The 144,179-nt window shown below is 43.9% G+C and overlaps 1 protein-coding gene across 1 annotated transcript; it reads left to right on the forward strand.

The window, feature by feature from the left end:
• The first annotated feature begins 8,143 nt into the window (after positions 1–8,143).
• TGFB2 (transforming growth factor beta 2) lies at positions 8,144–89,650 on the forward strand. Its single transcript, XM_083433363.1, has 7 exons — positions 8,144–9,949; positions 68,126–68,289; positions 82,020–82,152; positions 82,271–82,381; positions 84,102–84,276; positions 86,549–86,702; positions 88,793–89,650. Exons 1-7 carry the CDS (start codon positions 9,604–9,606, stop codon positions 88,949–88,951), a joined length of 1,242 nt encoding a protein of 413 aa, XP_083289489.1. The 5' UTR covers positions 8,144–9,603; the 3' UTR covers positions 88,952–89,650.
• The last annotated feature ends 54,529 nt before the right edge of the window (positions 89,651–144,179 follow it).

Raw genomic sequence — 144,179 nt, forward strand, 5'->3', positions numbered from 1 at the left:
CAATGAGCGGATCTGAACATTTTCTTTAGAAGAAAATGTTGGGGATTGTTGGCCATTCAGTTTTTGATGAAGCACAGATAAGGATAGCTTTTGGTCACTTCACTGTTTCCCACATGTAGACCTGTTGATAAAAAAACTAAATACTTGGCTGCTTGTGCAAGACTAGGGGTTAATCAGGGAATAATTCACTGGATGTTTGCATAAATGCTGGGTAATTTAAACGATGTATGGAAGTGAGAGCTGGACCATAAAGAAGGCTGATTGCCGAAGAATTGATGCTTTTGAATTATGGTGCTGGAGGAGACTCATGAGAGTCCCATGAACTGCAAGAAGACCAAACCTATCCATTCTGAAGGAAATCAGCCCTGTGTGCTCACTGGAAGGACAGATCCTGAAGCTGAGACTCCAATACTTTGGCCACCTCATGAGAAGAGAAGACTCCCTGGAAAAGACCCTGATGTTGGGAAAGATTGAGGGCACATGGAGAAGGGGACGACAGGACGAGATGGTTGGATAGTGTTCTCGAAGCTACCAGCATGAGTTTGACCAAACTGCGGGAGGCAGTGGAAGACAGGAGTGCCTGGTGTGCTCTGGTCCATGAGGTCACGACGAATCGGACACGACTAAACAACAACACCACAATTTAAACGAACAGTGAAGGATGTTCTGGGGCCAGAGTGGAGAGTCAAAAGCATTTCCATACAATGCAACGTGGTTTGTCATCAGTTTTGCCCAGACTTGCAATCGTATTATGTGACCAGGCAATGATTCATGTGGTCCAGTGTAACTTTTCCAAGGCATTGAGCCATGGGAGATGACCTTATTTCACTTTCCTGAGCCAAGATAGTAATAATCCTTTTGGCTATGCATGCGGTTTTTGTACCCCAACCAACCAAGTCTCCCATTAACTACAGTTTCCCATTTTGTTAACTATGGTTAACATCACTGGAATATGCCAGGAGGTTAAGCCATGATTTGAAGTTGGCTTAACATCCTGGCTTGTTCCAGAGCTGTTAACCGCGGCTCCCCAGTTTGAGTGAAACGGGAAACTCTAGTTAATGGAAGACAGCCTTGGTTTGTCTGCTCCCGCCATAAAGTGAGGAGCGAAAGGGCTGCAGGGCTGGCCAAAATTGTTCATATCTTGGCTTGTTAAGATGGGAAATGATAATCTGAACTCTCCCAGTATGCGGCCCGGCAATGATGCCTGCGGTCCTAGGAGAGCTTTTACAGTGCATTGCAACCACAAGAGTTGCCATCAGGAGGCTGAACTGTGCCTGGATGTGCCAGGCTGCATATTATTTTTGACTGCATCCATGTGGGTGGCAGGGATGCCTCAGGTGGAAGTACTTTGTTCGCCCCTGAAAGTAGGTTCGGGGAAAATCTAAAACATTGTTGAGATGTAATAAAGGAATATATTTAGGTTGCATTTGGAGTGACTGGTTAAAATAGTTCCTGATACTGAGGTTGCATTTGTGCAAACCTGGCTCAGCAGTTTCCTCTGCCAAATTATTCTACTTCCTTGATTAATCAAATAATTCTGCCAGTAATGATACCTTCAATCATTTTGTCCTTTCTGCATTTGAAGCTAGGGAAATATGCCAGTTCAACCTATGGTATTTATTTTTAATGTAATTACATCTATAGAACTGCCTTTCTTCCATGATGGAAGTCAAGGTGGAAGTTACAAGCTTCTTAAACTCTTACCAGTAATGTCTAATGTTTGAAACTAGTAAGCTTGAACGTTGTTGCACCTACACTATAAAAGGGTGGGAAATTGTTCAAATCTGCTTTGCATTTCCCCCAATTAAATTTCGTATGTATGTATGTATGTATGTATGTATTTAAAAGCTATATTATTTAACCCTAGTCATATTACAGTGACACCGCTATTTTATGTTGTGCTCACAAGACAATGGACATGATAACATATTTTTTTAATCATCATAAAGTTCAACCACATCTTGACACTTCTAAATAGGGCTCAGGACCACAATACCTTAAGGACTGCCTCTTCCCATATGAACTGTAAAAATAAAACCCTGCCTTCCTTACACTGTTCACTATCACCTCCTGAGGAAACTCTCATTAATGGGAGATCTATTTGTGGAAAACTAAATACGTTGCATAATAATATTCTCCCCACCCCCCATATTTTATTGTGCCTGCTTTAACTGTTGAATTGGCATTTAATAGGCCGTATTCTGTGAGCTGCCCAGACCACTAAATGTTGGCCACACAAACATTTAGTAAATAAGGATACAGTAATGTTCTTATGAAAAGGATAAGGACCAGAAAAGGATAGGTCCCTTTTCCGAGAAGCTTACAGTCTAAAAATTGACACAAAGGAAAGGGAGGCAAGAAGGCAATAGGTTAAGGTAGGACAAGGGGTAGTTTTTTTTGAGGATGGGAGATAACAGCATGTGAGAACTACCAACTTCCCTACATTTCCAAATGCTTAAAAGAGTAGTATCCAGTGAAGCAGATTCATTAGAGCAATGATTCCCTCCCTCTCCTTACACCCCTGCTTCATAGGAACCACCCTTCGTTTTTCACAGCTGAAGTCTCCCAGGCTACCATCTAAAAACAAATATTTCTTACAGCTATTGTTCGTGGGGAGGTAGGTAGGTACCTGGTCTTCATTTGTCTCTTCATTGGTCCCAGGTTTCTAAATAATGAAGAGGTTTGGCCCTTCTAGCAGCACCTGAGTTTCTGAGAAATACATGGATCAGGAGCTTGAGTCTGTTTATAGCTGTTTAGGGGCACTTTCTTCAGGCCCAAGGCATGCTAGGCCACTGGGTGAAGTGACTTGTAGGTTGTAGATGAAGGTGGTCAGTGGTTTCTAAAGTCGCATCAATATACAGTGGTACCTCAGGTTACATATGCTTCAGGTTACATACGCTTCAGGTTACAGACTCCGCTAACCCAGAAATAGTACCTCGGGTTAAGAACTTTGCTTCAGGATGAGAACCGAAAACATGCTCCGGCGGCACAGCGGCAGCGGGAGGCCCCATTAGCTAAAGTGGTGCTTCAGGTTAAGAACAGTTTCAGGTTAAGAACAAACCTCCGGAACAAATTAAGTACTTAACCCAAGGTACCACTGTATTCTGAAATATTGGCACTGGGGGGCTACGAAAACCCCAGATTTCAAGCCAGTTTCCACATTTAGCAAAATCTGGTGACTCTGCACCTGCTCAATGTGCATTTTCTTACTTTCTTTCCTTGGCTCTTTTGCTCCACATGCAGACTGGTTTGCAGGCCGTAAAAGTAGCTCTACCAAAGTCATGGAGCCTGGAGTAAATGTGAGGTTTGAACGAGGGACAGCTGAGAGCCAACTATAAGCTTGGGTGGCCTTTGCAGCTGTTTGCCACTTTATTTTAAAGGTGGATTAATTTGGGAATGCTATAGAACAATCTCTCAGGATTCTAAACCGAATAAGCAGAACAGCTGAATGAAAGTGAAAATACTGCTTTATATGACAGGTTTGGTTTTTGGTTTTTTTAAAAAAAGGATATATGAAAGAGGTCCTTGCTGTGCCTCTTTTTAGGTGAGAGATGTGCTGCTGAGAAGGCAAAGCTATTATTGCCATGAGAGAAATGCTGGTTCCATTGCCCACTATGCCAGCTTGCTGTAAACTGCTGAGGCAGCATATCTGAATCAGCCTGGCCTCTGTCATGTCTCTTCTTCTCTAATGTCCCCTGAACCACACTGTGCTCTTGAATTGCCTAGAGCTGGCCCTATCATTAGGCAGAGTGAGGCAGCCTCCTCAGGCAGCAGTGTGGAGCAGAGCTTATGGCAGGTGTGGACAGTTTTGTTTGTACCGGGTGTGGGAGCTTTGCTTCTCCAGATGTTGCTGGACTACAACTTCCAGAATGGTCAACGGCTGGGAATTATGGGGGTTCTAGTTCAGCAGCATCTGAAGGGCCAAACGTACCCCATGCCCGGTTTATACCACATGGTCTGCCTTGTAGGACCAAGCTAGCCTGGTCCCCTCAGCTATGTTGCCCCATTACCAGTGTTCAAGTAAGATTTCACTCCCCGTTTTGTCAGTTTCTGTATGCAGGATGTGGAGTCCCAGTTTATCCTTTGCCCTGGGGCAGCAGATTATCTCTCACAGGCCCTGCCAAGTGGATCTTCTGCCTTTTAAGACTGGCAAAGAGAGGATTTCTTCCTTGTGAGGCTTTCCACTATTCATTTTCCATACCTAAAGCCAGTGTGAAGCTTTTCCTAGACAAACTTTCACCTCCCTCACTTGAAGCTGTTGGCAGATGGTCCATTGTTTAGAATTAAGCGGTTAGAGTGGTCATGAGGATGACAACACAGCGTCACAGGCAATGATTGGGAAGGCTTCCACATTGCTGCCAAATTTCATCTTATGTCATTACAATGAGGGTTTTGTGTTCTAAAATTGTATTTGTTGGGGAGAGCCTTCTTTCAACTGTTTACAAGAACCATCTTAGTCCCAGCAAACAACTTGGAGAGACAGTGAGTGAGAGAGAAAGAACACAAATTACAGTTTTTTGAATAAGACTTCAATCTGCCTTAGGACTGTAACTACCTTGCCACAGAGAAGGGAAATTGTGCAATTCTCTGACGCTTGTTGTCATTGTGCAGCGCATGAAAATTACCTCTTAAATTCCAAAACATATTTTTCCTCCAACAATGGTCTTTAGTGTAAGAAACATAGCCAGCCTTCTTATGTAATGACTGGGTCGTCAGCAGATGCAGAAAGAGTCTTACCTTTATGTCTTACATAGTGCATTTGCACTTAACAATGTAAAAAGAAACCACAAGATTGTTTTTAAAAATCTAGATCACTTAATTTTTAAGTTAACAGGAAACAGAAGATCCTTATGCTCAATAAAGTAACTTTCCAGGTGTCTCTATTTTTGTCATGAGAGAGCGAGAGAATAATAAGTATGTGGAAAAGGACACCATTGTATTCACATGCCTGTGGTGGAATATGTATGTTAGGAAGTTGACTTTAGAAAAGTACATCTCTTTCCAGGATGCAGAGTTCAAAAATGTATTTCTGTCAAGCCCCAGACTTTTTGGGGGGCCTGCTTAGGCCTAAATGTAACACAAACAAGCGAAAGGAAAGTGAAATTAAAGGAAGGCAAATGCTTTGCTGCTAACTGCTTAATTGGGGAACATATTGCAATGCAATGGTGGGCTTAGTTTGAGGATACTTATGCTGTCCCGGGAGGCATTTGCTTTCAGGACATCAAAGCCTGCATTCAGGCATCATCCAAACTGAAAAATGTCGTGTCAGCCTTCATGTCAAGAGTTCTTTCCTCTTTTGTCAAACTTGTATTAGTTACAGAGGAACGAGATCTTTGCATATAATTTCCTGATAGAAATGTAGAAGCGAGTGAAACTCATTCTAACAGCCAACTCCTAAGGAGCCATCTCCTAAGGGCTGAGAGGTCTCCCCAATAAAATATTTGAGTGGGCTGCTCCCCCCAAGTTGATGGGCATTGCCATTCAAATGGTGTCCGTGCTCCATGTTATGTGATTGATTATGCAGGGCAGGGATTACTTGACCCCCCCCCCAATATTTTATTCAAGTTGGCACCCCGACTGTAAATCTGCTAGTCTTGAGATGTACCTCAGGATTCTTTGTTGTTATACACATAGTACAGGATTGGGCACTTAGGCTTGCGCCCATCATGTTTGTGATATACAGTGGTACCTTGGGTTAGATATGCTTCAGGTTACAGACTCCGCTAACCCATAAATAGTACCTCGGGTTAAGAACATTGCTTCAGGATGAGAACAGAAATCGTGCTCCAGCGGCATGGCGGCAGCAGGAGGCCCCATTAGCTAAAGTGGTGCTTCAGGTTAAGAACAGTTTCGGGTTAAGAACGGACCTCCGGAATGAATTAAGTACTTAACCCAAGGTACCACTGTAATATGTAGAGTATATACCTGTGCATGTTCATGTATGGGCCATTTGTGCTGTCCTCCCTTTCTGAAGGGTCTATATTTTTAGGGTTCACTTAAGTCTACAAGAGATCACCTATGGCTTGACGTTATCTTACCAAATCAAGCTACTGCGGGATTCTTGTCATGCAAGAAGTATGGCCGTATGACTAAACTTCGGCTGCTATTTCTGAGTGCTGAGATATTTAGGATTCTGCCAAAGATAACAAATAATTGCTCTGGATTCTATGTTTAGGAAGAGGTCAACAGCCACGCTGATTCACAGGCCTAATTCATGCACAGACCCTCTGTAGTTGTAGCAGGAGTAGGGGATTCACGATGGTTTACAGCCACAATATGCCAGCCTTTTGTATCTGCATGGATGATTTGCTTGCTCTTCCTTTTATCCCTCGGTTTGACGGGGGGACTTGAATTCCCTGCTTTGAACCATAAAGTGCAGCGAGCTGGAATGTTTCCATGTGATTCTCTATCCTATCTTGCATTTAAATTCTTCCTTGTGTGCCATCAAGTGGTCTGTAAGTGATGATCAGGACATATGTCCGGTAAGAGGAAGCTGTGATCCTTCAGATGTTGTTGGATGATAAATCTATATTTATTCCAGGTAGCAACCATTTGCAGACATTGTTCATGTGAAGAAATCTCCTGTGACATTGGGAAGTTTGTAAGCATTTAGTAACTGATGGACCTTATTGCATTTATACTTGGAGCAAGCTGTAACACCCCCCACCCCACCCCCACTCTACAAATGAAACCAAACCAATATAAGAACATAAGAATAGCCTGCTTGCTCTGGCCAGTGGCCCATCTAGTCCAGCATCCTGTTCTCAGTGACCAACCAGATGCCTATGGGAAACCAGTGAGCAGAACATGAGCACAAGAGCCCTTTCCCCTTCTGTGGTTTCCAGGAAATGGTATTTGGAAGCATTGCTGTCTCTAGGTAGAGCGTAGTCATCCTGGCTAGTGGCCACCGATAGCCCTCGCCTCCATGAATTTGTCTAAACTTCTTTTCATCCCATTCAAGTTGGTGGCCATCACTGCCTCCTGGGGGAATGAGTTCCACAGTCTTGACTATGAAGAAGTAAAAACAAGGTTTACATGCTATGCCAACCTTCCCATACCTGGTGCCCTCCAGATGTTTTGGAACAACCCACCATACCATCCCCAGCCAGAACAGCTGTGCTGGCTAGAGCTAATGGGAGCTGCAGGCAAAAACATCTGGAGGGAAGACCTTTATTGGGATCCTACTGCGCAATAACTACCCAAGCACTGTTTGTATGTGTGTAATTCTGAATAAAGTCCCAAGCAGCTCATTGTTCCTCGTTGGCAGCCTGGGAGCCAATGGAGAGGTGAGGTCAATTTGTTGGAAGGTTGTAGCACCTGCGGTGGCTCTAGAAACAGATGCGGGAGAGACATATTTAATGTCATATACAGTGGTACCTTGGGTTACAGACGCTTCAGGTTACAGACTCCACTATCCCAGAAATAGCACCTTGGGTTAAGAACTTTGCTTCAGGATGAGAACAGAAATTGCATGGTGGCAGAGGGAGGCCCCATTAGCTAAAGTGGTCTTCAGGTTAAGAACAGTTTCAGGTTAAGAACGGACCTCCAGAACAAATTAAGTTCTTAACCCGAGGTACCACGGTATATGGCTCCTTCAGATGGCAAAAAGAGGTGGGAACCACATGAGCCAACTCCTAGGGGCCGAGGCCCCTTTGGCCCCCCCCAAAAAATATTTGAGAGGGCTACATCCCCTCCAAAGTTGATGGGCTTTGCCATTTAAATGGTGTGCATGCACGTGTCCAATTATGCAGGGCGGGGCTTACCTGACACCCCCCCCCAAGTTGGCACCCCTGGTAGAAACCAACTTTTTGCATAGTCTCTCTTATCTTTTCGAAGCTGGCTTTAAAAGTAGGGGCTCCTTAAATCTCACCGGATTCCTTTCTTTCAAGACGCGTGAAATAGTGTGCCCTTTCTCTCCATAAAGGAGGAAATCTTGAAGCTGAGAGCTCGCCTGGCCCAAGGAAACTTCTTTTCCCTTGGCCGTGGACGGAGCTCCCCGTCTCCTTCCCTGGCCCCGGGGTCGAGGGGCGCCTCGGCCCCACCAGTGACAGAAAGCGACTGCGGAGGAATCTTCCGCTGCCGCCTCCGCCGGCAACCCCCGCGCGTCACCTCGCCGGGGAGGCCAAGCACACGCGCGCACACGCGGTGCGGGCAGCCCTTATAAATTCTCCCTCTGCCGGCCCAAGCCCGTGATGTTGCTCTCGGCCGGCGAAAGGGTCTCTCTCTCGCTAGGGCAGGAGCGGCGAGAGGGGCGGACCTGGGGCAGCGCTTCAAGCCGGAGAGGAAGAAGTCCTGGGCAGCAGCAAGAAAGCACCTACTCGGGGGAGGAAGGTGCCAAGCAAAGGAGGAGGAGGAGAGAGGCTGCCTGGAAGACTCCAACTCTTGCAGTCCACTCGAAAGGAAAAAAGAAAGAGGTTGGGGAAGGAGCAGCTCAGCTCGCTTGACTGTGTCTTGGGTTTTTCTCCTTCTTCTCTCCTTTTGTTTTTTAATTGTGGAAGAGGAGGGAGCTCCTGGAAAAGTCGGGCAGCCAGAAGTAGCCAGAGGAGAAGAGGGAGACTAGCTGGCTGCTTGGGGAGCCGCAGCGAGAGGAGCAGCCCGCGGGCCCGGGGAAAAGGAGGAGCAACTCCACGCGGGTGCAAGGAGACGGCGGGGAACCCGGCGCAGCCACCTTAAGGCGCCCGGCCGCGCGCCCCTGGCACGGCTCGGCTGCTCCCCCGGCGTGCGCGCACACGCATCCATACAAACACGCACACACGTGGGCGCTTGCCGCCTCCCAGCGCGCTGGGGCGCCGGCCCCTCGACCAAAGGGGGAGCTGCGGACTGTCTCCGGCAGGAGGAGGAGGAGGAGGAGGAGGAGGACCGGGGGGCGGCATCCCCCCTGGACGGGCTTCCCTCCGACTACCAGCCGGTGCCATCTCACTTGAGGAGCGCGAGAGCTCGTGGGAAGCCGGAGATCCGCGTCTCGGAAGCCCGCAGTTGAATTGGTGGCCAGTTGCCTCTGTCTTTCTCTCCACCCGCCCAAACTCCTTCAGCTCTCTAAGAAACTATTGACGTGATTATTATTATTATTATTTTTCTTTCGGGTTTCTTTTTTTTAATCAGTATCGCCCCTCTTCTTTTTTTTCCCTTCCTGGCGGAAGCGCAGCTACCATTGCTGATTTGCAATCTGTTTGCTGTGGTGGTAACAACCTGCTTAAAAAGAAAATCTTTGCAACCTGTTGCAGCTATTTTCGAAAAAAGAAAAACCGCTCATCAACCTGTTGCAGTTTTTAATAAGAAGCGACTGCCGGGTTGAACTTGCTGCTTCTGCTGCAACGCCACGGCTGCTCGCAATCTTGCGACCCAAATCCCAGCATTTTAGAGGCCAGTGCAATCCGGTGCAAGCTACTGTTTGGACTAGCGATCTGTTGCATTCCTCCCCTCTCTCCAAAATCTATAATATATATATAAATTCTCAGCCTTGTTCTCACGCGTCCACATAAGCAAGAAGAAGACCGGAGGGGGGAGGGGGGGAAACCGGTCACTTTTTTTTGGGGGGTGGGGGAGAAGGTGAAGAGTGAGAAAACGTGCTTTTTGGTGCTTTCTCTCTCAACCTTCCTAAAAATGCACTGCTACCTGTGGAGCGTCTTCCTCACCTTGGATCTGGCCACGGTGGCCTTCGCCCTGTCGACGTGCAGCACCCTCGACATGGATCAGTTTATGCGCAAGAGGATCGAAGCGATCCGGGGGCAGATCCTGAGCAAATTGAAACTCAACAGCCCTCCGGAAGAGTACCCGGAGCCCGAGGAGGTTCCTCCGGAGGTCATCTCGATCTACAACAGCACCAGGGACCTGTTGCAGGAGAAGGCGAACCACAGGGCAGCTACTTGCGAGAAGGAGAGGAGCGACGAGGAGTATTACGCCAAAGAGGTTTACAAAGTAGACATGCAGCCTACTTTCCAGTCCGCAAGTAAGTGCGAATGCGCCTGCGGCTGTTTGGGGGCAGAAAAACGCGCACGCGGTCAGAGCGAGCCTTGCTAAGATAAAAATCTCTAAAATAATATAGGCTGTCCTGACTGTTTAAGCACAGCCCAGGGGTACAGCTATCCAAGAATAAAATTAAATTTGGGGTCGCCTCTAAGAATACCGGAGCCCCTCCCAATTTCAAATATTTCTGCATTTAAATAGTTTTCTAGATCTGGTTCTGTGATGCTGGGGTGGAGACGAGATACGGAGAGGGCAGGTGAACGAAGCACCTTTGCACCAGAGGGAGATCTAATGAACTGAAATCTGGGATCCTCGCTGGGGTTTATGTTGAGATCAGGCTCCTGTGTCTTGGGGATCACCCCCCCCCTTGTTTTTCTGTGTGGGACCTCAGTCCTGGCACATGACACATAGTCTCTAGAAGGGCATTCTCCAGAGCATGTGCAGAGTGCTTTTCCTTTGCCTCTCTACTGGACAACAAATCTGAGATCCAGAGTTCAGGGCTTCCTGGGAATACCGTGCGACTCCCACCTAATCTTTGTCTCTGGCACCTCTCATTTTGGAATCTAAGCACCCGGGAATCACCCTTCGAAAAGAAGGGGACATCTGGCAGTTCTCCTGCCTCACTCCCATCATTTTTGGCAGTGCCTGGTGCCTTTCGATGCCAGATACATTAATAAGCCTCCTTATCTGTTCTCATCCTCAAATTCCCTCTGTTTATTTTTCAAAGCCCTCCCCTCCGCCCCCACTTTGGGTGGGAACAGTGGCTTCTCAATCTGTTCTCCCTGGATGCTCTCCATCCAGTCTTTGCCTGCCTCTAGCCAGCCAGCAATCAGTGTATGTTTCCCCTTAGTATTTAGCCAACACCTGGGTCAACAAACTTTCCCCTTAATAGGATTAGTTTACTTTGTTAAAGCCCACCCCCCACCCACCCCAAAAGTATTCTCTCAGCTCTTTTCTTATCACCTGCCTAGCCCCCCCCCTTCAGTTCAGTTGGTAGCTTCCAAAACTGATCACTTCACTTCCCACGGCTGGTTTGTTTCATTCCAATGTACCTTGGAGAGAGGGGAGCAATCTAGCTCAGTAGTGTATCCACCCCAAAACCAAGTTTCTTTTGAAGCTGGCTGCTGCAATTGGTACAAGCAAAAAAAGGACAGATCCTCCAGGAAGTGCCTCTTTAGATCCTATTTTCAATTTAGTCGTTCCCGTTTGGGATGACCTTATTTCCAGGTACAAAATGATACTCCCTTAATTCTTTTTTTTTTTTTTTAAGTCCAGCTTCCTGGACACAGTCTGTGAAAGCTTCAGCTGGAACTGATTATGTGCACTCTTTTCTGAAAAATAAATTAGAGCTTGAAAGAGCTGGCTCTGTGCATTGGGCCAGAGCCACTGTGGTCCAGAGACTTAGTGTTTGGAGGTGGGAGACATGAATTCAAATCCCACCTCCGACTTGGACTTGCTGGTTTGGCTTTGGCCGGCTGACTCTTGTCTAGCAGCCGTTCTGAGGAATTCTATGCATTTACTCAGAATATTGAGCCCAGTGGGTTTTGTGTGCATAGGATTCCAGCCTTGCTGTTCAGTAATTTACAAGCTTACTCAGAAGTAAGTTCCACTGCGTTCAACAAGGATAGCAGCCTTAGTCTCTTAAGCTGTAAAATGGACCCATTCACATTCCACTGTAGTCAGTTCACCTTTTTTGCTAGCTGGAGTGGGTGGGTAGGAAGGGAAGAATACATAGAAAATCAAACCCCAATGTCGATCATTGTAGGAAACTTCGTATGAGAAAAAAAATGAGGCAGCTTTACTACATGCCTAGGCTAAGTTTTCCTTTTCCCTGATTTGTTTTCCAGTCTTCCCCCTCCCCTCCCCCCCACCCCTATAACTTTATTTGATACTCATATACTTGGTCTGTCTCTGAAAAGTGCATACCTCTTTCTGAAATGCGTAATGCAGCCACCTTGGCAGCTTTAGCCTAGACTTTCTAATTGTAGCCTCTTCTATTTATTTTGAAGGCAACCAAGGTGTAGGTTTTTGAGGCTTGCTGGGGCTTGCTAGCGAGAGTCCCAGGATGCCAGCCAGGGAGCTCAGAACCCCCCCCCCCCTTTCTCCTTGTGCTGCTGCCTCCCCCTTTTTTATTTGTTAAAAATGACAATCTCTGGAAGAGGACACCGCTGGCAATCAAAGGGTTTTATTATTGCAATTAAGGCACCATCCAGAATGTCTGTGATAAATGTGCTCCACCCTTGTTGCCCCGAGGGAAGGAAGACTTTGTCAAGTGTGCTGGAGCCAAGTGGGTATGCGCAAGCTCTCTAGCGTAATTTGTAGCAATAACATTGAGACACAGAAGAGAATGGCAAGGCTGCTCCCCCCCCCTTCTTCTTAAATAGACGTTTCACCCACCCACACTGATCTTCCGCTGGCTCATTGGAGATCTCTTTGTTTGTTTCGCAGGAGTCTGTGCTCTGAGACTGTTTACCAGCCAATCTATAATCCTAGCAGCATCTTGATCTAGGCTTATCACCTTTTAGCTGGAGATTTTTGTTTTGTTTTGTTTCTGACATCTTTCTAACCACACTTCTCTTCCTCCCCGTAAAGAGCCAACGCTAGCCTGGCTAAACATTGCCTTCTGGAGAATGTAAACGATCCAAGCTGCGATCCGGGGAATAATTAAAAACCCTGTGAGAATCTCCTCCAAAGCTGGGGCTGTAGGCAAAACAGCCCTTGGAGGACAAGTGCGGATATTGCAGGTACCCGCCAATAGAGAGCATCATGAGTTTAAGAGCTGAGGCCCCTTCTCGAGCTTCAGCCAGCCTTACTGTGGAAATGCTTGGTTGGGAAGATCACAGTAAGTGGGTTAACTGTTTTTCCACTGTCTAGTTATATATGCTGGGCTGGACAAGCCATTCTAAGGAAGAAAAAATATACAGCCAAGAAGAAATATATAATCTGAATGAGTGAATTGAAAATGCAGGTTTGGACTGCTTTGGACACTTTCCTTCAGACTTACGGGGTGGTGGGTCTTTTTTCCCTTTTTTTTTAACTCTCCAGTTCCTGCATTAGTTGAGCAGGCAGTGATGCGGGAAGAGAAAGGAGATCTCTGCAAACACACTGAGGTCATAGAGTGAAAGGCATGGGAAAGAGCCATCATTCAGAGTTCTTTTTAAAAACTACCCCCCCTTTTTTTTTTACCACAGAGATGTTAGCATTTGGTAACTGACTATGGCCCAAGTATTGCAAATATGCTCTAATTATACTCACAGTCGGCTATATATCACTAAGCAGATCCCTGATAGGTCTTTGTGGGACATTTGTAACATTCAGTCTAAATATTTTTAGCAATGGAGAGATTTAAAAGGAAAACGCAAAGAGATATTGTATATATCCCAGGGCATATTTTGTCTTAAATATTATCCTTGGCCAACTGTACTATATAAATACAGTAAATATGAATAGCCTTGGCACGTTGCCAATCTCCTGGGATGAATTTTAGTCAAGAAGGTATTTATGGGATATAAATAATACTGTGTCAACATTTAAAGAAGGGATCTGATTAGCTCAGAATTTATTCGTATTAATCTTTTCACGTGCTGTTAGTTTAAGGCTCAAAGCGAAGTTGTGTTAAGGTTTTGCCGATAGTTTGCACCAAGGGAATCAAAGGGCACTGGGCTTTTTTACGTGATGGTTTGTGGGAGCACAAAAGGAGACAGTGACTCCGGTTGGGCATGGAAATCAACGTGTATCAGGAATTAACAGGCCTAGATTTCTAAGATACAGGCAAGGAAATATCCCTGAGTGGCTTGGGGCATCCTTTCATTAGCTGTGCTCTGTGTCTCCCTTACATGTCTCAAATTTGCTTCAATTGAGGTTACACAAAGTTCACAACTATAATGTACATTTCATGGAGGTCAATGCAAAAAGCTTAATGGACTTCCATGGGTCCTACAGCTGTGAATCAAGGGTGGGGAACCTTTGTTCCTTCAGATGTTACTGACCAGCTCCCATAATCCCTCGTCAATGGTCACGTTCAGTGCTTTTTTCTGGGGGGACGCAGGGGTATGTATACCCCTAAACATTTTGTGAATCTAAGTTTGGCCTCATTGAGGGGCAGAATTACAATATGAGTAGGAAAATGAGAGTACCCCTAAACATTTTTTAAAGAAAAAAAAGCACTGGCCATGTTTGCTGAGGTAGATGGTATTTGTAGTTCAAGAACATCTAGAAGGCCAAAGGTTGCCACACCTGCTCTAGATAAACACCACAAGCATAAATATCGGTTCTTTTTATCTAGGAATCATAGAATTGTAGAGTTGGAAGGGACCCCAGGAGACATGATTGAGAACCCTGATCTCCCAGGCTTTCTCAATCCCCCTGGAGCCTCCATAGATACAACAGTTGTGAAGCCTTGGGGGAGTGGCTTAACGTGTGTCCCTGCAGTCCCACTGTACCTCCATAGCTCTGAAGGACTCGTTGCTCTTTGGCTGCGAAACCTGTGTTGATTGTGTGTGGAATTATAATTTTAAGAACATAAGAAGAGACCTGTTGGATCGGGCCAAAGGCCCATTTAGTGCAGCATCCTGCTGCCACAGTGGCTAACCAGATGCTATGGGCATCTGGCAAGCAGAAGATGCCTTCATGGCTGGTGATTTGGTAAGATGTCCAGAGAGTAAGCTGTGCTGTATAGCAAGGATGGGCAACCTTCGGCTCCTCTGCTGTAGCTGCACTTCCAACTCCCGTCAGCCCCAGACAGCAGAGCAAATGGTCGGGGATGATGGGAATTATTGTAGCCCACTAACATCTAGAGGTCCCCCATTGCTGTCCTGTAGAATGACCCTAAACAGCTTTTAAATGAGTAAGAAATAAATGCATGCCTGATTACTTGTCCCTGAGTGTGCGGATGGAATCTATTGAAAGTATTGTGTTTGAAATGATACAAGAGGATATAAAACCTGATATTGGAAGGACAAAATGTGGGGTATTTAATCTTTGATGGCTATTGACACATGCAGGCCATCATTTGATCCATAAACATAGATGCATGAATCACAAGCAGAACTGTGTGTGATAGGGCTGGTCTTGGTAGTTTAAGTGCTGATGAAGCAAAATCTGGTGCAGCATTTTGGTTCCAAGCATCAGTCACCCATTTGAAAGCAACAACAAAGCCTCTCTAGCTTTTAATAGATGTGAAGCGCATCCTCTTTCTTTTTGGCATTATAGTATCAATTCTCCTTCCCCTCTTCCTCTTCTTCTTTCTTTAATAAACTGTATTGAAAAGATAACAGGATTACAGGAGTGGAATATAAAAGCAAACCTCATATCATACGCAGGGCATTGAGGATAAGAGTCCATCAGGACAACCAGATTTTCCTCATTTGGGGCAGATTTTGTGTATTGGTTCCAAAAGTGTAAGAAAAAAATTCCCACCGTGTAGCCGCATAAAAACATTCCAGATCTTCTGATCCATTAGAGACCTTTAAATTATGGGACTGCATCTTTTTCATAATTTCTTTTAGCCCTGAGGTTAACCAGGACCACATTCATGGTTTCTGTGTTAGTATCGAACACTGGAAAGCAAATTAGGATGACATGGGAATTTAGTTCCTCCTCCAGAGAATTAGTAATGTACCTTTCCAGAGCCTGAGTTGTATACCTTGTTTCTAATAGCTATAAAAGGACCAATTATGTCTTTTCTTTCTCCTTTCGCTGAGGAAAAACTTTGCTTTCTGTAATGAGAGTTTTGCTTGAGTAAGAGCTGGGCTTAAGTTTAGAGAATAACTTACCCCTTTGAAGTTTGGACGTTGGGATATAAATTTACAGAGTCCTGAAAAACTGCAACTGTTTATACTTTTCGTAGCAGTTCCACATGAAAGTTAACTAATTTAATGCAGAACAGTTCACCCCCTGCACAACCGTACTCCTTAAATTGAATCTCTAGTCTACACCTCAATTTTATGAGAGCCACTGGTGTGATTTATCCTTCCATTAGCTCTGTTGCATGAATATTTGCTTCACGTAGTCTCTCCCCCCCTTCCTTTGCTGAGTATTTTACCTAATGAAAGAAAACATTATAAACCAGCTACATACAATGGCATGTTTCTACTTTATCAACAAGGAATTGATTTACTAGTGTTTATATGTGTGTAGGTTTCTTGTCTTCAGAGGAATTGGGTTACTAGTAGAGTACAGAAGTAGCTGTGGGCTTTTGTTTTCCAGAGGGTTACACAGCCCCACCAGGGTGGAATGGATAATGGGGGAATTAAGATATCAGCCCTAATCACACTTACTGGGAAGTAACTGAATTCTGTGGAACTGACTTCCAGTAAGGATTTGGGCTGCGGGGAATTTGGGTCATGGGAATGAGAAGTGGCTGGAGGGAATGGAAGATATCACAGCTTCAGAAAGTGTGCTGCTGCTCTGGTGTTTGGCGGAGGGACGTCTTGGCGTGGAGTGACATTCCTCTTCTTCATGTGGAAGTAAGATTAAGTGTTTCTTGTAACAGGTGCCAGATAGGTGGACAGATGCATAGCAAAGAACATAAGAGCCTGATGGATCAGGCCAGTGGCCCACCTAGTCAAGAATCCTGTTCTCACAAGGTCCAACCAGCCTGCAAGCAAGGCCCGACAGCGTTCTCCCAAATTGTGATGCAGAAACTTGCCTTGAGGGGCATACTGCCTCTGACAGTGGAGCTAGAACATAGCCATCATGGCTAGTAGCTGTTGATAGGCATTATCTTCCACAAACCTGTCTGAATTTATTTTAAACGCATCCAAGTTGGTAGCCAGCACTACCTCTTGCAGGAGTGAATTCTAGAATTTAACTAAGATGCAGAGGCTAGACTAGTCAGGAATCTGTTGGAATTTGAGGACATAAGTTTTGATCAGCACATTTGAAGGAGATGGGTAAGGTGTAATGAGTTCTCAAGTCTTGCCAAAACAGATTTTGAATCATTAATACACGGTAGCCAAAGTGGTGGTGTATGGACAACATGCCCTACCATCCCTGTCCGGTGGCCATTCTGGCTGTAACTGATGGGAGCTGTAGTCCACCAACATCTGAAGGTCACCAAATTGGCTACGTTTGTATTAATATGTTGCTTAGGAAAGTTGTGGGACCATCTTCTCTGAAACTTTGAACACCCTGTGAGACAGAGAGGCTACCTTGACAAGTAAATGAAGCATGGGGGTCCCCACAGTGGTCTGCTGTGTCACCCCATTGCATCAGATGCTACTCCTCCACTCGTTCTGATGTGGTATCACTCGAGAGAGCTAAACTTTGCCCAGAGCCCACGAATTGTTGAATCATATTTTGAGATAAATAGGGACTAGCTTCATGCACTTGCCGATAAAGCTCATGAGTGAATCCTTTACATATAGTGAAGTAGCTGGCTCTTGGGGCTGCCATGCATCCCACTTGTGTTGCAAGATATGGTAAAGGTAAAGGACCCCTGGACTGTTAAGTCCAGTTGAAATTGACTATGAGGTGTGGTGCTCATCTCAGACAGCTGTGGCCAGCATGACTAAACTGCTTCTGGTGCAGTTGGACACCATGACGGAAACCAGAGCACATGAAAACACCATTTACCTTCCTGCTGCAGCGGTACCTATTTATCTACTTGAGCTGGTATGCTTTCGAACTGCTAGGTTGGCAGAAGCTGTGACAAAACAGGAGCTCACTCCGTCGCACAGATTTGAACTGCTGACCTTAAGATTGGCAAGCCCAAGAGGCTTGGTGGTTTAGACCACAGCGCCACCCATGCCCCACAAGATATGACACAGGTGGTGCTGGCTGCATTCAAGATTCCATATAGCAAGACAAGTCCATCTTGATGCTCCTATGCATAGCACTGCCTTCAGGTCTTTCAAGTCTCTGTATAAGGGGCATCCAGTGTGAGACCCTCCAGAAGTTACACACCCATCATTCCTGACCATTGCCAATGCTGGTTGGGGCTGATGGAACATGGGTCCAATAACATCTGAAGAACTCCATGTTGGTTTCCTATGGTATGTATTTTATCACTATGCAACATTGTTAGATTTGGTACCTCAACCAGTGGAGGCTGGTCCACTTACTGTTGGTCTCCTTGTCTTCTACCCAAAGAGCATCAGCCACCACTGCTCAAAGCATCTTCATCAGGTGAACATACTTGATTAGTCCTTTTGCAGCATTCTCTTCAGCTGGCAATGCTGCCCATATATTATCATAGGAGATCACCATGCATGACAGTTTACTATTCATTGTTAGCATTTATACTATACATTTTTAATAAAATATCTAAGGTGGCTTGCAAGCAAAGAAGCTAACCAATGCTGGGACCTGGATTCTGACCTTCCTGAGAAGTTGCCTGGAATGAAGTTTTGTCTCATTTTGGAGTGGAGACTTAAATGCAGATACTTGAAAAATGAAGCGCATCTTCTCCCCATTGTCTGCAGTTGGCACTGCTACGCAAAACATGCATTATGACATTTTCACGGGACACCATCACACGTGCCAATGGTAGAACATGTCTTTAATTCTGAGCCTATTGGGGGAATTGGCTTCACATGAGCTTCTCTCATTTTGGAACAGAGACTTAAATCCAGACACTTGAAAATGAGTCATATCTGGGAAAGGTTTATAGGCTGCAAGTACAATTTGTACCAAAACCCTCTAGTGTAAAAAGTGAAAACTATAGTCACCAGGGACAGTGATCTGCTGAGAGGGAAAGTGCCTTCACATTAAACTGGCTGAGGCTTTTAGAGGAAGAGGGTCAGGGTTCTTCACTGCTCCTTATTAAATTATGAAAAGAGTAATTGGATCTCCAATAAAGAATGTCTTAATAGAAATGGTAACATCTGGTGGGTCACAGGTTCCCTATTGCTGTTTTCCAAAATCCCAGCCATCAAATGTATGAGCTGACTCTGGGTGAAGTAGTCGTCATTTTCACCTGGAGGGCTATTGCCTACATGCCACTGTTGGAAAAGGGATGCCAGACTAAATGGACTTGGGGTCTGCTCTTCTTACTGTTGGGGGTTGATGGACTTTCTCCCTTACCCTGATAACCATAGCTATTTTGCATAGCCTAGGTGTGCTTAAATCAGGCATAGGCAAACTCGGCCCTCCAGATGTTTTGGGACTACAACTCCCATGATCCCTAGCTAACAGGACCAGTGGTCAGGGATGATGGGAGTTGTAGTCCCAAAACATCTGGAAGGCCAAGTTTGCCTATGCCTGGCTTAAATATATGTGCTTAAAGCTACATGTGCTTCAATATGTGCATAGAATCATAGAATTGTAGAGTTGGAAGGGACCCTAAGGATCATCTAGTCCAACCCTCTGCAATGCAGGAATCTCTGCTAAGCATCCATGACAGATGACATGTCTGTTGAGTCCACTGAGACTTACTCCCAGGTGGATGTGTATGGAATTGGAGCTGTTCATTGAAATCATTAGGATTTAGTCATGATTCGCCAAACTTTTCCCATTGACTTTTATGAGACTTCAGAATGATTTTTTGTTTGTGTGGAGTGGGAGCAAGGAGTGTCGGAATCTGCATGGCCTGAAGTAACCTTTGTAGCTCACAAGAACCTGGCATTTCATAAAGAATCACAAGACTCTCTGAGTTTTAACTCATTTCCGAGAAGAATATTGGCAAAATGCCCATCAATAAAATGTGTGTGTTGTAAAGTTTCTAGTGCTCATGAAGACAGAATAACAGAATAAAAACCTTGCTGTTTCTGCAAAAGTGTTAAGAGTTAGAGAGGGCCATCCGATAGCCTGGGCCACCTCGCAAGAGGGAAGGGGGCAAGTTTTGCATCAGTTTCCTTTTTATCACAGGAGTGAATGGCAGCCATTCCCTGATATGGGAGAAAGTAGAAGTCTGTGCCTAGAGGGGCACCATTTGTGGTTGGGGTTACCCTTGTCCCTGGCAGATCCATTGGGGGGGGGGGAGAGAGAAAATAGGGTTCCCCCCCACCCATCAGTCTTGCTGGGGGTCACCACTTAAAGCTGTCCCATTCAATTTCATGAAAACCATGAAGACCTGAATTTGCTACCCTGGCGCTCAGCCCTCTTTCTTGCCCGCTCTAGCTGATTGGTGGTGAGAATCATGGGACTCCACAGTGCAGCCAACCCCTGCCCATAGCAGGACTTCTTGTACAGGAAACCCCAATGGAATCTGCTGCTCAAAGTGGTAAAAAATACTTCGGGTCACTTGGTGCCACTGTGATGCCCGGCACCAGCTGGATCCTAATTTTCACCTCTGCTCTAGAGTGTAGACAGAGAACCCAGGAACTTTATATGCACAATGAATCTAATAGCAGAACTCCACCTCCCTTCTGAGGAGTGAACATTTACCGAAATGCCTTACACAGCATAACAACAACAACAACAACAACAACAATAATAATAATATATTATTTATACCCCGCCCATCTGGCTGGATTTCCCCAGCCACTCTGGGTGGCTTCCAACTGAATATTAAAAACAATACAGCATTAGACATTAAAAACTTCCCTAAAGAGGGCTGCCTTCAGTTGTCTTTTAAAAGTAAAATAGTTATTTATTGCCTTGACATCTGCTGGGAGGGCGTTCCACAGGGCAGGCGCCACTACCAAGAAGACCCTCTGCCTGGTTCCCTGTAACCTTACTTCTCGCAATGAGGGAACCGCCAGAAGGCCCTCGGCACTGGATCTCAGCTGAACGATGGGGGTGGAGACGCTCCTTCAGGTATACAGGTTAGCATGGGCTGCTAACCATCAACATCACAGGAAATGAAATACTAGGTCTTCAGTTTTTAGTTTTTCTGCTTTCAGGGACAACGGGAGCCGAGAGCAGGCTTGCCCAACCTGGTACCTTCCAGATGTCTTAGACTACAATGACCGTGCCCTCTGGGGCTGACGGCTGTTGCCATCTGAAACATCTGAAGGAGGTCAGGTTGGGAAAAGCTAAGGAGCCCCTTCCAGTTGGCTTGCTGCTGCCTTGGCCTGTACAGTGTCTCTCCTCAGAGTCTTTCTCTGCTACAGATTCAGTGGACGTTCCCAGTGCATCTTTGACAAAACAAGTCATTAGTGAGAATACACAAATGTTTCCACTCCCATTGCAAAACCATATGCTATACTTTGTTCTCTCTCTCTCTCTCTCTCTCTCTCTCTCTCTCTCTCCCCCCCCCCCCCCCCCGCCTTTTTCAGCATGGGAATGATATGTTCCCCAGGTATTATTTTAATTTAATAAGTGCATCAACAGCCTTGTTTAGACTAAGCACATTTCTTTGCTTGTTTGTTTAGAGTGTGTTTGCTTCCCGATTGTAACTGTGGGCTGGCTTTTTTTTTGCTGCTTTTGCAAAGATGCTATCCACAAGTCGAGTGCTTAATGGCATGATTTCTATCACTGTGCTTTTCAGCATGGTTCAGTTTCTAATAGTTGTTTCTCTTTGTTGACAAAATCAATTTCCCCAGATTATTTTGATTTAATGACTAAGAATGCAACGTCTGCAGTGGACAAAGAGATTATAGGAAGGGTGCTGTTTAGTGAATGTGTATGATAGGAACCTTAGCTCAATTTGGATGCAAACACTAAACCGTGGTTTAGCGTTATAGGAAGAAGTCCTGGACTTACATGCTTCCTCCCTCTCTCATTGCACCCTTGACTCTGTCATGGCAAATCCTAATTACGTCCAGTAATTACAAACTAAAGTGCATCTGTAAATCAGAAATGACACAGTGTGATTTCCAGTACTGGCTTGTGCACAAGCAAACCATAGTTTGCTCAGCTTAATGTAATGGCAAACTGTGGTTACAATCTAGTTCATAAATTTATTATTCTAGCCAAGGGCCATGACAAACTCGTAGCAATAGTGTTAATAAAATAATACAGACCACCCATCTATAGTTAGCCTGTGGTTACATAGAATCAAAGAATTATGGCATTGGAAAAGACCTTTGGAGTCAAGCAACCTAACTTCCTGCTCAGTACAGAATCTACAATGAACATATAAGTCCACAGCGTCTCTGACAGATGTGTTTTTGCAGGACAAGAAGGAAGGGAGTGTGGGAATCCATGATTCATTCACGTAACATGAACTGAGCTAAGCTGGTTTCCTAAACTTTTCATACCTGCAGCGTATTTCTTATTCCTAGGCTGTAACTGGAATAGCACTTCACTTACTAAATTCAAAAAGATACACCTGCATTTCCTTAATCAGCTCCCAGCAAGTTGGTACTGGTTAAAATTGCCTCCTGGTGTTCTGTGTCTCCCTTTGCCTGGTAAGTCAAGGTTCAGGTATACGCTTTGAATACAGTGGTGTTGCTTCTGGGATTCCCTACCAGGTATAGAAAGAACTGTCAGTGAATCCTGGTAGGAGCTTCAGGAAAAATGCCACTATTCCTATACTGAGAAGTGGCGGGAAGTGAGCCTAGGGTGATGGATGCTTAACTTTTCAAGCAATGCTTCCATCCCTGTTGTGATTCACTAGAGAAGGGGTAGCTAAACTGGTGCCCTTCAGATTGGACTACAACTCCCATCAGCCCAGCCAGCATAGTCAGTCGTCAGAGATGGTGGGAGCTGAGAGTCCCAAGAACATCTGAAAGGAGTCACCACGTTATCTACCTCTGCACCAGAGTGCCATGGCATGCATTTTAAGAACTGCTGGGCTTTTCGTGCCAGTGACCAACATTGAATGCACATCTGCAGAGTCATCAATTGCTAAAAGTCAGGAGAGCTCTGATACTTGCAGAAGGTTACTCTGTTGGAAAGGAGCAATGCTTTCAGCGGAGGGAGCTCATTGTTGTGCCTGTGGATAAGATCTCCCTTTTGAAATAGGATAGGACCATCCTTTTGAAATGGGAAGCTCTGCGCACGCACAAGAACATGTGGAAGGAAGGATTGGTGCACTTTGTAAATGCATATATGTATAATTTGCAAAGGCAGAAGTAAAGTCATTGTATTGCATAAGCTATCCTTGAGTAAGAGTCTGTGGGAAAAACAAGACCATATCTACTTATTACCACCCACAATTGCTGTATACCGGCAGTTGCTTAATTTAACATTTGTGGGCGTATCTCTGGGTGCCCCCACCAAAGAATAATAACAATTATTAATAATAATTTATTATTTATACCCCACCCATCTGACTGGGTTTCCCCAGCCACTCTGGGCGGCTCCCAACAGAATAATAATAATAATAATAATGATGTGACAAAACGTAAAAACAAGGCTGCCCTAAACAAGGCTGCCTTCAGATGTCTTCTAAAAGTCAGAGTTGTTTATTTTCTTGACATCTGATGGGAGGGTGTTCCACAGGGCGGGTGCCACTACCGAGAAGGCCCTCTGCCTGGTTCCCTGTAGCTTCACTTCTTGCAGTGAGGGAACCGCCTCTCAAAGACTTAGAGTTTTGAGAGGCAAGGCAGATGGGGATCAGTAGCTAAATCCTTTATGGTGGCCACAGCATCTTTTTATGACAATCTCTGGTGTGCGATGAGTGTTGGTATCTTTTTTAAATACTGTATTCATGTAAACATGGGGTCTGTGACTAATTCTGTAGCTAATTCCCCAAGAACTGGCCAGTATTCTGTCATTGTTCAAGTAGCTTGGTGTCTTTTAAAAAGAGAATTTGCTGTTTCAGGTGACCTCTCCATAATGGCACTACATTAGAGGATAAAACCTTGGAGTTTTCAGAGGACATTTGTCCTACTTGAATTGGTGGGAAGTGTTCACAAATTTCCCCAGTCCTCTGAATCCTGGGCTCCTGGTTGCAAGAATTGCAAGGTTAACCATTATAATAAGGCAGGGCCACCGTTGCTTTCAGCCCGCTAGCAGCTCAAACAGCAAGGGGCATGCATACCCCTACAGGACTTGAACCCTCCCACAAGAAGAGCAGGGAACATTTGGCCCTCCAGGCCTTGCTGAACTGCAACTCCCAGCAGCCCTTGCAAGCATGACCAATGACTTGGGATTATAGGAGTTATGGTTCAGCAACGTCTGGAAGGCTAAAGGTTCCTCGCACGTGTGCTATAAGAACCTGAGAGGGAATTGCAGAGCAAATAGTTTGAGGTACTTCAAGCATGGTATACAGCAGACATGGGGAACCTCTGGCTCTCCAGATTTTGTTGGAACTCAACCTCGCATCAGCCTGAACCAGCAGCTGTAGTCTAACCACATCTGGATGTTTCCTGCTGTAGAGGAAAGCACAGGGTTCTGATCGTCTGTAGCCAATGTGACTTGAGGGGAAGATTCCAGTACATAATCATTTATGTACAAGGTCAGTCGTGCCTTGAGGAAGTCATTCCAAAGGAAATTTTAGTATGCTTGACTCTTTTCTACCTTGGCAATTTGTTCCTGTGGTCAACTCCAGAGTAGCACTCTAGAGCTCTACTTGCATTTTATATTATTTTGCATTAAAGTCAAGTACAGTGGTACTTTGGTTTACAAACTTAATCCGTTCCGGAAGTCCTTTGTTAAACCAAGGCATGCTTTCCCATAGCAGCAGGGGACTCAATTTACAAATGGAACACACTCAACAGGAAGTGAAACATGTTCCTATTCCAAGGCAAAGTTCACAAACCAAAACACCTACTTCTGGGTTTGCAGCATTCTTAATCCAAGTTGTTCATAAACTAAGCTGTTCTTAAACCAAGGTACCACTGTACTTCTTTCTCTGGAGGTATTTAGGCAAACGCTAGATGGCCATCTGTCAGGAATGTTGCATATTCCTGCACTGAGCAGGGAGGGTGAGGCTAGATGTCCTTTGAGGTACCTTCCCTCTTTAAATTTCTATAAGCTGTTTGAATGGCGTTTATTGTAAAGTTAAAAGGTTGAAAATAAAATCCTGTCGTTGATAGTAAAAAAATACTGGCTTGCTCGTTGCATTTCAGTAACCCCGGTAACATTATTCTAAGTCAAATGCAAGAGGAAAGTGAGGGGAGGAAAAATGCTGTGAATTTGACCTTGGCCACGTTTGTTTGGCTCTTTGCCTCACTGTCAAATTCACACTGTACTGACAAATGCCGCATCTGCCCTGACACATCTGCAGGCGTTCATTCATAACGCCAGGTTCTCATAAGGATCCATTCGTTACTTCCTTTCACAATTTTGGATTGCATCTTTTGGGGCTGGGTCCAGATCTTGTGATCTGAATCTCCACTCAATTTTTCATGTCCAATAGATTCTTTTTTTTTAAAGAAAAAGTTGTTGCAAAAAAATCCAAGAGGGAAGTCTCGCCTGGGAGAGAGCACTGTATTATATATGTTTTAGATAGTACGTGTATATCTGTTTAACAGCATCAAAACATATGTTGTTGCCAAAGCCCAAATTGGAATGTTCTGGGAAAGATAATTTAATTTTTAGCGGTTGGATCAGTGTCAGCGATGGATGGGAATTTCGACACTTCCTGGGGAGAGTCTGCCGGTGGTGATTATACACACGCAGCAAAATGCAGCAGTAAATCTCTCATTCTTTCAAACTCCCTTTCTCCATCTCATAGAAATCCATGATATTTTCCTTGTTTGGCCAGTGTCAGGGTGTTTACACTGGCATGCTCTCATTCAAAACTCTGCCCTGAATTTTAAAAGGCAGCCCAACTGCTGCTGAAGGCGTTTTGGTTTTTCTGATTCTGTTTTTTGTTTACATTTAGCATTTGCAAGTCAGCAGCTTGGTCGGCTCAGATAGAGTTTTGTGGGTAAAAAAACAGAGCATCTGTCACATTGCCTTGCCTGGAAGGTAGGGAATCAAAGCTGTGTACATCTCTTCACAAATATGAGGATAGTATCTGGCCTATGAGGAATGGAAAACGCTGGTGCCATGTTCCGAAGTGTGACAGGCTTCTAAAACTTAACACAGAGGTCCACAGAAATGATTTGCACCCTTATCAATAGAAACACTAGGGATACCAATAGAGGCACTAGGAATGTCAGGCACACACAAGGGCCAAGGGCCAAAGTGGGTTTGAGCAGATCCCTAGGTGACTGGTATCTGGGGTGTGTGTGTGTGTGTGTGTGTGTGTTTGTGTGAGGATGCCAGCTACTTCATTTTAAAACAGGAAGCCCCAAAAGAGGAGAAATCATTGTGTGCATGTGCACAGTTGAAAGATTCACAGGACAAACGTTGGCATGTGAGTGGATACACCAGGAAAAGCAACATGGTCTGCGAGGCAAAGAGGTCATAGCAAGTGGAATGTGATTGAAACTAACATTTCTGCTCAGCCTAAAAAACCTTCAGAGGGAAGCAGTAAATATTCCCACCCCAGTACGTTATAAAAAGTTTGTGAACTGACTTGAAGCAACAGAGAGAAATGACATATCTAACTGGCACATTTTAATATGCACAAAAGCGATGGGGGGGGGGGTGCCAAAGGAAAGAAAAAGACGTAATATGTTTAGGAAGACCGTTCTAGTTTCAAAACGTTTGAAAACTCAAGACAGAAAACTCAGTACAGAAGCTGCATGGCATGTTTGACTTCTGAGGCATGTTCGAAAACGGAAGCATTTACTTCCGGGTTTACGGCGTTCGAAAACCGAAATGTTCGAAAATGGAGACATTCAAAATCTGAGGTACCACTGTAACACCTAAGGCGTATCTGTATGCCTTTTAACCATGTAACGTTTAACCATGGTTTAGCAGCGCATGGATGAGTCTGAGTGAGAACAAGGAAAGTGCTGGGCTTTCTACCTGTCACATGACCAACAGAAGGGGTTTGGCAGATAAAAATTCACTTTTGAAAGGATCCCAGCTTAGCCTTATGTTCAAACCTAGGGATCCTGGTTTAAAATGAACAATGGTTAGTTTAATAATCCAGCATTATAACTCATGGTTTGAAGTCATGTTGTTTAGCAACTAACCATTACTAATGCTCAACCGAGATCCTTAAAAAAATTGAAACTAAATACTTGCTGAATTCCTCCCTGCCACGTGGGGTAGTTTGTGAGCCTGACTCTTCACTCAGGCTTGGCTACGTAGCACTGAGCTATGGTTTAGCGTTACAGAAGACAGTGGGCAGAGAATAGAACAGGAGAAGCAGATTTATGGTGAAAGGAGAATAGCAGACGAAAAATGTGATATCACTGGACTTACATATATCTTGCAAGAAAAGGCCCCAAACTCTTCCCCCCCTTTAAAAAAAGAAGCACACAAGAACATCTCCACTAGGCCAGAAAGTCTTGAGTTGCTATCTTAAAAGTAGATATTCTTCTTACCCATGACCACTAAGTTTAATTCATGCATTATCTAGGAGGTAGTATATTGGCTACAGTAAAAAGCAGGAAGTTCCTCCGTGTCAGTTTTCCATCAGTGGATGAGCACAAGGCATTGTCTTTCTTGCCCTCCTTCATTTATGGCAATGCCCATGCAGAGAGGAGGAGAAAGCAAGGCTCTAGATGTTCAAAGCTATGTCTATCTCTTTTCCTCCTGTTGCTTTCAGATATCAGAGCTGGCCCTTTATTGTCATGCAGAACCAAAAGGATGTGTGTGAGAGCTCTAACTGTGGTGCAGTGTGTTCCTGTCCCCATCCCTGTGTGCACTGCCACAACCCCTCCTTCCCCTGGCCTTTTGCTCACTGAAGATGAAGTTGAGCAGGGAGAGACTAAGTTGAACATTGATAGAATCTCTTTTTTTATATAAATATTTTATTAGGTTTTTTACACAAAAAATAAGACAAAAAAAAACGAGTTACAAAAACATAGAACAACAATAAAAAACATCAAAAAGAAAAAGCAATAATAAAAACAATTTCATCTTCATAATATTTCTTTCATTTACTTATTTCTCCGACTTCCCCACACCTCCCTTCACTGTATTCCAAATCATATATTTAATCAGCAAATCCCTACCTTCTATCTTAATCTTTGTCTTAATTTTGATATCTTGATATAGCTTAATCTCCTTAGTGTCTTAAAGTATTAAATCTTTTAATTTTACAACTTTTTTACTAATAACCTTTTACATTCAATCTGATGTCATTCTAACATTCATTAATCTTATAATATTTCTGTAAATAGTCTTTAAATTTCTTCCAGTCTTCTTCCACCGTCTCTTCTCCCTGGTCTCTGATTCTGCCGGTCATTTCTGCCAATTCCATATAGTCCATCACCTTCATCTGCCATTCTTCCAGAGAGGGTATTTCTTGTGTCTTCCAAAGCTGTGCGATGAGTACTCTTGCCGCTGTTGTGGCATACTTAAAAAAATTTCTATCCTTCTTTCGCACCTGTTGGCCGACCATGCCCAGGAGAAAGGCCTCTGGTTTCTTCGGGAAGGTGTATTTAAACACCCTTTTCAATTCATTATAGATCATTTCCCAGAAGGTCTTAATCCTTGGGCACGTCCACCAAAGGTGGAAAAATGTGCCTTCAGTCTCTTTACATGAACATTGATAGAATCTCTCCCACAATTTGGAATCCTAATTGCACAGGGTTCCTGGTCACAGGGAGGAGAAAAGGAGGGGAAAAGGAGTGGCTGGGCACTCACACCCCTACACAATTTGAACCCTCACGCAACTCCTTTGAATACTTGTAGCACCATCTCCATCTGCTATTCTCAGAATAGTTCCAAACAGCCATTTACAATATGGCACTTCTGATTGCACGAAGTTCTGGTTGGTTGTAGATCTGATTCTGAGATAAGCGTCACCATGTCCTCTCCTCTCCCTGGATTTTTGAGCATAAGAACATAAGACCATTCTACTGGCTCAGGCCAATGCCTCATCTAGTCCAGCATCCTGTTCTCATAGTGGCCAACCAGATGCTTGTAGGATGCCTGCTTGCTGCCCACCTGCGACTCCCAGCAACTGCCATTCAGAAGCATGATGCGTTTGCAGTGGCATAGCTGTCAACTTACAGATTTGAAAATAAGGGACCAGCAGCCTTGAAAATAAGGGACCAGCAGCCAAAATAAGGGGCCTGCAGCCTCACCTGTTCCAGGCACTCCAGTCTTCCTGTCCTCCTGCAGTCTGGTCAAACTCATGCTGGTAGCTTCGAGAACACTGTCCAACCAACTTTGTAACCAGAGGTTCAACTGAATAGAATCTGAATCACATGCACCACAATGCAGCCTCAACTTAAGATGGCTCCCCGGTGTCCAGCATTCAAAAACCCCCTCAGCTTGCATTAACTAGCCACACACAAGGCATGCAAGCTCCACCCCCAGTCCTTCTTAGACTTCTTATTGGGTGAGCAACACAGCCAAGCAACACAGTTGGAGCCTCCCTCCTCCCCAGCTGGCAGGGAGGGGAGGGAGAGGAGCTGCTTCCTTTGAAATTTAAGGGACATCATTTAAGGGACATTTAAGGGACATCCATCAATAAGGGACAGCAGCGGGACATGGCGCTTGACTAAGGGACTGTCCCTTCAAATAAGGAACACTTGACAGCTATTTGCAGTGGTGTGGCCAATTGCCCTCCTGGCAGTAGCTCGGTGGGAAAGCTTGTGCTTTGCATGCAGAAGAACCTAGATTCCATCTCTAGCATCTCCATGCAGGTCTGGGAGAGATCCTTTTTTGAAACCCTGGGAAGCTGCCGCCAGTTAGCTTAGACAATATAGAGCTCTGTTGCACTGAGCAATGGTCTGAACTTGTGTAAGGTGGCTTCATGTGAGTCCTTCATCGTGTCACTTGAGCTGGGATGGGGAATCTCAGTCTGAAGGCCACATGACTTTCAGGACCTACAAGCCTAGTGGTGGGCGGGGCAATGCATGCAGTGTTTACCTTTGTACAACAGGTGACATTCTAGCCAAGCGAAATCCAGAAGTTTCTACCCGCCATCCTAAAAAAAATCTCTGCATCCAGGCAGGGGAGAGGCCGTATCACAGTTCAACGACACAATTTGGCCAGGCGAAAGGGAGTAAAATGAGTGCCATCTGGGCTTGGTTGTGCTCCTGTTGAAGAAATGTTGAAGAAAAGTCACCCTTTCCAGAAAGAGCCCCTCTTGCAAGGTATTTTGGAACACCTTTTTGAAATGTGGTTCTTTGCCTTTGATGAATTACCATCAGAGCTGTAGTTCTACACGAGCTGTTAAAAAAATAAAGGAAAAATAAACAGAGTGGCAGGTTACTGGTAGCAGCATTTGATAGCAGTTGTCATCTGGTAGCAACATGTGGCAGCAAGATGGGAATAGCGTGTGGTTTCGGAATTCAGGGAAATAAGCACAAGTTTATGCACGGTACCTTTCTGGTATTCTACACGCACACTCCTTCCCATAATAAATGATAATCTGACCGTGAAGACCTTCCAAATAAACATGTTTTAATGTCTTTCCATCATTCCTTCTCCCAAAGCTGTTACTCATCTAAGAGTCGAAGTGGGCTGTATATCTGAAAGGCTCTCCAGGAACAAATGCAAACTCACACCTTTTTAACGTGCATAAGCACTAAATCTTCCAAGAGCTACAAATAGGCAACTATGATTAGAAAGAAAAGCAAGGATAACATCCGTCAGCCACTTTTGACTGAGAGAAATGGAGTCAGCTGGCAGCAGAAGCACGAGCCTCGCCAGGCATCTTAGAAGCAATATGATTTCAGAACGAGGTTTGTGTGCCAAGGAGAAATGTGTTGTTTGGCTTTATGTGGAGTAAACAGATGATAATCGTGATGATAGTTGCATGACGTGGTCTATAATATCAAGGAAGTTGCTTGAGAAGTAAACCGATGCAGTGGAAATTGTAGTCCACTTTGGGCCATTTGGTTGGGTTTGGGGGTCTTCCATCCAGGTCACAACCTTGCATATTGAATCCTACCAAGGGATCATCCATTCCAGCCAAGTCCATAGCATCAGGTTTGTTATGGGTACAAACAAACCAAGCAGCTTGGTTGCCACTGGTACCTTTTATGAATGACCTACCAGAGCTGCCTCAAAGCAGGACTTCTGGGCATATTGTGAATCAATCCCAGTGACATACAGGGATTTAACAGTGTCAGGGATCAGCCCTCTAAGGTATATTGTGATAAAGGAACTCTGTGTGAGAGAGTACTTCTCTGTTACCATTGATTTAATGACTTCCAGTGATCGCCAATGAGGGATGGGTGAGGGAGCATTTCTAAGTCAGGAACTGGTCCTTCTTGGTAGGCATTTACCCCTACACAGCTCATTTGGTAGAGCGTGAGACTCTTAATATCAGGGTTGTGGGTTTGAGCCCCACACTGGGCAAAAGATTTTTGCACTGCAGGGAGTTGGACTAGAAGACCCTGGGGTCCCTTCCAACTCTATGATTCCATTGGAATTTCCATCTGAAAAAAGTCATGCTGGTGTATATCATCATCGTCATCAAACCTTTATTGGCATCACATACAAACATTCAGAATAAATAGGCCAGTGTGATCTCATCGCCATTTCAACAGTACAGTGCAGTCATTTGCCAAAGGGAAGAAGAGGCGAGCAATCTATTTCATCGCTGTGGGTCTCCAGCAAGGGCAGGATCCTGTAGCGTACTTTGGTGACAAAAAATCAAATAGAGGAACTTAGCTACTGTCTTGGTGAGCTCCTGGTCTCTCCCCTGTAATAAGAAGCGTATAACCTCTGTCTCTGGTTTCCATGTTGGAATACATAGATGGTCTAAAAATTGTTGGCTTTCATGGTTACTCTTTTGGCAGAGCGCAGGATAAGTCTAAATATGATGTCCCATGTATCTGGATTGATGTGGGGATGCTTAGTATAAATGGGAAAGGCCCCTATAGTTTCCTGTTCTAGTGGAAGACTGACTAGCACACTGTTGTTTAACTAATCTACTTAATGACTGCAGAGAACAGCCTTTGCTCAAAACACTTTCAAAGCAGCCATTTCTATAGCTGCTAATTAACTGACATCATTCCTGTTTTGGAATTGAAGAAAATATTTTGTGCATGTGCGTACATCAGCCAAGCATACAACCTGGGAGTCTCCAAAACAGCAGCAAATACATTGTAACTCTGAAATGATCTGGGATTCGCATTGATACAAGGCACCGCCTGCCAACCGTGTCATTCTGCCATTTATACACAGGCCAAACAGGTCACTCGTTATACATGGACACAAACCAGTAACATGAAAAACACCGCTGGGGAGCGTTTTGATCTTCCAGGAGATTCTGTAGCTGCTGTGCGCCAGCAATAAAAAATAATAAAAAGTTTCAAAGGACGTGTTGACCTGAAGCCGCTGAATTGGAATTCATTCGCAATTTTGACACCGTGAAATTGGGTCTCAAATGCTGGATATGGCTAGCTCCATACAAACTCAATAATAATGCAATGGCTGGCTCAGTTTTCTCCCATTGAAAACAATGCCGGCTTTGACACTTAAGTAATTTGACACACTTCATTTGAACGTGCACTGGAACCATGGTTGGCTTTGCACTAACAGTTTTCCAGGGTAGTGCAGTGGGTGGGGTCAGTGAATACCTTGTTCCCCCTCTTGTGTGTGAACAGAAGGTTTTATTTATGCACAGTTTGTAAATGGATACAACACTGTATAGCCATGAGTGATATTGTAACTAACCAGTAACACTGGGTTGTAGCTATTGCTCATCCTACTCAGCGTAGACCCCTTGAAGTTGATGGACTTAAGTGAGTCACGGCCATTCATTTCAATGGCTCTACTATTGAGTAGAGGCTAGCATTGGATGGGCTACAACCATGTTTTGCTGGCAGATCCAAATCGTTAAATAGACTTGGGGAGGAATTCCTTGTCATCCTATTCTGATCCTTCCATCAGTGCAGGTGGAATGATTCTCCCTCTCCTTGTGCTGTTCTTGGGCTTCTCCTGATGGTGAGGGGCATGCAGGGAGCAGGGGGGAAACAAGCAGAAGTCCTTACAAAGGGCTTCTACTGATGGGACCCATTAGGTGACTCCTGCCCTTGTTTTTACTTGACTTTGCATGGCTTATAAATTTGTTCTCTGTATTGTCATGAAAGGTACTGGTAATGCCTGAAATTTCATTTGGAAAATTCACGGCGAAATTTACAAGCAAGTCCTCCCCCCCCCCTTTAAACAGGTAAATCCAGTGTCTACTTATAGTGTACATTGGTTTCTTTGGTGACTTTTGGAAAGAAATTAAAAGCACCAGGATTTTACTGCTGTTAAAATATTTGCAATTTTGTGTGTGTGTCTGATTTGGCTTGGGTTTATTCAGCGTTTAGTTAGCCATCACCTACGTTTGTTTTTCAGTTTCATAGAACTTTTCGAATTTGGTTCTTTGGTTGACATACTAAACTTCCCCTCAAGTTTGCTTGGAGTGCGGTCCTAGACCTATAGACATCGGTGGCAAACTTCGTGTTGGTTTTAATGGCGCAGAATAGTAAGCTTGGACGGTCCAACCTGCTTTTCTTGAAAATGACTGACTTTCATTTCCTTCTGTAGCCAGGGAATGGTTTGGAAATTCTGTTCTTTGGAGCCCTGGAGAACTCTCCCAAGCCAGCATTGCTGCAGCGTGCCAAAGAGCACAGGAGTTCTTCCTGGCAGAGAGAGCGCGGGGAGTGGAGGTTTGATGAACAGAATTTATCTGTGTAACAGAAACCTCTTGCATCATTCTATCGGTTTCTCCATCAGGATGCTACGCTTTCCCTGATGACTTTAACGTTTTCTGTTCACAAATTACTAGACAATCGAGGTCCCCTTTTGAAAAAGACAAAGGGAAAGCTACTTGGTTCTCCTTCGCCACCCCCCCCCCTTTTATAAATAGTAATTGAGTAAAAATGTTAAGTTAGCCTGTGCCAAAGGGGCAGGCATCCAGCTTAAGAGTGAATTTCTCCATCCTGAGTGTGATTTTGAGGACTCGTTAAGGGAAAATATGCTATGCCAAGTCGCTGTGAAGTACCATCAGTATCACCTTGCATGAACTGGCTCTTCTCAAATGGCTGTGCTCAAAATGTCTCGCTGATAATAGGGACAGTGGTATAGTTTGTGCCTCTCCCTCTTTTATTGCTTTACATTAACTCTTTAAAATGCCATGCTAATCAAAGTGGCTCAAAATAAACAGCAACCAAGTATAAGTACATTTCAAGGCAGGCAAAAGCCCCTGAATTCAGAATCACTTTTTCCTATCGTGCTGCCAGTTGTCATAACTGCACTGCAAGTAAGTTCAGTTTGTGTTTCGTGCTTGTGTTTCAAAGACCCTGGTGCTGAAATGGCTAAAATCGCAGCTTCTTTTTATTATGCGAATAAAAGAACGTGGGAGTAATTGCCCCTGAGGGGGGTCTTCTGGGGAAGCCACATTTCAGTGGGGGCAAGAGCAGGAGGGCATGCCCCTGGCTTGCTTTCATGGCCGTAGGGGAAAATTTGAACATGCAAATGTAGTCCCTGGTCTGGATATGAGCAGTTGCAGGTTTCAGGAAACCACACGGCAGTATTAATTGCTGAGGAGGTTTGGGGGCGAAATCTCTCCCAGGATCTTTTGAGGTCTGGCTAAATTTTCTACAGTGCTCTGGAAGATACTGTGTTCAGGGCGTTCTCGAAGAATTAAATGGCAGCTGTACGACCACCACTGTTTACTGCCAGGTGAGCTTATTGGGGATCATAGTGGGTGGCACAATGATAGCAGGAGAACTAGAGAGCACAGTGCCATACTTAACATAGCCCATCAGCCACGGTGGCACACCAGAAGCTCGATGAAGCGCTTGGCTTTGTCGCCTGCAGAAATGGCAAAGGTTTTGCCAAGCGCCTGGCGGGCTACATGGCATGGCTAGTGATTTGCTCTTTGGCTTTGCAAGTCATGCATGCCTCTAGTAGACTAAAGTAGATTTTGCATTTAGCATCTGCTTTCACACAAGTAGCTGCAGCAATGTCCATAATCTCCTCTGTGTGGGTTTTTCAAACACTGTGAATTGAGAGTGCTTCATCGGATGCTGGTGAGCTACTGATCCACTCACTGTCGGAGTCCTTTGAGATGTCCTCGTGTGCAAAGATTGCCAAGCTAAATGTGATAACCTAAGCCTGACACACACATGTTATTGCGTGCCCAGCCGCAGAGTCCCCCCTCCTGGCGCGCCTAACTGATAGTGGGGAAATGAATGGACACAACAACAGTCTGGGAATGGATCCATCGCAAACCCCAGGTTTATGCAGATGGCGACTCTATGGCCCAGTGGCCCTATGCAACTGGTTCTTTGGACAGAGGCTTCGCTCTAAACCCCTTTAACGGGGTAGGCTGTTATCGCCGTTGCAAAGAGTAGGGGGTGTGCGAGTCACTACTTCACCACACCCCGATTGGATGAAAGACTATAGGATTCCGCCCAAGGCCTAAACCGCCAAGTTGTGAATAGTGATATGGGGAAGGCGAAACCTGCAGCACACGGACAATTCAGACCAAATCAGACCAAAGCAAAGCCCTCCTAGCTGAAAAGAAAATGGTTAAAGCAGCAAGGAAGAAGAAGAAGAGTTTGGATTTGATATCCCGCTTTATCACTACCCGAAGGAGTCTCAAAGCGGTTAACATTCTCCTTTCCCTTCCTCCCCCACAACAAACACTCTGTGAGGTGAGTGGGGCTGAGAGACTTCTAAGAAGTGTGACTGGCCCAAGGTCACCCAGCAGCTGCATGTGGAGGAATGGGGAAATGAACCTGGTTCACCAGATTACGAGTCCACCGCTCTTAACCACTACACCACACTGGAATTAAAGTAGGGAGCGGAAGGGGGGGTGACGCTCCTGGCCGACTGTATAAAGAGCACAGTGTCTGCCAGGATATATAGTAGGCAGATGGAGTTGAGTGAAGCCTGCCTGACTCAGGTCCGTTCGCCAAGCAACACACCCCAAGGCTGCCATGGATTGGCCCAGTTTGAAATGGGAGTTGGCGAGAACCTGTGAGCCTCAGAGGGGGACGTGCACAGACTAAATGGTCCGGTGCATCTTGGCCGACAGAGGAGGCGCTGCGTCGGGCTGCAACCGCCACTCACCTGTAAGGGAAGTAAGCAGCCATTAGCAGTTAATTTAGCTTTCCTTCTAAACTCACTTCTATCAGGAAAGTCAGTTTCACTTCCAAGTAGGCTTAAGGCTGCAAACCTTATCTGGGAATAAGGCCCATTGATCTGATTTCGTTGAACTTCTGTGTAGACGTGTATAAGATTGCAGTGCAAAACTGCAGTCTGCATCCATGCTCTTAAATATATTTACATGGAAATATGCTCCACTGAAATTTATGGGACTATAATGGATGTCAGAGTAAACCTGGGGATTATAATTCAGCAGCCTAAGTCCTTTCACAGATAGGCACCTGAGGATGGAGGCCATTTCATTGAGGATTGGGGTACCAGTGTGTCCTTACCTCACCACAGACCATAATTATTCGTTCCCATTTTACAGATGAGGCTGAGGCATGGTATCTTGACCCACTGAGTCCACAGGTGAGCTGGGATTCAGCCAGTACCAAATAGCATACTTTCCAGATGTGGTTTCTAGAATTTTCTCCCTTTGCCTTGCTCTTTGAGGGAGGAAGAGGAGTGACGCTCATGCTAGCAGCACTTAGGCTGAATTGATTCCATTAGCTGTGATGCAGTGAACCGAATACTGATGCATGGGGCTCACAGCCTTACAAGCACATTGAGCTGTCTGTGTTCTCTTGCACAATGCTCTTGCTGCTTGAAGACCTGGAGCTGTTTCCCTGGATTGTGGTGAGGGATATCACCAGGACTAAGTCAGATTAAATCCACTTTGATTTAATAACTGGGATAGAACCATAGGAACCTTCCTTATACCAAGTCAACCATTGGTCCACCTAGCTTAGTATTCTCTGATCTGACAATGCTTTTCCAGAGTTTCGGACATGGGTCTTCCTCAGTTCCTGCTGGAGATCCCAGGGAAAACAAAGCACTGCACCCCACAGTTCAGAGCTGTGGGGGGAGAAGAGGATAGGCTTGCCTTTGCATCCATAGCAGGTGATCTGAACTCAAAACACCTTTTGGACTCAACATCTAATCCTGTACTGCTTTGAGTGTTTTGTCTTGTGACTACTATGCTTTTTTAAAATGCCATTTTCGTCTTTCTGCTTCATTTTTATACAGTGGACCCTCTGGATACGAACTTAATTCGTTACGGGGGTCCATCCGCACCCCGAAAATTACGTAAATAGAGGTGCGCTTCGCATGAACGCGGTGCCATTGAGTGCTTCTGCGCATGCGCGCATGGTGAAACCCAGAAGTATACACTTCCGGGTTTGCCATGGCCGTAACCCAAAAATTCCGTATCCAGAGGGATATGTAAGTAGAGGTACCACTGTACTTGTAAGCTGTCTCAAAGAACTTTGGATGAGGCAAGTTGAATAAATGAATGAAATGTGCAAATGTTGTGCCCCTGCTTAGCATTGTTATTTGTTATGTTGCCCCCTCAGTCTCTGTGTACAGGTACCACTGTACTCTTATGTAGCGCCCTGCATTGATTAGCTGTTCCTGTGGAGAATATCTAGATCAGTTCAGTTCTCCTCAGAAAAACAGCCTCCCAATGGCCTTGTTCTTGGCCATTTGAGCTGCAGCTTGGAAGACCTAGCCTTGCATTCTCTTTTCTCTTCATCCATACTATCTCTTTTGTGTCACCGAGACTCAACCACCCGTTAAACAACCAAGTATTTGATCAGCTACACCTACTAGTTTTTTGTTGCTTGAGTTGTGTTATTAACAAAGTTGAAGATGAATCTGCCTGAGAGACTGAATTCCATGTATGTTTAGCTAACAGGATAAAGTGGTTCACACCCCAATGTGTGTTGATACCAGAATCCTATGTGTGATGGAGAAACTTTTTAAAAATACGTTGCGTTACCCCAGCTGTGGGATGGACCATAGAGCTACGTTGAAGTAAATCCCTATCACCTTCAGTTAGCCCACAGAGCTCTTTTAGCTGGGCTCCAAGACATGTTTAAATTTAGAAACCTTATCAAAATGGAGGTGGTCAGGTTATCTCGGACGAATGTCTCATGACACTATGTACCTGGAAAATAAATTAAAAACAAAAGTACTCTTGAATATTAAAAGTTGTTGTATGATGTCTTTGTGTGGGTTCAGGGAGTACCTTTATAAATTTTCTGTGTAAGAGAGTTTTAACTCCACTATCTGTGGGGTGTCCTCTAAGCTGGGGATCACTGTACTACTGCCAAGTAGAAGAGAAAATTGGGAAAGAGAACATAAGGAAATCTATTTGCAGTTGTTTATCCAACGTTGGGTGTTTTTATTAGCACACTAGATCAGAAGCAGCAGTCAGTTACTTCAGAATGCTTTTAGTCAAACAGTGTGGGAAGAGAAACCCTACCTCTCCATTTCTTATGCGCTTGGCCTGTGATTTATTATTTTTTAAATGGAAATGTTCTGACATTCTGTCCCCATTAAGAACGAAGAAAACCTTTGGCACACCAGAACTTTCTTTAGGATGGAAATTCCATTTTTGAAGCAGATCTCAAGGGTGTGCGGGGCTATCCAAGGGATGAATCTACCCTGATAGAAGCATAAATGGTGCTGTTTTGATAGTTGCATACTGAATGAATTCAGCAGCTGTTTAAGTTTCCAGCTGCTGACCCAGTAGTCTCGCAGAATATCATGCCTGACCTTGAGCTAACCAAGATCCCTGGAGCCTTTGCCTGAAATATTAACTTTTCATCCACTTGAGGGAAAGGGGGGCTGGGCTAGGGGAGGCATTCACTTTCTGTGAACATATCCCTTCAGCCTTATTTGGGGCCTGCACTACTTTGCCTTCACCCGTTCACTTCAAGGGAAGGTTTTTGTTTTCTTTTTCTGTCTCCACTGCTGTGGTCGCCATCTTTCTTTACAAAGGACACATAGTTCTTCTTGTCAAATCAGCAGTGTTCTGTACGTAATTCTTTTAGCGTCGAGGAACATGCCGAAAGGAGGTATTTGGGTAGCTTTGACAAAATGTGCATTGAATTGATCGGTTTGAATGGGCAAAGTGCAACTCAAGGTGGCAATTGAGATTTATAGATAAATAATGAAAAGAGGCCATTTAGGGTTTGTTTTTGGTTGGGTTTTTTTTTTTTTTTTTTTTTTTTACCCAGTGGGCTCCAGTGGTTTTTAGTGGGTAGGCTTGGTCGAATGTGCGTATTCAGCAAATTGTCATGGAAGGATAGAATTTCTGTGGAAATATATATATATAAGTCAAGTTGCAGAAATAAGAAAGTAAAACTAGTTTATTTTCCTCTTTATTCAGTGTTTCCATTTGAAGATATTAGTAAACCATAGTTTGGTGTTAGATGCATGAACCTATTGTCACACTTCTGGAATGGCCATGAGGAAGAGATATGAAGCATCTGCTCCTTCCTTCAACTAAATATGGTTTGTCATCATGTCAAAATCTGGAAATGTGGCCAGTTTTAACTATGGTTTATCCTGACAAGCCAGTTTGGAACTGATTTATTACATTAGCTGTAATATAGCACAGTATACAGGCAGTGACCAGTTTAGGCGCATCCAATATGTGCCTGCCTGCGCACGTGCGCATCACACCAAATCCGGAAGTGACCAGAAAACGTCACAAAAAGGGGCAGTGCAGGGTGGAATGAGGGTTTGCAGGCATTTTCAATGGTGTTTCGAATATACACGATTTCATTTAAACGTGAGATGCCTTGGAACGTAACTGCACATAAATTGGGAGTTGCCTGTCGTATAGTATCAAAAAATAAAATATAAATCTGGATTTACAACCAGAAACAGTGCCCATGACTCCAAGAGCATTGGTTATTCTTCTACAGTTCCCCACGACATATTGTTGTGAACAGGGAATTTCAACTCTGACAAATATGAACTATCAGAGAAAAGTGTGGTCCAGAGAATAACGTTTGAGAACCACTGCCTTAAACTAATGACACACTATGGTAGTTGGAAATGGGATGGCAGCTGGCATCCTGCCCACCAGCCAGAGCTGGCTCACTGGATTGGTGGTCTACTTTTATCTAGTTTTGCTCAACTCTTCCTTGATAGGGTCCATGATCACTGAGGTTTTCCAAGGCCTCAAAACTCCTCCCTGCAAATAGTTTCTGAATCACCAGTATTTAATGTCTCCCTAGCAGAGAAATGGAGAAACTGCAGCCCTCTGCCAAACTACAACTCATATCATCCCTGACCATTGGCCAGGCTTGCAGGGACTGATTGCAGTTGGAGTTTGACAGCATAGGGATGTTTCCTTTCCCTACCCTAGCAGTCAGGTTCTTAGCCTAAGACATTTTACAGGTAACTCACCTGCTGCACTCTGGAGTGCTTCCTGAGCTTTCTCCTGCCCAGGTTTCCTTTACCTCTGCATCTGAATAACTTCTCAGCTTTGAAAGAAGACTGTGAGTTTGTACTGTTTTTGGGGAGCAGGAGTTTGACTTAATGTCAAGAATTCCTGAATAAAGCCCAGTGTCGACTGCCCTGCGCTCCACAGCACAAAACATTAGGAGCTTGCATCCGCATTCAGTTTGTCACCTTATCTTTTGCTTGTTTGAATTCCTCTTCTGTTTCCTTTAGCCCCCTTGAGTCAAACACTGGGGTCTCCCTTCTCTTCACTTTCCAGCTCAGTAGGGGCTTTGCTACGGACATCAGTGTGCAAGCCAGGACTTTGCTCTAGATTTCTTCAGGCACACTAGGTTTCTCTGACCCACTGAGTGCCAGTGGTGGAGATTAATTCTCTCCAGATGTAGCTGAATTAGACAGCATTTTTTTCCAGGTCCGGGACATAAAATACACAGGCCTCTATTTGATACCAGAAAAGGGACTTCTGAAACATACGTCGTTGTAAATATTCATGATGCATAAGATGAATTTCATGACAGCATCATGTGAATTTTCAGAGCACTGCAGTCAGGGGCTCCTTGCTCATATGTTGGGATAGCTCATCAGTTCTCCAACCTCTAGCACAATTCCATGCTTCCCAGCCTAGCTGACTGAACAATGCCCTTTATATTTCAGTGTATCCCTCCTCACTTCAGACAGTGTAAGCTTTTCTCCAGAGCTGTTTAGTAACCTGAACAGTAGAGGTGGGGTTTTATTTCTCCTGTCAAAGGCTGCACTCCCTTGGGGGACTCTGATTGGGGCTGCTTGCTGGGAGTATACTGGTTGCATTGCCCTTTCATACACCAGGGCTAGTTTCCGGGCAGCTCACAAAATAAAAACAGTTTAAAGACAACTATAAAAATATGCAGCGCAGTAGGCAGATTGCAGCGTTAAAACAGCTCCAAGCTAAAATACAGAGCAAGATGAAAGAGCAGGGAATAAAACAGCTAAGAGAAAGTTGCAGCTAGCTTTTGAAAGCCTAGGAAGAGAAGAGTTTCACTAGGTCCTGAAAAGACAATAGCAGTATGATCCTAGACATGTCTACTCAGACGTGTCACTTAGAATTATTTCCAGGCAAGGAGCCACAAGGCTTTGCTGCACTCCTGGGTAGTGATATAGAATTGCAGTCCAAAGAGGGTGCCAGGTGAGCTTTCTTGGCAAGTATATTCCACAGCCAGGGTTCCACCACTGGAAAATCCCCTTTAACTTGTAAAAGAGGTACACAAAGAAGAAATTTGAATATAGATTTCAGGTTCCAGGTAGGTACATGTGGAAAGATGTCTGGTCTTCCGTGTCAATGTTTTTCTTGTTACAGGTAGGTAGCCGTGTTGGTCTGCCATAGTTGAAACAAAACAAAATAAATACAATTAAATTAAAAAATTAAAACATTCCTTCCAGTAGCACCTTAGAGACCACCTAAGTTAGTTATTGGTATGAGCTTTCGTTTGCATGCACACTTCTTCAGATACTTACTTCCATTTCATGCGGCTCAATGTGGCGCCTTCCATAGTTCTAGTTACAGGTAGGTAGCCGTGTTGGTCTGCCGTAGTCGAAACAAACAAACAAATAAATAAATAAATCCTTCCAGTAGCACCTTAGAGACCAACTAAGTTAGTTATTGGTATGAGCTTTCGTGTGCATGCACATTTCTTCTTCCTGAACATGTATTCTTCTAGGCAACAGCAAAAGTAGTTTGTGCACAAACTGGTATTGCTGTGTAAAGACACTAGGAAGTAACTTTTGCATCACTGAGCACAGAAGCTGCTTTTATGGCCACAGGTTCAATGTCTTTATCTGAATTCTCTGCAGCTGGTTGAATACAGTCTGGCACCAGGCAACCATGTCTGTGCAGTTAGATGCCAAGAAGAGACTCTGCCTGGATGCTTTAAATTCCAAACCTGTTTTCTTGCAAGTGTAATATTTACCAGGTTTCACTTCAGCTGGGAATGCAGAAAGACCGTTTGGGGGTGGGGATGGGGAGGAGAAGAGCAGGGAGAGAACAAAAGAGCGGCTCTGATATAGATGGAGTTGGTTCTTTTGTCAAATTGGTGCTCTGTTGTTTTCTTGGGTTACAATGTTCACCCCTCATTTACAGCTTCCAGTTGCTGATTCCTTTTGTAAAGGAGGAGTGGAAAGGGAACATTCACTTAGGGACTGTGATCCTACTTCAGCAAAAGAATGTGAGAAGCAGTTCTATCAAAAAGAAGGAAAGATGTGGTGATTTGGCTTCCTGTGGCTTCACAACCATTTTCCATATTTGGAGAGTGCCATCCATTGCAATCTATGGGTCCTGTTTTCTGCTGTGTGGGCTGGTAGGGATTCAGGGCCAATTTGCATGTCACAAGCTTAGTATAATCGCATCTGAGTGGATTGGGTTGGGGAGATGTGTTGGGGAGATGTGTATGAATTTATCTTCCATGTTTCCTCACATTTTTTCATGTCCGTTGGTGGTTACGTGCCTAGTTTTTGCTTTGTTTTCCTTCTTCCAATAATATTAATAATAATAATTATTATTATTATTATTATTATTTATACCCCGTCCATCTGGCTGGGCTTCCCCAGCCACTGTAGGCGGCTTCCAATAAAATATTAAAATACAGTAATGCATCAAACATTAAAAGCTTCCCTAAACAAGGCTGCCTTCAGGTGTCTTCTAAAAGTCTGGTGGTAGTTATTCTCTTTGACATCTGGTGGGAGGGCGTTCCACAGGGCGGGTGCCAATACCAAAAAGGCCCTCTGCCTGGTTCCCTGTAGCTTGGCTTCTTGCAGTGAGGGAACCGCCAGAAGGCCCTCGGCACTGGACCTCAGTGTCCGGGTAGAATGATGGGGGTGGAGACGCTCCTTCAGATATACCGGACCGGGGCTGTTTAGGGCTTTAAAGGTCAGCACCAACACTTTGAATTGTGCTCGGAAACGTACTGGGAGCTCAGAAATGTATCTGAAAGGGTTCCTTCACTGTCTCCTATTAGCCAGTCAGGAATTCTGTAGCAAAGATAGAATCACAGAATTGTGGAGTTGTAAAGGACTACAAGGGTGATCTGGTTCAACTCCCTGCAACTTGATGGGGTTACACCTCACGCCCCTTTCATGCATTTGTCACGCATTGGACCACCATACATAAAATGGGGAGCAAGGCCACCCCACTGACCCAAAACCCAGCATTACAGTGCCCCACCATCAACATCCAGTGGGATGTATATTTAGATCCACACCCCCATTAATTTTCTGTCCTTGAAAAGATGCCCCAGAGCCATCTCACTAGGCAGTTATGAAAGGGCAAGGAGTTGTTCACTTTTTAGCTTGGTATTACAGCCGTACCTTCGATCCCGAATGCCTTGGTACTCGGATGATTTGGCTCCTGAACACTGTAAACCCAGAAGAGAGTATTCTGTTTTGCAAATGTTCTTCGGAACCCAAACATCAGACAGGGCTTCCTCCGGCTGCAGGAGCTTCCTGTAGCCAATCAGAAGCTGCGTTTTGGTTTCCGAATGTTTTGGAAGTCGAACGGACTTCTGGAACAGATTCCGTTCGACTTCCAAGGTACGACTGTATTGCTTTTTTTACTGCCAGGGATGGGAGAGAAGCTTGTGGAATTAACTTGGCTAACCATGTGTACCTTGATGTGGGAATGCAGAACTTTGCTGGTTCTCCTCAGATAGCAGAACGTTGTGGGCCAGACCTTTGGGGGAGCATTAGCCTGGTTGCCTTGGTAGAAAAGAGGCAAGGGGATGCGAACTTGTCCCCTTGGTAGCAGTTTTGCATCTTTCACAAAAGGTCTGTTACAAGCGGCCCAATAAATTGCATTATTATTATTATTATTATTATTATTATTATTATTATTATTAAAATTTGTATACTGCCCTATACCCACAGGTCTCAGGGTGGTTCACAGGATAAAATCAGAATATAAAACCACAAAATACATAATCAAAATGAAAACAAAAACAACCCAATAACATCCCAGTTCCATCGGCAGGGTCAGCACCTAAAGATGCAATGCTGTTATCCAGGTATTCAGAGCAATTTCCAAACTCTATGTGTGTCCTTAACTGCTGTCAAACACAAGCAACATTGGATTAGTCCTTGTAACTAGGGTTGCCACCTCTTCTCTGGGAGTGGGGGACGTGGCAGAAATCTAGATTATATTCATTTATATATCTTCATTTATTGAAAGGTTTGCCTGTTCCAGAGTAAGGAATTTGAAACAGTGCCCTGCTGATGGTGGAATAAATTTACTAGATCAAACAATTAAAATCAAAATCCCTATTATGCTGGTTTGAAACTCTGTAGGAAATAACCTTGTATGCGAAAGCATACATTTGCACATAGCACATCTAGCCACAATACTTTCCAAGGATGGAAATGGGGAAGGTAGTTCTTTGATCATCGCTGGAACATTTGCGTTCAAAAACAGGATCAGCAAATGAATAATGAGCCCAAGTCATTTTCCGTTCATTTGCTTAGTAATTAGAATTACAACAACTGGAAATGGCTGCCATAAGCTGATTTTGTTTGTGACAGTCAGATGTCACGAATCCTGTATTGCTTTTTACCATCTTTGCAGTTCTAAAAGAAGAAATATGGCCGTTTCCCAGGCTTTAGAACTGAAAGGAATTGGAGCAAGTTGCCAGTTATCTCCAGACAAGACAAACATATTAGCTTTTTCAAGACTGCAGTCTGTGGAAGGTGCTGCAAAAAAATAAAAAAATAAAAGTTTTATTGAAAATAACTCGTAAATCAAAGAACAAGGGATGTTTTTATTGTAAGGAATTAATTAAGGAGGGAAGTGACTCAGTGCTCAGAGGAAGGAACATTTAGTTATGTATTTATTTATTTATTTTCCTGCCATTATAGACCATCCTTTTTTTCCCAAGCTGGCACACATGTGGTTTCCAGGTGGCCGCCCATCCAGACACTGACCAGATCCAGATCTGCTTAGCTTCAACAAGGTGGTGGCCTCATATGCCTTCAGACCATATCCTGGGAATAAGGCTTTTCCAAGGGAGAATGGGTTCATAACTCAAGTCGAACCACTGGTCAAGTGGAATAACTGCCACTGAAATTGACCATACCACCCTAATGACTACCCTACCCCAGAGGTCAAGAACTTCTTAGTTGAAATAGAGCCAGTGCAGGAGAACTTCTCAAGAGAGATTCACGCTCCTGCAGACAACTGTGGAAAGCTGCCATTATACAGAGGCAAATGTGAATCCACGTGTTTCTTTTACCTGCTACGTTTTTAGATGTACACCTGAAAACCTAACCTGTGCCAAAAGTCAGAGTCAAGTTCAAATCTCTTTAAGAAGGAACCTTACAAGGGGAGATAGAAGCCCAGGAGGTACTATTGATATTTGCATATTGGTTGGCATCCGTCTGTCTCAGGAGGCAATGTAAGAGCACACATTTTGGGAATGAAGTCAAACCGTTGGAGAGTTATAGCTCCCGCTGTGGCTGTAGAGACCGGGAGATACGGGAGAGACATGTTTTACTGCAGGTGGAGCAGATGAAGAGGTCCAGTTTTGCTGATGCAGGTATACCATGGCATTTTAAACCCAGAAACATATGCTGTTTCGGAAAAGGTAGAGAAAAAGGTCCAACTCTGCTTCAAAACTAAAAGTGTATTGTTAAGTTCTTTGATTTGCTTTCAAGGATGGAAGTCCTCTTTTCCGTTACATGGACTCAGGCAGCCCAACAAGCAGTGAAGTTAGTCTATATAATATTGTTGACCAGTAAATATGTTAAATTAATTAATACATTTATATCCTGCCATTCAATGCATGTGTTTCCAGCGTGACTAACAAAGTAACATCATCATCATCATTTACAAACAAAAAACAAGAAAAGCTTTTGGTTGAAAACCAAAACAACTGTCAGGAGCAGGTCAGCAATGACTCACATGGCGCCAGTGAAGTTAACTCTTTATTCAAAGAAGCAAGACAGCTCAAGAGGCCAGGCCCAGTGAGCACAGCAACTCTTCCCGGTAGATCTTGCCCCAATGTGGGGACAAGTTCCTTGTCTCCCCACAATTTCCTAATTCTCCTCCTTCCTCCAGTTCCTTCCCAAGCAACCTGATACTTCACCACCTTGTCTTCCTCAGCTCTGCCTTTTGATGCCCCTTCTCTACAGCCTCCTGAAAATGCAGGCGTCTCCTTGCATTGTACAATCCAGAAGACAGGAACCCAATCTGAGAAGACACTTTCCTAGTCATTGCCAGCCCTACCTCAGGCAGTTGGGGGGGGGTGTAATTCAGGAAAGGGCCTCTGCAGATGATGTGAAGTGCACCAGCAGGTGGATGTAGACACCCCCAAGTCGATTCAAAGGCAGCCCCACATACAACACATAGCAGTACTGTCACCTGGAGGTTACCTGACCAGGCTATTTTCTGCCTCACACTGCAAACAAAGCAGCAGCCAGGCTACAGATCGAAAGCAAATTCTTTGTCCAGGTACCTACCACACACCCAGGCTTCCTTTTCCTTTAGTAAATGTATCTAATATATACTACTACAGAAGAAATGAGAAATGCACATGTTAAAGTTAAAAAATCTTGTATTCATAGGGTTTACAGCTAAACCAAGCTCTGGAGTAAGAATTATTTACAGAAACTACTATGATAGAAGGGATGTGGGTGGCGCTGTGGGTTAAACCACAGAGCCTAGGGCTTGCTGATCAGAAGGTCAGCGGTTCGAATCCCCGCGATGGGGTGAGCTCCCGTTGCTCGGTCCCTGCTCCTGTCAACCTAGCAGTTTGAAAGTACGTCAAAGTGCAAGTAGATAAATAGGTACCACTCCAGCGGGAAGGTAAACGGCATTTCCGTGCGCTGCTCTGGTTTGCCAGAAGCGGCTTAGTCATGCTGGCCACATGATCCGAAAGCTGTACGCTGGCTCCCTCGGCCAATAAAGCGAGATGAGCGCCGCAACCCCAGAGTCGGCCACGACTGGACCTAATGGTCAGGGGTCCCTTTACCTTTACCTTTTTACTATGATAGAGGTAACAGTTCCCACTGTTCTTTGTTTATGCATTCAGGTGGACAGTTAGGTTTGACTGATTTGGTTTGGTCCACTTTCAGCTCTGATGAGGGCACACAGTATGAAGGGATCCACAGCTCTCCTGCTTATCTGTTTGCTTCCTATCAACAACACATCATTCATTCTATCTCTAGGCCCCTTGTGACTTAGACTCCCATTTTTCTTTGGATCCTCCTTTACCATCTTTTGATCTCCCCCTCTTCCATCCCTTCATCTCTCATGTCCTTGCTTCTATTGCCTTGGGTGTGGGTACTACAAAACTAACAACCATGGTCAAGCCCAGTGGTTATGTCTGCTTGATGATGTTGGTAAGGAAGCCCTGGAGGACTGTGTAGCGCAGTGCATGCAAATCGCCACAGGTTCACATCTAGGCTTGTGAAATAATCTGAAACCGTAGAGAGATCTGTAGTTAGTCATTGTAAAGACCTAGACGGACCACTGGCCTGAGTCCTTTATTAAGGAAGCTTCCTATGCATGCCCTTCGTGCCGTTGCTAGAAGGATATGGATACTGAAGGATTTGGATACTGTGACTGGATTACGGGAAAGAGATCAAGAAATAATGACCATGGAAGAAGGATAAGAAACCGTGAATTAGAGTAGACAGGTTAAATGGCATGCTGGCAGAGTGTTGTTCTCTGCTCTGCGGAGTAGTATTGCAGTACGCTATTGAAGGATGTTGGCAGGATAGTATTACATACAGTTTTGCATTTTGGACAAATAGAGGGATGCAGTCCAGCAGTTGTTGTTTTTTTAATCACTAAAGCTATATTCTACCCCCACTCCTATCAGGCCCGGGCCTTGGTTTTAAAAAGTTATAAAAATAATTTATTCAGTTTATTAGTTTTCAGGAGAACCCTCAAACTGAAGTTCATTTGGCTATATAGCTAAAGGCTTGAGTTTTCTGTAAATGTAAATTATTACTTTAGTAATAATAATTACTATCACCAGTTTTATTTTATTCATCTCTCCATCCCACACACATTTATTTCCAGTTATCCACATGTCCCTGGAGGTTAATCAAGAAACAGTTAAAATGTTTCTAGGGTTTTATTGTTTAAAAACATTTTAGAAAAGCAAGAACATTGTGAGGGTTGAAAGAAGCAGATTTGGGGTGGACTCCCCTGCACTAAGGTGGAGACACATAAACACAACAGTATAATGAGCCCAGCTGAATTGTGAAATAGCTTGAGAATGTCGTTTTACTGCCATTTCCTTGATTTCAACACTACCAAGTTTGTCATGGATGACGGCTTTGTGGTTCTTGTGACACTGCTGGAGAAAATTGGATTTGGAGAAAGTTTATTTAGCTCTCTAAATAATTCAAAATGTTTTCAATTTGTCTTTCCCCCAGCACAGCATGCTTCAACTATGCCTTATATTTCATACAATGTAAGAAGAGTAACTATCTGTCCTCTTCTTACTACCTCCGGGTTTGGTTTGGTTTGGTTTCCCAGGAGTGATGTGGGAGAGAGTGGTGTTCAAAGCATTTTCTTGGATGTGGAACCACACTTGTAGCTACAAGTCCTTTGACTCAGGCAGCTATAATAATGAAGCTGTGAGTCTTTGTTCAAAGAGGGAGCCCACTGTCCTAGCAATACATAAGAAAAACTCAGCTCTCTGAAGTAAGTCAGGTTGCCTGATCTTGGGTCATGGCCTGGCAGGACCACAGACAAGCAACATGGTTGAGGACAGGTCAGAGGTCAGGTTTTAGAGTGGACAGACAAGGATCCTAAGGGCTAAAGACAGATGTGGTCTAAAATGAGCTGGTGGTCAAATTCTGGAAGCAACCTTGAAGAAGTATCTATATAGTGATTCTGGTCACTCTTGAATCCCAATGTCACATGGTCTGGCTGGGCTGATGAGTCACTTTTTGGCCATTATATAGGTGACACTGTTCCTCAGCAAAGATCAGGCTATTAACTCCCCAAGCCTCAGTGCTGTCCTGGTGGCATAGTGAGTAAGGTGCCTGGACCCTACTCTCATGCCTTATTTGTAAGACTTGGGTCACATCCACACAATAACTGAAGGAGCGTCTCCACCCCCATTGTTCAGCTCGGACACTGAGATCCAGCGCCGAGGGCCTTCTGGCGGTTCCCTCATTGTGAGAAGTGAGGCTACAGGGAACCAGATAGAGGGCCTTCTCGGTAGTGGCGCCTGCCCTGTGGAACGCCCTCCCATCAGATGTCAAAGAGATAAACAATTACCTGACATTCAGAAGACATCTGAAGGCAGCCCTGTTCAGGGAAGTTTTTAATATGTAACACTGTACTGGTTTTAACACTTGATTGGGAGCCACCCAGAGTGGCTGGGGAAACTCAGCCAGATGGGCCGGGTATAAATAATAAATTATTATTATTATTATTATTATTATTATTATTATTATGGCTCCAAAGAATCTTGGGAACTGTGGTTTATCCCTCACAGCAATTCCCAGCACCACTGGCAAATCACATTTCTCAGAATTCTGTGGGGGAAGCAGTGTGTTTTAAATGCATGGTGTTCCTGTTACCTAACCTTATGGAACCAGGTTATTCCAGTTTCAGCATCATAGAGTTTTATCTGTGGTGGAATTCATCTGTGGTGGAATCATGATTCAGTCCAGATAACTTTGTGCTTGCATGATACCTGTCAGTGTCAGGCAATTAACTGACTGAAAATAAATTTATGCAGGCTGTAACCCTATACCTGGGAGTAAGCCTCATTGAACTTAATGTGTCTTACTTCTGGGAGGTGTATCGGAATAAAGAACTCCTGTGAGCCCAGAGTAGCCATCCACAAATACATTTCTCCAGGGTTCACAGCTTTGCACTTGGGCTACATAGGAACTTGCACTGTGCCAGGCCAGACTTATTTTTTCCCATCTCCCCAATATTTGCCATTTTGACGACTGGTAGCAACACTGCAGACTCTGGCAGAGATCTTTTGCATCAGCTGTCAGGGGCCGGAGTCAGAGGCAAGACAGCAATAAAACACCCAGTGTTGGTAAAGTTAATTCTTTATTCAAAGAATCCAAAACAGCTCAGGCCTAGTGATCACAGTAGGTCTTGCCCCAAGAAGGCAGTTGCAAGGACTGAAGGTCCCCGCCTTCCAACCACTCTCCCTTGGGTCCTTCTCCAGCAACCTGAGGCAACTTCGTCTTGCCTCTCTTTGCTCTTCTCTCTTCGTTCCTCTCTGTGTTCTGGGAGACCACAGGTGAGGGAAGCTGGTTTCAGAGGAGGAGGAACCTCCCTGGCTTCTTCAGCAGTCTGCCTCCACTCTGCCTCTTGACCCCCATCTGCTGCTGCCTCTGATTCTGCACTGCTCTCTGCAGCACTCTTCCTGCTCACTAAACCCTGTTACCTCTTCACCTTCCAACACCTCCTTCCAGCCTGCTCCCTCTTCTCTCTCTGACCACTCATTGCCATCCCACCACCAGTCCCCTTCCCTTGGGGATTCTCCAGCTGGTGCCACCCCACTCCTCTTTGTCCAGCCAGTCCCTGACACCACGCAAGCCTTTTAACTAGAGATGCTGCAAATTGGACCTGGGACCATCTGCATTGAAAGCATATGTTCTACCACTGAGCCATGATTCGTTGACTGGAATGAGGGCAAGCCCAGAGCACTGTAGGGCCAAGCTTCCTTTGAGAGTAGGTGTTTTTTTACTCCTGCGTATTCTAAAAGAAAAACGTCCAGGTGGAAGAATAAAGTGGGCTTCTGGTTTTAATTCATTATTTTCTTTTAAAAAAACCCCAAGTTCCTCACTCATCTCCTCCTCTAACGTTTGAAGTCGGGGCTGAGGCATGTGTTCACTTTTGTAGCCGAGAGGAGTGTTGCAATTTCTGGAGACTTGAGGAAGTTCCCTCCCAACCTGCTGGATGGCCCCAGAATCCTCAAATATTATGACCTACATACTGAACTGAGAATGTTTGTGTAGATTTCGGCTAGTTCTAAAAGCAAATCCCAATGCTGTGTTCCCTTTCTCTGCTTCATGGCTCCCTATACCTAGAACATATAAGCAAATGGACAGGAAGGAGCCAGCAAAAAGCAAATGGATGATTTTATATAAGCTAGCAAAGAGAGGGTAGGCACATTACTAGCTCTGTAAGTGGCCTAGTTCACAGGTAATGCTGAACTATAATTTAGTGCTATGTGCATGAGCTGGAAAAGGCCTAAACCTTCTCTCTTTCCACACTGGCCGGAGAAGGAGTTTGTTTGCTGTTAGCTTCATTTTCCATGAATCTTAGCTTGTTGTGATGCACACATTAGAGACAATGGTTTAAAACAAGCAAGCGTACGTCAACCTACCGTTCAAGAAACTGTCTTGTTAAACTCCCTACAATTTAAGTTGCAATCTTTTGTGCGTACGTAATGACAAGCCAAAATTCATGGAAAGTGACACTAAATGTGAACACAGGCCTTCTCTTGGGCACATGGCAGGAGGAGAGGGAGAGGCACACAAATTTGGGGCTTCGTTGAGACTTAATTCCTGCTTGTTTTACCATCTGAACCAGGGATTATGTTTAATAGGCTCTCAACAAACCACAGTCTCGTTCTGATCTAACTGATCGTGGTTTGTTGGAGCAAAACCAACCACTATCTTTGGTTTGGGTACGACACTAAGCCAAGGATCGTGGTTTGTTCCATCTATACAAGAGCACGGTGGAGTAAAAAGGACCTGAAAGGTGCAGTTGTGGTGAAGCCCTAAAGTCTGGTTTCTCATAATGTGCAAATGAAGCCAGAAATGGTCAGCATAGATCATAGAATCATAGAGTTGGAAGAGACCACAAGGGCCATCGAGTCCAACCCCCTGCCAAGCATAACACAAGGACAGATGGATAAATTGTAGTGTGACCTGTTATAGGACACCTTTCTTTGTTCCAGTTTCTCAGCGGAGAAAGAGAACCCTTGAAAATGTCATTTTAGATGCCATGCCATCAAGCCACTAAGAAAAAGCTTTTATTTTAGAACATTTCTCCTCCTTGCAAATATGGCAGTGGGTGAATCTAATAATAATAATACTTAACATATGTTTAACACTTTGGAGTGCATTATGTAGTTGTAATCCTTAACAACCCTGTCAAGTTTAGGATTACAACTAGCTAATGCACACGAACCACTTTGAACACCCGAAAGCACTGTGTAGATGTCAAATATTATTAGATTTACCCACAGTGTAAAGTAAGCCAGTATTATTATTTCCCCACATTGCAGAGTGGAACTGCATTTGGATGGTTATATCTTGGTTTAAAAGCCAAGATATAAAGCATATTGCAGTCCTTTGTGCAAAGAAGCAAACTAGGCAGGGATTCTTCCATTAACTGTGGTTTGCCATTTCATATGAATCAGTAAACCATGGCTAACTGTTTGGAACAAGTCTGAATATTATCTCATAGTTTGAAGTTGGGTAGTAGCCTTCCTGGCTTGTTCTGAAGCTGTAAACCACAGCAATAGTTCAAACAAACTGGGAAACTTTAGATAATGGAATAAAAAAATCCTAGTTGGCTGGCTTGAGCAAAGAGTCCAGGTCAGAAGGATCAATCATATCTCAGTTTCTGAGCCAATATATGATCATCCATACTCACCCTGATGTTGAGAGAGAGAGAGAGAGAGAGAGAGAGAGACAATAAGTTGCCAAAGGCCACCTAGTGAGGTCATGGCAGAGTAAAAGTTTGAAATGGGCATTTATGGGTTCATAACTCAGTTTCTCAGCCATTACACTACACTAGCTCAATGGCCAGCTCAACCAACTTTGCACAACCAAGCTAGAAGATCTACCTTTTGCCAGTAAAAGGAGGGTCAGCTTGCATCCTCCTCCTCCTCCTGTTTCCTAGGAGCAGATAGGAGACAGGGTTGTGACTCACACACATTAATCCAAGATGGAAAAGGAGCAGCGCTTCATGGAAGAAGATGAAAGAGTTGTGGATATATATTTTTATTTGATTTAGAAAAAAAAAAGATTCCAGCATAAGCAGAATAGCAAAGTGCATACCTGAGAATTTTCCAAACACAACACACATTGACTTGCATATTTGATTTCGGCAGCGATACATGAGAGCCTGGGATATTGCAGGCCAAGGATGCGAGTCTGATGGTAATTTGGAAGGAGCTTTGCCTTTCTCAGATGTTCTGGCAAAACGTGAAGGACTTTTTGTTGCTCGTCTGAAATAGCAGAGGAGAACATGGACAGCCTGGACAGTGCTAGAAATGCCTCTGCCAGCCTCAGTTGCCAAGAACTTGACTTAGGTGCAAGAGAAGCTGCCTTATACTTTGCTTTATACCCTTTGGGTCATCTTGCTTAGTATCTTTCCACACTGACTGGCTGTGGCTCTCCAGATTTTTAGACAACAGACATTCCCAGCACTACATAAGAGATGACGTCGATTGGACCTTGGACCTACTGCTCCATCACAGAGCTGTAGCCCTTTCCAGAGAGCCTAACTCTCGGGTTAAAGGTAAAGGGACCCCTGACCATTAGGTCCAGTCGTGACCGACTCTGGGGCTGCGGCGCTCATCTCGCTTTATTGGCCAAGGGAGCCGGCGTACAGTTTCCGGGTCATGTGGCCAGCATGACTAAGCCGCTTCTGGCAAACCAGAGCAGTGCATGGAAACGCCGTTTACCTTCCCGCTGGAGCGGTACCTATTTATCTACTTGCACTTTGACGTGCTTTCAAACTGCTAGGTTGACAGGAACTGGGACCGAGCAACGGGAGCTCACCCTGTCGCGGGGATTCAAACCGCCGACCTTCTGATCGGCAAGTCCTAGGCTCTGTGGTTTAACCCACAGCACCACCTGCGTCCCAACTCTTGGGTTATTAACATCCTAATATCCCTTATTTATCAACTGCTGTTCATTAGGAGAGGTGTAGCATCAATCATTGTGGAGAGTCTTCCCACTTTGTATGTGATGGACCAGCTTCTACTTGTCACTGCTGATAAGTCCAGTGTGTGTGTGTGTGGGGGGGGCTGTTATTTTATGCCAACTACCACCACGTTAGTTGAATTTCAAAACCTTCTAACTGCTGCTGCCATGTATCTAAACCATGGTGTTTGTCAAAGCCTTAATCTATAACCCAGTAGACGTGGTACAAAATCAGCCCAACTCAAGTTATAAGTAAAAAAAAAGAAGAAGTTGCTCTTTCATTATTATTAACCATAAAGAGAGGGGGAAATGTAAATACTATACATACTGTATATTGGTTACAGTTTCTTTTAAGGCTTGCACTTGTAAGGTTACTGTTATAATTAGCAACAGCCTGCTAATACAAAAGCTTGCATGAGGCTTGCTGTTAAAATCTTAGTTTATTTTCCTATTAAATCCTGTGTGCTAATTACATACCCTCCAATATTTATCTGATGAAAATAGGGACATCCCATTACATAATGATAATTTTACTATTTGTACCCCACACATCTTACTGGGTTGCCCCAGCCACCCTGGGCAGCTTCCAACATATATAAAAACATAATAAAACATTAAACATTAAAAAAAAACCACCTTCCCTAAACAGGATTGCCTTCAGATGGCTCAGGGGTAGGATAATTCCATACCCTCCAACATTTCTCCAATGAAAACAGGGACATCCTAAGGAAAAGTGGAACATTCCGGGATCAAATCAGAAACCGGGACGGCTTCTCTAAATTTGGGACATTCCTTGGAGGGTCTGTAATTACCCGTAGCCCATTTTCTCAGGACTGTCAGTCTTGCCAGGAGTCAGTCTCACAGAGGCCTTCTGCTGGTTTTCTATTAGCCAAGCTTGCAGGCAGTTCTCTCTCTGGTCCTTGCTGAACTTTTCCTTGCTGCTCACAGTCCTTTGATGACCTCTCTGCCAATCTTCAGCTTAAGATAGTGATTTAGCTCTTTTGTGGGGAGGGCAGGCTATTTTACCAGGCTGTTCCTAGCCTCTTCAATAGTGGCTTTCCTATCTTCCACCTGCTTCAACTCCAGCCTTCTCTCCTAGCTGCTTCTTGTGGTCCATAGTGTCAGACAGTCTCCCACTCCCTCTGAACAGAGTAAGAACTATCCAGCCCGCCTACCATTCAACTAATCAGATTTGAGTGGCATAGAATTCTAGGCCACTTTGATCCAGGCAACAGGCCCTCAGGATTCTTATTATTACCAAACTGTTTTGGAGACAGTGACAGAATATGTGGAACGGGGGTAGTGAATGTGGTGCCCTCTGGCTTTTGTTGGATTTCAACTCCCCTCCTCCCTAATCAGCACAGCCGATGATGAGAGTTGTAGTCCAACAACATTTGGAGGACACACCATGTTGGCAGATGTAAGAAGGAAAAATCCATGTTTGGTTGTCAAGAAATTTACAAGCCTTTACACAGCGGCCACCAATGGACCCTCCTGGTTTTGCGAAGGGGGTGAGAAGGGGCAGGTGTGGGAAATAGCATAATTATCAAGCCCTCCAATGAATGCTTTCCCTGTCCTGCTCAGCATGGAAAGTGTAATGTAGTAGGGGAGATTCACAACCTGGGAAAGGCTCCACATTCACCACTGACCACGCCAAGCCAACTCTCCAATCTGTCACTGCGCCACCAGTAGTGATTGCTTAGTCCCAGATGCATTCCCTGTTCACTGGGCAGGGATATAGAACTTCATTAATCATTCTGTAATCCCTAAGATGTAACATTATCCATCACTCACATGGCAAATATAATAGTCTAGCACAGTGGTGAAGAAAGATGAGACTTAGAAGATGGATAACTTGGGGAAAGAAACATAGTTTTTCTGGAGGAGACTGCAGACAACTTCCCGCTCGCAGTTCAAAAATGAGAAAATCCACAGACCTGGCATTCTAGAAATGTTTGGATACATAATATTGATTAAGAGTTCTACTCATAACCACCCAGAACTCAGGGTTTTTCTTTGTTTTTCAATAGCTGTAAATGTTTTGCTTTATAACGAATCTGTCCTCTTAAACGTACGTTTCTGGCCCTAGTAGAAATCAACTTTATATTGCTAAAGCAAAGAGTGTTTGTTTAGTTGCTCCCCACCCACCACCAGAAACTGAAATCTTCACTGGAAAATACAGGTCAGACTTATTAAGGGAAGATAAAGCATCTTTTTGCTGTTTAGAAATGACAGACTTCAGACTAATAGACTTTGAATTTTTGAGCTACTATTGCAAAGGTGGCCACCTTGTTTGTTATTGTTTTGTTGTGGTCTGCCAATAGATCACAAATAATATCAGTCAAGGCCCAATCAGCTCTTGCTTTCAAAAAAGCCCCCCCCCCCAATGAGTCAGTGTGGTGTAGTGGTTTAGAGCGATAGACTCGTAATCTAGGGAACCGGGTTCGCGTCTCCGCTCCTCCACATGCAGCTGCTGGGTGACCTTGGGCCAGTCACACTTCTCTGAAGTCTCTCAGCCCCACTCACCTCACAGAGTGTTTGTTGTGGGGGAGGAAGGGAAAGGAGAATGTTAGCCGCTTTGAGACTCCTTCGGGTAGTGATAAAGCGGGATATCAAATCCAAACTCCTCCTCCTCCTCTGGGGATCTCTATTCAAGGGACAATGCAAAAGGTAATGCACTGCATCTTCCATCTCCCCAGTAGCAGAAACACATGTCTGCTGCTAAGGCACTCAGGTAATTTTTAAAATAGCATCAGTTGTACCAGTTACTTGTTTATGTTCAGTGCCAATTGTCTACTTAATTGTAGCATTACTTGAACAGTAATGCCCTACATTGTGTAACCTGGTTTAACCTCCTTGTTCTACAAAGCCCCAAATGTTGTAACCTTTCCTTCTAGGGGAGTTGCTCCAGCCCCTTGATCATTTTCCTTTTGAATCTTGACAGTATCGTTTCTCAGTTGAGGCAAGCAGAACCATGCACAGTATTCTGAGTGCAGCCACACCATAGCTTTCTGCAATCTCCTCTTCCTCTTTTAGCTCGCCTTTGGCTCCCTTGTTATCCAAACGTCTAATGGCCTCCTTTGCTGGCCTCCTTTCTCTCTCTCACATACACACACACACACACACATATGTATGTATGTATGTTAACAATGTGTTCCTTACTTCTTCTTTTGCATCCCTTATTGCCTGCTTGCATTTCTTCAGCCGAAGTTTGCATTCCTTTTTGTTTTCCCCATTTGGACAAGACTTGGACATTTTCTGAAGGAAAGCTTCTTGCCTTTAATAGCTTCCTGCAGGTATCTTCTCAGTCCCAGTGGTTCATTTCCTGATCTGCAGTGTACATTGCAGCTGAGCTTCTATTATTGTTGTTTTGAACAACACCCGGGCTTTCTGGAGAGATTTGGCCATCTTCATTTTCCCTTTCACCTTCCTTTTTACCGATCTTCTCATTTTGAGAGAGTTCATTCTTCTGGAGTGACTGTGTTGGGCTTCCTTGACAATTGCCAAGTTGATTTATTCTCAGTTGAAAATCTAGCTCTGAAATTATCTACTAAATTGTCCTTCGTCAATATGGCACCTTCCAGATGTTACTGAACTGCAACTCCCATCCTTAACCATTGACCATTTTGGCTGGGGCTGAAGGGAGCTGTAGTTCAAAATGTCTGGAGAGCACCAAATTGGGGAAGACTGTACCAAATGTCCTTCTTGCATTAATCCACCAATGACACAATCTTATACATGCCAATACAGAAGCAAGTCGCACTGGGTTGAACAGGGTTTGGCCTTAAGTAGCTTAAATAGACACTATGTTTGATAGGGTTTATTGCCCAGTAAATGGGCTTTAGGATTGCAATCTAAGTTGACTTAGCGCAACTTGCCGTATAACTCAGGCATAAAGCCAATGGGCCAAGACAGATTTCAGCAAACAATAAAAGCTCCAGATTTATCTCCCTTCTATTCTACTACTGTGTTTCCCCCCTCTTACTTGCTTTGAGACCACTGCTGTTACCTTCTGTGGTGGAAATCAAAGAACACAAAACACAGTGCTTGCCGGGAATGAGCACAGCCCACATAAAGCTCAGGAGAACTGCAGGAGAGATGTGAAAACTTGCTGATCAATATATAACTCTGCATGCTGTATTGTGCTAATGGAGGTCCAAATAGAAGCTTTTGTGAGACCACCCTGAATATCCAGCTACTGGACAGAGAATTGGAAACAGTCTTCAAACACTTCTGCTGTACATTATAATCTAGTGAGGAAAGCCAGCTACAGAAAAGACAACTGTTGCCAAGTTTAATGTAAAGTGCATGTAATATGATCTGTTGTACCTTTGGAAGATCAAATCATTTGCCTGTTTAACTTTCCAAATGGGAAAATCCTTACTTCCTGTTTTCTTTCCACACTTTCTCATATTTCTTTCTCTCTCTCTGTGTGTGTGTACAAAAACTAGTCACCTACATTGTGTGAATGCATCAATGGATTATCAGTTCCATCAGTGGATTGCAAATATTTGGCGACCAGTGCTTAGAAGATACACAGGGCTAAAAGAGTCAACGTGTAGGTCTGTCTGCATCTCAGGATCAAGACAGAACCATGGTGGTGTCCCTTTCCTGAAAGCCCTCTCCTCTTAGGGCTGGGTCCACACACCTGCTTTCCCTTACGAAATGATTTCTAGGTCAAGGAAGAGCAAACGTTTCCCCTGTAGGTTCCTGCAAATGTCTTTGTTGTTGCACTTGGCAGCCCTGAATGACTTGTAAGTCTGCCTTGTCAGGTGGCAGCCTGGGGCACATGCTTGTGTGAGGTCCATGGGTGAGACGAGCGCCAGCCTGCAGCTTGATGAGACAGGCAGGGAATCTTCAGTGTAAGATCCCTGAAAGCAATGCCACCATCTCCCCTGACCCATCCCGACCAAGCAAATTACAGTCTTAAGGAGAATAATTGCTTGGGCAGAAGTTGCCGGTGAGCCAATCAGTGTACATTTTGGGGAAGCAAATACAATACGATAATCTTTATTGTCATTGTCCCATACATAACAGCGAAATTGAAAAAATCTACACCAGACATTCAAAAACCCACAAGCCTGCTGTCCCATCTATCCCAGCTTGGTTAGCCCCTAAAAACTCTGATACCCCATAATTGAATACAATATACTCACATTAAAGACTACCTTACACTGAGTTTAAAACCAAAATCTCATTTGGATAGAAACTGTTTCTCAGGTGGCTAGTCCTAATCTTTATAACCCTGTACCTTCTTCCAGAAGGCAGAAGCTGAAAGAGATCATTTCCGGGGTGCGCACTATCCTGCACTATCTCTGCAGCTTTCTTATGGCACCTGGAAGCATAGATTTGATCCAAGGTGGGAAGAGTGCACCCAATTATTCTCTCCACAGTCTTTGCAACCCTGGACAGCATTGTTTTTTCCCTGACCGTGCAGCTCTACTAATGAGTAAATATTTCCATGTGACTAGGTGCAAAGGCACCTGAGTAGGAGCAGTGTTTTCTAGTGCTGTGTTTTGTCTGTGCATGGCCAGGAACACTGTGTGAAAATTTATTACTTGCTTAAGAAGCACTTATTGTTCAGTGAGAGAGAGGTGACTTGGAACAGGGATGGGGGACCCTCTCGTCCTTTGGTACTGGCTGAGGCCAAAGAGAATTGGAAAATAACAACATATGGAGGACCACTTGTCTCCCAGCTGTAATTTAGAACATGGTGGAGGCCACATCATCAATTCCTGGGTGTTTGCTAATTCTGAAGATGCCTACTCAAAGCAACCACTGGGATGCACACAGAAGCCTTTAAAAAATAAAAAAGCTCTTTAGCTAAAATAACAGCAGCTTGTGAGTATGGTGAATGTGCCGTGTAAAGTAGGGAGCAGCTATTTTTAACTCAAAACAACAGTCCCTGGAAATGTGGTTATTAAATTTGAATGATCTGGTGGGCAGATGCTTTGCTGCCACTGTAAACAGATTAGGGATGCATCTCTTCAGTTGCCAATCACAGATTTCACCAGAGAGAAATAAAAACATCCCGTCCTCTTGGGAATGTGGTCTCTCCCCCCCCCCCCCATTGGAAGACAGTTGAAACACATAGGCTGTCACGTGACAATAGGTTTTAAGATACTTGGAGTAGGTTGTCATTATTTCTTGGTACTCACAGCCGATTCTTTTGTCCCACTGTCATTTCTGGCTGAATCAGTTTTGCAGGTTTCGAACAAAGCCAAATGGAGGATTGGCAAATGAAATCCTTCGCCCTAAATTAGTTGTTTGCCTTCCATCACGGATATGTGTCCATGCCCTAAACCATTCAGGTAGCTGCATTCTCCCTGGCAGGTGCCTGCAAGGGAAAAAACAGCCTGCACCCAGTACCAGTCAGTTTCAAAGAACTACTCAACCCAACCCCAGTATCTCTTTCCTGGGTAGTCACAGCAAGCCTATATACACATCCAAACTAGATGTTACCCTCAGACACATGTATTATTGCATCAGGTATGGGGAACCTGTGACCCTTCAGATTCTGCTGGACTACAAGTCCCATCGTCCCTGACCACTGTCCTTACAGGATGGGACTGATGCAAGTTCGAGTCCAGCAACATCTGAAGGGGCACAGGCTGCCCACCCCTGCATTGCACCCTTTTTAAACAGGGAAACCCACTTTAGGTCCTCTGCCCCCCCCCACTTCAAAGTAGCCCTCCACTACAAGGTTCGCTGATCCAAATTTCCTATTGGAACTCATCTGAAGTGGTGAACCCGCTGTGGGGGAGATTTGAAAATGGCAGGTTGGGGGGGAATTTAAAATACTCACCTCCCCACTGCTTGTCCAATCTCAATCGCCCCTTCAGAAGTGGCCCTTCTTGTTCAAAAAGGACCACTGGGATGGCATCACAGGCATCTATGTGTGTGATTTGGCCCTGAAGATATATGTGAAATTCAGAATTTTTGTGGGGGTTGGGTTTTCTTGCCCCTTTGTACTTATTTTCATACATGATGCATGCCCGGGGCGCTTTTTTCTCCCAGCCAGAACTCACTGGAACTCAGGTCCAGCACCTCTCTCAGGTGGGCGTCATTGCCACTCTTAAGAGAACGAGGGAGGTGTTCCTGGTGAGTTTTGCCACCTCTTTTCCTAGAAAAATAGCCCTGTTCATGCCCCTCTTATTAACATCAGGGTCACAAGGGGTGAACAGTGGTAATTAGCAGTTTTTGAAGTCCAGCTGCGCTGCACACACTTCTCATTTCTTGGAGAAGCCTCCTATGAAAGAGGGGAGAAGGTTTGTGACCCTCGCATGCCTCACAGCGAGGAGAGGCTCTTGCCGGAAAGACATGTGGTGACGGCCTAATAACCTCTTCCTTTGAATTTGCCTTCCATGCAAGCAGTATCAGTTACCGTTGTTTCATTGTTATGGAAGGAGGAGATGTTTCTGGATGGAATCCCATATGCAGATCAGGGAGCAGGCTTTAAAAACAGAGGGTGGGAAGTAGCTCTTCCACCTTGTACAGAAGTTCTGCTTTGTTTTTGAAACGTGTGTGTGTGTGTGTGTGTGTGTGTGTGTGTTTTATCGGCTGAAACTTAAACAACTGAAAGAGCCCTACAAGGCAGAGGTCTAGGGAAGCCAGCCAGAGCAAAGAGAGCTTTGCAAACCACTTTTAATCACAATCAAGTGACTCTTATAAATATTTGCATATATGCCGCATCAAAGCCTCGTACGTTCATGTGATTCAGTCATGAAAGAGAAAGGGGGAAAGCTACAGGACCGCCGTGGCTTGTGGCTGCTTGGATTAAGGATGGGCAGAGCACCAGGAGAGAGCAGACGTGCGGAGGAAGAGGGGAGCCCGCCAAAGTTTTAACAAACACGAAAAGAAATAAAAATAAATCTCTGGAACATTTATTGCCCCCTTTCGTTGGAAGGCTCGGGTTGGGGCTCTCAGCTTTCCCTCTCTCTGTGTGTGGATGCGAGATTGCAAAATAGTAAAAAAATCAACCCGGATGGTCTGACTTCCCGCCCTCTCCCCGCCCAAATAACAAAGAGAAAGTTGTTTATGTCTCCCCAAAACAGGAAACATATTGAATTAGTTCCACTCACTTAGGATAGTCTATCAAAGAGTAGCTGATGTGTCTGCTCTCTAGCAGGGAAAGCTGCACTTGCAGTTGAAATGGACCAGACTCACATCAGCAGGGATTCTCATCAAATCTGAAAGATTTCCAAAGGGCATAATAACAATAATAATTTGTTTCGCTGTTGTTGTTCAGGTAGAACCCTTGCAGCCCAGCACCATGCCACTTCGCTGCAGTCCAGTGGGTCTAAGCAGCTTCAAATTGTCACTAGAGGTGACTGAACCAGGAGACAAATTGAAGTGGTTGCTCCGTATGGGTGCCACCAATGACAAACTAGGAGGCAGAGAAAGAACTGGGTGTGCTCTATCAGAAAGTACGAGACAAAGCCGTTAAACAACTGGAACACCAGCGCAGTGTCGTGCTCCTGCACAGCTCTTGTTCCTTTCACAAGGTCTTTTTTTGCACAGGAAAACTTTCTGGCAGATTGTGCCCCTTGCAGATTAGCATCCATTGGAGGAGAAGGGCCCACAGTAGGCCACCAGCTGGATTGCTCCTTCAGGGTGGTGACAGAACAAGTTGCGCATGCTTATGAAATTGCATTGTTGTCCCCTCACAGTTTCAGACTGTGAATATAAGTAGTGTTCACACCAGCATCAGTTAGCTGCTTTTAAATAAGTAGCAGTTTGAGCTATTATGTTTTGAGAGGGAAACTGTCGGAATTTAATTCATGTGTGCATGTGGATGGTGCACCCAACATCCATTTAAAACAGTAGCAAGAAATAAATAAAGATTTTTTTCTTGTCTGCCATTGCATCTGAGAGTGTTGTTCTGCGAAGTTTTTCCAAGTTTTGTTGAACTTCGGTTGTGGTGACTTTGCAGACTTCATAACTCCCGTTTAGTGTGATTTGGGAGCTCCCACTTCAAATACTGAGCCAGAATCGTAGCTGTCCAGGGCTTTGACTTCTTACTTCAGGTGTTTTTACCCCAGTCAGTATCACTTGTTGAGATGGAACCATGAACATAACTGATACATATTTCCACAACAGATATCCAGTTTCTGATTTTAAGTTTTAAATATTGTTTTTATGGTACCATTTTATGTATATTTGTTGCGAACCACTTTGATGTTTTCTTTATGAATTAGTGTATGTGTATATATATATTTAGACCACGTGGGTGGCGCTGTGGTCTAAACCACAGAGCCTAGGGCTTGCCGATCTGAAGGTCGACAGTTCGAATCCCTGCGACGGGGTGAGCTCCTGTTGCTCGGTCCCAGCTCCTGCCCACCTAGCAGTTCAAAAGCACATCAAAGTGCAAGTAGATAAATAGGTGCCTCTCCGGCGGGAAGGTAAACAGTGTTTCCGTGCGCTGCTCTGGTTCGCCAGAAGCAGCTTAGTCATGCTGGCCACATGACCTGGAAGCTGTACGCCAGCTCCCTCGGCCAATAAAGCGAGATGAGCACTGCAACCCCAGAGTCGGTCACGACTGGACCTAATGGTCAGGGGTCCCTTTATCTTTTATAAGCATCAGTTATCTATCTATCATCTATCTATCTATCATCTATCTATCTATCTATCTATCATCTATCATCTATCATCTATCATCTATCTATCTATCTATCATCTATCTATCATCTATCTATCTATCTATCTATCTATCTATCATCTATCTATCTATATCTATCATCTATCTATCTATCTATCATCATCTATCAGATGTAGTCATTTCCTTAGTAATCTGCTGTTGACTGTCCCAGGATCTTTAGAAGCTCTCAAGCCAGATGGATAGATGAACAGGTAGATAGTCATTTCCCCCTTATATTCATAGTCCCCCTTTCCTGAGATGGAGCCCAAGGTTGGATACATGTTCCCAAGCAGTCATTCATCCACACACTGACCAAACCCATACCTGCTTAGATTCAGCAAGCTAGCAGCTCCGTATGCATTCAGACCATACCCTGGGACAGACGGATGGCTGGTGCAAGAGATACCTGTCCATGAGCCAATCACTGTAAGTAGCAGTGTTGAAAGGGGGGGGGGGGTTAAATGGATAAACTGATAGGTTTATCCTCTCCCCTCATGACTTCCTCTTCCCCTCATGACTCTCCTCTCCCTTCATGACTTCTGTACCTGCTCCAGATCTGCTCTGGATAGCTTGAGGAACCCACAGAATATATTTAAGAGAGGAGAGAGGAGAGGAAGTTCCGTTGCCCTGTCACAGCACTAGTGGAGCCACTTCACTGGATACCGCGCATGACATAAAGCAGCTGTAAAATCAAGAGCTGACTTTTACGCACTTTTGCACCTGAAGCAAAAAAGAGAGAGAAAATTTACATGCAGAGAATGCATTTTGGTATTAGCTTCCTCAGTCAGCACCAAATCACGCGTGTTAGTCATGCAACACTAATTCCATATGAACTGCACTGCTGCATTTCCAAGCCTAAATTAATTGGCTGCTTTTAACCTCATAATTCACCAGAGTTGCTAGAACTGATGGCACTACAATAACATCTGGAAGGCCAAACCTTTGACCTTACTTACTCCTGCTTTATAGCCTTAAATGATTTGGGTGTAAGTTATTTGGTTATGGGCCTTTATTAGCGTAAGTTTAAACAATAAAATCATATAAAGGCATCCAAATACATTCATAATCCAAACACATACAATATATAAAACACTAGATAGCCACCATTGAATAAATCAAGCAACTTTAGATTTAGATTTAAATCCAAGAATTTAGATTTAAATCCGAGAATCCGAGACCAGGGAGAAGAGTCGATGGAAGAAGATTGGAAAAAATTTAAATTATATTTACAGAAATACTGCAAAATTAATGAATGTTAGAAGAATACTGGAATGAAGTTATATGGTTTTAGCAGAAATGATATTAAGGATTATGCAAAAACCGATTGTTAATGAGCTAAAGTGGAAAGTTTAAAGTAAGACTGTGTTAAGATAAATTATAGATAAAAAAATTGAGAAAGAGGGAAAGGATTTGCTGAACCAGTTAATTTGAATTAGAATACAAAAAAGGGAGGTGCGAGGAAGTCGAGGAAACAAGCAAATGAAAGATAAAGATATGAAATTTGGATGTGTTTTTAAATGTTTTTGTTTTTTCTTGTTGTTTTGTTGTATTGTTTCTTTTTTATTTTTGATGTATTGTTTGTTGAATTTTTGTATTTTTTTTTTACCTTTTTTCTTTTTGTAACTATAAAACATCTAATAAATATTACTTAAAAAAATATACCCCAAAACAATCTTGGTAGTTTGGGGAGTATCATCCCTCAACAAATAATTGGATTACAGACTCTTTGTAAATCAATATTTTAAGCTGTAAGGGAGTCACTAGGAGATCCCTGTGAAGGGTGTCAAGAAGAGGACAATCCAAAATTTTGTGATCTGGTGTTTTCTTATTACAGGAGCAGAATCTGTTCTGGAAGGGGATTTTTTGGAACCTTCCAAACAAAACAGATGAGGGGAATGCATTTAGATGAGCTAGCTTAAAAACTCTGTGATGCAATGGAGTATCTAAATTATAAAAGCAATTAGGCATTGCTCCATGGTGGGGCTGCAATCCTAAGTAAGCAGATGAACATACAAAAGGCTGGGAGGGGTAGAGTTTTTGGATTTCATGGTCTAGCAGTCTCTGCTTGATGACAGAGAAGATTTGTGACTCATCCAATAGAAGAAGCGAATCTACAATCCCTATTTGCCTGAGTTTGAGGATAATATCAGAAAACAATGTAAAATTATGTGTATCTCTCAATAAAGAAGTTAGTAAACTTTCTGGGTCTGTATTAAAGTGATTTTTAAAGCAGTATTAGAAAATCATAATCCAGCCCCTAGATTCTAAGAGATGCTGGCCTAACTCTGAACAAATAGCAAGATAGGAGATGTATTTTTGAACTCTTAGAATTTGTCGGAAGAAGGAGGCCTGTACACCCTCAACTTTGTTGTTAAAATCAGTTATCCATAAAGGAGTTGTGATACAGTTTTTGCACTATAGCCCCTAACCGCTGCAGGCACACTACCATTAAAAAATAGAATTGTTTAATTCATGCTGCAGAGCATTTAGCTAAGTCATCCTGTTACGATGGGTCACCCATTTTAGATTGTAATAAAAGGTGATCCATTAATCTTTAAAGCTTTTAACTTGTTTGATTTCTTGATCACCAATACACCGTTTAGATGAATGCCAACTCTTTGAAAATACCAAGATCTTGGATTTTGAGTAATTAATCGCTAGGTGATCTCCTTGGCAGTAATGAAAGAACGTTTTTAGACATCTAAAAGTGCCCAACTCTGGTGCAGGAGAGGAGGACAGTGTCATCAGCATATAAAACTGGGAACTGCCTTAGGTCCTAACCTAGGAGCCATTCACAACAAATAGATGCTGTTTCATTAAATAGATGTGGAGCAAGAATACAGCTTTGTTTTGACTTCTTTAGTAGTTGTAAAGATAGGTGATAAGTGGCCATCTGGGGAAATCTTCACCTGACACATAGTATTCATATGCAGCTTTTTTTATCAAGAAAAGTAATCGGGGGTTCTAGCCCAATAGCATTCAGTTTCTCCCATAACAGCCGTCTGGGTATCAAGTCAAAAGCCCTTTAAAGGTAAAGGTAAAGGGCGTGCTCTGGTCCATGGGGTCACGAAGAGTTGGACACAACTAAACGACTAAACAACAAAGGGACCCCTGACCATTAGGTCCAGTCGGGACCAACTCTGGGGTTGCGGCGCTCATCTCACTTTATTGGCCGAGGGAGCCGGCACGCAGCTTTTTAGGGTTTTGTGTTGTTACTACATTCTTGATCATGGTTTAGTTGTTCTAACCGTGTTTTCGTATACTTTTTTTAAAAACTTGAGATAGTTTCCCCTGCTTTAAAGGAGTCTGAGAAACATTATAAATAAATATAATTAATTCTGAATCCTTGACTGAAGAGCTCGTAGTAATCGCTAGGTATTTTTGTTGTCAGTATCTTTTGATTATGTTGCATGTTCTCCTATTTATTTATTTATTTATTTATTTATTTATTTATTTATTTATTTATTTATTTTCTTAATTCAGAGAGATCCTTCAGAAAGCAGCTTTACTCCCTATGGAATTCCAGATCTGTTTTTTGGGGACATTTGAAACATTTTGGAATGTCATGGGATAGGGCAGGGCAGTTTGGAGCAAGGGAAATTATGTGCAGAGAAAGGGCTAAATCTTCCCTCCCTTGCCCCTTCTGCAATCCTGATCACCTCTCCTCAAGGAACACTTCCTGTTTTAGAAATTGCCATGGAGACAATATGGCTCACTACCATATAATATGACAATGGCTCTTAATCTGAAGTGCGGCTCACTTGAACATTAAAACACTTAACATTTTAAACCAGCAACTAATATTTAAGTATAGCTACACAAATTGTTAAAAGAAGGAGTCTACATTATTGCTCGGATGCCCATCAGCGTGCAGAAATGATTTTTTTCAGTTTCATGATGAAATACAACTGGTTATCCCCCCCTTCTTTAGAGGAGAGGGACTTTATTGCTTTGTGTAAAGTCTTAGATTTGTTATACAATTGTCTGTTTCCTTTCCTCTTCTTTGAGATTCAGTCGAAATATTTAAAAGACAAAACATATTGTCAAGAGTTTAGATATTTTTTTCCTCCAGACTTTTTTTTCTTTCTTTCATAAAGCTACCCACAGCAAACTGCTTGTCATTAAATTCTATTTTCTTGGCAGTTGCTATTAAGCGTATGCAAGTCTGGAGTCATTTGTGAAACATCAGCTGTCATGAGTTTGTTCCAATTTATAATCATCCAGGATTTTCCACGTTGCTTTCAAAGAACAGGGTTAAATGCATGCCCTGAAAGAGAGTTGGAAATGGCTTGCTGATCTCTATTAATCTGCTGTTTCTATAATCAAACACATGTGTTTGTTTATCTGGTTAAATTGTTAATGATATCGAAATTGGCTGCTGGAAGCTGAATCATCCAGCAGACATTTCCGTCGCTGTTTCTTGAGTCTGCCTTGTGCTGTGGCCTGTAAAAGAACAATATATTCATAATTTTAAACCATTACACTAACTTCTTGCAGATCTCATCTCAACAAACCACCCCATCCCCTATTTTAGACGAGTGAGATTTGATGTCTCGGCGATGGAAAAAAACGCTTCCAACCTGGTGAAGGCAGAATTTAGAGTCTTTCGATTGCAGAATCCAAAGGCTCGTGTCTCGGAACAACGGATAGAACTGTATCAGGTAAAACTGTGGTGATCATTGCTGTCTCATGACTGTTACCTGTGTGACCCTTTCTGTGCAATGTAGAGTTCGGCTGATTTTAATGTACACTTCTCTCTTAACAGGGAACTGTGAGAAATGTAGTTCATGTGAGGCAGGTCTGGGGATCTGCAACAGAATTCTCACTACCTCACCAAACTACCATTCCCAGGATCCTTTGGGAGATGCCAGACCAATATAAATAGTATAAAGCAGATCTAAGTTTGTAGTGTATGTATTAACATATTCAAGCATCTCTTGCACGTTTTCTGTCAGATATGAGAGAAATGGGAAGAACAACTTGAACATGTATCCCAGCCAATTCAGTTTCACACTTACTTTAGAAATCACAGTTTAAGCCTCAGATGTGCAAACAACCATAGTCTGTTGAATTATTTTGATTGGAGCTCATGGTTTCCCTCTCGCTGGGCTAGATGGGTCTTTGGTTTGATCCAGAAGGGATTGTCTTAGGTTCTTGGGAGCTGGAAAAGAAGGTTTCTCCTTAAGACGCTTTTACGGTAGAATTAAAAAAGTGGTACCTCAGGTTAAGAACTTAATTCATTCTGGAGGTTCGTTCTTAACCTTAAACTGTTCTTAACTGAAGCACCACTTTAGCTAATGGGGCCTCCCGCTGCCGCCGCGCAATTTCTGTTCTTATCCTGAAGCAAAGTTCTTAACCTATTTCTGGGTTAACGGAGTCTGTAACCTGAAGTGTCTGTAACCTGAAGCGTCTGTACCCGAGGTACCACTGTGTTAGGTGGGCTGAAACTAAGTAGCTGTGTGAGTATTTTGCACTGGGTATTTTATTAAGGAACTTCATTATATTATTGAAGAGATGCCCTTAACAGAGAAATGGTGGCGTCTTGTCAACCCAATGCATGCAGAAGGCCCCAGGTTCAAACCCCAGCACCCCAAGTATGGCTGGAAGAGAACCCTTCCTCAAACCCTGGAGAGGTGCTGACACCCAACGTAGACAATGCTGAGCTAGATATACCAATAATAGTATAGGGCAGCTCCTATATTCCTCTGCTTGAATAATACTTCATTCTTCACTTGTGTCTTTCTCCTGTTGACATGGTGATAGCACAGCACCCCTAAACAGTGAGGTTTAGGGTGAGCACTTCATAAGAATTCTGAACTAATATCAAACATAGTATTAATGAGGGCTGCATCCGTAATATAAAAAGGTAAAGGGACCCCTGACCATTAGGTCCAGTCGCGGACGACTCTGGGGTTGCAGTGCTCGTCTCGCTTTACTGGCCGAGGGAGCCAGCGTACAGCTTCCAGGTCATGTGGCTAGCATGACTAAGCTGCTTCTGGCGAACCAGAGCAGCACTCAGAAACGCCGTTTACCTTCCCGCCGGAGTGGTATCTATTGATCTACTTGCACTTTGATGTGCTTTTGAACTGCTAGGTTGGCAGGAGCAGGGACCGAGCAACGGGAGCTCACCCCGTTGTGGGGATTTGAACCACCAACCTTCTGATTGGCAAGTCCTAGGCCCTGTGGTTTAGACCACAGCGCCAAGCGTGTCCCTAAGTATAATAATATAAATACATATAAATAATGTCATACATTTATATTATACTCAGAACTATGCCCCACTGATTTCTACAGTTAAGCAAGGATGGGATCCCAGCTCTACAGCTGTGTCTTATAAACATTTACTCAGAAGCCAGTCCAGTTCTTATTCCCAAGGACATGTGCTCAGGATTGCAGCCTTAGTTTGTTAAAAATCAGAGCCGAAAGCTGGGTGGAGTCTTTATCTCATCCTCAACCCGTCTGACCCCATTTTGTCGTCTTTGATTATTGATGCTGCTATACATTTCTGGGAGTTTGCTTTATTTTTTCCCCTAACCATTCCGTCACTTAACTGACTTTAAAAAAAGAAGAAGCATTGACTCACTTGTTTGTTTGTTTAACACGTTTATACCCCACCCTTTAGCAAAAATAAAAATAAGAAAGACTCTTAGAGCAGCTTACAAAAATCAGTACTAAATTAATCCCTGCCCTCTCAGGCTCACAATCTAAAAAGACATGGCACATAAGGAAAAAGGAGTGGGTGGGAGGAGGAAAAAGCAAGCTCCAGAGCAAGTGCTTTCAACACAGTTATATAGTTTTATTCAAGCAGATTTTGGCCGTCTAAAGTAGCAGCTCCTTGCCAGTGTCAGTGGTAGTCTTTCCCATGATAAAGCACAGTCCCTCCCTGACGCACTCTTCCTACCCCCTCTTCAGATCCAGGAGCAGAGTCGGTGACAGTGTCCAGGCCAGGAGGGCAGTTCCTGCCATACATTTCTTGCCTCAGACAGCTATTGTGATGGTATTTAGAGTTCTCCCTCATGGGAGTTTGTTGGAGTTACCCCTCCTCTCTTGCCGATGTCTGTGGCACTTCATATATAGTGAACTTGCATCTTCATATGCAATTCAGTTAAATCAGAGTGCTGAGATTTGAGACAGATTAGTGCTGAGATCTGAGACACGGGTGGCGCTGTGGTCTAAACCACTGAGCCTCTTGGGCTTGCTGATCAGAAGGTTGGTGGTTCAAATCCCCGCAACCGGGTGAACTCCCGTTGCTCGGTCCCAGCTCCTGCCAACCTAGCAATTCAAAAGCATGCCAAAAAGTGCAAGTAGATAAATAGGTACCACTCTGGTGGGAAGTTAAACAGTGTTTCCATGCGCTGCTCTGGTTTCGGTGTTCCATTGCACCAGAAGCAGCTTAGTCATTCTGGCCACATGACCCAGAAAAACTGTCTGCAGACAAATGCTGGCTCCCTCAGCCTGTAAAGTGAGATGAGCGCTGCAACCCCAGAGTCGTTTGCGACTGGACTTAACTGTCAGGGGTCCTTTACCTTTTTTTTCAGTCCCCCCGAAACCAGCAACAGGGACACAGCATTTTCAGCTTAACTTTACTGTGATTTTTCATGCGTTTTGTGTTTAGCCATTTCCCTCAAACGACGTCTGTGAAATGATTAATTGAAATTAGGAGCCTGCCTTATGTTCTTACATCTTCAACCAGATAATAATAACACCACCACCACACCTGAGCTAATTCATATAATTTAAGCCCTTTGTTTCGAACCCTGTTTTCTGCTTGTGTTTTCTGTTTCCTTTACCACATGGCTGCCAGGCTTCAGACTACAGATTGTTGATTATATTCTGTGTTGTTATAATTCAAAACCATATGAGATACCATTTATATTTTTTTGTTTCAGACACGAAAACATATTGGGTTATCTTGGCTTCGGGGAGGGATGAGGACAGGGGGTGACTTTGGTAACCACTGGGTGGGGGGTGGCTTTGGGGAGGTAGGGGGTTTGTCCGGATAGGTAGGGTTGGCAAGCGAAGAAAGTAGGGGCACAGCCCCTGGTGTTTGTGAAAGAGTCAGTGACTTTTTAGTTGGATATAATAAAACTTGATTTAAAATTTGCATTCCACTTTTCCAACCAAGTGTTGAGTGACTCGCAGTAATGACAAGTGTTAACAATTAGCAAACGTTTCATTCAATACGATCATAGCCTGAACTGAATATGGAAGTGATCAAGAATGAGACCATCTCATGGTTTATTCATGGACTCTAATACTGGTTTACTGTCTGCAAAAAGCCACTTGCAGTTGCCATCTCGGCCTGTGATAAATGTGCTCAGATGATTTATTTTACCACTTCCACATTTATTTGAGGCTGGAGAAGCGGCAATTCCATGGATGGAAAGTAATCCTAGAATGCGGATGTGTGAATACTAGTCCTTCCAAATAGGGACCGTTTGTGTACAGTCCCATTGAGTACTGTACATACATCATCAGGCTGCAACGAGATGTTATGACAATCACCAAAAACAGTGGCTATGTCTCCTTTTCCCTCCAGTAATGTTTAGTAATTTATATTATTTATTCCTTATCTAGAGTTGTAGACCACCCTTCATCACTTATAATGATCTCAGGGCAGTTTCCAGAATATCATAAAATAAACATCATTTACTACACACACACACACACACACACACACACACCAGTTAAAACTATCATTAAAATTGCAGTTAATGCTAAATGCTGCAGCCCAATTGCTGACAGGAATAAGATTCTGTCAGCATATTACACCTTTGTTCAAAGATCTGCACAGGCTGCTGTTTTGTTACAGGGCCAAGTTGAGTGTTTTACTGTTGGTATATAAAGACGTGCCTTCTCAACCAATTTCAGCCTGCAGAACTTGCCCTTTTACAAGTGCCAAATAATGTTCACTCCACATTTTCAAGGAATCAGTCTTTAGACTGTTTCAGCACCTAAAACCTTTTTAAAGCCTAACCAGACATATGAATTAGTTACATGTATTCATTCTCAACATCTTACCAATTTTATTTTTGTTTTAATGTTAATTGTTTTAATGATGATTATTTTATGCATATTTGGTTTTCTAATAGTTTTTGTGGAGTTTATCTGTGTATTATTTGCAATTTTATTATGGACACCCTTTAAACCTATTTTTTTTATTAAAAAAAACACCCCAGAGCATCCTAAAATTACTGAAAACAGAAAGCAGCTTCGCTGGTTTATGCCTGGTAGAATAGGAATGTTTTCCCTTGATGGTGGAAATCCGTCAGGGTCTGTAGTCTGCTCTTTTGGCAGTAGGGTGTTCCATAGGTAGGGACCCACAACAGAGGTAGCTGTTGCACATGTCACAACCCAGTGGGACAAGCTTAACAGTTAGACAAGGGCCTAGGATGGATGATATAGGAGAATGTGTCTCAAGAAACATGCCTGCCATGACATCATCATGCTATGCCATGACATCATCGCCAATGTGTTTCACAGTCATCAGCCAATGAAGCAGATTTAGCAGGAGACTGTTTTGTTGGCAGCCATATTTCAGTCCCAATATGTCATTCTAGCCTCAGAGCTACATAGCATTGTTGTTAAGGAATCATAGAAGGGACCCAAGGGTCATCTAGTCCAGCCTCCATGATGCAGGAATCAGCTGAAGCATCCAAGACAGAGAGGTGGCCACCCAAGCTCTGCTTAAAAACCTCCACTGAAGGAGAGTCCACAACCAACCGAAGAGATCCATTCCACTGTCGAACAGCTCTTACTGATGGAAAGTTATTATGGATGTTTAGTTCCTTTCTTATAATGTGAAGCCATTGGTTCGGGTCCTACCCTCCGGAGCAGGAGAAAACAAGCTTCCTCCATCCAGGCAGGGTGCACAGAATTCCCCTGTCCCTCATAATAGTAAACAGTCCAGTGGAAACCGAAATGTATTAAAGAGCCTTCCTGTGTTTGTCTCTTCCCATTAACGGGAGTTTACCGTATAGTTAAAGCTATGGTTTTCGCAGTAGTGATGTATGGAAGTGAGAGCTGGACCACAAAGAAGGCTGATCGCCAAAGAATTAATGCTTTTGAATTATGGTGCTGGAGGAGACTCTTGAGAGTCCCATGGACTGCAAGAAGATCAAACGCATCCATTCTGAACGAAATCAGCCCTGAGTGCTCACTGGAAGGACAGATTCTGAAGCTGAGGCTCCAATACTTTGGCCACCTCGTGAGAAGAGAAGACTCCCTGGAAAAGACCCTGATGTTGGGAAACATGGAGGGCACAAGGAGAAGGGGACCACAGAGGATGAGATGGTTGGACAGTGTTCTCGAAGCTACCAGCATGAGTTTGACCAAACTGCGGGAGGCAGTGGAAGACAGGAGTGCCTGGCATGCTCTGGTCCATGGGGTCACAAAGAGTCGGACACAACGACTAAACAACAACATAAGAGACTGTACTCAACATAAGTTCTAACAAAAGACCAAGACTTTAGGTAATATAAGATGGATAAAAGTCCTTTAAAAGGGGGAAGGGGGAGGGAAATAAAATGATTAAACAAACAAGCTCAAGCATCCACCAGTGTCTCTTGCTATGTTTTGAAAGATTGATGCCAAATGCGGGATTTATTGGAATTTGATCAGATAAAAATTTGAATGTTGTGGGAATGTCTTTGAACCCGTCGACTTGGCGGCCCCTTTGGTAGCCTTCACCACATCTTTATTTTATTAAGGTGCTTCTGTATTTAGAAATAAACCTCTGCTCCCATTTTTTCTTTTTCTTTTTATGAATAGGCATCCTGAAAGGGTACCCCTGGCAGAGTAGGACAAGCCGTGGGGTGGAGGGAGGAAGCAGAGCGGGGCACAAATCCTATCCGTTGTTTGGAGTGGTTGCAGCGAGATTGTTTTTATGGCAGTTTATTAGCTACAGACTATAAAACAATAACGTGTTCAAATGACTTCCTATGGAAACAGTGCCATGTTTTGGTAACACATCATAAAGCATCATGAGGAATGGAGCTGAAATTCTGGGTTTTATTACTACTGTTATCTGAGGCTTTAGCCTGCTTAGGTACCTGATAGGCTGCTGGAAGGGAGGAATGCGATGATACAGGGAAGGAGGAGGAGAGGGGGGAGACATTGAGCTGCACCGGGCTTCCAGCGGCAGCTCAGACCCCAGGGGGGACATTAAATTACAAGGAAGGACTTGAGGAGGCAAAAGGTTTAAGGCATTTTTCTGCTCTCAGTTACACTGGTGTGGGTTTCGGATCACCAGATTCCTTCAGATCCTGCTCAAATAAAGACGGGAAGAGACCGCTCAGGAGGAGCATGATTGCGTGATGGGCTCCACAAAGAGCAGAATAAGGTGGAATAGTTTGGTGGGTGGGTGTTGTAGAATGGACTGTACCACTCTATGCTGGGAGTGGGTGGGGGCCATATTTTTTTGAATTCTCCCCTGCACCAGCAAGGAATGGACTGGCTGGATGCAGAGGAGTGGTGAGAGGTAAAAGGTAAAGGTAAAAGACCCCTGGACGGTTAAGTCCAGTCAAAGGCGACTATGGGGTTGCGGCACTCCTCTCGGCTTTCAGGCTGAGGGAGCTGGCATTTGTCCACAGAAAAATTTCCGGGTCATGTGGCCAGCATGACTAAACCACAGCAGGACGCCATGACGGAAACCAGAGCACACAGAAATACCATTTACCTTCCTGCCGCAGTGATACTTGTTTATCTACTTGCACTGGTGTGCTTTCAACTGCTAGGTTGGTAGGAGATGGGACAGAGCAATGGGAGCTCACCCAGTGGTGGGGATTCAAACCGCCAACCTTCCGATCAGCAAGCCCAAGAGGCTCAGTGGTTTAGACAACAGCGCCACCCACTGGTGGGGGGCACCAGCTGGGGAACCCACAAAGAAGAAGGCTCAGAGCCAGGGGATCGGTGATGGGTCGACGATGAGTGGTCAGAATCTGAAGAAGTAACAGGGTTTAGTGAGCAGGAAGAGGCTGTGGCAGAGGGCAATCCAGAATCAGAGGCAGAAGTGCAGGCTGGAGAGGAGGGCAGCCAAGAGGCAGAGATGACACAGGCTTCTAAAGAATAAGCCCTCTGGAATAAGTTACCAGCTGAAATTAGACATGCTATGCAGGGGCCTTGTTTATTGGCATCTGTCTAGAAATCAAGATTGCTGGTTGCACCCATTGATCATCTTAAGTGTTTGCTACTATTGCTCCTTAAGATATTGGTGTTAATACAGCTGTGAGACTTTGCAGCTGTCCACAGGGTTCCTCTTGTGTAGCCTCACTTGTTTGTCACCAAAATGCTGATGACTAAGCTCTGTCTCTTGGCTTCATTCAGTCTTCCTGCAGCAAATGTATGTGACTTAGAGGAAAGCCAAGACAGGATTGTGCAAGAGCCATTCCACACCAGGCTTTATATTGGGCATAAAATCTAGCATCAAATTATCACCCTAGTTTATTTATTAATTCTCATGTTGGGATGCGATGGCACTGACCTCCAGATATTGGAAGAAGTGTGTCAATCAGCATCCCTAAAAACAAAACGAAAAAGAGGGCTTGCTCTGGTTTAGTGGCTTTGCCTTCTATGGCTTGATGTTTTAATAAAACCTACCACGCCTCAGGCGAGCTACAGCTAAATGCTCGTGCCTCTTTTTTTGCCGAGGTTTATTTGTTTTGCTTTGCATGACATCTTCGTTCCTGACAATCTCGACATCTCCCTCAACTTCAGGAAATTGCACCGAGCATTTCGGCATTTTCCTGGGGTGAAGCTTTGTTTGTCTGTTTTTTTGCTTGACGGTACTGAGACCGCTTTGTGCTGAACTGTAAAGTGAAGAAGACAGAAACAAGGGCGAGTTGTTGGGAAGGCTTCCCAGCTTTGTAGACGTTATTTTGCTCCGCTAGCTAGATCAGAGGTAGCAGCCAACCAATGTGGTGGCCTCCAGATGTTACTGAACTACATCTCCCATCATCCCTGACCATGGGCCATGCTGGCAAAGGCTGATGGGAGTTGGGGTCCAGCAACAACATCTGGAGGGCATAATATTGCCTACGCCAAAGCCAGATGGTTAGTGACTTCTTTGCAATGTATTCCCACAATCGATAACTCATTCCATTACCATGAGATTATCCTGCGACATGATTAAGGAAAATGTTTTGCATGGATCTCCACTTGTTGAGGGTGGGTGGTACCAGATTATGGAGGTTAGTGAGAAATAACCTAGTCCACATGGAAGAATACTGATGTCATGTGGTATTTATTTGATTAATTATCAGTTTCAGCAAATTTATACAGTACAGTGGAACCTCTACTCACATACGGAATCTGTTCCGGAGGTCCGTTCGTGAGTCAATCCGGGTTGCTGGCAGAAGCGCCGTTCTGCGTGTGTGCAGACAGTGGCAGCCGCTTCTGAGCATGTGCAGATGGCAGAAGCCGCTTCTGCACGTACGTGAAACACGGCAAACCCAGTATTTACTTCCGGGTTTGCTGCGGTCACAAATCGATTTGTTCGTGAGTAGGGGCGGTGGTAAGTCGAGGTTCTACTGTTTCTAAGCAGTGTGCAATGAAGATACAAAAGAGATGCAAATGATAAAATTTGTTAAAATGTACTGTTAAACCAGAAAAGCTAACTTAAAATGCCTGTTGAAATCTTTAAAAGTCTTCACCGGACACCTGGTGTTCAAAAGGAAGGGGACCTGTCTAGAGGCACCAGCTTCTCAGGATTACTGAGGGCGCCCTGATGTCACGCATGGAGGCAGAGGGTGGAACCAAAAGCCCTCTGAACAATGTGGGGCCCAAAGTGCCTCCGCCCCCCAGGAACTAGCACCTACGGTAGTGCTTTTCAAACTGTGTGTTGCGCGACACGTTAGTATGTCAGCTGCAGTGTGTAGGTATGTCGCACAAACGCTCCCCGCACTCCTCCTGGGGTTGGAAAGGGTTCGTTTCACTTCCGGTTTGCTAGTAAAACTGAATTACTGTGTCATGAAATGATGCAAAACTGAATTACTGTGTCTCAAAATGATGCCTGCCCAGAAAGTGTCACCAACCTGAAAGCTCTGACCTCTGGACCTGTGTGATCACAGCCGGGAGAGAAATCCAGAGAATTAGGCCCACAAATCTGAATACACAGTTTCTGGTGGATGCGAGCTGTGCGTCTGACCCATGAGAGACTACTAACAGTGACTCCCCTGAATATCTCAGTGATCAGGCAGGGTTATAAGGCACCAAACAGGCCTTATGATGTCCTGGACCCAAGATTTGACCTTGAACTTGGCCTGGTACCGTATGAGCAGCCCATATGATTGTGTTACTGTTGTGCTATGGTTGTTGAAGTACCACTTCCTACATTTTCTGCCACACAGGTAGTTGTCATGTGAAAGGATACAGCCTTGCAGTTGCAACCCATCCTCATTCTTTATTGCTCTCCACACTTTCCATATACCTGCCCCTTAAACACAATCTTTGGCAATATTTAGAGTAATAATTTCCAACATAGGCTAAAATTAGACAGTGTAGTGTTGTAGCCGGCAATGAAAATGGGATGTTGTTGGCAAATGTGGCTCTTTGATCAGACTGTCCGCTCCAGGAAAAAGACTGACATAGAGCAGTTCTGTATATGCAGTGTTACCCTTGCAGATAGCAGGCCCTGAAGTGTATTGTTCATAACAGCCAGCGTTAAGAGCTGGCAGTGAAAAGATGGGGCACCCAAAGAAAGAAACGAGCTGTGGATGGGGACAGGAAACCCACCAGCCCATTGTAGTTTGTCAACAGATCTCTGCACACATTGAAAACCATTTCTCACAGTCATGAGGGCTAGTAACATTCAATTTTTAAAAACATGTCTGATTTTTACTGTTGCTCAACATGGGTGCAGAGGATGGAAGCAACCCTGTTGTGACTGTGTGAACTAATGTGGCTGCTACACCCACGCAAGCCGTAATTGGGTTTGGTCTGTGTCTGCAGCATGTACTCTTTATTTGCAAACTTGCATGATGAACGTGCTTGGCAATTTCTCAGGAAGCGGATCACAGAACTATAGGCTTTAAAACATTTGGCAAGTCATATGTACCTTTTGTATTTTGGCAAGAACTCTGCACCTCGTACAATAGTTTATAAGGACCACATTCTGCTCTCAATTATTGCCAGATCCAAACCTCGTTGAAGCCAAGGGAAAGACCCCTGTTGGCTTCCGTGGCTGCAGTGCCATTCCCATTGCAATCGCACACCATTATGCAAGGCTGGCCGACAGAAGAGCAGGACGTGGAGGGTTTGGCAGGTAGGCCTGGTTGCCTAAAAAGGCCGGCTTGAACCCCTGTTGAATGACGTCCGTGCAAAATGTGCTGGAGTGGCTTTGCAGTAAGTGATGGACAACCTGAGTCACTTTCCCAGAAGAGAGAAGCAAACACATAGGATTAGTTGACACCAGAGCTGAAACCTCAAGTTTCTCCCCTCCTTCCATGAAACATAAATGGTTCTCTCCCACCCCCGCTTTATCTTCACAACAGCTGGGATAGTTTGGGTGGTAGAGCATGAGACTCTTGATCTCAGGGTCATGGTTCATGTCCCACGTTGGACAAAGGATTCTTGCATTGCGGGGGGGGGGGGGGGGTTGCACTAGATGGTTCCTTCCAACTCCACACTTCCATAACCCTCTAAGGCAGGTTAGGCTGAGAGAGAGAGACTGGCCCAAGGTTATCCAATGGGCTTCAGAGCTGAGTGGGCAGCTGAACCAGGATCTGTTCCCATCATAGTCCAGTGCTCCAACCACTGCAACCCAGGTGTGGCATGGGCCAGCCTTTAGCAATTAAGATGGTAGATGAAGGTACTAGCAAGTTAAACTTACCAATTTTGTTTTGAACACGTTTTCCCCACCCCTGTGCGTATAAAATCTGTTTATGTGTTTATGGTGTGGCTGATGTAACTTAGAAGTCAACACGAGTGGTTGCATTCATGTCTGTTTATCGATGGCGCATACCTGGGGATTTTTGCTCACCTTGGTGACCTTAAGGAATGTACAGCCGAACTCTGTATTCTCATCATACACTGCTCACAAATAGTCGGTTATATAACCAAGTAAGCATCACCTTAGGCTAGTCACACTTCTCTGAAGTCTCTCAGCCTCACTCACCTTGTTGTTGGGGAGGAAGGGAAAGGAGATTGTTAGCCACTTAAGGGGAGTGAAAGGCGGGATATCAAGTCCAAACTCCTCCTCCTCCTCTTCTTCTACAGTATAGATTTTGGAAGTTTGCATGAGGTCATCATTTTCTACTTTGGGTGTGAGACAGAGGGAGGGGTGGTGGTACCCATAATGGTGGTTGTGGGTAGGGGGACGGGGCACTAAGGTGGGGACACTATGTGGGGAGACTCAGATGCCTACAGGCCATCCCATTAGGCAGGTACCTTGTGGAATGGCTGCTGTGCCTTCTGGCCTGCTAGTATTCTATTGGTTCACACTGAAGTCTCACGCATCCACCTTTTGATTGTAGATGAAGGAGGTGACTTGGCATGTATTACTGAGATCTAGATGGAACTGATCTAACCCAGCTTTGCCCACATAGGTACTTGGTGCAGCACCAGTTTGTCGCCCTTCCTTTATTCAGCTTTAAAGTACAGTGGTACCACGGGTTAAGAACTTAATTTGTTCTGGAGGTCCGTTCTTAACCTGAAACTGTTCTTAACTTGAGGTACCGCTTTAGCTAATGGGGCCTCCTGCTGCTGCCGCCGCGTCGCTGCTGTGTGATTTCTGTTCTCATCCTGAAGCCAAGTTCTTAACCCGAGGTGCTATTTCTGGCTAGTGGCGTCTGTAACCTGAAGTGTCTGTAACCCGAGATCCCACTGTATCTTATTTTGCTATTGCATCGTATTGCAGTTGTAGCTCATTATACTTCCCTTGCCACATAAGACAGGAAATTTGCATCCATGGATGTTGCACTTTTCCCTGCAAGTTAAAATATGTCAATACAACACAGGCAGCGCAGGTCAGGATTGCCAGTTTTACAAAAGCACTGGGCAAGTTGGGATGTCACAACAAACCATGGTTTATCTTGACAAGAGCGAGCAGCTGTGGGCCTTGGGTTGGTGTGTTCTGTTCCCCACCTCCTCTTCCAATGCAATCATGAGGCAGTGGTGGGAAGGTCTTGTTTCCTTTTTAGATTTCATTTTGCCAGAATCCGACAAACTGTGGTTTGAAATTAGCCTGCTTTAACAAACCATGGTTAAAATTAGGGTTTGGACAGCACACAAAAGTATGGTTAATTTTCAAAAAATGAAAGTTAGAGACCCCGACTCACTTTGTCTCTTTCCCACCAGTGTGCTGTAATGGTTAGCTACGGTTTGGGAGACTAGGGTCTAAATCTCCACTTGGTGACCTTGGGCTAGTCACTTCCTCTCAACCTAGCCTACCTCACAGGGTTGTTGTAGGGATTAAATGAGAAGGTGGGGAACCATGTATGCCTTGAGTTCCTTGGAGAAAAAGATGGGATGTAAATGAACGAACCATGGTTCAAACTGTTAGTACCATTTGCCTCAGCTGATCACTGGACAGCCCATAAAAGGCAATTCCCAAGCCCTGTGCAATGCAAGCCTGGCACCTTGGCAGTCACCTGGGGCATCTGCCACTAAATCTGGCTCTGGGCAATGGAAAATGGTATCTGGGCACAGATGTTGGTGCACTGTTAAAGCTAAGCAGGTCATGTCTTAATGATGGACATTCTGCTAGTAAATAAATCAGTGAAAGCAAGACTAGCGTTTTTATTTTCCAATATCTTAGTGAATCACGTTGTCCTGTGGAGAATTTTATATGCTTTTTTGAAAAGCTAACACACTCTGGGTTATATCAGAAATACGTAAAGCAGGTCAACACAAGTAAAAGAGGATGTAGTCTGCGTTTGAAATGTGCTTTTATTTTCCTCCAGTGTCCCGGCAATGATGAAATTCTAACCCACTTTGCTGTGGTTTGTAGTAACTTCTGGCTTTGAAAGCCTGGATCTCAGTTCTGTTACCTCTTTGTAATGCACAGAGAGATTGAGCAAGGAGGGAAACAGTTCTGGGATGAGCAAAGAATCTTGGAGCCATGAATTAAAGCTACTCTGATCTTTAAAACCCTAACCATCCTGCCATATTCATTTGCAACACAGGAACATACGCAGCAGCCCAGATGAAAAGCAGGATGCCACCAGGTCTGGTTGCAACATCAAAATTTGCAGGCTCAATGTTGGAATCCAATTTCATTCTATATATTTATATTCATATCTGCTGTATGTGATTGTTTGTAACCTGTTGGGTGGAGCAATTATTTTCTGTACCATTGCCATCTTGTTTTGAACTAGTTTTGAGCTAGTTTTTCTTCTCAGTGAAATCCTGAAAGCCCATAACCAACAGAATGCATGTTGTCTTTTCTCGTTTGCAGGTTCTGAAAACCAAAGATCTAACATCACCTATGCAGCGCTACATTGATAGCAAGGTAGTTAAAACCAGAGCTGAAGGCGAGTGGCTATCTTTCGATGTAACTGATGCAGTACACGAGTGGCTCCACCACCGAGGTGACCATATTATCCTAAGCCTTTGATCATTTAGAGCCTGCCTATGCTAAATCTAAATAGTTTCAGGTCTGCACCGGATCTAAAGGCAATTTCCCCTTCCTTCCCTTGTGTTTTGCAGACAGGAATCTTGGATTTAAGATAAGTTTACACTGTCCATGTTGCACGTTCGTGCCTTCAAATAATTATATCATCCCAAATAAAAGTGAAGAGCTAGAGGCAAGATTTGCAGGTAATGACAAAGCATAAAAATTAAAATTGTTATGTGATAAGTAAGAGGAGTTTTTACAGTACGTGGAAAATACAAAAACCCAGTTCATTGAAAAGATTGAGATCTGTGTGTTTATTTTGTGTGTTTATTTTGTGTGTGTGTGTGTGTGTGTGTGTGTGTTGGTCTCCTTCCTGAAAGAAAGGTCACCACATTTCTCCAGAGCAGCTAAGAGGGAATGCTCATGGTAACACCAAAATTTATTGAAGCCAAATATTGTTTGGATGATAACTGGGATTCCCCAGAAGCGGGATGCAAATCCCTGACCGGCTCCACACCCAAATCCAAGTGGATTCGTCAACTGAATCAAGTGGGAGCAAGTGGGTCATGGTTATTGCATACTAGCAAATGAGAGCAAAGGAAACATTTGTGGATAGGTTTTTTTAAAAAAACCGGCAATCCACAAGAGTGTTTTAGGGTGGAATACATTGGAATTAAAAATCCATCTTGCAACAATAAAGGAACCCATAAATTGATTTAACAGAAAATGACAACAAAATTGAGAGGAATCAAATTCAGTGATAATTTAAATTGCCTGAGAAAGCAAGATGAAGGGTCCCCATTCCATTGTCCATCTTAAATCAAGCCCTCACCCCTGAGTTTGCTTCTTTTGTGTGTAGTTTAATTTACGGGGTCTCAAATACAGTAATGGGATCTGGAAGGATGAGTGTGTGCTTGTGTACAGAGATTGGGTTGTTGTTTTTCCTTTAGTGATGATACCTGGGTGGGTTTCAGTATCCTGTCAAAATTTATTTCCTGTTATCTTCTAGTGTAATCTAACCCCATACAAATCAATGAGTCAGACTATTGTTTTCAGCCTTAGACTTCAGTCCTAAGCATACATATTAGAGTGTAAGTCCTATTGTGCTCAGTGGGACTGTAAGCATTCTTAGGATTGGACTGCACAGCATTTTTATCTTAGATTAGTAGAGTGTATCAGAAGTGTAGAGTTAATATTTGAGTTAAATAAATATCTAAATGCATGTTGTACTAAAATAACTGTGAAAGAAAAAAACTTTAATATATTGTATTACAACTGACTAAATGACTAATCATGAATGCAGATGAAGTTTATCATATAGTTATCTCCTGGCATTGTTATGTGCTGAAATTGCATTTTATTTTATTTTATCTGATTGAGGGCAGAATATGTGTTCAGTTTGGATACTTCTCCAAACCACAGCTTGACAGATTAGGAACATGCCATGGATTCACACAGTCTCCATCTTCTGTTGTACACCAGTTCCAACTTCTGTTTCTGGGTTGTTCTAACCATAGTTTGCCATGATATGCTATGCCGAACCATGATTAGTGCTAACCTACAAAGCATGGTTTACAAACATATTTCAAATCATGGTTTGGTGCTCAGCATTAACCATAGTTTCTACAACTCAGACATCATACTATAGTAAAATAGAGATGAGTTTGATGAAGGAAGGCAGTGCTATAGAACTTCCTAAACAAAGGTTTGGAAGGTTGTCTCAAAGGACCCACAGTGATCAACATAATGAGAACTTCTTATGAAATTGACATATGCATATCAGCATGTGATAAATGCTCCCACCCAATGCCAGTGCCCTCTGATTTTTTTTTCTGTGGTTCGAGTTTCTTGTAAAAAGTTGGTTTATATAATTTGTTCCAGAAGAGCAGCACAATATTTATTACCAAAATGTATTTTTTAAAGGTATTGATGACTACTACACATATCCCAGTGGTGAGAAATCTTTAAAGCCCAGTAGGAAAAAAAACAGTGGGAAGACCCCACATCTTCTGCTAATGTTATTGCCCTCCTACAGAGTTGAGTCGCAACAGTCCAGTCGGCGGAGGAAGCGTGCTCTAGATGCTGCCTATTGTTTTAGGTAATTATGGATTGAGGCGTTGTCTCTGCCTGCATGTGTAGAAATAGGTTAACATTCATAGAATATAAATACAGCCCCATAATTCCATGATTCTATTTTTTTAATAAAAAATGCCTCTTGCTGGGTATGAACAAAGAGCAGTAGTTGAACACCCAGGTTCTTATAGTCTCGTTACAACTGATTTAATGTAACAAAATTCAAATTTTCTTCCCAGTAAATTCCATTATCTCCTACTGGCCTTAGTTGTAATGAAAGATCACATTTACTTCCCACTACCCCACCCCACCCCCCACAGAAAACAAAAAACCCATGCACATTGTGGCCAAGTTTAGATGTACAGTGGAACCTCAGTCTTTGAATGTAATCCATTCCGAAAGATTGTTCAACTTCCGAAACGTTCGAAAACAGAGGATCAATGGGCGGTCAGTAAAATCCACTGAAAAAATGGGAAACACGTAGCGGAAGCCGTTCGACTTCCAAAGCACGTTCGAAAATGGAAACTATTACTTCCAGGTTTTCGTTGTTCGGGTTCCAAATTGTTCAGCTTCTGAGATGCTCGAAAACCGAGGTTCCACTGTAGCAAGAAACAGTATTTCCTGGCATTATGGAACAACCTGTGATGAGCTTTGGGCTTGCATATACATTTCTATCTCTCTTCTACTGCTGGTTTGCTCTAATAGCCCAGGATCTGAAACAACAGTTTTAACCTGATGTGTGATCACTAACTATAAGTTAAATAAACCACTGTTCCCTGAGTTCTGGTGTCATGGGAAACAAGCTAAGCTAAGGTCCACATCCTATCCGTACCTGCTTAGGAGAAAGTCCCACTGAGTTTTTGAGATTTTCTTTTTTAATACAGTGCACAGGAAGGCGCTGCAGTATGCCAAGAGAGTGCCCCTAAAACTTAAGTGCATAAAAAAAATATGAAAGTCTCCTGTAAGTCCCTCCACAGAGCAGGCTGTCCACTGTATCGCTGAATGATTTGCTGTTCTAGTCTTACTTCCCACCGATTAGCTTCCATTGGAGATGAATAATGCTGTCACATTTCTGCATTGCGTTTGTTTGAATCATCCATTCACTCCTGATGGAAAGAGCAGGGATTTAAGAAGACATTGATTTCCTTTCCGACCCATGTTCATCGCACGCAGCCCCGTTTCTGTTCTCCTGCAGTTCAGTTTCTGATGTAAAGTCATCTCTTTGCCTGCTGTGGTGGGACTTTATGGAATTAATTATGCAAATAGTTAATTGCTGGATTGATTCCTGGCCCAGACAAATAAGCAAACGTTGGCCATTTCCGCTCCTGTTTCCATTGCCATGAGATTGCTTCAACACCCCTGGCAGTGAGATAGATTGGAATTAACTGTTGTTGGAGGAGATTTATCCAGAGGAATGACTCATGCAGAAACACCATTGGGCAAGTTTCAGATGAACTGCCTCGTGTATTAAAAGTGGGCATGAAAGGGCCGTGGAGTCACCACAGGCTAGCTGTATCCCCTAGGGGCCAGCGATGCTTCCATCAGCCATGGCTACACATTTGGTCCATGTGAAAAGGACCCTACTTGCGTATCAAAATATAGAACTCATTCAACCAAGAACAGGATCCTGGTTGGTCCAGAGTCCTCTCCCAGCCCTATGCGGGGGCCTTTTCTCACATTTACTGAACAGGTAGCCAACTGGAAGTTACAGGGATGGCCTGCATGGAGCTCCCTTTGCTCATGCATTTATCTGTTTCATTAACAAAATTTATATACCACTTTCCCAACAGAAGACCTGGAAGTGACTTATACTGGACAATATAAAATATTTGTTAACAGATACTAATAAAATGTTTAAAATATGCGAGGGGGTTATTACTATTGCCGCAGGGATAGCAAACATGGCACCTTCAGATGTTATTGGACTCTATCTCCCATCATCCCTAACCACTGGGCAGGCTTGGTCCAACAAGATCTGGAGAGTGCTACATTGTATGTTTCTTACTATTTTGAAAGTAAAAGTTTTTCGATCTAAAAATGAAGTGTACCCCGAATTCAGAAGAAAGCATCCATTTTGAGAATCATAGTATTGTAAAGTTGGAAGGGATCCCAAGGGTCATGTGATCTAACCCCCTGCAATCTCAACAAAAGCATCCATGGCACATGGCCGCCCAAGTTTGATGGAACACTGCATAGGGCTTACAAAGAATCTCTGTTTGAGCTCAGCTTCTTGCTCCCCTGCCCAGTTTTGGTGGCTGTGACTGTAATAATATGCTTGTCTGCAATTGCATTTTCAGGAACGTGCAAGACAACTGCTGCCTGCGCCCATTTTATATTGACTTCAAGAGAGATCTGGGATGGAAATGGATACATGAACCTAAAGGATACCATGCAAATTTCTGTGCAGGAGCTTGTCCTTATTTATGGAGCTCAGATACTCAGCATAGTAGAGTAAGTCTCTCCCTTTGCGGGGTGGGGTGGGGGTTATATTTGTTTCCTGATAGAATATTAACACTATATTGGGTGGGGGTGGGTGCAGAAAAGCAGGATGTCTGATAATAAAAATAAGTTTTTCTTTGTCGTCCCCCTGCAAAAAAAACACAACCCCTGACAGCTAGTGCATTATACTAGTGTATTATTGACACAATAAATTTCCAATACAATAAAATTTGGCGCTGCCAAAGTCTTTTAAAAATAACTGGTGCAACATGCCTAGTCTGCACACCAACTGAACATATTTCAAACACAGGTCTGCCTTAACAGCTTTTATTTTTGAGTCCAGTTGCACAGCACACTCTCTGGCAGAATATCCTCCATCTCCCATCACATGGCCAGGGATTATGGGAATTAGAGTCCGGCAACATCTGGAGGGCCACCAGTTCCCCTAAAACAATCAGCACCCGAGCAGGGCCAGGGCGATTTCATTCCGACCTCAGTGCCTTCTCCCAGCTGAAGCAGATGCCTGAGGAGTAGTGGCAACAGTTTCCTGGGCCTGTCCTGTTCTAAAACCAGTTTAGGCCCTTCTGTAGGCCAGGTTTTGATCTTCCACACGGCCCTAATGCACTGACTCCACCCATGGAAGTCATTCTAGGGCAGGCCTGCACAGCACATGGGACTTCTATGTTGCGCAGGCCTGTTCTAGGGAAAGAAATTCTCCTGGGCGGCTGTGATCAGGATTGGGTGTGTTCCATGTGCTGGCTTGTGAAAACCCAGCACAGAATCTAGGGTCTGGCACACACTTTGGCATCCCAAAAATCCTGGCTTTCGCCGCTAACACAAAAGCCAGCTTCTCTTGGTTGCAGAGAGAAAGTTTGAAAGATTTGGGGCAGCGCCTGCTTCTTTGAGGAGCTAAGGAAATGTTGGGGAGGGTGGCTTTCGGTCTGCCCTTTGTAATTCCTCTGCCCCCAATTCTACGCCTATAACCTATAACGCCCTTGCCATTTTTCCTCTGCTCTGTCCCAGTGCCACCTCAGCCCTTTCTCTCCGTCCTATTCCAGTGCCATCCTAGTCTCCTTTTTAAATGGAAACAGTCTTAATTCACTGTAAGCCCAGGTTTCAAGAGAGCAAAATCCTCACAGGACGCTGCCTCATCCAGAGTCAGACCATTGGTCTATCTATCTCAGAGTGGGGAACCTTTTACAACCAGATCCTTACCTCTGGGTGATGGAACCTGGCACCTTCTGCAGAGCACATGCTCTGTCCCTGAGCTGTGCCCCTTTCGAAACTGAAAGTGGGTATAAATGATTGTGGAATTCACTGTTAATGGAGGTTAGAACTCTCAGTGGCTATGCGTCACAGTGGCTATATGCTGCTTTTAGTATACTCTTTTCCGAGCACAATTCAAAGTGTTGGTGCTGACCTTTTAAAGCCCTAAACAGCCCCAATCCAGTATATCTGAAGGAGCATCTCCACCCCCATCGTTCTACCCGGACACTGAGGTCCAGTGCCGAGGGTCTTCTGGCAGTTCCCTCACTGCGAGAAGCCAAGTTACAGGGAACCAGGCAGAGGGCCTGCTTGGTAGTGGCACCCGCCCTGTGGAATGCCCTCCCACCAGATGTCAAAGAGAAGAACAACTACCAGACTTTTAGAAGACATCTGAAGGCAACCCTGTTTAGGGAAGCTTTTAATGTTTAACAGACCACTGTATTTTAATACTTTGTTGGAAGCCGTCCAGAGTGGCTGTGGAAACCCAGCCAGATGAGCGGGGTATAAATAAATTATTATTATTAGTAGTAGTAGTACTATTACTATTACTACTACTACTACATTGAAAGCTGTTGGATGGCAGCTATGGGAGAGGGCGGTTGGCCCCGTGTCTTGCCTGTGGTCTTCCCAGAAGCAACTGGTTGTTTACTATGAATGAATGTGAATCGATTAATTACGGTCCACTATGGAAACAGGATCCTGGGTTTGGTCTTTGGTCTGATCCAGCATCCCAGTTCTTCATGTTTGTAAAACCAAGCTGAAATCCATTGAACCTATGAAATGTGTTGCTGAGCATCTGGAGGAAATGCCTTCATCTCTCTTTCCTCTCTTTCCAGGTTCTCAGCTTGTACAACACTATCAACCCAGAAGCCTCTGCATCTCCATGCTGTGTATCCCAAGATTTGGAGCCCCTCACCATCTTGTATTACATTGGAAAGACGCCCAAAATCGAACAACTTTCTAACATGATCGTAAAGTCTTGCAAATGCAGCTAAGGGATATTCTGAAGCAGCACCAGCAAGTGCATTGGAAAAGAAAGGAAGAAAACAAAACATAAGAAGAAGAAGAAGAAGAAATGTAAAGAACACATAGGGTCAAGCAGTGATTTAAAAAAACAAAAAAAAGGAGAAAAAAAAGCGGTACTAGTCCAAATCGTTTGAGAGTTTGTTTCATTGTTTTGCGTTTTGTTTTCAAAAAAACCACACACCATCATCTGAAGCAAAAACCGTGAAGGCCTTATCCTACATTTCAACTACTTGGTTAGTGAGATAGACAAGAAGGAATTTTCTTTAAAAAAAAAAAAAGCAAAAAAAAAAAATACTAACAAGAAAGAAAAGAAAATGAAAAAAAAACCTTTTAAAAAAATAAACACTGGAAGAATTTGATAGAGTTCTTATGTGAAAGGAAAAAAACAGGAAAAATATCCCATTCAGTGGAGTTGCTGTATCTGTTCCGTGGCTTACTTGACCTCCGTGTTACGCCATAGATGCTCTACCCATTCCCTGTAGTTCTTAGAAATTAACAGCGCATTATTTATTTTTGTGTTATATGATCAAATGAGGGAGCATGTCATTACCATAGGGGAGGGGTGGGGGGAACGAGGGAGCAAAAAAACAAACAAAAAACGAGCAGACCAAATAAACAGCAAGAAACCTGGTTTCATTCCTTAGAAACCTGAGCTCAAAAAAAGAGATCTTTTTAAAAAAATTCTGCAAACCATGATTTGTTTAGCTCAGTTAAAACAGTAGTTTGCTATTTTTCAGGAAGTCTGCCTTAAAAAGAAAAAGCCACATACACCGTTGTTTTTCTTGCCGAGAGCCTATGCAAAGCCTCGCACCATTTGTTTTTATACTGAAAACCTTAACAATAAAGGACATTTTTGTTTCAGTCTCAAAGACAAGTCTATTAAGATTCTTTTAAACATTCAAACATACCACCACCAGTGACTGTAAATGAACTAAACCGTCAGTTTAGTAAACCAGTGAAATATTTAACATGTACTGGTCTAATCTTCAGACCCTAATATGTTGCTGTATAGCTATTGCTTTGGGATTGTTTGTCTGTTTTATTTGTGTGTGCGCGGGATTTTCTTTTGTTTTTTTGTTTTGTATATGTAACCGTACCTATAGTATTACAATAGGTGGGTAGTAAGAAGCCAGCTTAATTGGAAACATATCTGTAGATCTCTATTGTAAACTATTAAAAAATTAAGTACTTTATGTGTAACGTGTAAATTTTCACCATATTTTTGTACTCTGTTAATACTGTCAACTCTGAAGAGTTTTAACTTAGGGGCTCTTGTTGATCACTTGGAATTGTGTGTTTCCCTCTAGCTGGCCAGTATGAGTGAAGCCCCTGTTTTTTTGTTTTTTCCCCCCCAACTTGCACTACAAATACATGTTTTGTAATATTTACTATACATGAGCTTTGTATGTTGTTTTTCATCCTGACGATATAAGCTACCTGACTCCAATTTCATTTTGTTTCAGAAGAAGAAAATAAGGTACAGTAAAAACAAAGCCACCAAAAGGCAAGGCAAACTCCCACCCCCCCTTAGTCATATATCTGAAAACGGGAGGCTTCAAAATGCTGAAGTTTAAAACCTCTCTTTCGGTGCTGGAACAGAAGGCAATTTTCTGTTTTTTCCCCAGATGGCAGGGACAACACAGAAACAAAGACTTCCGGACTTAACATTGATCTTCTTGTATAATCCATTCCTTGGCCTGATCAAACTGTAGTCACCCGTAGTTTGTCAAAGGGCACATCCAGCCACTTCAGATTAGCGTTGCGGTGGTGCTGGGGGTCTGCATGAGACTGTGTATATGCAGGGGAAAGGCCACTTACACGTGCAGCCTCACTTCTTCCACTTAGGGGGATTGATTAGTTTCTGTTCTGTTTAATTCCATAACGGGGTATCAGAGTCAGTTCAGCCGCAGTCAAAATGAAAAGAGGAAAGTCACACGCTACACCCCCATTCTGATATAGCAGGCGCAGGGGTTTGGATCTTGGCTCTGCTGTAGCACCCACTGGGTGACCTTGTGCTAGTCGCTTTTTCTCAGCCTAGCCTACCTCACAGGGTGGTTGCAAGGATATAACAGGCATGTGTGCCGCCTTGAGCTCCTGGGAGGAAAAAACCATTCCATTTTGCAATCCCAGACAGCCCTGTATTTGAAGGGCTGCTGGAATAGGCTTCTGTTTGAAGGAGTCCTCTGTTGCGCTTGTCCAGGCCAAGCTTGGCTTAAAGATAAAAACAGGAAGGAAGACTCGGGGCCATAAAGATGCCCAATAACTTTTAGCAGCTGAGTGTAGGGTTCTACACATTGGCGATATGTATTGTATGTCTATTTAAATTAGAAATTATTTCCAAAATATGCATCGCAACATAAATTAACGCATGCAAAATCCATGCAAATCTCTTGTCTTTTTTTGTGATGTGTGGGTTAAACCACAGAGCCTAGGGCTTGCCGATCAGAAGGTCGGCGGTTCAGCTCCCCACGACGGGGTGCGCTCCGGTTGCTCGGTCCCTGCTTCTGCCAACCTAGCAGTTCGAAAGCACGTCAAAGTGCAAGTAGATAAATAGGTACCACTCCGGCGGGAAGGTAAACGACATTTCCATGCGCTGCTTTGGTTCTCCAGAAGCGGCTTAGTCATGCTGGCCACATGACCCGGAAGCTGTACGCTGGCTCCCTCGGCCAATAAAGTGAGATGAGCGCCACAACCCCAGAGTCGGCCACGACTGGACCTAATGGTCAGGGGTCCCTTTACCTTTAAGTGGCCAACTTAGCTGCTAGATGGGGAAGGAGAAGCACCTAGCTTGCCTGAGAAGATTTCAGGTTTGTTTTTAAAGAAAAGGTTTGCAGCTGCTTCAAATGGGGGAATGGCATTTGTACCGCACAGTTGTGCCCACACTTCCCCACATAGCCCAAACCTGCTTCCCTGCACATGCAGCCTCAGCTAGGTTTGCGCATCACATGCCCAAGTCTTTAGTCCTAAATAATCCAGCGTGCGTTTAAAAAATCACAATAGTGCCTTTAAAGTGATACAGTCAAGGGCGTGTTAGGTTTCAAGATTGAGGTTTGATTCATACTTTCAGGAAGGTTTGAGTTTGAGGGGAACACAAGCTATGCATATGGGGGTTCACAATGAGGTAAATAAATTCAGCCACAGGGATCATTAGTTGTATGGTTGTATGCTATTAAAATAATCCATATTAAAATCATATCATTTTAACTCTGATTTTAAGTAAATAACATTCAGTTTGTTTAAACTGTAACCAGTAGTGCAATCCTACATATGTTTACTTGGGAGTAAGTCCCACTGTGTTTGGTTGCGCCTACACAGCCACAGTGGGAACACGGCCTTGTTTACCCAAGTGCCAAACTGCTAAAGTGCTTTTCCCCAAGGCAACACAGATTATGTTTTGACAGCCAACTTGAGGGCTACAGACTCTGTACCTGCAAAAGGACAAAATCGTACCTGTAGGACAGTCATTTGAACCCAGGGTTATTATTGTTCAGCTTTGCCTATCTTATCTGGAGATGATGAACATTTGTTTTCAAAGTTGTTGTCCACAAATGACCAGTTTCTCAAATGATTTATAGGATCAGGCCTTCCACCTGTGCATTTTTATTTTGTCTTACATAATTTATTCATTGCTTCCCCTGATAATGGCTTTCTCTTTTTCTTCATTAAAGTGCAAAAGGAACCACACAAAAGCTCCTTTTTGTTCAAATTATTTTATACTATTTTGAAAGTAGTACATTGGCTTTGAACAAATGTTGGCTTTCATATGTGATTTCTGACCATTCCAAATGGATTCAGTCAGTGTCCAAAATCTATCTTCACAGTACAATCCTGTGCATGTTTACTCAGAAACAAGTCGCACTGCATTCAATTAGGCTTGCTCTCAGGCTAGTGTGCCTAGTCTGTACTTAATTGGGAGTAAGCCCAATTGAACAAAATGGAACTTACCTCTTAAAAGACATGAATAAAACTACATTCCTTTTTTAGGCTTTGTCAACATCAACCAACTTTCAGACATTGGCTATTACAGTGGTACCTCTGGTTACATACTTAATTCGTTCCGGAGGTCCGTTCTTAACCTGAAACTGTTCTTACCCTGAAGGACCACTTTAGCTAATGGGGCCTCCCGCTGCCGCTGCACCGCCAGAGCACGATTTTTGTTGTCATCCTGAAGCAAAGTTCTTAACCCGAGGTACTATTTCTGGGTTAGCGGAGTCTGTAACCTGAAGCGTATGTAACCCGAGGTACCACTGTACATTAATGATTTGAATGGTTCTGCATTAGTGTCTATAGGAATATGATAATGAAATGAAGATGTCATTTCCCTCTAAGAAAACAGTCCAGAAATAGGACTTCCGAATATTTTATTTGGAGATGGGGATTTGGTTGGGTCTTACTTGTGTGCTATATTAAGCGGGTACATTAGCCATACTCTTTAACTTTCTCACAATAGAGGATTATTTGCACTGGGCCAAATCATGATATATGCTGAATCGGTTCATGAAACACTGAAACAGAGGTGCAAAGAAGTCCTCTTCCCAAGAACCACTCACGTTGAAGCCATGTTCGCATGCTGAAGCCACACCAACCAGCCCTGCCCCCAGTATCCTGCATGCTGACTTGACTGCTCTTGGCATCCCTAGCACAGCATGAGCACCAGGAAATCGGGGAGGAGTCGCTTGGCATGACTCCACTCGCACATTGATTCAATGTGTGGGTAGTTCTTGTGAAGAGGGATGTTGTTGCAATAAGAATGACTGGAAACTGAAACAAGTTTTCCAGAATAATGGCCACACTCTCGTTCTCCGGAGGCTCGTAAGCTTTGGATCAAATGTTACAGCTCTTGTGCGGAGACTGCCAAAAAATGGCTCGAGAAACGTTGCACTCCATGCCGGCTGTGATGTTTTGAAAGCTGCTTTCCTCATGGTTCAACCAAATAATGTGTAAATGCTCAGAATCAACACTGCGAGTTGGCAGCCGCAGAGACTGATGTGGAAGCTCTTCACATTCCTCAGGACAACTTTTTGAAAAGCGGTTTCCAACTGTGATGGCTGCCATGTGGATTCCCACACTCTCCACATGGAGCTGGAGGTCTAAGTACAAAATCCCCAAGAGAAGACCAGACGGACATTTCTATTCCAACTCTAGTCTTGGCAGTAACTCTTACTGAAGTCAGTGCAGGTTACCTGGAATAGGTATCTAAAGGCTCAGTTTCGTATGAAGCCTGTTTCTAGCAACAGGGTTAAAGTCCACAAAAAACAGTTTATTACTACAGATATTGGATTGTCACATTATATCAGTGGATATAACAGATATTTGAGGTAGCTTGGTCGTTCTGTCTTGGATGTTCTCCATATAGAGTAGGCCTGCTGAATTCTGTAATGCTGTGTTTTCAAGAACTGGCCCAGAAGTACAGTGGTACCTCAGTTTTCGAACATCTCCGTTGACAAAAGTTCAGAACTCGAACGCCGTAAACCCGAAAGTAAATGCTTCCCTTTTCAAACGCACTTCGGAAGTCGAGGTTCCACTGTATTTTTCTCAATTTTCTCTATTAAATTTGCACACCGCCCTTTGCACCTCGGTTTTCGAACGTTTCAGAACTCGAAAGGTCTTCTGGAACAGATTATCTTCGAAAACCGAGGTACCACTGTATGTAATCAGAACCATTTGGATCCTTTTAAATTTGAGAGATTTCCCCCTACAGCTGAGATGGGGTCCCTGAGGCCCTGCAGCCATTTCTGAGGGCTTCAACTCCCATCAGCTCCAGTCAGCACTGCCATTGGGGAAGGGTATTAGGAGTTGTAGTCCAGCAATATCTGGAGGGTCACAGGATAGCTCCACCCCCTCCTGCTCTGTTGACATGGAGACAATGGAATCTCGGCTCCTATGCCATTAAAGAAAAGTTTAAACAAGTTGCACTTCAACCTGTGTATCTCCAATTAACATACGTATGATTCTCAGACTGCAGCAGGACATGAGATTCTGAACTGGGTATGAATTTGCTTTCTCTTGTGAAAATGGATTTATGTGGAAGGCCAGTCTCAATGGGACCAAAATGTGGTCCCACAGAAGTCCATAGCCATCCTGACATCTCACTGCTCATGAAGGATATATGTGCATTTTTTCCTAAGGGACCCAAACAGCAAAATGTACTACTATAGTCCAGGCTTCCTCAAACTTAGCCCTCCAGATGTTTTTGGCCTACAACCCCCATGATCCCTAGCTAGCAGGACCAGTGGTCAGGGATGATGGGAACTGTAGTCTCAAAACATCTGGAGGGCTGAGTTTGAGAAAGCGTGCTATAGTCCATAGTGTACTACCATGAATAGATGAGTTTAGATTTTTTTTTGGGGGGGGGGGGTCACAGGTTTACATTATGCCTTGAGCGGAATCCCCTTTATTTGGTTTAAAACCAAAATGAAAACGATTTGCTGAAGTAGAGATAAGGAGAATAAACCCTTCTGAAGCAATCAAAGCTTGTGTATTTTTGCTATTCTTTTCCAATTCGGAAAAGCAAGAAGCTAATTGTGCTTTGCTGGGAATGGATTTCTGGCATAACTTAACAACTGATAAAAAAAATAAATCAACGAGTGTCATAATTTAAAATGGAAAATCAAATATCAGAATAATGGCAATGGATGTTTTAGGCAAGAAACAGGACTTGATTTTGGATTCATTGCTAGCACAGCTGCTTTTTAACTGGGAATGCAGAGTGTGCATGGTTACACGTGCCCTGACTCTTGGCAATCCCCTCTCCCTGGCACTGTAATGTTGGAAGCGTAGTGTGATTATTGCCCATCGCTTGCGCTTGACCCCAGTGTACAAAGTGCTTCTTAATTACAGGAGACAGTCAGTGTGGGGAGAGCCAGTGTGGTGTAATGGTTAAAGTATTTAACTAGGACCTAGGAGACCAGGGTTCAAACCCCAACTCAACCATGAAGCTTTCTGCCCTTCGGCCCACCACAGCCTCTCAGCCTAACCTACCTCACAGGGATGTTGTGAGGATTAAATGAGGACGGGGAGAACCAGGTATGCCATCTTGAGCTCTCTTTGGAGAAAATGTGGGATGTAAATTCAATAAATAAATAAGGCATGTTTCAGTTACCGTACATTATTCCACAACTCTATACTTACTGCTGTGGTCAGCTACAGAGCACAATAATAAAAGTATTTTCCACCTTCTCATGAACCACATTATTTTGAGAGAGAGTTCTGCAGTCTGGGCGACAGTGCCAAGAAGGTCTGCTCTCATGTCTCCATTGAGCACATCTCCTAAGGTGGTTGGAAGCAGAGGACAGATGTTGAACACAGTGCACAAACAAGTTGATGCAGCAGATGGTGTTCTAAGTGGGCACTTCTTGTATCCTGTCCTTCCTTCAAGAATAGCAGGCAATGTACATGGGGGCTTCGATTTGTCTTCCCAAAGGTTAGTCAACTTGAGAGACCACAATTAACTAAGTGAGCTTCGTAATTGTGTTGGGATCATAGCCAGACATCATAGCCAGACACTGGAGAGACCTGTCAGGAGTAATCATGGAGTGGACCAGTGCTACCAAATAGTATGCGAAACAGCCTTATTAGAAAAACTAACTAATAAACTGAAACTGACACGGGGACAAATAGAAGAAGATGGCTCCCCTTTATCACATACACAGCCCAACAAGACAATGACAAGAATCCACCAACAGCATATGAATCAACATGGCTAACCTGATTCAAAAACACCCACCCACCCCCCTCACACATGAAAACGTGGTTCACCACAGCCAATCACAAACAACCACACCCTAGGCCAACCCCAACCTCTCTCATCACCAAAGGAACACAAGCGAATAGTAAAGAGAACCTGCACAAGCGACACTGACACAAAACCCCACACATACATCAAGAAGAACAGAAATATTGCCACCCACCCCCACCCCCACTCACCATGCCTCTTCCACCCTTTTCTTCCTAATGTAACACTAATGTCTCAACAAATGAAACTGATCTGTAGAAAATGTAACTTGAAAAAGAGACATTACACATACTTCTGTAAACCAAGAAATCTTTAATCAAAAATATGTATAATAATAATAATAATTGTGTTGAGATCAGTGATGTAGTAGTCATTGGTTATGTGAGGTCACAATTCCTTACTATTTCTGCAGGAGGGACCACCTCACCAGCATTCTAGAGGCATCCAATCAGCATTTAAAGAGGAGCTTTATACTCAAAAACTTAGCATATAGGAACACCAAAAACATGAGGTGCTTCAGTTTCAAGACAATGACATGCAAGTTCTATTATGTACAACGGAACTACATGGAAAACACAACTTAAGTCACTCTGAAAGAAGATACCGGAGCACTTTAAATCATTTGCTCATGTATGACCACAGAAAATAATAGATCCCACTGAAGCACAGGGAGATCTGCATTGATTTTGCAATGCATTTCCTAATCTTAGAAGTTTGTATATAGTATATATAGCAGACCGTTGCCTGTTCTGAGACATCGAAGCAAGGGACGGAAAGATAAGACCTCTGAGAAATTTGATATTCAATTCCGCCCCAAGTCACAATGAGAGAAAACAAAAGCTAGGAAGTGAAAGCGACAACACCATGCATGGACAGAAGGATCTCCGTGGATATAACAGTTTTCACGCGCAGGGCAGAATACAGATAATAGTTTGAGTTCCTCACTTGAAGCTTTATAAATGTATATATTGTAACATGACGAATAGAAATCATTAATGAAGTAGCTGTTGGACTAAGGCGTTATTATTATAACTGAAATGTGACTGACATTCATTAAGATTATGGAACGCAGTGATATAAGATCAGAAATGCACCCAAACCATCATGCGGGAGCCACTTTAACTAAAATGTATTAACTGGAAGTTGATTGGCACTTTGGTAATTGTATAATTTGGGAATTAATCGTTTTTCTTGTAATTTGGCTATTATTGGGGTTATATTAAAGGACCACTGACCATTAGGTCCAGTCGTGACCGACTCTGGGGTTGCGGCGCTCCTCTCGCTTTATTGGCCGAGGGAGCCGGCGTACAGCTTCCGCGTCATGTGGCCAACATGACTAAGCCGCTTCTGGTGAACCAGAGCAGCGCACGGAAATGCCATTTACCTTCCCGCCAGAGCGGTACCTATTTATCTACTTGCACTTTAACGTGCTTTCGAACTGCTAGGTTAGCAGGAGCAGGGACCGAGTAACGGGAGCTCACCCCGTCTCGGGGATTCAAACTGCCGACCTTCTAATCAGCAAGTCCTAGGCTCTGTGGTTTAACCCACAGTGCCATCCATGTCCCTGGGGGTATATTAGAAAACTAATTTTAAACAATTCTTTAAAAATAAGAAGATTGTATATAACCTTAGAAGGGGTGTGGCCGTGACTACCAATTTGCACTTCCAAATTTGCAATGCTTTTTTTCAGCCAGAACTCACCAGAACTCAGTTTCGGCACTTTTCAGGTGGGGGCCATTGCCATTATAAGAGAACAAGGGAAACATTCATGGTGAGTTCCGGCACCTCTCTTTCTAGAAAAATAGCACTGTGAATTTGCCACTACAGGTTAAGATCATGTCCAAAACTGTATAAGCTACACAAAACATGCAATACATATAAGTGGGGGAGGGGACTTTCATAAGGGGAACAGAATGTACTCTGAAAAGAGTTTATGATGTAGGATTGGAAATACGAGAACTGTCCCATCACTGTGAACAAGCAGCTATGTGTTATTAAAAGGTGGGTGCATGTGCCAATTTTTCTGCTAGCAGTGCTTGTCTTTTCGCTTTCCCTACACTCCTTCTATATTGGTTGAGTCAATATGTCGTTAATAAAAGTAAAATATTTGATACGGAGGGTGGGGGAGGGGAACCTAATTGTATAAGTGTCTTGAAAACTTTCTTTTTCCAAAGAAGAAGAAGAAGAAGTCCAGAATCTGCCTCTTAGATCAGACAGAACAAAGTCTATCAGGAGCCATGAGTTCTGGGAGAAAATAAACTGCAAGGTTATGTAATTATATGTGGTTATAAAGTAGATGTGAAGTCATGTAGTTGGCTTGTCACTGGGTATGGGTGTAACAGTAATTTCTTCATCTGTATATAAAATAAAATAAAACGGAACAGAAAACTATGAGAACTCCCAATCAAATTTGATATGCTAGTTTAATGAAGTAACCTGCTGGAATCCAAGAGTGAGTCTCAGGGGAATAAAAGAAACCACGTTGTGTTGGTCCAACAATCTAATCTTGCCTTTGAATGAACCAGTTAATGCCAAACCAAAAAGTTGGCAAGAAAGGTCCTGTGACCACTATTTCCTGGGTTTTTGTTCTGCTTGCACATACTTCAGCAATGCTTACTATTTATAAAGTAGATTTGGAATCCAGAGCCCCCCTTTTTTTACAGTGTTTAAGTAATTCATCTTTTGTGTGTTAAAGCTGTGAGATTGGTTGCTGTTATTTAAACTAGCCACATGCCAACTAAATAGTAGGGTCTGGAGTGCTTACACAATACAGAATGAGGGCTGGGTAAAATGTATGGGGTGGTCCTTAGTATTCTACACCCTTATTCTTGCCAAATTCAGAACATCATTCTTGTAATGGGGAGGCTAGCAGATGGTGTATGTGCATGTAAATAGCAATCGGTACTTGGTGATGGTGGACTATTTCACAAACTATATGGAAACAGTATGTCTGAGAATCATGTCAATAATGTAACAGGCAGGCTACAGAGCATATCTGCACATTGTGGACTTTCTGAAAAAGCTTGTAGCAGACAATGCTTCTCAGTTCATATCTTAAAAGAGACTTAAAGTCTTAAAAGTTGGTGACCAAGTTGTTACTAATGATAGTTGGGATTTCAGGACATTGGTTCATTTTGAGGACTATTAATTACTAATTTGACACATTTTGAATTAGTAAAGTAGGACATGATTATATAGCAAGGGTTAAATGTAACTGGAGGAAAGGAGATGTAACGGAGAGCTTAACTGTTATGCTGCTATGCCAACCACAGGTGGTGCTGTATCTGAATTGCTGCTGTTCTAGACTATTTTTTAGCAATAAAGTTGTTGTTCTATTAGGCATCGATTTTGGCCTGGCGTCTTCTCTGAAAATAACCTGACAATTTTGTAGATGTACCTTCCTTCCAATACACTGATTTGATATATGGTGTTGTACTTTAGGTCCCATGGCACTATTCGGAAGACAAAGAAACCCTATTGCCAAAAATCCCACACTGGTGCAAGTACACATAATTAATTACATGATCACAATTTACTTCTCAGACTTAGAGAAATGTAAACATGGAAACTCTATACAACTGTTTGATAAACTGGCATTCTATACAGATACCTTCTATGCTAGATCAGTTGCCTGGATCAGTCTAGGAAGACTCGGATACAATCCTAGAATTGTAGAGTTGGAAGGGACCCCGAGGGTCATCTACTCAATGCCACGCAATGCAGGAATCTCAGTTAAGCATCCAACCTCTGCTTAAGAACCTCCAGTGAAGGAGAGTCCATGACCGTTCTGAGGGTGTTCGTTCCACTGCCAAACAACTCTTACCGTTCTTTCTGATGTTTAGTCAGAAGCTCCTTTCTTGTAACTTAGAATCATAGAATCATAGAGTTGGAAGAGACCACAAGGGTCATCGAGTCCAACCCCCTGCCAAGCAGGAAACACCATCAGAGCACTCCTGACATATGGTTGTCAAGCCTCTGCTTAAAGACCTCCAAAGAAGGAGACTCCACCACACTCCTTGGCAGCAAATTCCACTGTCGAACAGCTCTTACTGTCAGGAAGTTCTTCCTAATGTTTAGGTGGAATCTTCTTTCTTGTAGTTTGTATCCATTGCTCCGTGTCCGCTTCTCTGGAGCAGCAGAAAACAACCTTTCTCCCTCCTCTATGTGACATCCTTTTATATATTTGAACATGGCTATCATATCACCCCTTAACCTCCTCTTCTCCAGGCTAAACATGCCCAGCTCCCTTAGCCGTTCCTCATAAGGCATCGTTTCCAGGCCTTTGACCATTTTGGTTGCCCTCCTCTGTACACGTTCTAGTTTGTCAGTGTCCTTCTTGAACTGTGGTGCCCAGAACTGGACACAGTACTCCAGGTGAGGTCTGACCAGAGCAGAATACAGTGGCACTATAACTTCCCTTGATCTAGATGCTATACTCCTATTGATGCAGCCCAGAATTGCATTGGCTTTTTTAGCTGCCGCGTCGCACTGTTGGCTCATGTCAAGTTTGTGGTCAACCAAGACTCCTAGATCCTTTTCACATGTACTGCTCTCAAGCCAGGTGTCACCCATCTTGTATTTGTGCCTCTCATTTTTTTTGCCCAAGTGCAATACTTTACATTTCTCCCTGTTAAAATTCATCTTGTTTGTTTTGGCCCAGTTCTCTAATCTGTCAAGGTCGTTTTGAAGTGTGATCCTGTCTTCTGGGGTGTTAGCAACCCCTCCCAGTTTGGTGTCATCTGCAAATTTGATCAGGATGCCCTTGAGTCCATCATCCAAGTCGTTGATAAAGATGTTGAATAAGACCGGGCCCAAGACAGAACCCTGTGGCACCCCACTAGTCACTCTTCTCCAGGATGAAGAGGAACCATTGATGAGCACCCTTTGGGTCCGGTCAGTCAGCCAGTTACAAATCCAGTGAGTGGTAGCATAGTCAAGACCGCATTTTACCAGCTTCTTTACAAGAATATCATGGGGCACCTTGTCAAATGCCTTGCTGAAATCAAGGTAGACTACATCCACTGCGTTCCCTTCATCTACCAGGCTTGTAATTCTGTCAAAAAATGAGATCAGGTTCGTCTGACATGACTTATTTTTCAGAAATCCATGCTGACTATTGGTGATCACAGCATTCCTTTCTAGGTGCTCACAGATTGTTTGCTTAATGATCTGCTCCAGAATCTTCCCTGGTATTGATGTTAGACTGACTGGGCGGTAATTATTTGGGTCCTCTCTTTTCCCCTTTTTGAAAATAGGGACAACATTTGCCCTCCTCCAGTCTGCCGGGACTTCGCCTGTTCTCCAGGAATTCTCAAAGATGACTGCCAGTGGTTCTGAGATCACATCTGCCAGTTCTTTTAATACTCTTGGATGCAGTTCATCTGGCCCTGGAGACTTGAATACATCTAAACTAGCCAAGTATTCTTGTACTATCTCCTTAGTTATTCTGGGCTGTGTTTCCTCTGCTGAATCATTTCCTCCAAATTCTTCAGGTCGGGCATTGTTTTCTTTATCGGAGAAGACTGAGGCAAAGAAGGCATTGAGGAGTTCAGCCCTTTCTGTGTCCCCTGTTTGCATTTCACCATCTTCTCCTCTGAGTGACCCCACAACTTGAATCCATTGATTCGGGTCCTAGCCTCTGGAGCAGAAGAAAACAAACTTGCTCCATCTTTGATGTAACAGCCCTTGAGATATGTGAAGATGGCTATCATATCTCCTCTCAATCTCCTTTTTACCAGGCTATACAAACCTAACTCCCTTAACCATTCCTCATAAGACTTGGCTTCCAGACCCTTGATCATCTTGGTTGCCCTCCTGTGCACACGTTCCAGCTTGTCAATAATATTTTTAAATTGTGGAAATAGTACTTCAAGTGTGGCCCAACCAAGGGAGAATAGAGCAGAACTATGACTATGACTTCCCTTGATAAGGGCACTAGACTTCTGTTGATGCAGCCTAAGGTAAAGGTAAAGGTACCCCTGCCCGTACGGGCCAGTCTTGACAGACTCTAGGGTTGTGCGCCCATCTCACTCAAGAGGCCGGGGGCCAGCGCTGTCCGGAGACACTTCCGGGTCACGTGGCCAGCGTGACATCGCTGCTCTGGCGAGCCAGAGCCGCACACGGAAACGCCGTTTACCTTCCCGCTAGTAAGCGGTCCCTATTTATCTACTTGCACCCGGGAGTGCTTTCGAACTGCTAGGTTGGCAGGCGCTGGGACCGAGCAACGGGAGCGCACTCCGCTGCGGGGATTCGAACCGCCGACCTTTCGATCGGCAAGCCCTAGGCGCTGAGGCTTTTACCCACAGCGCCACCCGCGTCCCTTGATGCAGCCTAGGATATTACAAAACATGTAATTCTGTGAAAAGGAATGAGAGCATTCAGATTATTAATACATTACTATTCAAAGAAGAATTACTCAACTACTTTCTGTATATGGAAGGTTAAGCACAACCTGGGAAAAACATCCAGTGGCTGTGTAAGAATCCAGGCCTTCATAAATTAGTAGAAGGATTTTTTTCAGGGGTAGGTGATGGACATGTAAATGCTGCTACCCAATCCCAGACTGTAGTGGTTCTAGGGGTTGCTCGTGTGTAAGCCGGTGCAAACACCTGGCTGGGTTGCCTGAGTGAACCTTTTCTGTCCGGACAGCCACTCACCCGTGGCTGTCTCAGTCGCTGGCAGAATCCGTCAGTGGGCGTTTCTTAAACTTCTTCCAGGAAAGAAGCTCTTTGACACCTAGTCTTCTTCTACTCTCTCTGCGCGAAAGCCTTCTGCGCAAGGAGGGCGTAGGCAGCGGAGGACCCCTACTCTCCACATAGCCTTAACTATACAGACCTTTGTCGTCAAGGTGATGTCTCTGCTTTTTATGCTGTCTAGGTTTGTCATTGCTTTTCTCCCAAGAAGCAGGTGTCTTTTAATTTCATGACTGATGCAGTAGAACAGAGACAGTGCTTTATGTGATGAATGCAGGGCAGGCAGAAAACAATGCCTTCTTACATTCTCACACCTGCGTGCTTCAAAGTGGCCTCCATCCTGGGAAAGTAGCATCCACATTATACATTTTATATCTATCTTTAACAGTCATGGTTGTCCCCTCTCCTGACACACAAAGAATCCTGTGCTCTGTAGCTTGTTAAGGGTGCTGAGAATTGTCGAGAGACCCTCCTCACAGAACTACAACTCCCAGAGTTCCCTGGGAAGAGGGATTGATTGCTAAACCAGTTTACCTCTGTAGTGTGGACAGGGGCAGCCTGAGGTGTTTTGCCCCACTTCTGCCCCCACAACGGGGGGAGCAAACTCCACAAAGGCTTCTCCATGAGGTGGGGGGGGGGGAGAGATCCTTTCAGGACCCTTCTACCTGGAGGTGGGGTTTTGTGTTGGCTGTTCCCTTCAGGAGAAGCCAGTTTAAAGCCCTGTCACCCTGCTAGGTGGTGAGTGATCTCCCCCCACCCCACCCAGTGGTACATCTCAGTGGCAGAATGCCTCCCTTTCATTGACTCAGCAGGAGGGTTGAACTTTGTCACCGGTCTTTCTCTGCCCCAGAGACTTGGGAGACCAGCGGCAAAGCTTGATGGCAGAATGGGGGGTGCCGTCCCTTACGGAGTGCCGCCCAAGGCAGCTGCCTCCCCCTGCCTCATGCACGGGCTGCTCTGGGTGTGGATGTGCCCAAAAGACATATCAAAACTTGACCCAGTAGGTAGCCTGACAGAGGCCTTGGAATGAACTCTGTGTAGTCAGTCTCTCAGCTCAAGACCAACAGTAGGGAAATGTGTTAGCTGGATGGCTTCTCCATAGCAGAAAAGCTGAAGAATGATCTGTATTTGAAGAATTTATGCGTGAAGAATTTCAAAAGCTGAGCTTACCTTATTGTTGAGAGGTGGCTGTGGGTTGCGTGAAGGGATGGATGATGCTGTCAATTGTGGTTTCACTTTCTCACTCTTCCAATCTTGACTTCAGCTCTTACCATTTCAACATCAGTTTGCTTTTTTTTTTTAGGGAAAAAAAAAATCTTCTCAAGAATTTGTCAACAGTTTAGTACACATTTCTCCACTTCTTCTTTTACTTGTATCATATGAAATGATGACATGACAGCCTCCCATCAGGGTGGGAAGTTCACGGAGCAAATGCAGCCTGGCTTGGAGTTCCTCTCACCTCTTTTATAATCCAGTCCTGTCCCTTCAGCTTGATGGACTCCTTTGAAAGACTGCCAGTTGGCAATGATAACTCCTCATGGTACCGGCTTGTAGACTGAGCTGAAAAAACAACGACAGTGTATATATCTCAAGGAAAAGTGGGAGGTCAGCCAGATTCTTTCAGGACCTTTTTATAAGAATCAGCTCCTGGTATCCTAGGGCAGCTGCCAGGACCCCTGTTGAGCCCACCAGACACCTAGTGCTGTGCCGTAACCTGTTCTCCTATTTCTCAAAAGTTTTCTTGGCCTGTAAAAGAGGCTGCAATTCTTATGCCTCAAAAAGACGTCCATGCAACATTTATGACTAGTGGTAGTGGCTGGCAGAGCAGAGAGCGGTGAGACGGTGTTTCCTACCTGGCTTCCAAACGTGGAGGTTGTTGCCAGTTTTTGAGAGGGAGAAGGGCAAGGTGCTATGGAGCTCAGTGTGGTGAGGGGACAGCTCTTCAGTCCACCGTTGCCTCTTGGTCACGTCCTCCATGTTGGGAAGCCCTGTTGGTCACGCTGCTCTGTTGGCCATTACTGATGATCAGCTAGCTCAGTGTTTCCCAAATTTGGGTCTCCAGCTGTTGTTGGACCACAACTCCCATTATCCCTGAACACTGGTCCTGCTAGCTAAAGATAATGGGAGTTGTAGTCCCCAAAACAGCTGGGGAACACTGAGCAAGACTGAATGCAGCTCAGCAGGTAGAGAGACTGACCTGTTTTTGCTCTCTGCACAGCACTTAGCAGGTGGTGATTGGTGTAAGTGAGTTCTGCTGGATTGAAAGTGAAGGTTGTTATCAGTGATGGATCCAACTTTGGTGAAGGCTTGGGCAAGAGGATCTCAGTAGGCCCTGCAGCTCTCAGTCGGGCCTGCTCCTCATCTTCACACAGTCACTGCTGCCCATCAGCTTGGTTTCACCCACACAGCTGCCCAAAGCTGCCATACGTCTGGGAATCACGTCCTGGTGGATTTTTTCTCAGCCCTATGGCAAGCAGGGTAACTTTGATAAAACATCTACTACTTTTTGTATTTTTACTGTTGCTACGATAACTGCTTTTGTTTCTGATGTTTCTGATCTGTTTTATATTTGTTTTATGGTTCTCTTTTGTAGGCTATCTTGGAAAATCTAGATTAATAAAATTATGGGGATTTTTTTAAAAAAAAGAAATTCCTACACCACATGAGTGTAAAAAAAAGAAGACCTCAAAGTGGTTTACAAAAAGAATAAAATTATCCATAAACACAGTTAAGAACAACCATTTTAAACCTACAAAATTAAAATTTCATCAAAAACAGATTAAAACATGCACCAACCTTCTAGAAATGTGGGTAGGCTTGTCTAAACAAAAATGTTTTTAGCAGGCAGGGAAAGGAGTACAGGGAAGGCGCTTGCCTGATATCAATAGGCAGGCAGTTTCAAAGTATAAGTGCTGCCAAACTAAAAGATCTATAGAGATGCATGTACTGTCCAGAAGTGCAGCTCCACATTGAACAACATTGAATGTCAGCGACTTCTAGATCGTGCCAACATTTTCCAAAGGACTCATTTGCCTTAGTTTTGCCAGTTCAGTACTGCAAATGAACCGAGATGAAAGCAACTTCAGAACCCATCTAATTACAAGCGCGGCCACAAACGTTAAGAGTGAAATGGGACTTGTTCCTGAAAGAAAGCACAGTGGAACAATATTATGCAGTGTACAAATTCCATCAAACCACTGTACAAATAAACAATGCTACTGAATCACACAACAAATCATCGTACAATTAGGCCACACAAGACCATCTGGTTTACAAAGCAGCCTCTGAGCCAGAGGAGAAAACTTTGAAGATAAATATTCCCATATGCGAAAGGCAAATAAAACAAAATTACTACTCGCATGGAGCATCATTCTGTAATGTAATTCTCCGTGGGAATAGAGGGTTTCATACAGGGACTGCTCCGTTCTGAACGAAATTTGACAGATGCAGAAGGGGATGGAGTTACAAATTGGTTTGGGCGCCGTAGGAGCTTGACTAACTGGCAGTGCTGCTGGCTCTCTGGCTGTTTGTTTTCTGCTTGAGCGTATCATTGTGGATAATGCTTCAGAAGACAACTCAAAAGTGCACAATATATTTTAGTTTCTCTCCCCCCCCCCCCCGTCTAGGGGTGGATAGGTGCATACATCAAGTTCCTCTCTGCTTTTCTAATAAAACAGGCTTTATGCCATTTCAGACAACTGTGAGGTCAAAGTGCCACAACACTGAAGGCCCAATACCTATATTGTGTGGAAGGGGCTTCCTGAAAAGATGGCCTCTACAAGTAGCCCTCACAAGAACACAGGAAGTTGCCTTATACCAAATCAGACCATTGGGTGATACAGTTCAGTCTTTCTACATAGACTGGCAGTGTCTCTCTGGTGCTGTCAGGAAGGAATGCTCTCCCAGCCCTACCAAGAGATGCCAGGGAACTTGGGAACTTCTGACTGCAAGGCAGAGTCTCTGCCACTGCATCCCTCACCCGCACACTGCATCCCTCACCCGCACAGTGTAGGTTAAATCAACACCAATTATGTTAAATCAGCACCCACCACCTCTAATTTTATAAAGTTAAATTGTTTTCTTGGATCACATGCAACACTTCCCAAGTGGATGCGGCAGCCTTTCCTTAAGCCAGCCTTAAAAGGGTCATTTTTCCTCAGTCAGAGCCTGATTGAAATGTTCACGAAAGAAGAAATCTCTGAAATCTCTGTGAGGCCTTTTCCCTGGGTCGACGTGCTCTGACAGCTGTTCCCTGAAAGACGCCATTGACCTCTTGAGCTTAGGGCTGTCCTTTGCCAGGAACCTACAAGGTTTCCAGAATCTTCATTTGTTTGCACAATGCCTGACATTTAGTAGCTTGTTTTCTATTTACCTCATTCCGTATCTAACTTTATTTTATTTGACAGAGGAGGAATTTCTTGTCCTTTGGCGTCATGAGCCCATGGAGGGCATTTTGGTAGCGTAAAAGAAATTGTATTTCTTTCTTTCATTTATATCCCACCTTTTTCTCCAAGAAGCTCAAGGTGGCATACATGGTTCCCCTGTCCTCATTTAATCTTCACAACAACCCTGTGGAGTAGGTTAGTCAGAAAGGCAGGGACTGGCCCAAGTGAGCTTCCTGGCCGAGTGGGGATCTGAACCCTGATCTCCCAAGTCTTTGTCCAACAGTCTATACCACACTGGCTTTAAATGACATGGTTGTGTCATGTCTTCAGTAGAGCCTGGAACTATGTGATGTTCTCCTTGTTTAGAATCTAATATGAACAGAGGTTATGCCCTAAAGCAGGGAATGGGGAAACTATGGCCCTCCAGATGTAGCTGAACTACAATTCCCATCATCCTTCACTTTGTCCATGCTGGCTGGGGCTGATGGGAACTGTAGTCCAACCTTCTTGCAGGGGGCTGTGGTGGACCACTTAATAAACTTTTTTTTGGGGGGGGGTCTACAATTCAACCTATATCCATAACTCATATTTTGATAACCATAGTTCTGCCTTTTAGCCGATAATTTTCAGGGGAGGAAATTAGTAGACTGCCCGAGTTACACTGTGAAAGTATCACAGGTCCCCATTTCCGGGTGTTGTTATGCTGCATGCTAAATCTGGCCCTGGACAGAACAGCCTCAATCTCTGTCATCAAAATAAATAAATCAAGTGTGTTGTCAAATATATATATATTCAACTGTTCTGCATTTCCCCCTGCATGGATAGACCACGGTCTGAGAACCTCTCCAATACAACGCTGTAATTTATCCTTCTTGGCAAAGCACATTCTCTTTATTTTGAAACATATAGTGAGTCAGAGCATTGGTCCTTCTAGCTCAGTATTACCTACACTGGCTGGCAACAGGCATTCAGGGTTTAAGGAAGGAGTCACTCCACACCACTCTAGAGTTTCTTTGTTCAGGTAGGATGTTGATTACATAGATTTCATTTCTCTGAAATGGCAAGCATCATGAGGAGGGACAAAGGAAAGGGGAGTTACCTCATAATTTCCCCCCTTTTCTCTTCCCATCACTCTTCCTCCAACACCATGTAAGCGACATTATTCACTCTGTAAAGATACTTGGGAAACTTGCTAAGTTTTTCCCTCAGGCCTGCAGTGGATGTACGCTGGGGAACAGGAAATGTGGAGTCTTGTGATGCAGATTGTTATACCAGATGACAATCATAGCACATGCTATTTGTGTAGATCAGTGGTGTAAGTGAGTCATCATGTGGAGCTGACCTTAGCTGCTGTGAAAATGGGCCTTTCAGTCATCATCGCCATAAAAATTCCAGAATCTTCGAAGCCAATGCTATGCTAGAATTTCAAGTTCTTCTCCAATAAGCAATGGTAATTCGTTCGGAAATAGTCGCAACACCCCTGAAATCAATGGCAATCTTTTCAGGAAGGGTGGGCTAAGACTAGCTACTGAATTTGGCCTCTGGTAACAGCCCTGGCTAGATTTTAAGTCAAAATCTTCCTTCTCACTCAATATTTCTTAGCTTGCCCTTATGAAAGAAGATTGAAATCAAGTATCTCAGAGAAAGCAAGTCATTCTTCTTTGAGATCACCTATGCTATGGTGTGGCTCTCCAGATAAGTGTCCCTATTTTTCAGGGATGTCCCTGATTTAGAATGTTCCACTTTCCCCTATTTTCATTGGAGAAATGTTGGAGGGTATGCAGGTGTTGATGGTCTACAACCTCCATCATCTCTGAATATTGGCTCAGCTGGCTGTGGCTGATGGGAGTTGGAGTCCAACAACAACTGGAGGGCCCACAGCTTCCCCACTCCTGACCTTTTGAGTTGTACTTATTCCTAAAAGGTGAGAGCCTGGCTGGGCAAAAGGTCCTGGAGGGTCACAATGTGGAAGAAGACCAGAAAAGCTACCCTGGCTGGGCAAGATAGGAGCCTTGGACACACTTGAGCATACTTGTGACTTGGAACTCCTTCTGGGCTTCCACAGAGGCATGTGATTGGCTACTGTGGGAAACAGGATAGTGGACTAGATAGGCCATTGGTCTGATTCAGTAAGGATCTTTCTTATGTTCTTGTAGACAAAGAAGAAGAGTTTGGATTTGATATCCTGCTTTATCACTACCCTAAGGAGTCTCAAAGTGGCTAACAATCTCCTTTCCCTTCCTCCCCCACAACAAACACTCTGTGAGGTGAGTGAGGCTGAGAGACTTCAGAGAAGTGTGACTAGCCCAAGGTCACCCAGCAGCTGCATGTGGAGAAGCGGAGATGTGAACCCAGTTCACCAGATTATGAATCCACTTCTCTTAACCACTACACCACACTGGAAGGACCAGAGGGATGCAATTGACTTCTGTGATTCTTAAATTTATAAGATCTTTATTGACCATTTTTATCTTGCCTTCCCCCTGCAAAAAAACAGCCCAAGATGGTGTACATGGTTCTTTCTGCAACTGAAAATGGTTGGAATGGTGGTATGGTTCAGCTTTTGAATTGGGGACTGTTGCCAAATGATCAGCCAACCTCTGCCATTGTGACTTTAACAGCAGCCTCTTGCACAGGAATGAGCAGGCAATTTGAGGACCAGCACAGCTTCACTATAGCCGCAGGTTCCCCATCCCTGGCTCAAACCATTACTAAGCATTCACATGTCCATAAGAAATGTGAAAAACTTGGCCTGCCATTAGTACCCCCCCCCCCCAGTGATGGCATGTTTTGAAAATATGATGTTCTTACAACTTATTTACTTGGTTCAGTGCACAGGCAACATCTGGTTTCCAGTTGAATCTGGGGCTAACTGAGGCTCAGCAAGCATCAGATGTCTTGCCTGAGGTTGCACACTGATTGGTGCCTCAGTCCCCCATTTGAACTCAGCAACTTCTTAGTTCCCAAGCTCAGATCTGAAGGAATGAGTGGACCACGTGGGCCCTTCTAGTCTACATTCAACATTATGAGGCTATTTCCTCTGGCTCTGCCTTGGATGTTGTTGTTGTTGTTATTGTGGTGAGCTTTTAAAAATTCTCTTTCCCTTGCATCGGTTGTGCCAAGCCATATTATGGAGCTCACCATTTGACACTTGGGGCCAGCGGCTCCGATTTTGCTTCTTAATTGTGTGTTGCTGCAAAATGTCAAGCCGCTTGTCCAAGATAAGGGAGAAAAATTGTGCAGGAATCAGACGATGTTTTGCTGTGCTCCACTCTCCTGGAGCCTAACTGGAGTTAGGGCTACAGGGGCCTTAGCTTGAGAACCTTGTGGAGTATTCGGAATGAAGTTTCCTAATGGACATATGCAGAGTGTCTCTCCATAACCATGATTACCACTTACACACATGCTGTGGGGAAAAGGAATTCAAAGCCAAGGCAGTTATGGCTCCCCCCAAAGGATCCTGGGAACTGTAGTTTGTTAAGGGTGCTGAGAGTTGTTAGGCGATTCATTTCCCCTCAGAAAGTTATGGTTCTCAGGGTGGTTTAACAGTCCATCCCTCTTTCCAGTGAACTCCTGGAATTGTAGCTCCATGATGGAAATAGGGGGCATCTGTGACATAAGAGGTGGGAAAGAGCCACATGAGAATGAAGTGAAAACCCTGTGGGATCCTCCTCCATTCTGCTTTGCACCTCTGACACCAGAGATGCAAGGAAGAAGCCCTTTGCAAATGTGCTCTTTGAAGCAGCCACCTCCTCCTTTAAACATTAGAGCAAGCAGGTGGGTGGTGGTGTTTAAAGGAAAAGGGGCAGCTGCTTCAAAGAGCGTTTTTGCTCAGACGGGAGTGCAGGAGATTTGCAATGCAGTGTAAGCAATTTGGACAGGTGGGCGGCAAGACAGGTCAATGCAGAAAGATCTATTTCATAGTGAAACGTTTGCAAACCACTACAATGGAGCTGCTCTAACCATGCAGTCCTTTTATTTGTATAGACAAAAGCCTCCTCCATCTACAGAGCCGAAAGGGGGAAATGGTTTCTCCTGAGCCACTGATAATTTAGAATCTGACACATCAGCTGGCTTCAGAGCCATGAAAACGCTCTGATAATGGGTTTTGTTGGGGGGGGGGGTGTTGGTAGGAAAAAGAAATATTCCAAGCTGTAATGATTAATGAGCAGACATAAAGAGGGAACACAAACTTATGGGAAACCATTTCAAACGGTGATGTCAGCAAGGAACAATTCGCAGACATAATTGCTAAAAAATTATCAGAGACTTCCTTGTCAAGTATTTTGTATGTTTATAAAGCTGTTGGTGACTCATTGAAAGCAGTCTGGGAGACTTATTTGATTTGGAATCAGGGTTTTATTATAGCTTAGCTGTTATGTAATAGTTTATTCAGACTAACGGTCAGCTATTCTTTCATGTCAACAGAGCCCGTGTGTGTGTGGCAAGAGGCTCCTTGTAATTCTTTCAGCAAAATGATATCTAAATGCTTTCCCATACTTTTGCATTTCGGATGCTGCCTCCATTGAGAATGCACTGGGGGGAACCGCTCTTGGCTTCAACAGCATCCAGCTTCGCTGAGATGCCCAGGCCAATGCTGAAGTCCACAAGGATTAACTTTATATTGGGTGTGTAAATAGCCCTTCACCTAGTCACCAGTGGTGAGTACAAATCCTCCCCAAGTGAGCAGCAAGGAATCTTCTGTAAATTGGAAAAAGAACTGGTTTCTTTATATTTCCACTTAGACTGCCAGTATGCCACATATAAATAATACAGGTATATGGGGACAGGTGGACAGGTAAACTTGCAGACTAGAAACTTTTTTGAACTTATATGCAAGGCAACAGAAATCCTCAAGCTACTTGTAGCTGTGAGAGTGCATATAGTGGGTACCATCAATGCAGCTGTGATGACATCCTCTGCATGAGTACACCCTGCTCTGGTACAAGGAAACACTTTCTCCTCCTCTCCTTCCTCCTTATCTGTTTTACAGATATGCTATTTCATCATCATTTCTCTCTTGCTAGGACTCACTCTATGTTCTTGTAATTTGTCATTTCTGTAATTTGTTTTACAGGATTTTAAAACTGTATATATATATATATTTGTAACCTGCCCTTATGAGGGTGGATGGGTAAGAAAGATAATCAATATTGCTACACGCCACCCTAGTCTCCCAGCAGTGTGAGCTTCTAGGCATGCTTACCCAGGGTTTGTGTTTCCTTTCAGGAATGAGGCACAGAGGAGACTGTGGTGTCTTTATGATATAAGGTTTATTTATACATATATACAACCTGAGCCCATGATGGAGGGATTCACAGCATTAAGAGGGTCTTGTTTCTCCTATAGCTGCAGCTTTGGATTCAATCAACCATTGTGTTCTGATACTCTCTGAAGCCTTTCCCAGCCTGCAACTTTTTCCTCCTCTAGGTTACATCACAGCCACCTCTCATCTTTACTTCAGACTCTGGCTTTGTCTTCTGACTGACTCTGAGATGGCCCTACCCACTGATCATCTGGGCCACAGCCTTTGCTTTCTTAATGGCCCATTACCTTTCCTTTGTTTTCTTAATGACCCAGGCAATCTCCTGAACATGGGAAGCTGGGTCCAGGGATTAGGAGTTTTGAATCCAGTTTAACACACACAAACCTTGATTAAAATCTAACACTTACTGGACCCAGGAATTTAGGGGTCATAAGAATACTATTAAGAATCACCATTGTATACAGGACTTTAGTACTGTATGCTGCCTCTTCCTCCTCCCAACCCGGCCATTCCTGCCATTAACTCTAAATCACCTCTTTCTCACCTGGACTATGAGTATGGTTTGGTAAAACTGATTTTGACTCTGTTTGATGCCTTGGATCCAGATCACTCAAACAATTTCCTGATTGCCTACAATCTGCTTTCCATACTGACCTCTGCCCCTTGGCTATGCTGATATTGCTAGTTTTGAACTGTCTGTGCATACATGAACAATCCATTATACGGTCACTAAGCTGAAAGCCAGCCTAGTGACCTACAATGCCATTGGTTGATATATAGTGCTGATGCTTAAAAATTGGCATTAGGAAAGTAATAGACTTGGAGGAAAACTGCAATGAATAACAGTAAAGAGAACATGAAGTTTCCCCTATCAGAATCTGCACACTTGAAGTTTAAAGACCTAACACAAATATGAATTCTACCTTCTAAAACTCCTATTTTTTTTCTGTGCAATTTTGAAAATTGTGGTTGCCAGAATGGTAGCGTTGACCCAAATGGTGGAACACATAACATAGTCTGCAGTGCCCATGCAATAGCCACAGTTTGTGACATTGCTTTGGCACTTTGGTCATTGTGCTTTATCTAACCTGCTGTTTTCCCCAGGAGCAGCTTGTAGGGCTGGAAAATAATGGAAGTAAATTTGATTTAAGTTGTGTGAGCAAGCATATTGAACAGGCTAATAGTTTTGTGTGCTTTTGACTAGGTTTATTTCAGTGGTGTTTTCAGTGCATACTTAACACTGTCATTTAAGCAGGGCAAGTGCATTTGCTGATCCTCCTGAGCCATGGTAGGTTTTGCAATTAGGATCACTAACGCTTTCCAGCGCCACTAATGTTCAAAGAAAATTGCAAATAATCTGGATGCAATTATTGGGTTGGCACAGGAACTATGATAGGGGGATTACACACTGCTTTTTCTTAAACACTTTAGCACAATAAGATCTTCAGTTATGTTACCACTTTATTCATTGGGGGTTTTTTATATTAAAAAACTAAAAAGACCCACCAAGGAAGATGTCACCAGACAATTCTCACCATTGACTCAGAAGGCTCCTTAGTTCTTTGTATCAGAGTTTTAGCCAGAGAACTACAACATGGCTAAGCCAGGGTAATTAGTGTTAAGATGACGAGCATCAGGCCAATTCATAACTTTTTAAAGTTTATAGGAAGTCGAATCTAGAGATCACTTCCAGACTTCAGAGAAACTGGTCTATCTGAATTTTCAAAGAAAAGATAAGTACAGTGGTACTTCTGGTTCCGAACTTAATTTGTTCCAGAGGTCTGTTCTTAAGCTGAAACCGTTCTTATCCTGAGGCGCACTTTCACTAATGGGGCCTGCTTCTGGCACGCGATTTCCATTTGCATCCTGGGGCAAAGTTCACAACCAGGAGCAGTTACTGCCGGGTTAGCGGAGCTCGTAACTTGAAGCGTTTGTAACAAGAAGCGTTCGTAACCAGAGGTACCACTGTAACAAGATTCCAGTTTAAGAAGGGACACTCTAGGACAGTGTTGGGGGATCTATGGCTTACTAAATGTGGTTGGTTCCCATAATCTCTGACCATTGACCATACTGGCTGGGGTTGATGGGATCTGAAGTCCAACAACATTCTCCTACCCTGCTAGAGAGGCCACTGAAGCTCCCTCCAAGTGGTGATGGTGAGAGGTGTAGCCCAAGTCTATGCATCTTCTACATGAGTAAATTCCATGGTGTGTCATGGGACTTACTTTCAGGAAAGAGAACATCTGGGCTCCTGCCACGTGTGCCAGCACATAATACACCCAGAGCTCCCACATGAAGGCCAGAACTCAGGTACATCTGATGTAGCTGCTGTGTTGGTGGTGGGAGGAATTAAACACTTGATGCTGTTGCTAGAAAATAGTTACTATGTTGACACGTCCTCTTATGATGTATAAGAAGCAACCAGCTTTACGAGAATTGTCCGTGCTTTTGTTCCACACATTTTTGAGAAAGATGAAGATGAACTGGAAAGAATTCCGAGGACAACATGGATGATAAAAGATTCAGAATGCCAGACCTCTGAGGGAAGGTTGGAAGAAATGGGAATGTTTAGTCTCAAGAGCAGAGAGCTGAAAGAGAACATGGCCACAGTCTTTAGTTATGTAAAAATCTGGAATGAAATGATGCAAAAATACAGTGGTTCTGCTTGGCCTCTTAGGAGAGGGCAAGCTGGATTTATGGTATAGGAAGAACAACTTGGGCAGCAGCTCAGGAACTGTAACAGCCTTACCAGGAACAGATAGGCAACAAAATAAATTGCCCGTGGGAGCTTGGGGAATCTCCCTTACTGGGCTCTTTAAAAAAACCAGGTTAAATAAGCACATGGCAAGACTTTTCCCAGAACAATTAATCTTGCCATAGCATAAATCATAGGCAGTGTATAATGGCATATAATGTTGTCTCTCATATGCACACTTAACCTGGGGTATACCATTGAAATGAGCAGACTGACTTCTGAGTGGATGTATAGGATTGTGTTCTAAGGTAATTCAATGGAACCTCCTTCTGGGCAGATATGTATAGGACTGCATAGTAAATTAAGCCCTTTTCAGGCATCAAATGAATGAGTGAGGACTCCAGTTGAATAGGGGCATGGAGCACACCTGTGCCCCAACGTTCCTGTGTTCACCTCCCCATCCCCATCTCTTTTCTGTGTGAGCATGAAAATCTGCAGAAAATCCTAAGGAACCTAACCACATTCAGCTTAACAGGTTCCTGGCTGCAGGAAAGATTCTAACCGTGGTTCAATGGAACACAGTTCCAATCTCCCTTCAGACTTTCACACCGAATGCACAAAGCTTGGGAGAGGGAAGCCAGTGAGACTTGGGGGGCAGGTGAAGTACACCTTCCTGAGCTTCCTGAGCAAAACATTAGACCTGTCTAAAATAGTCACAAGCACAAGGAAACAGAGGGTGTGATCTAAGCAGAAAAGGACCGTAGCTCTAGATGAGCTTGTAACGTTCCTACAAGCCAAATGACCATATACAGAGCATGTTCATAGCTAAGCTGCCACCAGTGATCTGCTCTTATTGATAAATATTTTCCAGGTGATATATTTCACAAAGTCCACAGGAAGTTAAACTGGGACGAATTAATAATTTATCCAGCCAAGTATACTGTCTCTGAGGGCCAAAGTACAGTACAAGCTGTTCTTAATATGTAAAGTGCCTCTTGCCTTTCTCATTTACTTAACTGCAAGCAATTGCACCAATAAATGGGAGGGAGCAATTGCTCTTAGGCTTAACTTCACAGGCCCCGCCAGGGATGGCTCCAAGATTTGAAAGGCCCACCCTCAGTGTATCGACTTCTTCATCACCATTCTCACAGCAGGCGGCTGCTCTTCCTCATCCTTGCCACCACCTGTTTGCTTGCCAGGCAGAGTGCCAATGAGGAAGTCAGAAAGGCCACCTGCCACTCCTCCTTCTCACCACTGCTGGTCCAGAGGGAGACATGAGTGAACGAGCAGGTTGCAATGGAGAAGAGAGAAGAAGCAAGTCCTGAGGGCTCTTGCCCCTGCCCGCCTCCCTTCTTTACCTTGAACCTGGAGAGCTTGTAAAATAGAGGACACCTTCAAATAGAGCAGTGCTCTTGAACAGCCTTCAAACAGGAATTTCCTCTAAAAAGTAGTCCTAAAGTAGTCATGACCTTTTAGTAAATTTATTGAATATTTAAAGAAGAATTGTAAAGAGGTTAAGACACTAGCAGGATTGACATAATACCTCCAATATATAATAGTATTATTGCGAGAATGATGTGCGCAATAGAAAGGGGTTAAATATACCAATTGTAGGGAGGGAGGGGAGTCGCGACTCGGCAGAGTCAAAGGGAATGTATGGTATTATTATGGATTGTTGGAAAAGAATATGTAAGGAAAACAATAAAAATTCATTTTAAAAAAATTTGTGGAGGCCCTGTCCCTTCATGGGGAATGTTGTGGGGACTGGAGCACCCACAGCCCCTCAGACTCGGTGCCTATGCTTCACCCTAAGGTCCTAGGCTAGGGAATAAGAATGGTTTAAAACAACTGACACTCACAGAAATGAGGTGAGTCTTGAAAATATACACCTCAAGGACCAGGGCAAAGTAGTGCATATTCAGCACACATTGGAAGCTGTATAATGAAGGTTCCAGACACACCTCTGTGGGAATTCCACATCTTTGGGGGCTGCCACAGAGAATGCCCACTTCCAGGCTGCAAGCCACCAAACTTTTGAGGGTGATAAAACAGCCAAGAGAGCCTTCCTCTGCCAATCTTAGCACCAGTGAGGGTCTGTTGGGATGGAGGTGGGTCTTACAGGTATGAGGGTGGTGATAAGTCCTTGTGGTGGAACAAGCCTGCTTCTCAGACATTTGATAAGGAATGGAATCACAGAGTTCACTCTTCCAAACCTTACCTGCTCTACTTTATGAACCTACCTATGATATTTGGAAATACCTTTTAAAATAAGGGGATTCTGCTTCCTGGTGTGACTTTTTAAGACCCCAGAGCCAGGAAGGGAGACCTGCACATCTCTTACTTGCACAGTTTGCATGAGTACTGTTCAACATCTATGGGTCTGTGGGGGGAAGGAGGTGGGGTTTGGGAAGCAGAGGGCAACTGAGCAATGGAGGCCTGGAAAAAGAGTGTGAGCAGAATGCCAAAAAGCATTGTTGAGCAGAATCCATTCCATTCCATTAGCCAAAGAAGCTGAAAGTCCCCTTCCCCCAGCCCCCCACCAAATACACTTTTTAAAATTACATTTTGAGTAGTTTCCCAAAACTCTTAACACAAGAGAGTGGCGGGTGGGTGAAACAGAGCCTTGAGAAATCACACTTTTCTTTTAGCTTGACAAATCCCAGAACCTTTTGCATTTTTAAACCTTTTAAAATTTCTTTTTGGCTCCTTTTTAAAATAAAAAAATAATGATGATATAACCAGACTGCCTAAAAATAAGCAGTAGCGTTTTTTCCCTTACAGATGGGAGAAACCTGCCAAAAAAGAAGTGTGGGGTTTTGATTTTTGCAGCGTGTTTCTAATACTTCCAACACTGAACCCAGAACTTATTCATTTCCTGCTTCCTCCAAGAAATCATCTTAGTGAAGGGACAGTAGGAATGGGTGGTTTTGTGTCTGTAACAACAACAGCAACAAAAAGCCATCTCTCTCTGCTCTCTGTACTTTAATCTCTTTGCACTCAGAAATTGCACTCAGAAATTCCCAACACCATTTACTAAGAAATAGAAAGTCATGTCCAAAGTATCTCTCTCAGACAGCGGATGTTCCTGATAAGAAACTCTGGGAAGGCAGTGACTCCATTCAGGCTGGCAAATGCGGATGATCAAATTCACCTCTCTGTATGGTGCTGGAGGAGACTCTTGAGAGTCCCATGGACTGCAAGAAGATCAAACCTATGCATTCTTAAGGAAATCAGCCCTGAGTGCTCACTGGAAGGACAGATCGTGAAGCTGAGGCTCCAATACTTTGGCCACCTCATGAGAATAGAAGACTCTCTGGAAAAGACCCTGATGTTGGGAAAGATGGAGGGCACAAGGAGAAGGGGGCGACAGAGGACGAGATGGTTGGACAGTGTTCTCAAACTACCAGCATGAGTTTGACTGAACTGCGGGAGGCAGTGGAAGACAGGAGTACCTGGCATGCTCTGGTCCATGGGGTCACGAAGAGTCGGACACGACTAAATGACTAAACAACAACATGTGAAGAATCCCAGGGATGTGACACCAAGGAGAGTTGGCTTTCTGTGATGTGTGAATCCTCTGCCCACCTATAACCAGCCCTCTCAAATCTCCAGAACTAAAAGGTTCCCAGTCTCCTTGGTCTCCCCCTTGAATGCCTTCAGTGAACTGCCCAGGACAGGATAATAACCAATGCTGTCTTGCATGTCAGCTGAAGATATTGTGCGTGTTGCTGCCTTAGGAACAGAGGCTGCTTCCTTACACCAAGTCAGACCAAGTCAGTATTGTCTAGACTGACAATGGCTTCCTAAGATTCCTAGGAGATGACAGGGATTGAACCTGGGACTTTTGGCATTCAAAGCAGATGCTGTTACCATTGAGCTGTGGCCCTTTCCTAATCTGAAGGGCCACTTGCCCCCACATGTTCCAGTTTGTCCACTGAAAACCTTTTGACAGAGCTCTGATTCATTGTCTTGAGGTTAGATGAGTGGATACATGGGGAGCGACTCTTTTTTCCTGCTTTTCCCTTTCCTTTCACCTTGCAGGTTCAACCATTGTTGAATCTGTCGCTGTTTTGTGGATTTGTTTAATTTTAGTTACATGTCTGTCACTTATAAAATAATAAACAAGAATAAAATTGAATAAATTAATTTATTACATTTGATTACTGGGGCAACCTGGCCAGATGGGTGGGATAGAAATAATAATAATAATAATAATAATAATAATAATATTGAAACTTTTGCATGTTCCATGGACAAAAAAAATGCATAGAGTGGTACCTTGGTTCTTAAACTTAATCTGTTCCAGAAGTCCGTTCCAAAACCAAAGCATTCAAAACCAAGGTGCGCTTTCCCATAGAAAGTAATGCAAAATGGATTAATCCATTCCAGACTTTTAAAAACAAGCCATAAAACAGCAATTTAACACGAATTTTACTATCCAACGAGACCATTGATCCATAAAATGAAAGCAATAAACCATGTACTGCAGTCACACAATCAATCAATCAGTAGCTGAACTGGCTTCCACACAATCACAAAACAAAACAAAACAAAAGGAGCCGCAAAAACAAAAACGCCAAACAAACACCAAAAACAGACAGACCTCAGCATAACACTCAAAATGGAAGTGTAGCACTCAAAATGGAAGCATAACACTCAAAATGGAGCATGTTCGGCTTCCGAAAAAAGTTCGCAAACCGGAATACTTACTTCTGGGTTTGCAGTGTTTGGGTTCCAAGTTGTTTGAGTACCAAGGCGTTTGAGAACCAAGGCACCACTGTATTTATTAACAGGGACAGTTGGGATCATGGGACACCTGGATGCTACTCTCGTCTGATCTCTCCTTAGAGGCGTGTCTGCCTCCCACATTACCGGGTTTCAGAAACTGATGGATAATATTTTTATTTGCTCACAGGTGTCCTCCTCACCAGTAGTGTATGCATTTCTATTTTAATTGATCTGTTAAAGAAATTTGGGGCTGCTCAGGGCCCGAATGGAAGGCTGGATGGAACTCTTTGCATGTCCTCCTCAAATCCTTTGGAAGAAAAGAAGAATATAAATAATAAAATGGCAGCCGAGGTTGGGAGAGGTAACAGAACAAGTGACCTTTTAAAATTTCATATATTCCCGTTGCGAGATCACAGTAGCCTGCATTATACATCACACTTAGCATTTCTGCTGCTCCAGTCTACTCTGCCCTCACTGCATTTCCAGCACTGGATTTTAAATCTTTGTTTACAAGAAGTTAACCAAAATGCATACGTATCCCGTACTTTTGTTATAAAATACTAATGTTTGATGCTGTTTTTCTCCAACTAGTTTCATATAAATTGGTGTCCTTCAGCTGTTCTTAATTCACCTCTAGCCAAGGACTGGACACTTTGGTATAGGGTAAAGGCATTCACGTTCCCCACATCAACCACCCCTGCTGTGCACACAGACAGGAACAAAGTGAAGCCGTGTTGATGTGAAGAGCTGGGGGGAGGGAGGAGCTGGGAAATGTACAAGGAGGGGACAACTTCACTAAGCTGTAAGGCAGGAATGTGATCATGCTCTAGTTATCTCCCGCTTGGACTACTGCAACGTGCTCTACGTGGGGCTACCTTTGAAGGTGACCCGGAAACTACAACTAATCCAGAATGCAGCAGCTAGAATGATGCCGAGACCACATAACACCGGTCTTGAAAGACCTACATTGGCTCCCAGTACATTTCCGAGCACAATTCAAAGTGTTGGTGCTGACTTTTAAAGTCCTAAATGGCCTTGGCCCAGTATACCTGAAGGAGCATCTCCACCCCCATCATTCAGCCCGGACACTGAGGTCCAGCTCCAAGGGCCTTCTGGTGGTTTCCTCACTGCGAGAAGTGAAGGTACAGGGAACCAGGCAGAGGGCCTTCTCGGTAGTGGTGCCCGCCCTGTGGAACACCCTCCCATCAGATGTCAAAGAAATAAACAACTATATGACATTTAGAAGACATCTGAAGGCAGCCCTGTTTAGGGAAGTTTTTAATGACTGGTGTTTTAATGTATTTTTAATCTTTTGTTGGAAGCCGCCCAGAGTGGCTGAGGAAACCCAGCCAGATGAGCGGGGTAGAAATAACAACAACAACAACAACAACAACAACAACAACAACAACCTAACTTCTTCTTGTTGTTGTTGTTTTGATATTTCCTCAGGAAGTAGCTTACACCAGATCAGTACTGTCTATTCCGGCTGGCTGGCAGGGGGCATGTCTAGGGTCTTATGCACAGGTCTTTCTCACCTCCAGAGAGCCTTTTAAAAATGGAAAGCAAGGGATCAAACCAGACACATTCTGTATGCCAAGCATGCATCATCACATTATGCTATGCTCTCTCTGCTTGGCTTGTGTCTAAAACAACAGGATGGGGGCTGTGCATTCTGAATGTGGGACTGTGATTGCCTCTTTATTTCATGGAAGGGATTCAATTGCAGACTGGAGATTTAGGTTAGCATAATGGAAGCAGATTAAAATGCTCCAGTGCAACAAATCCACTTTAAAAACAACCACCAATATCCTTTTTTTGTGGTTAGGAAAGCCAAGGGGAGATGCACAAAAAGGTGTGAGGATAAGGGGATGATTGGCAAGAAGATGTGTAACCTCTGCACAAGGAAATCAGGATGGGTGCTCACTGCGGTATAACCTCACTGCCAACCAAGCAGAATGAATGCTCAGTAAAGGGCAGGCATGGTATAACCTCCATCTAAGTCTTCTGTAAGCAAATCAGGACAAATGCTCAATAGACAAGTCCTCTCTGGGAGATCTTGGTGGCAGCCTTTGTACATTTTGTCTATAGTGAAGAAGAGAGGAAGATGGTGCTAGTAGGAAAGGCTTGTAACAGGAATTGAGACAAAAATTTGCCCCAAGGCAAACAGCTGGCATGATTAAGACCCACCAGCTTCCCAATTTCAGCACAGCTAGACGGATTAAAAGAGAGACATCCGGTGTCAAAGTCAAACCCACAGACTTCCAGGATGCAACAGGATGCCTTTAGGGTGACTGCGGGAAGGCTTTTAACCTGCTTTCTCAGGAGCAGCGTATTGGAGACAGCCAGAATAGTTTACCTTTCGAAGGCAGAGTGGTTCTCCTTACTTTCTTCTGATGCGGCTCAATCCGCCCTGGTGTTCCAGGGGACTCCAAAACGCTGAGACCTGCAAGTCATAGCAACACAGGGAAGCCACTTTATTCTGACTCAGACCATTGATCCATTTGCTCAGCATTGCCTACCCTGCGACTGGCGCTGGCTGCCCAGAACTTTAGACGGGACTCTTCTATCTCTACCCACCAAACCTCTCCCACCACCACACCTAGACTCCTTATACCTGGACCTCTTCTATCTGGCTTCACCCCAGCTTAACCTAGTTAAGTTTGATTGCTTAGATTTTGTTCAAATGGAACCTTCCTGTTCAGAAGCAGTTTATCACTGACATACCAGATGGCACCAGCCTTCCAGTTAGGCAGATGCTGTGGGACAGCAGTGGATGACTGCTGGCCAGTCCTGTCCTGGGTAGACAGAGTTGTGGGTGCCGTAGGGCATGTCCTACCCTCCATGAACTAGCCTGCTGCCCTCAGGCAAGGGAGGAAGCTGCGACCCCACTGCCTGTCAGTTTCACTTCTGTACACAGACTGGGGGTGGCAGACATGGGGTGGGGGACCCTGTCTTCACATGGCCTGATGGCATTTCCTGAAGGGCTGTGCTGGGACTCTGGAATCTGATCTGAATTAAGGCAGGGGGCCTGCTCAAGCCAGGCCCTACACGCCTTGGATTTTGATTGTAGTTATTCAAGCAGCAATGCTCACATTGACAAGCATCCCTGCAGGGAAAACTCGCCTCTTTTCTACTGGAGCCAAGGTCCAGAGCTCCCTTCTCTGTCTCTTTATGAGCAGAGGCAGATTTAGGGGCCCACACTAGGCGCCCAGCTGAGAGGGCACTGCAGGGGACACCACAACAATGACAAGCAATGGAAAACAAGAAGTGGGGGCTCCCTGGATTTTGGTTTACACAGAGTGCTGCTGAAATTTTTTATGCCCATAGCCTGCCACTGTTAGGAGAAGAGTGTCAGGACACCTGAGGTGTCTATATTCAGGACTCGTCTTGTTTGTCTGATTGCGTTTCCCTCCCTCCCCCATTGTAAGATTTTAAAAAGTGTTTTTAATGTATTTTAAACTGTTGTAGCCCAGTGTTAGACCTTTGCTGTGAAGCATGGGTAATAATTAATAATAATAATAATAATAATAATAATAATAATAATAATAATTTTGTGGGAAACAGAAAACTGGAAGGATATTAAGGAGCTGGATTTCCAAAACAGAAAATTCCTTCCTGCCTCTTCACTGCTGCTCTGTTCCATTCACCCTCTAGCTAATTAGCATGCAACTTTCCACTGCTATAGATCCACAAAGAAGAACTCTGTGAGTTTCGTAGGGAGTGAGAAAGAAATGTCATTTATTGGCCATTGCCTGTGCTTTTCAAGCAACTGCCTTCCACCCCCAACCCTATAGTGCCACTGGATCCAGCCAAGGGCCCATCTAGCACGGCATCCTGTCCTCACAGGAATCAGATCCCATGGGAAGCATCAAAGTTCACCTGTGATTCCCAGCATACTGCCTCCGACAGTGGAGGTACAGCATAACCATTGTGCCAACACAACATCCAAAAAGCCAATAAAATGCTTCTCAAAATCCGGATACTTAGGAAGCACAGGCAGGTTGAGCCCAGTGAGGAGGCCCAAGGGATGTTCTAAATGCCAGACAGAAGCTTCTGGAAAGTCCCGGCTGCTGGCACCGTATGGCAGCCTCCCCTGCTTTGGTGACAGAGAGGCTGCCTTGTAGTGCCCGAGTGCTTGAAGGAACCGTATTACAAGATTTCATGGTATGGTGCTGCTGCCATTCCATAAACAGGCAGATATAAGCTTCCAGTAATAAATAGTGACAGTACTATAAATACTTCTGGATGTGCTTTCCATTTCTTTCCTTATAGGAAAGGAGTTTAGCTTTGAAAATATTTTCGTAATGTGATCAGTGGACAGTAGTGGGAAAGAATTTCTTTCTAACTTGACTTGCAAGGAAGGGAGATCTGAGGGGACAGAGAATATTTTTGTTAACTAAGATGTGGCAGTTTCCAACATCTGGATGTCAACACTAGGTTTTGGGAGTTTTTAAACTGAATATCTGTCACTGCAGTTAATCCCCTCCCCCTGAACAGATTGTGTGGCTACACTTTTTTTTTGGCAACAGTTTTCTATCCTCTTGCTTTATTACATTACCTGACCCATGGACTCGCTCTCTCTTTCTCTCATACAATAACTGTGGGAAAAAGCCCCTCCTGGAAAGAATTTTTCTGACTCTCATCGTCAGCGTGGATCATCTTGAATAGGGGCAACCCTTGTGGGAGATGCTTTGTTTTTGTATGTGAATAAGAATCCAGTTTTCTGTACACAGAAACGAGGCATGATTAAAGAAAATCTACCGGGTGGAATGTCTGGGATATATATATATATATATATATCACATAGAAAATTAAAAGGTCAACAAAAGGCAAGCATTGACACATCCCTCTTCAAAACTAACAAGGATGAATCACTTTCCTCAGATCAAAAGCTGCTTTCTCTTGAGAGCAAATAATGATACATTCTGTATATAAAAGCCCGGACTGAAAACTCACTCCACAAGGGGAGCGGGTAGGGATGAATGGAAGGCAAATAGCTCAAACCCAGCTATACCTTTCTCTCTTGCTTTGGCTTCACCGCTGATGTCCCTCTCTTCTTCATTCCCATATTCAGTCCACTGTAACACTTATCCCCTTTGAAGCATTTTTTGCTCTGTTCCCTTGGCAAAAACTCTGGTCCGTGCCCCTGGTCATGTTTCACCTAGACTACTGCAGTAGTCTCTAGTCCATCTGTGGCTTAGTCCGTCCCCATCTCTCCAGCAATCTACAGCTCAAGCTTCTCACTTCTCTTAGGGCTTTGATCACATGATACTCCTCCCTAAATTCCTACAAAAACTCCTTGTGTTTTTCCTCAAAGCCCTTTCTGGCATCTTCCGCCCATCTACATCCTAATGCAGTGCCGGATTTACGTAAAAGCTAAACAAGCTATAGCTTAGGGGCCCACTCTCTTGGGGGCCCCAAAAAAATTTAAAGGGAAAAAAACCCTGGATGTACATTTCCAAAAGATAAGATAAAAAACAAATAAAATAAAACCTACATATATTTAGAGCTTAATAATTATTTCACTATTAATATACTTCTTAATTGTATTTCACTATTAATATACTTCTTAATTGTATTTCAGTTCAACAATTACTTTGATAAAATACATATTTTGTTACGTGCAAATGGCTTTAGATACCTATTCGGTTCATAAATTACCGTATAGCATATATTCAACACAAAAAACAGCAACAATTTGTTGTTGACAAAGGACAGCTGGACATATAAAGGGCCCCATTACCTTCAATAGCTTATGGCCTCATCAAACCTAAATCTGGCTTTATCCTAATGCATATAGGCCTGGGTGGTTTTCTCTTCCAGCTCCACCACCCTCTCCCATCCAAAGATCTACTCCTTCAAAATATATAATCCTTTCTCCTTTGCTGTCTCATATGCTGGGAACTGCCTCCTTTTGCCTGGTGCAAGCTCCCATCTCTCTCATTTCCTTCACATCCTACTCAAAAGTCCATGTTTACTCATTGACACCATTCCTAGATCCCATGCCCAAGTTTCCATACCCCAGACCCAGCCCTAACCCTCTAGATGTCTTGGAGAACAACTCCTATCAGCCTCAAATAGCATGGCCAGTGGTCAGGGATGATTATGGGAGGTCAACACATATAAAACAATATTTCCCAGGAAAGCCATCTCGACAACCCATAAAGAAACCCAGCAAAATCAACAACAACCAGAACCTCAGCAGCAAGAACATTTCATCCAATAGGCCATCAACTGGGTTGTTATCATCCTTCAGATGCCATGGATATGATATAATTTTTAACATGGTGCCCAAAATCTGTTAATGGTGGTACCGGTCAGACTTTACTGGGGAGAGCATTTCATAGATTGGCAGCCATAACCAAAAAGTCCTTCTCCCTTGTTGCTACTGTCCAAAATGTCCTTAAGGGGCCATCCAGAGAAGAGTCTCAGTTGAAGACTGTACGGTCAGGTAGGTTCATACAGAAAGAGGCACTCCAAAAGATTTGTCAATCCTGGAATTGCTTGGTTTGCCATGAGATCACTTTGTTATGAAGGCTGGGTTAGAAATGCTCTTAATAAATTAGAATAAAAAATTGTGGGAGAAGGGGAAGGCAAAAGAAAGAAAGGCAAATACTACAGCCCTAGACTAATAGAATTCATTGGTCTTTATCCAGCAGTAGTTCTGTGCAACTCATCACACATCACAGCCGGTGGCCATAAATGGAGAAGCACATTCCTGAATATGCACATTGGAAGACACGCCCAGACACATTCAATAGGGGACTATTCTGCCATGGGTGAGGTATTACTCAGAGGCACCTGTGCATCCTCATCACTGGTACATGCCAAAGATTGCCTCTCTGTGTGGCAGTCCTTGCTGTGTTAGAACCATTTTCTATTATCCTGTTCCTGTCAGATTCCTATACCCCCAAATAAGTGTGCTCCTCAAACACTTTTCCTTCCTCGCTGCGCCCCTCACTCCCATCAACTTTGACACACGTCATATTTACATCCTTTTTATGCCATTCAGCAATTTGGCAGCTCTGGGTTTTTTTCTTCTTCGTTAGAATCTCCCCAAGTGGAAAAGAAATGGCCACGCATCATGAAAGACCTAGCAGAAAGTGTGCAAACTCAAAGATGGCAAGATTCAAAATTAAAACAAAACAAAACACATGGACTGCACTGCTATTTGTTTTGGGCTTCGAACAGAAAATAAGCCAGATTCCACAGCTCTTACGCACCATGCATACAGTCTTGGCGGCCGGTGCATACAGTGTACTTTGGACCAGGTTAAGAAAACTATTCTTGTGTGCAAGGGCTGTTCGGCAGAAATAACGCTTGCAAGGGATGGAGGGTTGGAACAACTGCTGCGTGTTACTCTGAAGATTGTTCTGTTGCCCATCCCATTCTCTTTCTTCTCTCCACCCAACCCCTAGACTAACAGAAATCCATATCAAGGTTTCCATAGAGATCAAGAGGTTGCTACAAAAAAATCCACATGGAAGGCTCCTAGAGGAAATTTGTGCTACCGAGAGGAAGATGTATGAAAGCTGTGAATGCAGAGAGTGTGGGATGTAAACCACTAGAGCAGTCAAGTACAACATTACCTGTTTTGTTAGAGTGGTCATGCAGGGGATGTTGGTCCAGCCAGTCGAACTTCCTGTTACACCTGGCTGGAGCATCCTTCCTTGCATGTGACTAGTAGGTGGGCGTGACCTTTCCAGACCTGGTAAAAGGCCAAGTCACGCAGCCACCCCCCTCTCTTCAATCTTCCTTTTCATCCTGCGAACTTCCTGATTCACCTGGACTGGACTGCGGGCTGCCAATCAGCAGTCTCCCTAGGTTTCTCCCATATGGGGTAAACCTGTTCATACATGTTTGTACTTTAAGCCTAAAGCCTGCCTTCAGGGAACATACTGTGCTCTGCCTGATAGTGAGTAAAACTACTTTTTGTTACTTATGAATAAGACTGTTGTGTTTTTATTCTTTTAGGAGGGCTCAAAGGGGTCTTACCAGGAATAATAGAACATATCAATCTGGGCAAGCCAGATTGAATTGTTTGTCTTAAGAGGCTCACACGAGTCTGCAACCAGTTTTCTGCTGCGTAAAGGGGAAATGCACTCTGCTAAGTGAAGAAACTTGCTAGTACAAGTTAGGAAGGATATTAATAATCAATATAGCTTCTCCTGCCACCCTCAACATTCCCACAGAGGGAAAAGCCAATATTTAGCAAAATAAATTGCAGCCATTGAACAAAACACTCATTAAGGCTGCAGTCCTAAACCCACTTACCTGGAAGAAGGTATGGGTGGAGCTGGCCATCTCTCTCTCTCTCTGTTTCTCATTCTTCCCCCGTTCTTAAATTCAGTTCATCCTGTTTGCGCTTTCATTTGTGCTTTCTAAAAAGTCATCACAAAAACTAGCCTGCATTCTTGTGTGCATTTCTCCTGATATATGTATTTTGTATCCAAATTCACCCTTTTTGCAAGCAACCTTCCCTAGTGTGGTGCATTTTTGTATGTTATGTTCATCAACATATACAGTTTTATGCACTCTTTCCTCTCAACATATAAATTTATGGATGCGTTTTTTGGTTGACTGCTCTGCAAAACTGGGAGAAGACTCAGTTTTTGAAGACGCACTCCGTTTTGGTCCCTGTATTGGCTTGGGAAGTGTAGATTAGGTAGGTAGGTTTGCAATACAATGTGAACTGGATGGATTTCTGCTCCAGTCCTACCTGGGGATAATCCCACTGACCTTTGTGGGACTTACTTCTGAGCAGACATGTATAGGATGGTGCTGTAAAATGACATTTCCTTTCTGCATTATCATCATCATCACCATCATCATTATTTCTTAAAGCCCAGACACTCTGAGAGGCTTCTAACAGAATTACAGAGGGAAAAGTCGGGGTGGGGATGGGGAGAGGGAGAACCAATCGAGCATTAAAAGCTTCCCAAAGCAGGGTTGCCTTCAGAGGTCTACAAAAAGTTAATAATAATAATTTGCTATACATCAGGCCCTCCAAGTGTCCCTATTTTCCAGGGATGTCCCTGATTTAGAGAATCCATCCCGGTTTCTGGTTTGATCTCAGAATGTCCCGCTTTTCATTGGAGAAATGTTGGAAGGTGTGGAGTTACGCGACCTCCAAACTGTCTGAAGGCAATCCTGTATAGGAAAGGTTTTTTTAAATGTTTGATGTTTTATTATGTTTTTATATGTGTTTCAAGCCGCCCAGAGTGAATGGGGCGGCTTGAAGATGTGTGGGGTATAAATATGGAATTCATTATGGAATGGGATGTCCCTATTTTCATGAGAGAAATATTGGAGGGTAGGTATCCATTGTACTTGATAGTGTAACATAGCCTTCATCTGTGCTGAAGTATATTGCTGTTGATAGGTAGCTCAGTGCAGCAGAAACTCCACCTCTGTCCAAGCAGATAATAAGCCACCATCAATGGTCCCTTCACCAGCCCTTCAGCTGCCTTCAGCAGCCAACAGCCAACAGAGAGTACAGAGACAGGTGGGTGGGTTTTTTTTTTGTACTTATTGGTTAGGGATTCTTTCCCCCACCCCTTTCTTTTACAAGTGCTCATGAAGCGAGAGGACTAGGTGCTCAAATATCTGTTGAGAGACTGAAATTCTCTGTGTTCCTGTGGAAAAAGTACTGGATTTGGGTCTGGCAACAGACAGTCACATTTCTAATTCATCATGGACTCCTTTGGTAGAGGATTTCTATAAAATTCATGCTTATTCCAGAAAAGGGGGATATTAATGTCATCTGAGTTTCTTGTGAGGTTGGAAGCAATAGGTTTCTATGGTTGCCCTGGAAAGCAAAGATCACTGTTTGCCTCATGTCAACAGAGAGCATCTTTCTGGCTGGGCCACCTTGAAGGCAGGCCCTTTTTCGTTGGCTGTATTTACTTGGGCTATGGGAAGACACCTCATTAATAAAGCTTATTGTATAAATAATTTGTGGCCTGCTTTGTTAGAGATACAGAACAGTAAACTTGTCAAGTTGCCGTTTGAGCATGCAGGCAATACTTGCAAAAGCACACAGTCATCTTTAATTTCTTAGAAGGAATAAGGGTCTAATTTTCAGACATTGCAGAACTTCAGAATTGCTTGTGTGATCCAGGAGTGCTATTTACTTAATTACTTGGCATTGATGCTAGAGAACTATCTTTCTCTCCTTGCTCAATTCCATGAGTCTTCTAATTTAAAAAAATGATCAAAGAAAGTTGCCTTTTATTTTTTTAAAAAAACACATTACTTGTCCAGTTTTTAAGGGTGCAATCCCATACCCAGTTTCCTGGGTGTAAGACCGAACTTATAAAAGCTAAAAGAATGAAGGTTGAATGAGCTACTCAAATCATATTTAAATAATAGTAAGAATAGTAATAGTGATAATTTCATTTATGAATCGCTTCCCTTGGGGCATCCTGAAGCGATTTCAAAATAAAAGCATGTATAGTTACATGACTATTTGTTTGTTAAAACATTATATCCTGCCTTTTACTATTTAGGTCTCAAAATGGCTTACAATAATAAAATGTACAAAATTTGAGTTTATAAAACAGAAATAAATCCGTTGCATGTATAAAAACAATTAAAAACAATTCCATATTTTAAAAATCAAAAGAATGACACAACAATCAATACATAAAATTTTAATAACAATCCATAAAATCACATACATAAAAATTAATCTACTACATTCTTACCTGCCTTTCCTCTGAGAAGTACAAGTCAGTGTTCATGGCTCTTCTTTCCTCCACCCCCATTTTATCCTCTCAACAACCATGTAAGGTAGGCTAGGCTGAGAGATAGTGCCTGGCCTGCAGTTACCTAGTGAACTTCATGACAAAGAGGGGATTTGAAACTGGCTCATCCTGGTTCTAGTCCAACACTGTTAACACTATGCCAGGTTTCTTGCTGATGGTAGGATCTTTCTTTCTTTCTTTTTTAATGAAGATGTTTCTTTGAGTAGAATTTTTTAGTTAATGAAATGTATTTACTGATTGTGCCACTATTCATTTTGTTGCAAAACCAAAAATAAGTTCAGATGATGAATACCAAGGAAATGATGCAAGGTGCATCCTGGGAAAATACACAATTCTAACGTGGCATCCTGCATCCACACAGAAAGTGAAATCCTTACTAACCAAGGCTCACAGGCAGGGCCAGCCAGCTCATGAGATGGACTGAGGCAGTTGCCCATACCCTCCAACATTTCTCCAATGAAAATAGGGAGATCTTATTCAGCAGCAACAACAATTTTATTATTTATACACCACCCATTAAAGAGCAAAAAACTTCCCTATACAGGGCTGCCTTCAGATGTCTTCTAAAGGTTGTCTAGTTACTTATCTCCTTGGTTCAAGGGTTGTGTAATTCCACACCCTCCAACATTTCTCTGATGAAAATAGGGACGTCCTAAGGAAAAGTGGGACATTCCAGGATCAAATCAGAAACCAGGATAGCTCCTGTAAATATGGGACTGTCCCTGGAAAATAGGGACATTTGAAGGGTCTGGTTGCCTTGGGCAGTGGAATCCCATGGGGCGATGTCCTGCCAGCCCCTGCTACTTCCAGAGCAAGGAGAAAGACTGCAGGTGGCGTCTGGCGAGATCTCACAAGAATTCCATGAAATCTCAGGAGATCTCACCAGAAACCACTGCGCGACCCCAATAAGCGAGGATTTGGTGGAGGGCTGCGGCAGTGGGGGGCTGTGGGGGAGCTGAATCTTCCCTTTTTGCCTCAGGTGGCAAAATGGGACAGGTCACTTCTTTCTTTCTTTAATTGTTTTTATTAACAAATTCAGCATAACAAATCAACAATACAAATAATCTTTTTCTCCATTTCCCCCCTCCCATTTTCCCCCTCCCCAACAAACCCTCCCTCCCCCCCCAAGACTCCACTCAGCTCCTCTCTCTGATTTCTCATCTCATATTGTTCTCTGCATATTATAAAATTGTATACATCCTTATATTATCTATCCAACATATTAACCCAATAAATTTGTGTATGTTGATTCAAAACCTGCCAAGGAGTCCAGTTCATTTTGTTGTATTTTTAAAATAGACCGTAAAAGGTTCCCATTCTTCTTTAAAGTCACAGTTATCTTTGTCCCGCAATTTACATGTTGGTTTCGCCAGTTCTGCATAGTTGGGACAGGTCACTTCTGCAGGACACTGAACCCCTGCCTGAAACTGGGAGTATAAATATCTGCCCAGCTCCTCACAAGGTGTAGATAGCAGCAGCTCTTTGGAGATGGCCCTGGTTGCATTTCTTCCTAAAAGCCCAATGAACTACACTGCTTCTGCTCTGGTTCATATGCCCATGTGGAACTTAAAACCCTTTAAGTCTCCCACTTGCTTCAGGAACTGGGCTCCAGCACTCTCTGAATAACCCGTCTCAGCTGTGCTCTGAGCTGAAGGGAATCTGGAGAACTGTAAACCAGTTTCCTTGCCAGCTGGCTTCATCAGAACTAGGCGAACTGTGGCTACAGTTTGGGCTTGGCACCACAGGAAGTGCCATGAAGAGTTTCCAGTTCAACCACCTGTGGCCATAACAGATCTTTTCAGAGTCAAAAATGTTACTTGCCCAGAGACTGATTACTTGGCTAACATTTCCCCGCTTTGGTTAAACAGCCCCAGAAAGGCACCTAAGAATGCTTTTCTTTCACTGTTCTCTGTGTAAAGGTGTTGGTTGTTAAACCACACAGCGAAATGTAGCTCTGGGAAGGAAATAAGGGTGTTCTAACAAATCTCAACAAACTACAGCTCCCATAATTATCTGGGGGAAGCCATGACTGTATAAAGTGGTATTGTAGTGCTTTGTAAGTATGCCGTGAATGTGGCCTAGAGGAGGGGTAGGGAACTCGTGGCTCTCCACATGTTGTTGGACATCAATTCCCATCCACCCCAGCCAGTCTAACCAATGATCAAGGATGATGGGAATTTCAGTTTTGCAACACCTGGAGGGCTACGGGTTCTCCATCCCTGATAAAGATAACAATAGCCAAATTTAGCCGGATTTAAGGAATTGCAAGGCATTGTACGTGCAATGTTTTCAATAATATAGATATTACAGTGGTACCTCAGGTTAAGTATTAAATTCTTTCCGGAGGTCCGTACTTAACCTGAAACTGTTCTTAACCTGAAGCACCACTTTAGCTAATGGGGCCTCCTGCTGCCGCCGCGCCACTGGAGCACGATTTCTGTTCTCATCCTGAAGCAAAGTTCTTAACCCGAGGTAATATTTCTGGGTTAGCGGAGTCTGTAACCTGAAGCGTATGTAACCTGAGGTACCACTGTATTGTAAAGGACCCCTGACCATTAGATCCAGTCGTGGCCGACTCTGGGGTTGCGGCGCTCATCTTGCTTTATTGGCCGAGGGAGCTGGCGTACAGCTTCCGGGTCATGTGGCCAGCATGACTAAGCTGCTTCTGGCGAACCAGAGCAGAGCACGGAAACACTGTTTATTTTCCCGCCGGAGCAGTACCTATTTATCTACTTGCACTTTGACGTGCTTTCGAACTGCTAGGTTGGCAGGAGCAGGGACCGAGCAACGGGAGCTCACCACGTCGAGGGGATTCAAACCACCGAGCTTCTGATTGGCAAGTCCTAGGCTCTGTGGTTTAACCCACAGCGCCACCCATATCCCACCACTGTATTGACTTTCCCCTTTAACCAAAGGCACCTGCCGAACCTATCTATAAACTATTGTTCACCACAGTAGCTGAATGGAACCAGCTTACTGAGAGACTGGCTGTTTTGGTCTCTAGCTGTAGATGCTGTTGAGCATCTCATCATCCTGACCATTGGCCATGCTCGTTGGGGCTGATGGGAATATGTGTCCAACAGCAAACCCATCAGCTCCAGCTAGCATTCTAATGGTCAAGGGTGATAGGAGTTGTAGTCCAAACATCTAGGAGACATCTGGCTGTGGAAAGCTGGTCTCGACTCATTTCAATCTGGCCAAGTGGCTAAAGTATGCATCTTGAAGTCTCTGCTTTGAGTCTTATTTGTGCCATGAACTCATGCCCGTCATTCTATCTTAGTCCGCCCCCACCCACCACTAATATGTACTTTATAGGGTTGTTGTAAGGAGGGCAACTACATAATGCATGTGAAACACTTTGAACACTTGAAAGCACTATACAACAGTTTATGATGTGGGTGAGAGGCAGGGCTTGAGGGGAAACCCTGTTGATTCTCTTTAGCTTCCAAAGGATTTCCTTCCAAACTTAAACGGAGCAATCAATTAATAGTTAATTTCCCTCCCATAATTTCAAATTGTTCCAGGCTCAAGTTTTCTAATAGCGTTAAAGCATATTTTAATTCTCTGGAATTTCTTCAAAAAACACCCCCAAACTGTTTTGTTTGGAGGCTTAGAATTAAAAGTTCCTTCCTCGAAAACTGGGCTCCAAAACAGTTTATAAATCGCTAGGAGAGTATCTTTCTCTGTATCTGGCTAGGAAGCAATTAAATATTATTCTTTTATCTTTCCGGATGAGGCATCACTGAAGCTTCCCTCCTCTCTTCTAACTTGATATCCTTTAGATAATAAAGCAAAAGGACTGAGGGATGGGGGAAATTTTAAATGTTCTGTTCCAAGGAAGCTCTCCAAAGATATGTTTCCTCATATAAGAATGTGGTACAAATGTGCTCCTTGCCTCATCACCCTGCTAGCTGTTGCTTCTTTTTTTGGGGGGGGGGGGTATTTGGCATGCAATGAAATGAAAGACGCATCATGATGGTTCTTGAGCACCAGGACTTGAGCAAAACCAGACGGCCGTGTGGTGAGTGCTTCAAGGAGTTCTCCTGTAAGCGTGATGACCTCATTGGCTTATAAATAAATAAATAATCGTTGCCATTCATGGATCAAATTTGTAGTCATCTTGAAAAACAAAGACAAAAACCCTTAGATACTTATAAAGTTATGAGAGAAGGCAAAGGCTTCCTACAAGTCATTTGCCGGATGCTTCCTTGCTTTGACGACTTCCTCCAATGCACAGTTCACTAAGAAATAATATTCTTATAGTTCTGCCATAAAATAAAATAAAAGATTTCCTGATAAAACTTCTCTCTGTTGCTAGTCCAAAAGAAGAAGATGAAATCCTGAGGGGCATTCGTTCTGTCATGAGTCCCACAAAAAGACATCATGAAGGGCCTGGTTGGACCAGGGAGGGGGGTGAAAGAGTTGGATGAGTTGAGGAACATGTGGAAGGGCAGCTTGTGTCAGAGCCTCAAGAGAGAGAGAGAGGGGCGTCACCTCCGGAGGGAGCTATGGACATAGACTCATATCACAGTGAAGTAGCCTCCCAGCAACTCTGCTTTGTCTCTGTATATGTCGCCCAGGCGTGCTGCACCCACTTCCCCCCAACTCATATGCCTGGGCCACCCCCTCCAGTGCCTACAGTACCCACCCTTACCCTATCCTCTCAGAAAAAATTGGGCACTCAGCTTAATTCTAGCCAATCCAATTAAAGTCTTGAAGAACTCAGATATCCTAGCAAGCCAATGCGGCAAATGATACCCCAAACAATGTAATATTGCTGGGACTTTTTCCTTTGCTGATCATCTTTTGTGGTCATCAGGAATATAAAGATTTAATCAAATGCATTTGATGGCATTTGTTGCTGGGGCAGGGGGGATCCATTCATCATGCTACTGAGATTACTTGATGAATTCTCAGTTGGCATGAAAAAATGGATTCTGCTGTCTGCAATGAAGTCTTGCTTTTGGTGCCACTAATGCAGCAAACTGAAGCCCATTTTTTTTGGAAGTGATTCTGATTAAAAATCAATAGGGTTTATTTTCAGGTCACAATGTTTTGGTCTGCGACGAGGCAATTCATTATAACTGGAAAATATAATGGTTTCAGAGCAAAGTTAATATTTTTGAAAAACCTTGGCTTGAAGTCTAAGCCCTTTTCAAAATGTGTTGACAAAACTACCACCACTGAGATACTTCTCCAATCCCCCCACATAAAACTATCCCAGAATCCTATTAAAAAATCTGCTAATAGCAAAAGGACCGGAAAATCATCATCATCTGTCAGAGATATAATTTTATTATTAAAGTTTCTTTTGCACAAGAATGAGGCAATGAAAACAGAATCGTTAGTTTAAAAAAATGTCAGTACAGTGGTACCTCGGGTTACATACGCTTCAGGCTACATACACTTCAGGTTACAGACTCCGCTAACCCAGAAATAGTACCTCGGGTTAAGAACTTTGCTTCAGGATGAGAACAGAAATTGTACTCCAGCGGTGCGGCAGCAGCAGGAGGCCCCATTAGCTAAAGTGGTACTTCAGGTTAAGAACAGTTTCAGGTTAAGAATGGACCTCCGGAACGAATTAAGTACTTAACCCGAGGTACCACTGTACTGCAGATTTGCAGGAAATAGTTAACACACACATATGTATAAATGTGTGCATGAATCATCATCATTATTTTAATATTTATATGCCACCCATCTGACTGGGTTGCCCCAGCCACTCTGGGTGGCTTCCAGGGAATTAAAACATCAAACACAGCAAAACATTAAACGCTAAAAACTTCCTTATATATGTTTCATGCTGTAAGAAGGCAGCATCATGTGAATGATAATTAGCTCATGACTTTCTCCTCATGGTTGATCCACACCTGCACTTCTTGCATGGACATGAAAACATAGGAATCTGCCTTATACTTCATAAGACCATTGGTCCATCTATCTCAGTATTGTCTACACCAGGGGTAGTCAACCTTTTTATACCTACCGCCCACTAATGCATCTTTCTTGATGGTAAAATTTCCTTACCACCCACCAGTGCTCGATGGAAGAAGGATTCAGCTTGTGCCACCCTACCGCCCACCTAGAATCTTGAAATGCCCACTAGTGGGCAGTAGGGATGAGGTTGACAACCCCTTGTCTACACTAACTGGCAGCAGATCTCCAGGTTTTCAGGCAGGGGACATTCTTAGCCCTATCTGGAGATGTTGGGGATTGGTCCTGTGACCTTCTGCATGCAAGGCAGATACTACCCCTGAGCAATGGCCCTTCCCTTACGCACCTCACACATACAGCCTTTGCATGTTCCAAAATGTTTATGACTGCTCTGCCACAGCAAATGCTTGCTTGAAAGCCTTGAATCAGTCATGATCTAGCTTGGTATTGTTTACACTGACCACCAGCAGCTGCTCTCTAGTACAGTGGTACCTCGGGTTACAGACGCTTCAGGTTACAGACTCTGCTAACCCAGAAATAGTACCTTGGGTTAAGAACTTTGCTTCAGGATGAGAACAGAAATCGTGCTCCAGCAGCCCGCCGGCAGTGGAAGGCCCCATTAGCTAAAGTGGTGCTTCAGGTTAAGAACAGTTTCAGGTTAAGAACAGACCTCCAGAATGAATAAAGTTCTTAACCCGAGGTACCACTGTACAGGGCCTATTGCAGCCTTAGCTGCTGGTGCTGCAGTTTGAACCAGTGGCCTCCTGTGCACAATCAGTGTTGTCTGTTGCTGAGCCATGGCCCCCTTGGGCTTCCATAGCCTTTTTTTTACACAAAAGTTTTACACAGAACAAAATGCACGGAGATGGGAATAGCAACACACTCACTGGTTCTTCAGTGTGGAGGTGGGAGTGGAGCTTACTCACAGATGTATGGAACGGAAAACCTTACTCCTGTTGGAGGCTGCATTCCCTGGAGGAGAATCTGTCAGTGGTGGAAGATGGCACTGGGTGGAGTTGGAATTCCGTTGGGTGGAGCCCATAGCCTATAGCCTCTTCTCTCTTTCTGCCCCCACTTTCCTTTGCTTTTCCTGCCTTGCCACCTGCATGAAACGAGGCCGTGGGCTGCAGGTTGTCCACTCCACAGGATGGATGTAGTGAACAGGATCGGTCATTTCATCTCATCTGGCAGATAGGTTTCAGGTTGCAACCCAGAGATCCTGGCTGCTTCTTAAGCAGCTCTGCACCATGGAAAAGGATCCAGTGTTGGTTTCTCCCATCCTATTCCTCACTGGGTCTCTTCACATCCTTTCCATAGTCATGAACCCCCGCTGTCAGATGCAGTGTAGCAGTTGCAGAGAATCACAAGCAGAGAGAACATTGTTGCTTGTGGGCTTCCCTTAGGCATCTGGTTGTCTACTATGAGAGCAGAAGGTCAGATTTAACTAATGGGTCCCTCTAGCAGAAGGTCTGTTTGAACTATGAGCAGCCTGTTTCCTCCCTGCTGGTTATTATAAGAATGTCATAACTAGCATTAGGAATCTGATGCCTGAGTCTTCTCTCCCCATCCCCATTTCCTTTCATGCCAGAAAGTCCGAGGTTGTGTTACCTTTATTAAGATGCAAGCAACACTGGGAGCCTTTCTGGCTAAAGAGCAGGACAGAAACGTTTTGATATGACTAAGACGCGCATATCTGAAATGAGAGGTGGGTGCTGGGGATCACCTGGGCTCTATTTATTTATTTATTAGACACACTCAGGTAATTCCCAGCAAAATCCCTTTTGTGCTGGGGCAGTGAATGCAGCTCAGATACAGTTTCATACAGAGAAATCAGACAATATAACCTATTCTCCAAATCGATGCATTTCCAGACAGTGATTCATCAGCAGCTGTAACAAAGCCAAATAGGTGAGAAAACCCTTTTCAGCCCCCGCCTGTTTACTTTCAGGCCTTCGAACTTAATTGCTGGAGAACTGTTGCTACCTGTTGATTCATCCGGATCAGGATTTTTGTCTCCCCCGCCTCTCATTTTTGATACTAGGACAAAAGGATAAATCAAGTCAGGTGTCGGGAACGGAAGTGGCAGCATCCGCGAGTGCTGCTGATCCCAGACTCTGAGAGTTTTCTACACCTTTGAGACTGAACTAGAGAGAACAGGATCTTGGTTTTTTAAAACACACACACATTATAAGCACCTGCAAGGGGTCCCAATAAAATTCAGGGCCAGGACACTGAAGACAACTGGGAGTTTAACCTCTTTCTCCCACAACACTTCTAGATCAAAGCTCTACAGAGGCTATGTTCACACCATAAAGCACATTTAACATTACCACTCTGCAAAAATCCAGGAAACTGTAGCTTACACCAATGCCCAACGCCCTTAACAAACTACAGTTCCCAGGATTCTGGCTGTGTATGTGTGCTTTACATGCATGGAGTGTACACAGCCAGAATCTCCCAGATCTGGTGGCACGGAATGGTGGATCCACCCAACACTGTGCCTCACTTTTTCAAGACGCACCTGAGTCCTCCTTGGGGAACCTCAGTGTAACTTATAAAGTCATGCATCTTGCATGTGCCCACTGGTCATTATTTCTCTCCCCCATATGGCTGGAAATGGGTAACCTCAGCAGGCCTGGAGGCAATAGAAATCAGAAAACCAAGAGCCTTTGGAAATGTAGAAGTGCTGGGGTGGGCTACTTGAAATCAGTTCTCTTCTTTCTGTCTTTTGCTTCACTTAAAAGTTAGAGGTCAAACAGTTAAATTCCCTGATAAATGTCCCCAAATCGCAAAACCACAGGATAATAAGTTTCCCCCCACATGCTGAGAATGTGGTTGGGGAGATAAGCCATGATGTCCTACTCTAGTTATCTCGTTCCAGTTACAGGAACCAAATGGGAGTGAGGAATGGAAGTGGCTTAAATACCAAAGCAAGGCATCTTTTACAGCTTTCAGATAGCATTATTGCTGAGTTGCTTGGACAGGATAATATCAGACAATTACCAAGGAATGAAAAATAGCTGGTAGGGAATAACAAATAGCTTTTTAAAGAATAATAACAACAATAAAAAAGAAGCCCCCACCAAATGCAAGATGATTGGTGCACTGACCTTTCTTTGTATTGTAATGTGGACTGCAAAGTTTTACAGACCTGATGGCACCAGCTCAACCTAAAAAAAAAAGAAGAAGGGTAAAAAAAAGAGACCACAATGCAAGATAATTTGAAGAATAATGAGGTTACAGCAACTGGGAAGACACAAAGAAAACTAATGTCGGTTATCTCTTCGCTCAGTTCAGTCAGAAAGAATCAAGTGTTTCAGCTTTCACATTAATAGGTGGCAGATGGATGGTTCCCAGTTGGGCTTATCAAGATTTGCTTGCTTTTTGGATTAGTGAGGGGATTTGGAGGAATAGGATGTCTCTTTGTACAAAGTCTCAGAGCATTTTCTGGGCTTATATTGTCTCTCAAATTGTATTTTCTTATTTGTGCACCAGCGAGGTGGGAAATTCAGGGGAGGCAAGAAATCACCTGTTACCACCCCTTTTAGAACTTGCCATCACATGTTGCAGAGATGTGTGAAAGCTCTCTAGGAAATGTCACTCATCTTACCCTCATTTTTTGTCTTTTTTTTGGGAGGGGGGGAGCAAATCCAGCAGATGCTCTACCTTTGAAGGAATCTTCCAGTTCATCTCGGGATTTCTCTTAGATTGAGGCGCAGGCGGACATCTGCCAGTCCCCAGATGTTCTTGGACTACATATCCCATAATTCCTGAACACTGGCCATGCTGGGGCTGGTTAGAGTTGAAGTCCAACAAGATATGGAGGGCCACAGTTCCCATCCCTGACTTAGTGGAAATCTGGTCACAAGGGAGGGATGTCAGTCAGGGGAGTGGGGAGGTAGCACTATGATTTTTGAGAGGCGGCAGCAAGATTGGGGAAGATCCGGATTTACACATACCGTATTTCGCTCTATAACACGCACCCAACCATAACACGCACATAGTTTTTAGAGGAGGAAAACAAGAAAAAAAATATTCTAAATGAAACAGTGGATATATGATTTTTGTGGTTCATGCTGTGGCCACAGACATGTGATCTGACGGTGAGTTTGAGGTAGCCCAATGCATAAATCCTGAGGATCCATGTGGATCCATACTTTGTAACCACGTTTTTGCACCACTGCGGCCCTAGGCAACAGTGGGTGCGTGATTTTTTTGGTGCAAGCTGTAGCCATGGACATGGTGACCCAGTGCAAAAATCCTGAGGATCCATGTGGATCTGTGCTTTGTAACCATGTTTTAAGTGGGGAGGGAAGGAAAAGCACTCAAGGGACAAGGAATATGTGTGGGGTGGGTGGAGAAGGATGCTGTTAATAATGCAGAAGAGGGGTATAAGAGGAGAAGCAAGCAGGCTCTGTTTCTCTCCCTCCTCCCCAGCTCGCTGAAAAACTTTGCTGCTATTTAGCCAGCTGAGTGGGGAGAAGAGAGGGACAGAGAGCCTGCTTGCTTTAAAGGAGCCAACCGGACAGGAGCCGCTTACACTTGTGTAAGCGGCTCCTCTCCTCTCCCGCTTTGCTCCTTTAAAGCAAGCAGGCTCTCTGTCCCTCTCTCCTCCCCACTCAGCAACTCTTCTCCCGCTTTGCTGTTTCAAAGCGAGCCACGGAGGAGGGAAGGAAGGGGAACCATGGATCCTCTGCTTACGACTGCAGCAGATCCCCCCGCCATCCGTAGGCATTCGCTCCATAACACGCACAGACATTTCCCCTTACTTTCTAGGAGGAAAAAAGTGAGTGTTATGGTGCAAAAAATACGGTAAATAGTAAGATCTAAAATAAAGATACAAAAATTAATAATATCAATAACAGCAACCCCTCTGCAGTAAAACTCCCTGAACAACACTCTAGCCCAAGATTCTGTTCACCAGCCTCAGCTTTTTTTAGTTGGAGTCAGTCCGAGCCCCACCCTCCCAGGCCAGGTAGAAAGGCCTGCAAAGCAGGGAGCAAGTCTTCTAGCCCTCGCAGCAAGATAGTCAAAGTAGAACAATCTTCCCCATTGTGGTGTTCATTCATCTTGTCATATGTGGAAATAACGCATCAGATTGAAATGACAGTGATGCGATTTACGGCAATTGGATGCAGCTACATGTCTGGGGGTAGTTAGTTCGTTCATACCCCAGGTGCACTTTTCCTTGGATGAGTATTTGAATCTGAAACGGGCACACGCTGAGAAGAACTCACTTTGCCAGTTTCGATAAGTGCCTAACGATCTGGAGTCAAAGAGCAGTTCTTCAGCTGGCACCAGCGCCAAGCAATCATCCCCAGATCCGCCAGCCGTAATGAGGATATCTTGTTCTCTCCAGTTTGGCTTTGAGACGCGGTGGCTCTGTCATCGCTGCAAGAAAGACTAGCTGGTGTTTGGCACGGGGTTAAGTGAAGAATCCTGAGAGCCACTTTGGCAAATGGCTAGCGCTGCTGGAACTAAACGGAACACATTCTTTGGACTGGATGTTGATGGATTGCTTGTAGTGTCTGGAAGCTAGCAGAAGGGCATTAAGGAAGATGGAAGTCAGTTGCTTGACAGAAGTAATGTGATCAGCATCCATGCATGGCAACTCAGGACGTAGGAAGACAGATTGTATTTAGTCAATAAGAACAAGTTAAGATGTTTCAATTCAGGGTGTGACTGGTACTGCACTAAGAAGAAGAAGAGGCTTTTAGGGGGGCAGGGAGGGCCAGGGTTTTGCAGGTGCACAATAGATGCATAAGACTTGCTAGTTGCATCAGATCAAATGTCCATTTACAGTGCAATCCTCGGCATGTTTATTCAGAAGTAAGTCCCATTGAATTGAATGGTAAGTGTGCATAAGATTTCCGCCTGAGTCCAGCATTTCGGCTTGTAACACTGGTCAGCCAGATGCCCCTGAGGAATGTATAAGGGTGATGGTCTTCTCCTAACTGACTCCACCCCACAGCCTGGTGCCTTCCAGATGTTTTGGACTACAACTTCCAAGCTCCAGCCAAGTGACAGCAGTTGTAGTCCAAAACATCTGGAGAACATCTAGGAACCTTGCTAGATCAATCCAGCATCATGTCCTCACAGTGGCCAACCAGAGATGCCTGTGGAAAGCAAGGAATCACAGAATCACAGGGCTGGAAGGGACCACAAGGGTTATCTAATTTAACTCCCTCCGTCGGTAGAGCATGAGACTCTTAATCTAATGCAGAAATCTTTTTGCCCAACGTGGGGCTTAAACCCACAACCCTGAGATCAAGAATCTCTTTCTCTGCTGACTGAGGTATCCTGAATATGCTGCCTTCAAACATAGAAGCTTCATTGAACTATTGTAGCTTGTATAAGGTGACCATTTACACATCACCACACAACGAGAATACACACCGCCCCCAAAAGAGGGCAGTAATGAAAAGAGATTTGCACAAAAAGTTGCATATACAGTGGTACCTCGGGTTAAGTACTTAATTCGTTTTGGTGGTCTGTTCTTAACCTGAAACTGTTCTTAACCTGAAATACCACTTTAGCTAACGGGGCCTCCTGCTGCTGCCACGCCGCTGGAGCCCGATTTCTGTTCTCATCCTGGAGCAAAGTTCTTAACCTGAGGTAATATTTCTGGGTTAGCGGAGTCTGTAACCTGAAGTGTATGTAGCCTGAAGCGTCTGTAACCCGAGGTACCACTGTAGTAATTTATGTGCGCAGATGTGAATTTAGAAATAAATCCAATGGGTTGAATAGAATGACACCTCACCATAGTAGGAAAGACTGTGACCAGGTGACCTGCTCAGTCCAGGTGTTAGCAGTGGGTAACCATTGATGGGCAACTGCACAGCCTTTGACCTCCCTTCTTAGAGTTCTTTACCTTTAAACTGGTCTTGGACTAAGCTGACCTTCAAGTAGAAGACTGTTTTCCATAAAGCAGAAGACACGTGCTTTGACAGAGGGCTGTAGCTCAGAGTTAGAGCCTCTGCCTTGCATATGCGAAAG

The sequence above is a fragment of the Podarcis tiliguerta genome (assembly GCF_965153285.1).
Source record: "Podarcis tiliguerta genome assembly, chromosome: 3".
In the NCBI taxonomy this organism is placed as follows: domain Eukaryota; kingdom Metazoa; phylum Chordata; class Lepidosauria; order Squamata; family Lacertidae; genus Podarcis; species Podarcis tiliguerta.

Bases quoted from the DNA above. Each gene is read 5' to 3' on its own strand.
- TGFB2 (XM_083433363.1), top strand. From the start codon at position 9,604: ATGCACTGCTACCTGTGGAGCGTCTTCCTCACCTTGGATCTGGCCACG. The intron at 9,950-68,125 runs GTAAGTGCGAAT...AACTTCTTGCAG, and splicing joins GCCTACTTTCCAGTCCGCAA to ATCTCATCTCAACAAACCAC. The intron at 86,703-88,792 runs GTAAGTCTCTCC...CTCTCTTTCCAG, and splicing joins CAGATACTCAGCATAGTAGA to GTTCTCAGCTTGTACAACAC.